We start from the raw sequence: 143485 nt of genomic DNA, 5'->3' as shown, positions 1-143485 counted from the left end.
GATCGCTGCCCTGGTCCCTCTGCACCACCCGCTTCTTCTCGCGAGAAGAGACGGCCGGCCCGGTCCTTCCGGTAACTGGAGTCTTTCTAGCCCGCCGCCGCCTTAGGCTTGGCTTCGCGCATGTGCAGTAGGGAGTGGCGCGAGTTCGCGGCTTCCGGCTGAAGAAGATGGTGCGTTTTGGGGGGTTGTCTTTGTGATTCCTGGACGTGGAGTCCACGCGGTCCCTCAGAGTTCCACGCCTAAAGTTGTGCCTGGGGTTCAGCCAGGGGAGGATGTAGCCGAAAGTCCTGCCACTTGTAGTGGAAGGGAAGAAAGACACAAGGAGGATGAACAAAGTTTATTCAGAGGTAGCCAGGGAGGGCAGCTCTCCTACGGGAGTTTTGGCGCGGGGCTGGATGGCGGGAAGGATACTAGTCTGCTCTGTAGAATACGACTTCCAGGAGCTGCCATATCAGATTGCAGAGCTGAGCCTAGCAAGACAAAGGAAATACAATTCCACTGTACCAAAACTGAATGCACGTGTTCCCTATCTCTCTTGACCCTTCACCTGCTAGTACCAGACCACCTCATTAGTAAAGCCTTAAAATCTCGTCACCAAAAGGAGATCCCAGACCTGTAGCAGTCCAAGGTCAGGGTTAGAGTCTGTCACAGTAATGATAAAACTTGGTATCTTGTGTCTCTTCATCTAGACATAGTAACATCCTCGAGCCAGACAAACCGTGAAATCTTTGAGACTTAATAACAAACCCTTACATTATGAAACAAGACATTATCATTTATTGGAACCATTAGTTTCTCTGAAATAACCAGCCAGTTCTCTGTTGATTTCTCTGTAGTACGAAAGAAGGCAATTATTTTAGGACGCCCTTTTCAAATACTATTATTAAGGTGGAGGGATGGGGGGAAGAGTTGGGAAGAAATTAAGGAAGAGGAAAGGACTGTGGGGTTGATACTTTACAACAGACACTTTTGATTTCCTTTGATTAATTCCAGGCTGTCTTGCTTTGCTTTTGAATAGATGCAAGGAGAAGCAAGCCCCAGTGCTTCTCTTATTGACAGAACCATCAAGATGAGAAAAGAAACAGAAACTAGGAAGGTGGTTTTAGCCTGGGGACTCCTAAATGTATCCATGGCTGGAATGATATATACTGAAATGTAAGTTCATCAGCCCAAAAGTGACATTTTAAACCATCATTGGCTGGTTCTATGGCTTTTCATATTTCTTTTGGTTTTCGGTGCTTGGTTGGTTGGTTTGTCATGGAGTTAAGGGGTGGTTTTCTTTTGTTTTTGTTTTTTGAAATAACTGAAAAGCATTTCTAATCTTTTCAGGACTGGAAAGTTAATTAGTACATATTATAATGTGACATACTGGCCCCTCTGGTATATTGGTAAGTAATTAATTTTCACTGGAATTTAGATTTACTACAAATGAAAACTTGCTTATAATTTAGTTCAGCTTAGGATTCGCTCTTTCATTCAGAGACAAATAATGAATTACCTGCTCTGTTTCCCAAGATGTTGAAAACAACAGAGAAGGAACTAGGAAAACATTTTGTTGTTGTTGTTTTGCTTTGTTGTTTTTTTTTTTTTCAAGACAGGGTTTCTCTGTGTAACAGTTCTGGCTGTCCTTGAACTTGCTTTGTAGATCAGGCTGGCCTCGAACTCACTAAGATTCACCCGCTTCTGCCTCCCAAGTGCTGGAATCAAAGGTGTGCACTACCACCTCCCAGCTAGGAAAACACTTTTTTCTATGGGAAGAACATTCTAGTAGGAGACTGAGTCAGGAGGATTATTTCAAGTTTGAGGACAGCCTGGCAGTAAATATCTAATCCCACCCGGTGCTTGGGAGATGGAAGAAGAATCAGAAGTCGGAGGCCAACCTGGCATGGCACATGAGACCTTGTCTTTAAACTACGCTAATAAACAATACAGAGATAAGTAGCTAGGAGTCCTACAGCTTGTGGGTGATGAGGTTTACCTTAGCCATTCCTGAAATACACTCTCGCTTCTTCACCTTAGAGACCAGACCAGATTAATCATTAGGATAGAAAGAGTCCTAGGGATGTCAAAATAAATCTGTAGCCTATGCAAGTTGAAATCAGTGTGGACAGCCAGCGGTGGCTTTAATCCCAGCCCTTGGGAGGCAAAGGCAGGTGGACCTCTCAGTCCAAGGCCAGCCTGGTCTACAGATCTAGTTACTGGAAAGTCAGGCTGTATAAAGAAACCCTGTCTCGGAAAAACAAACAAGAAAGAAAGAAATCGATCATGGAGGAATAGAGATGACTCCGAGGTCAAGAGCCATACTGCTTTTGCAGAGGACCCAGTTTTTTTTCTGGCTCCCAGATGGTGACTCACAACGCCAGTACCAGGGTTCCAACACCCTCTTTGGGCCTCTGCCTATACCAGGCGAGGACATGGTGCACATCCAGGCAAAATACAGACGTAGAATAACTTTGAGAGTGGGTATGGCAGATGGGAAAGGACAGGATTCAGGATTATCACGCAACACACTGGGACTCCCAAAACTCACTTGACTATTAAAACGAATGTGGAAATATCTGTTATACGGGTTTATAAGAATTAGTGATTAGTTTAAAACTCAGTAGCGAATATGATCTGAGCCTACTAGACTTTGGTTAGGTGGTATCTGTTGTGAGGAATAAGAAACTAGTTTTTAATTTTTGATGTTAAGTTGCTGAAAATGGAACCAAGACCTTTTTGCTTTTTAAAATAATAGATTGGAGCGAGAAGTGGTGATGCAAACCTTGAATGTAAGCATTTGGGAAACAGGCAGGTGGGTCTTTAAGTTCCAGGACAGCCTGAGCCACACAGAGGAAACCTTGTCTTGAAAAACCTAAATAAGTAAATAAACAAATAATAATTTGGAGCTTGAACTACACAGAGAAACCCTGTCTTGAAAAGCCAAATAATAATTAATAATAATTTGGAGCTGGAGAGGTTCTTATCAGGTAAAGCTACTCCCAGCAGGCATTATGACCTAAGTTTGATTTCCCAGAACCAATATAGTTATAGGAGAGAACCAACTTGCCCAAGTTGTTCTCTGACCTCCACATGCCACTCCCCGCACACAAACAAATAAAAAGACTATTTTTAATAATAATAATAATAGTTGTTGTTTTCTTCCAGAACTTGCCCTGGCATCTCTCTTCAGTCTTAACGCCTTATTTGATTTTTGGAGATACTTTAAATATACTGTAGCACCAACAAGCCTGGTGGTCAGCCCGGGACAGCAAGCACTGCTAGGGCTGAAGACGGCCGGTGAGTGCAGAGCGGGGAGAAGGCAGTGGCCCCGTTTCCGAGTTTTCCCTTGCCATAGACTCCGAGCTAGTAGGCCATCTATTAACATTAAGTCAATCTATAGGATTGACTTCTTGTGATTATCATTGTTGTTTGTATGAATTGAGTGGACTGTCATACAAGTTCATGGAAATATGTTTTACTGTTTTAAACATCGTGGTGGTAGTAAACAACTGATTAGTTGTGTTTGTGTAATAATGTTTAATGTAATTTAATAGCCATATCCTTTTGTCACTCTCTTTTGGTATTTCTACATAGCTCTGACTGTCCAGGTTGGCCTGGGAGGCAGAGGCAGGCGAATCATGTGCCACCACACCCAGCCCTTAAATCCATTTTCATAATTCTCCCTATACCCAAGAGACTGAGGCAGAAAGAGCTTAAGGTCAAGGCTAGCCTTAATTATATAGCAATATCTAATTTTTTAACTTTCTGTTTTAATTTAAACCTATATTGTATGTGTAATTTATGTTCTTTTCCTTCTAGTTGTGCAGACTACGCCTCCCCGGGATCTGACAACCACCCAAGTCCCTCCCTCTCCACCTTCCCCTTCAATCCAGGGTCAGAGTGTGTTAAGTTACAGCCCGTCTCGTTCACCCAGCCCCAGTCCCAAGTTTGCCACCAGCTGTATGACTGGGTACAGCCCTCAGCTGCAAGGCCTGTCCTCAGGCGGCAGTGGCTCGTATAGCCCTGCTGTGACCTACTCTCCGGTCAGTGGTTACAACAAGGTAATGATCTTTGCTCGGCCAGCGATACTATTTTAGAATTGGGAGTTGCGCTAAAATCACCCAGTGAGTTCAGGTTTTGCCTTTGGTTAGTGAGGCACTGAGGAACAGTGGTTAAGAACATACCGCGTTTCCTGTCACTCCGGCAAGAGTTCTTTAACAGCATCTCAACACTAGCATTTCTGGAGATGATAAAGCATGACAGTCCCCAGCCAGTTTCAACAGTCTTGAAATAATATGAAACTCTGGTTTCTTCTATGCATGTTTTCTCTATTTAAGCTTTTTGTGTGTGACGACTTCACTTTTTTGTAGAATTTTAATACTTTGTATCCTGCCTGGTCCTCTTAGCTAGAACCAGAGGTCTTCATCCAGTTTGGTTCTGAAATATGGATGCTTGCTGTGTTGTGGGTAGAAATATTTAAATTCCTTAGTAATGTCAGCGCTGCTCTAATTTTTTAGGGTATAACTAGCAAAATTTCTAGGTTGAATTTCAATTCTGCAGGGCGTAAGGCTGCAAGAAAAGTGTCAGAAGAGAGCCAGTCTGTCAGAAGTTCTGACCGCCGTGGTGGGCTAACATCTCTAGCTACTGGTTAAGAGAAGATTGCTTCAAAGAAAGCAGCAGTCTGTCTCTGTCTGGTTGCATAACGTTGCTTGAAATTCCGTGCTACTAGTCATCCAATATTAGGTGATAGAATTTTTAAAATTTTGTGCACGTTGAATATGTGAGAAATGTGTAGTTACAATCCTTAACCCACAGGCTAGCGTGGCTCTTTTGTTTTTTTTCAAGACAGGATTTCACTGTGTCTCTAGCTGTCCTGGAACTCACTATTATTTTTAATTTATGTGCACATTTGTGTGAGGGAATCAGATCCCCTAGACCTGGAGTTACAGACAGTTGTGAGCTGCCGTGTGGGTGCTGGGAATTGAACTCGGGTCCTCTGGAAGAGCAGCCAGTGCTCTTAACTGCTGAGCCATCTCTCCAGCTCCAGGTGTTTTTTTTGTTTTGCTTTGTTTGTTTGGGTTTTTATGGTGGTGGTGGTGGTGGTTTGTGGGGGGGTGGGGATGTTGAGACAGGGTTTCTGTGTAGCTTTGGAGCCTGGCCTGGAACTAGCTCTTGTAGCCCAGGCTAGCCTCTAACTGACAGAGATCTGCCTGCCTCTGCCTCCCGAGTGCTGGGATTAAAGGTGTGCGCCACCACCGCCCAGCTGGTTTTTTTGTTCTTTAAGAAAATAATAGTTTTTTCTTTTTAAAAAATATGGACTATATTTTGATTAAATTTTTTTTCCCTCCTGGGTCTGGTGTTTTGGGGATTTTTGTTGTTGTTTTGAGTCAGGGTTTCTCTGCATAACCCTGGCTGACCTGGAACTAGCTTCATAGACCAGGCTGGCCAGGGGGACACTCAGTGAGTAAAGTGCTTGTTTTACAAATCTGATGAAAAGAGAAAGAAATTCTGATAAATGAAGTAAGCATTTTAAAGTAGTAATATTGATGAACGTATACCAAAATAGATCCCCCATCCTCTTCTGACAGGAATATGATTTACAGTAACACTTTGATTTAATAGATGTAGGTAAGAGTTTTAAGGGTTCTGTGCTTTGGCCAAATAATTTCAATTTGAGGAGTCTGTCCTAAAGAAAGCTCTAAAGGACTGGCAAGCGGGCTCAGCAGGTACCAAGCCTGAGGACTTGAGTTTGGTAGGAGGAGAGAAATAGCTCCAAAGGCCAGCACACCCACCTGCCCTGTGGCCACATGAGCATCATTGCAGCAGACACACACAAACACCCCTCCCCACTTAAATTTAATGAAAATTAATTTTTAAAGTTATCAAAAATTCCAGCAAGGATTTATGTACAGTGATATTCATAACATTAGTTACAGCAGCCAAAAACTCGAAATCTAACCCCATAGAATAGGAATGAAACATAATTAAAAAAATTTATAATTAATATGCAGGTATTTTTTTTAATTTATTTATTATGTATTAGTGTTCTGGGCATCAGATCTCATAGATGGTTGTGAGCCATCATGTGGTTGCTGGGAATTGAACTCAGGACCTCTGGAACAGTAGTCAGTTCTTTTTCCTTTTCTTTCTTTTAAGGTATAGACAGTCTCCTGTAGCTCAGGCTAGCATCAGACTCACAGGATAGCTGAGGACGGTGAACCTTGAAGTCCTTATCCTCATGCCTCCATTCCCAACTACTGGAATTATATGCAACCACAGTTTTTTTCTAAATACATTTTAAAACTGAAAAATTACTCGAGATAATTTTTATTTTATTAGTGTGGCTCATACTCGGGTTGTCAGGCCTGTGTCTTTGGATGGCAAGCACCTTTACCTGCTAAGCCATCTTCCTGGCCTCTGTTGATTTTTTTTTTTTTTAACTGTTGTTGTTTAGATAGAGCCTCATGCAGCCAGGCCTGAAATTGCCCATGTAGCAGGGGCTGGTCTTTTTTATTTATTTATTTATTATGTATACAATATTCTGTCTGCGTGTATGCCTGCAGGCCAGAAGAGGGCACCAGACCTCATTACAGATGGTTGTGAACCACGATGTGGCTGCCGGGAATTGAACTCAGGACCTTTGGAAGAGCAGGCAATGCTCTTAACCACTGAGCCATCTCTCCAGCCCAGCAGGGGCTGGTCTTAAACTCAGTCCTCTTGCCTCCATCTTCTGTGTGCCAGGATTTCAGAGATAGCTTGCATATATTACTTTTTTTGTTTGTTTTCTTTTGTTTTTTTCGAGACAGGGTTTCTCTGTGGTTTTGGAGCCTGTCCTGGAACTAGCTCTTGTAGACCAGGCTGGTCTCGAACTCACAGAGATCCGCCTGCCTCTGCCTCCCGAGTGCTGGGATTAAAGGCGTGCGCCACCACCGCCCGGCCATATATTACTTTTAAAAATCAAAAATAAATGTTTGCATTTCAATTGAAAGTAAATCCCATCCTGTCTTTTTGTGCAGCTGGCGAGCTTTAGTCTGTCTCCTTCTTCCCCGTACCCTACCACTGTCGGCCCTGTGGAGAGCAGTGGCTTGAGATCTCGCTACCGCTCCTCACCCACGGTCTACAACTCACCTACTGACAAAGAGGACTACATGACGGACCTGCGGACTTTGGACACCTTCCTGAGAAGTGAGGAGGAGAAGCAGCATAGAGTTAAGCTGGGTACACTTTGTTTCCTTCTGATGTACATATTTGTGCTGTCGCTTCACATGGTCCTTAAACTGATAGATTAACATGGCTGCCCTGAGCAGTTTTGAATCTCTCTCTGCAGTAAATGTAAAACCTTTCACACAGCTGGAATGTCCCTAAACTGTGGTTGTGCGTGTTCTCAAGCAGCGTAAAGCAAAGTATATTCAAATGATAGCTCTCCACGAGTCTTTTTGGAAGACTGGTGTGCAGGGCAGGGGAGGGGGGCATCATTGCCCCTAAAAGTGCTGCTGGGCTTTGTTTTGTTTTTTTAGTACCATTTTAAAATTTGTCTCTAAATAATTCCTTAAAGCCTCTAGTTTACCTAGGGAAACAGCGTTAGCAAGTCTTAATCTATTTGAGGTGGATTTGATTATTACAAAGTCAATTATTTGAAACCAAATTAGGTTATTGAACTGAGTAATGATTTTCCCCCCAGGAACTTCCACAGAAAAACACATTAGGTGCAAAAGCGTGGCCATGGTGAAGAAGCCAAGTTATTGGAGCATGGCTCTTTGTGTCGCCTGAAATCTCTCTGGGGGTTTTTAATTTAATTCTGCCTGCAAGTGCCACAAATGTCAAAGAAACAAATCAATATTATCTTGTTACTTCCGTCTTGTTTGAAATTTGAAAGTATTTGAAGTGTACTGGAAATTACAGAGTAGCACAAAGAACAATTGATACATATCTTTTATGATTTTCAGATACTTTTCATTCCTTTTATATCTTTTTCTCTCACGTTGAGAAGTATTGTTATCGATGTTTGTAAGTGTTATTGCTGTTGCTTTTCCTTGTCAGCCAGACAAGCCCTAGTTAGCTTTATTTCCTCCTAAGTTAACTGTGCTGTGGCCAGAGATTCTGATCCATATCTATTAATGTTTGGGCTTTCTCTTCTTTCTCTGTGGAGGGAAGGCTTTAATCTTAGACTTGCTTGGAGGCTCTCTGGTCACTTTTGTATAAATGGTTCTGACACATTGAAAAGAACATGTACTCTAAATTCTGGTCTCTAGTTCTTTGCCTGGTATGTCTTTGTCTATTTCTATACTTTTAACCTCTCTGCTATGTTTTTAGGCTTTAGGTAATTTAAATATTCTGCATAAATTTATAAAAAAAATTGCAAACCTACTTGCTCTCAGGCTGTGTAAATATCCTGTTATAAATTTGAATGCTACTTTTAACACTGTTTAAAATTCTTTTCAAAATTATTGCTGTGTTCTCATGGGGATTTTTATGTCTGTGTTTTTGATGCAGTCATGTAGGCTGGTGTGGAATTTATTACGTCATCTAGGCAGTCTTCAAACATAACAGTGCTCTGACTTGGTCTCCTGAGTGCCAAGCCTGTTTGTATGGGACTTTCTGATGGTATTAACTCATCTTTATTTTCCCCATACACTTGTATGGGGAACACGTGTGTGTATATATGATCAACGCAGGTGTCCCTTTCGTGGGTGCTGTTCACTTTGTGGTTTTTGACATGGGTTCTATTATTGGCCTGAAACTTGGCAGCTAAGTTAAGCTGGCTTGCCAGCTGCCCCAGGAATCCACTTACCTTGGCTTCCCTGGTACTGCCATCAATGGCCCATAATGCTTAACTTGTTTTTTAAAGATTTGTTTTTGCCTGGGTGTGATGGCACATTCCTTTAATTTCACCTCTCTAGTGATAGAGGCATGTGGATCCCTGTGAGTTACATAGTCCAGGACAGTTAGGGCTAAAAAGACTTCTGTATTCTTGACATTTTTCTTCGACATTGTACCCACCTGTACCCCATCTTTCCCATTTTTGCTTGTCTTCCTTTCCCCTCACTTTCTAGATCCACAAAATAATACAGATTCATCCCACAGTCTCCCTGGCTGGCCGAGGGGCCACTGTGCTCTCCGTGGACTGGATTCGTAGAGAATAGTATTTAGAAGTTAATATCTGAGTGTTGGGCATGCTGTTGTACTTAGGTATCATATTTCAAGTTTTTAGAACACACTGCTAACAAATATTCACAACTCAGTTCTCCAGGAGTAAGAAGCTAGGCACACATAATACATTCATTTTGTCTCTCCCTCACACATGCCCAAAGGTTTTTGCTGAGTCATTTAAAATAAAAGTTGTAGACTTTGTGATACTTCTTCCCTCAGTATTTTACATGTGTCTCCTGAGAACAGGGCATTTCCCCTTATAACTTCAAAATGAACTTCTTACCTTTGATACACCACTGTAGCTCAGACACATTAATATGGTTGACCCAGAGCCAGTGATAACTGACCTTTTTCAAAAAAAAAAACTTTTTTCTTTTACTGATGCAGGCTGCTCCAATTAGTTGCACTTCTTTTGCTGTCTTTAACCTAGAAGGTGTGTGCATGTGTATCTTTGAAAAGACACCCAGCTAGTGTGAAAATTGGGTTTTGTCCAGTTGTTTTCACTTTAAGTGTTTCCTGGTAGGAACACACAGCTCAGCGGCGTGTCTGTGTGTGTTAGATTAGATGTGTGATACACTGGCCTGTGGAGATCGAGAATTGATTCACTTGGTCATGATGATTGCAAGCAGGTTCCTTAGTAGTTTCCCTTCGATTACTGGCTTCCAGCCACCCTTCCTGCAGGATCCGCCAGACGGCTTGCCCAAGTGAATTAATGCAAAGATGGTTGCAAGTAGAGACTTCCTTGTGGGTTCCTTCCACATGTCGTGATCTGGCATTCTTCTATAAGAACAACCTTGTTGAGGGCTGGAGAGTGGTTCAGTGGTTAGGAGCACTGACGACTCTTCCAGAGGGTCCAGATTCAGATTCCCAGCACCCATGTGGCAGCTCTCAACTGTTTGTAGCTCCAGTTCCAGGGGATCTGACACCTTCACACCAATGTACATAAAATAAATTAAAAAATAAAACAAAACAACCTTGTTTTTCACTCAGCCCAGTTGTTTTTAGTCACTTTGGACTCAGAATTTAGCTTTTCTCAAATATGCTTGATTTTTTTTTTAATTGATTTTTATTGACCTCTACATTTTTCTCTGCTCCCCTCCCTGCCTCTTTCTTCCACTTCAACCCTCTCCCAAGGTCTCCATGCTCCCAATTTACTCAGGAGATCTTGGTTTTTTTCTACTTCCTAGTAGATTAGATCTATGTATGTCTCTCTTAGGGTCTTCATTGTTGTCTAGGTTCTCTGGGATTGTGATTTCTAGACTGGTTTTCTTTGCTTTATGTTTAAAACCAGTTATGCATGAATATGCCTGGTTTTTAAGAGTATCTTGTTTTATTCTTTTCTTTTAATTTTTTTTTCTACATCAGTGATTGGTTTGATTTTTTTTTTTTTTTTTTTGAGATGGCTCCTCTGTGTAGACCTGGCTGACCTGGAACTCACTCTATAGACCAGGCTGGCCTCAAAACTCAAGAGATCCGCCTGCCTCTGCCTCCCAAGTGCTGGGATTAAAGGTGTGTGCCAGTAGTGCCTGGCTACCTCAGTGATGTTAATTAAACCCACTTTTTCAAAGTTAATCCAACAGTTCAATTATCTGAAATTCTTGGAGACTAAATACCTACACTTCTGCAGCTGATTTTTTTTTTTTTTTTGGTTTTTCGAGACAGGGTTTCTCTGTGGCTTTGGAGCCTGTCCTGGAACTAGCTCTGTAGTACAGGCTGGTCTCAAACTCACAGAGATCCACCTGCCTCTGCCTCCCGAGTGCTGGGATTAAAGGCGTGCGCCACCACTGACCGGCTTCTGCAGCTGATTTTTATGCTTGGGGTCTCATTTGCTAGAAATTTGTGTGGTTTTGTTGTTTATCTTTCAGATTTAGGAGAGTTTTGCGCATTCTGGGCGGGCTGGGTGGAAACCCTGTCTCTGACTCGGAAAGAATGAGCTCTTCAGAAGCACACTCGCTAGTGAGGCCTCATCTGTCCAGCTGTGCTGCTGCTGGTGGGAATGGCCTCCTGGATGTCCGCTTCTTACGTTGTCAGATAGCTTTCATCAACACAGGAGTCACTACAGGGAGCCGTGTACAACAGTTCGTAGAGCCTGTGGTCCAGAAAGGCTTCTTAACAGAGGCTGCTGTTAGCTCCATTCAGAGGAACTTCCAAACATTTGCTTTCCCTGGTCAGTGAGCGTCTCAGAGCATAACACAAGCTGAGTTTCACAGCAGAAAGAGACACTTGCAACCATGCATCATTCCGAGGGCTCAAAATGGTCTTTTTAATGTCCAGCCCATGATCTTCAAAGAGAAGACAGTGTTGGGGGCCAGGGGAGATGCTTCTTGAGTACTGTGGGGGGTGCTTCTCTTTTTGTTCCTTGAGTATTGTCAGAGGTGGCCTAGTTCCTAGATACCTAGTGTCTCTGGGTTACTACTGTATAAAATGACTATAAGAACTAAGACACTTTGAATTTTTAATTGCAGGGAGCCCCGATTCCACCTCTCCTTCCACCAGCCCTACCTTCTGGAATTACAGTCGTTCTGTGGGGGATTATGCACAGACCTTAAAGAAGTTTCAGTATCAGCTTGCCTGTAGGTCCCAGGCCCCGTGTGCTAACAAAGATGAAGCTGATCTCAGTTCTAAGCAAGCTGCCGAAGAGGTAAAGGGAAAATAAAAAGATTTAATATACAAAGACCTTCAGATTACTAGAAAACTATTTTATTTCTAGAAAACTTTTCTCCTGTGATCCTCACTTTTACTGCTTAGGAATAGAAACTTGAAATTTATCTGTGGAATAGCTTTTGTCATTGAAATTTTTAGTTTATGATACATAGTTTACTAAAATGCCCTGACTATAATACTTTCTGCAATCATTAGGAAAATAAAAAGAAATTCTCGGGACTGGAGAGATGACTCAGCAGTTAAGAGCTGACTGCTGCTCTTCCAAAGGACCTGGGTCCAATTCCCAGCACCTACATGGCAGCTCACAACTGTTTGTAACTCTAGTTCCAGAAGATGATATTCTCACATAGACATATATGCAGGCAAATACCAGTGCACATAAAATAAAAATAAATAATTTAAAAAAAATTCTCAGGGGCCAGACTGTTGGTTTTAAAATACATACATTTGCCAGTCTGTTCTTCAGTCTAATATCAAATACGGGATTTTTATTCTTTTTTTATACTTGAAAGCAAAACACACACAGACACTTAACACTAACCCAACCAAAATAAGGAACTTTTAAAGATATATTTGTGCATGAACAACCATGAGTTAGTAATAAGAAAATTACTGAATGCTAATTAAATGGATATTAGTGTTTCTGAAGGGTCTCTTTTAAACAGGTCTGGGCGAGAGTGACCATGAATAGACAGCTTCTGGATCACATGGACTCGTGGACAGCCAAGTTTAGAAATGTAAGTTGTGGGCTAGAGAGACGGCTTAGCAGTTAAGAGCACTGGCTGCTCTTTCAAAGGACCTAGGTTCAATTCCCAGCTCCCCATGGTGACTCACAACCACCTATAACTCCAGTTCCAGGAGATCTGATGCCCTCTTTTGACCTTCATGGGCACCAGTCATACATACATACATGCTGGTAGACGTACATCCATGCATACACACACACATAAAACTAGAAGGAAATGTAAGTTGCGTCTTGTGCCAGTTGTAGGACAGTATCAAACTATGAGCTGAGGTTCTTCGTGAGATTGCTGGAATTAAATACTAAAAGTAATGGTGCATGTATAGTGGTAGAGCAATTACCTTACAGCGCCTGTTTTCTCAAGATTGGGTAGTCCTTTCTGTGTTAGTCAGTGTAGCTAGAGAAAAGAAACTATGATTTTTAACTTCTTCCCTTTCCCAAAATTTCAATTCTATTTCCCCAAAAGGTTTTCTGTCAGTGTATTATATACCTAGAATTGTGAGGGAGACAGGAACGTGTGTAACACCCGATTTTGTGTTACACCCTCGGTACAGTTCGCGCACCATTGTACCATAAGTGAGTCAGGCAAGGGCCTGGAGATTGAAAGAACACACAGAGAGACCAGGGTCATTCGAAAGGAGACCAGCCGAATGCCCTTTATTCAGACTTGGGGAAATCCTTACGTACCTAACTGTTGCACAAGGATCTCTGCCCAGGCAGGTGGGAAATTACCATATTAACAATGGAGTAAATGCCCTGCAGCTAATCAGCAGGCGGGGCAGGGAGAGCACAGAAACACACAGGAAGCTTAGTTAGCTGATCATAAACTGTCCCCGCGAGTGCACCCCAGGAATAAGGGAGACCAGGGCCCTACAAACGTGGCCCTCAGAAACACTGTTATACATGCAATTTCCTTATCTCCCTAGACAAGAATCCTCGACTCCTCCACTCACAGAGACAGTGGCTTCTCAGAGTGTCTGTCAGTCCCAGGTTCTGTGCAGACCCCCTTCGATGCTTTAGAAGAATTTGTTTTGTTGTTAAGTATCAGGAGGAAGAGGCGACTGTAAGTGTGGTGGAACACCTGTAACACTGAAGAGCCTGAGGCGAGAGTGCCTGTTCAGGACTGTCACAGGCCATTGTTTCAAGAATAAAATAAAATAAATGCAGTATTTTGAGTCCAATACCATCATCGTTCAGAATTTTCGGGAATGCGGACTATATCTCTTTTAACTTGGTGGTTTTGCTGTAGCCAGAGAGTAGGTAGCAAGTTGTTTGCATGTAATAATGTTAAGAAGAATGACTGGCAGGATGTCCTTGGAACTGTTACCTTGTTACACTTCCAGTTAGAAGCAAGACTGAGCCAGGCGGTGGTGGTCCACACTTTTAATCCCAGCACTCGGGAGGCAAAGGCAGGTGGATCTCTGTGAGTTCGAGGCCAGCCTGGTCTACTAGAGCTAGTTCCAGGACAGGTTCCAAAAGCTACAGAGAAACCCTGTCTCGAAAAACAAACAAACAAAAGACTGGAATGGAGTATTTAAAGTCAAAAGGTTTGTCAGGTATTTTATCTCTTCCCAGGCTTCCAGGAGCTGGAGAGATGGTTAGCAGTTGTGAGCATGTCTGCTCTTTTACAGCACCTGAGTCTGCTTCCCAGAACCATGTCAGGCAGCTCGCAGTCGCCTCTGGCTTGTGCAAGCACCTCTACTCACGGACATGCACACACAGTTAAAAATAGATAATACAGAAAAGAAAGGAAGGGGCTTTCAATTTTCAAAGGCTTTCTAGTTCAGACTTCTCATAAGGAATTGTGAATTAGTATTTCGTCTGAAACATTTTCATCTTTCATAGTTAACAAAAGCTTAGGAATAGAGGTGGTGGTCAGGATCACTGCAAACACGGAACAGTAACGCACAAACACCCCAGACAGATTCCCGTCATGCAGCCTTTCGCACCCCCAAATTGGTTTGATACTAGCCATGGGGGGAAGTATTTGAAGTTCCCAATCTTTAAAGGTAACGCTGTGATATTTACAAACTTATTTTAAATGTAATAAATGTGTATCTGCAGCTAAGGTATGGGCAAGCCTCGAGTGAGCTAATCAATTACCCCAGCTTGAAAGCGGTCTCTCTGACTAGAGACCAGTATAAGTGATGGGTAACGTGTGCATATTACCTCGAGAAGTGTAGGCTGGTCTCTGTTTCCTTTAGCCAAGAATAACAGTTAGAAGGGTTTTGTTTTGGAGACAGGTCTTATAATATAGCTCTGGCTGATGTGGTACTTGATATGTAGGCCAGCTGGTCTCCAACTTCCTCAAAAATTCTCCTGCCTCACATCCCAAGTACACAGATTACAGGAGGCATAAGCCACTACGTCCATCTTAAAAAGAGAAATTTAGAAAAAAAATTTATATCTAGCTGAAAGTTTAACATTTTCTGAAATAAAAATTGTATGTGACTTAAGAATGTAAGTTGATTTGTGTGCAGCTCACCTGCTCCCTCGGCATCATGGTGCGGCTAACCCTGCTTTCTGACTCTCTTAGTCAAGTGGAAGACAAAAAAGTTGCCTGAAAAAGGAAGAAATAATGATTTGAGAAATACTTTAGAATGATAACTATAGAAGCTATTCTTCATTCCTTCCTAGTGGATCAATGAGACGATATTAGTGCCTCTGGTGCAGGAGATTGAGTCTGTCAGCACTCAGATGAGACGAATGGGCTGTCCAGAGCTGCAGATCGGAGGTATGTGCAGCAGAGCCTGCCTATTTACTTCAGTACACTGGTTAAGTGGAAAATAGCTTCTTGTAATGGGCTGTTGGACAGCTTTCGTTGTCTTCGGGTGAAGAAGAAAATGTTTGTGATTGTTTCTTAAATGTAGCAGATTTGTTTGAGGTATACTTAAACATACATTTGCCTATACAGTTTGCCTGTTAAGTGGACAGTCCATAGGTTTGGCTTGAACCATCCTCCCCCCGCTAATTTTACACTATTTCATCTCTTCCACACCCTCAGCTGTCTCTCCGTGCACTTCCTCAGCCCTGTGTGAGCACCAGCCTGTGCTGTCTGGGCTAGTTCATGTCAGTATGTGGTCCTTTGTGACTGGCTTCTTTCACTTCACTTGACATAATGTTTTTAAGTTTCTTTATTTCTTTGTATGTCCAACTAATAATCAGAGTGCACCTTCTACATTTTATTTACTCATTCATTGGTTGATTGGCATTTGGATTATTTCCTATTAATAATGCTGCTGTGAATAAGATTTTCAATATACGTTTCCTTCAAAAAGCAGCTGTATCTTCTATGCCCTTAGAAGATCCCTTTTTTTTTTTTTTTTTTTTTTTTTGAGACAGGGTTTCTCTGTGGCTTTGGAGCCTGTCCTTGAACTAGCTCTTGTAGACCAAGCTGGTCTCAAACTCACAAAGATCCGCCTGCCTCTGCCTCCCAAGTGCCCAGCGGAAGATCCTTCTAACACCAGGTGATGCTTAGGTGCTTAAGCTGCCTTTTTTCCCTCTTAATTTTTTTGTATAATTTATCTTTCATAATCTAAGAGAAGTCACTATCATAAATATACTTATCCTGATATAGTGGGTGATTTTTTTTTTCCGAGACAGGGTTTCTCCGTAGTTTTAGAGCCTGTCCTGGAACTAGCTCTTGTAGACCAGGCTGGCCTCGAACTCACAGAGATCCACCTGCCTTTGCCTTCCAAATGCTGGGATTAAAGGCGTGCACCACCACCGCCCGGCTAGTGGGTAACTTTTAATACAGGTTAATTTGAAAGCTGTGGTATAACTTTTATATGTATAACATTTCCTATATTTTAGTTTTGCCAACATGAATTTGTATGCCTTTTTAAAAAGTGGTGTGTAATTATGTGTGTAAGAGAGAGAGAAAGAAAATCTAGCCTCCTTGCATGAAACTATGTAAACTAGTTAGTGCAAGTTAAGATAAGTTCTTTCTGGGCTGAAGAGAGACCTGGGTTCCGTTCCCACATTTCCCAGCCTGTGAATCCAGCCCAGGAGTGGTTTCCATGGCTTTCTGGGCTGGAGAGAGACCTCGGTTCCGTTCCCACATTTCCTAGCCTGTGAACCCAGCCCAGGAGTGGTTTCCATGGCTCCCACACTCTTGTGCTCATTACACACACAGATGCTGGGAAGATGGTCCAGTGGTCAGAGCACTGCTCAGTTCCTTTCACCTATAGGGCATCTTACAACCAAATGCAACCCAGTTCCTGAGGGCCTGACATCCCTCTTCTGGCCTTAGAAGGCACCAGGTATATATGTAATACACAGATACACATGCAGGCAAGACATTCATACTTATAAAATAAAATATATAAAATAAAAACACACCTAAATAATAAAATAAATCTTTTTTAAAAAGATAAACTATTGCTCTCCTTTGTTCTTTCAACAAATATTGAGTGTCTACAATGTGCCAGGAACGATCGTAGGTATTGATAACAGTAAGCACTGCAGAAAAATGACTGAAGCCCGTGCCTCGGTCGAGCTTTCTTCCTAATAGATGAGACAGACGGGCAGGGCAGAAGACAGAGCTAGGACAGAGAGACAGCGTCGGAGTAGTCATCTCTGTGCTGGGCGGGAGCTGTGAGCTCGTGTGAAGGAAGACATCGCCCACTTGTGTAGAACCTCGAAGGCGGTGAGGAACCAGCTATTTGAAAACAGGCAGAGAAAACTTTGAAGTTCATTGAGAGTCTCTGTGATAAGTAATCTGTGTTCTTTGTGTTTTAACAGAGGCGAGTGTTACCAGCTTGAAGCAAGCTGCCCTGGTCAAAGCTCCTCTCATTCCAACTCTGAATGCAATTGTGCAGTATTTAGACCTAACACCAAATCAGGAGTACTTGTTTGAGAGAATCAAAGGTAACTTGATTTGAAGAGGAAAAATGAAAGCTCTTTTGTAACATTAGGGTTTTTGTAATGAAAGATAACAAGGAAAAACACTATTTTGAAATTATGTAATTATGGTCCTATATTTTATAAGTATATTTAAGTATGGGCTAATGGAGGCTTATACTTGAAGAACTTTTCAATCATCTATTTAATACACTAAGACTGTCAAAAGACTATCCCTAAAGATTTTAATCATTTTATTCTGTGTAAGAAACTTAAATATGAGTTGAACAGGCTGGGCTCCTTTTCTGCTCCTAATCCTACCGAGAACTGGGAGTGTGCCGCTGTGATGGTCTTTGTAATATCAGCGTGCTAATCTGAATCTTGTCATTTAGTCATTTATATTTAATTTCTGGTTTCTGTTATGTGCTTAGGACTGGGGGGAGATGGGATCTGAGGAGATTGACCTGGAATCGGGAAGGTCAACCTCCCAAGCTCGCCTTCATTGTGCCTCTCTACTTAGAGAACAACTCATAAAGTCAGGGTTAGTTTCATTTGTACAGACTGTAAAATGTTTCTTTGTTAGAGCAAGTTTGTTTGTTTGGTTTTTTGTTGGTTTTGGTTTGTTTTTGTTTTTTCGAGACAGGGTTTCTCTGTGGCTTTGGAGCCTGTCCTGGAACTAGCTCTTGTAGACCAGGCTGGTCTCGAACTCACAGAGATTCGCCTGTCTCTGCCTCCCGAGTGCTGGGTTTAAAGGCGTGCGCCACCACTGCCTGGCGTTAAAGCAAGTTTTAAAAATAGTACTTCAGTATTCAAAATTTTCATGCATTTTAACTGGAAAGTGTTAGAGTCCTCTGCTTTAAACCATGCTTGGATTCAGATTTAGGAATAAGCATTTTTTCATGACTTTCTAGAGCTTTAACACAGAAGGAGAATTTCAAGCATACATGGAACTCTAGATGAAAGTTGGTGACAGAGCACTTACCTGGATTGCCTACTCAGTGCCCAGCACCTCAAAAAAAAAAAAGTGGAAGCGGGGAAGGCTGGAGAGGTGGCTTAGCAGTTAAAAGCACTGGTTGCTCTTCCAGAGGTCCTGAGTTCAATTCCCAGCACCCACATGGTGGCTCACAACCATGTTATGAGATTTGGCGCCCTCTTACGGTGTGCAGGTGTACATGCAGACAGAACACTATATATACATAAAATGAATAAGTCTTTAAAAAAATCACACAACCACAACCTGCCAAAACATAAATATCACCCAGTTCAGAACATCTGTCTGCTCAGGCCTCCCTTCCCTGTGTTACCCTGGCTGCTTCCCCCCTTCTGTCTCGTGCCAGCATCTGTTTGTAGAACTTCTCATTGGATAGCCTTTCAGTTGTCAGTTCATCTGTAATGTGTGTGGGTTTTTTCTTTTTTTTAATGATTTCTTTATTTTCATGTGCAGTGGTGTTTTGCCTGCATGAATATCTGTATGAGGGTGTCAAATACCCTGGAACTGGAATTATAGACAGTTGTGAGCTGCCATGTGGGTGCTGGGAATTGAACCCAGGTCCTGGAAGGGCTGCTGGTGCCATTAACCACTGAACCATCTCTCCGTAATGTATCTCTAAAACATAAAGTGTTACACAGTGCTACCACGGGGTTAGCACTTATTAGCTGACATACCTCACATTTGTGTTATTTCCTTTATTTTATGAAATATCCAGTGTGTGTTTAAATATCCTACCAGCTCATATTTTAAATATTGTTTGTTTGAAGCAGGATTCAAATACTATCGTGTATTATGATAAATTAATCTGTTTCTTTTAAGCTGTAGTTTTCTTGTCCATCCTTTTTTAAATCTTTGCAAGGTATTTGTTGTAAGAGCTAGATTGTTGTCTTATACAGTTGGGGTTTGTGAATGTATCCATGAATTTTCTACAAATTCACATTCAAATATTTTGGTAGTCTTGGCCTATTGATAGTATTTGTACATATAAATTGAAAATATGTGTATGAGGTATCATCGATATAAAAGATGAAATGCAGTGAATGTCCGAGACAGGATTTCTCTGTTACCCTGGCTCTCGTGGAGCTTACTCTGTAGGTCAGGCTAGCTTCAAATTCAGAGATCCACCTGCCTCTGCCTCCTGACATGCGCCACCACGTGCAGGCTGCAGTGAAAGTCATGGCTGTACACACCCACAAAGCAGTTCTCACGCATGTCAGCAGCCATGCACGACATTCTGACTGCAGCGATGAAGACTCGAGTGTCACCTGGTTCCTTGTGGTGGGGTTTAACTTTGAGCTCTTGGGTTTCTTTTGGGGGATACTCTGGTAAGGTTTTATATAACAGTGTACTTTTGGGGGATACTCTGGTAAGGTTTTATAACTGTACTTTTCCTACTGTAATCCTCTAGCTTCTTTTCTCTTTTTTTTTTTGTTTTGTTTTGTTTTTAATATGTCTAAAGCATTTTAATCTTGGCTTTTGTTGCACAGAACTTTCCCAGGGAGGCTGTATGAGTTCATTCCGATGGAACAGAGGTGGAGACTTCAAAGGACGCAAGTGGGATACAGACCTGCCCACCGACTCTGCCGTACGTCTTTCATTATTTTTTAGCCTGATAAATTTGTTATTATATTAACATGGCTTTATTTTTCCCTTACAAATATTAGTTAGAAAGGATTTAAAGCTAAGTACCATCAGCATCGTGCCCACTTTCTGTTCGGCCAACTGGTGCTAATATTTCAAGTTCCTAAGCGTGGCTGCAGGAACACTTCTGCTCCCCTTTTTGCTTTGTGATATTTAAGCATTTTTCATGATTAGATGCCATTGTTCAGTTGTTCTGTATTAGACTTAAAAGATGATAAAGTGGTGGTGGAAAAGAATTTGTTTGTTAAATAATGTAGCAAAGAATATTATGACATCTTTTTTCTTTCTTTTTTTTTTGTGGGGGGGGTGTTCAAGATAGGGTTTCTCTATATAACATTCCTGACTGTCCTGGAACTCTCTTTGTAGACCAGGCTGGCCTCAAACTCACTGAGATCCACCTGCCTCTCTCTGCCTCCCAAGTACTGGGATTAAAGGTATGCACCACCACCACCTGGCTGACCTATTCTTTCTTTTTTTTTTTCTTAGATTTATGTATTTATTATCTATGCAGTGTTCTACTTGCATGTGTCCTTGTAGGCCAGAAGAGGGCATCAGATCTTATTACAGATGGTTGTGAGCCACCATGTGATTGCTGGGAATTGAACTCAGGACCTCTGAAAGAACAGTCAGTGCTCTTAACCACTGAGCCATCTCTCCAGCCCCAACACATTCTTTCTTATGTGGAATTATTACTTTAGAAAAGATTGCTACCATCACACTAAGTAAATCAAAGAGCTTTAAAGTTTGTGTTTTTCAGAATTGGGGGGGGGTTGTATTAATTATTTACATGAAAATTAATTTTAGATGTTAATATTCAATTGAGAATTAAATATATGCAGATTTTCTTGGTTTTGCTGGCAACTGCATGGTTGCAAATTCTCTACTTAACAGAAAATAAGGAGCCAGGTCAAGTGTAGATCTATAATCCCTACTACTTAAAAACCTGAAGCAGAAGGATTGCAAGTTCAATTCAAGGCCTGCCTGAACTGCTACAGAGTGAGATCAAGGCCAGCCGGAATAACTTAATAAATAAAATAAAAAAGGGCTAGGTGTCCAGATCTGTGACAGAACGTTTGCCTGGTATGTTTGCGACTCTAGGTAGAGTCTTGAAATACACATTCACACACATGCACACAGGATGAGGGAGCAGTGAGAAGAGGGAAGAGGGATGTTCTGCCTTTTGATTGCTCTAAAAAAACAAAATGAAGATGAAGTAAGTTTGGTGTTTAAATTGTCCCACCCCATATGCAAATATATTTTTCAGTTTTGTGTGAAATTTTTTAGGGTGCTGCTGAAGATCTCAGCCAGGGCAGGTGCTCTATCCACTGGACTTCATACCAGCCCTGGAGTAGACTGTTTGAACTATAAACTTCGCCTTATCAACACACTAAATTGTTTTGTGATTTAAGTTAATTTCCTTTTTTATATATAAAATTATTTTTAACCAGGTGGTGGTAACACATGCCTTTTAATCCCAGCACTTGGGAGGCAAAGGCAAGCAGATCTCTGTGAAATTTGAGCACAGCCTGGTCTACAGATAGAGTTCCAGGACAGCCAGGGCTACACAGAGAAACCCTGTCTTAAACAAAATGAAACAAAAAAATAATAATTTTTATAAGTATAGACCGTTTCAAAGCTATGTTTCTGTACTAGATTGCCATTCTAACCTTGAACGACTGTTTTCTCTCTTCAGATCATCATGCATGTGTTTTGTACCTACCTCGATTCCAGATTACCTCCACACCCTAAGTACCCTGATGGGAAAACATTTACTTCTCAGCACTTCGTCCAGACACCAAATAAACCAGGTACTAACTCCAAAAAGAGCATGTTGAGATTTTCACCTGAAATACCTTTATGGTTTATGTTGTAGAGTTTTTGTTTTGTTTTTTGGGGGGAGGGATGTTTTTTGTTTTGGGTTTTGTTTGTTTTGTTTTTCAGACACGGTTTCTCTGTGTACCCTTGGCTGTCCTGGAACTAGCTCTTGTAGACCAGGCTGGCCTCAAACTCATAGAGATCCAGCTGCCTCTGCCTCTTGAGTGCTGGGATTAAAGTCATGCACCACCACCGCCCGGCTATGGCTTAGTTTTTTAACCTGTCGTATTTTCTTTACAGATGTTACGAATGAAAATGTGTTTTGTGTTTATCAGAGTGCTGTCAACCCTCCACATTATGAGCTAATCTATCAGCGACATGTCTACAATCTTCCAAAGGTATTTCTTGTTTTCAGTTCTAGGGTTGACCTCAGGACCTCATGTATACTGGGCAGTACTCTACCGTTGAACTGCATTCCCAACCCTAACGAGCTTGCTGCTAGGGGATGTAAAGATGGCATTTTGATAACATTTAAAAATTGAATCTGGGTTTGGTTTTTGTTTTTGAGGCCTAAAGTTTTTGGTGATCCTGCACCCGCTTCGCAAGAGCTGTGATTACCTGTATGAAGCCGCACATGGTCTTGTGTTCCGTGTGCCTTGAACACAATAGTTTTAATTTGGGAGTGTAAAGAAAACCACCATGGAGAAGCAGCTGCTATTATTAGCATCTTGTCAGGTTACCTTCTGGACGCTTCAGTTGGGGCTTTCTGTTGTGTTTTGTTTGAGAGAGTGTCTAGTTGTCCTAGAACTCAATTTTGTAGACCCAACAGGCCTCAAACTCAGAGAGTAAAGATGTGTACCTTCTTTCTAGCTCTTTCTGGCTCATTTTGTTTTGGTGGGGGTTTGTTTTGTTTTGTTTTTTCTCTTAGGTTTTCAAGACAGTGCTTCTCTGTATAGCAGCTGTATCTGTCCTGGAGACTGGGCTGGCCTCAGACCTTTGAATTTTTTTTTCTTAGCCAGCATCTTTACTGAGAAATTTTACATTGGCTACAATTTCTTTTTGTTGATTTCTAGTTGCGGGGGTTGGAGGGGACAATCTCAAGATGTAGCTCAGACTGGCTTCCAGTGTTCAGGCCTGCGTGCCTCAGTTTCCTGATTACTAGGACTTGAGGCAGGCTCCTCCATATAGAACTGTTGACTATAATTATACAATGAGTTAGTTCTCCAGTAGTTCCTAGCAGACATAGTAATTTCACTTCTTTCTGGTTTGATTTTACTTTTTTAAATTCATAAGTATTTTGAGCCACAGAGGTTCCTGTTGCTCCCCATGCCCACCCCTTATTTTTATATGATAGAAAAATACTATCTTATAAAATTCATATATCCTCAGATTCTTAAGCAAACACCTAAAGTCAAGTAAAATCTGACATCAACAGAGGGCTTTTGTAGCCCAGCAGTTATATGTAACACTTGGTTTCAGAACTGGCAAAGATTGCCCAACTGTGCATTGCCAGTAAAATCACTTCACAGCTCTTGATGTCCTGACACCCCTGTGACTGTTCCCTTGGGGGCAGAGCATGTCTTATGTGTGACCATCAACGTCAGAAATGCTTTCTTCCTTCCACACTTCACCATGGCTTTGGTTCTGCATGTGTGGCCCCTCCCACCCCACCAGGTCTGTCAACTTTCTGTTCATATTTCAAGTCTGCTTTACATTGTTGCTTTTAGGGAGCCATTTCCTGCCTCTCCGGTCTAGGTTGGAGGCTCCTCTGTGTCCCTCTAGTGTCCGGCTCCCCTCACACTTGGTGCTCAGTCGTCTGTCCGCCTTTCCTGCCCATGCTCAGCTCTGTCCTGGATGTTTTCCATCTCTTCACAGTAGGCGTTGTGTGCTGGATGAATAAACTCTGAATTATGTAAAATTCTAAACTGCTGGGTGTGAATGGTAAGAGCTGTGTTTGCCTACATGACCTGATCTTTGGAGTTTAAATCCTACTGTGTTTGTCTTGATTCTAGGGCAGAAATAACATGTTTCATACATTGTTGATGTTCCTTTACATCATAAAGACCAAAGAGTCGGGAATGCTTGGGTAGGTATTTATGATTTTAAGGTTAAGTATTTAATTTAGTTAAGAGTTTTTCTTTCTGTGTTAAGATTCTGCGGGAGGCAGCACATATACCAAAAGATTGTGGGCAGAACTCTAGATCAGAGTCTCGTCCATTCAGGCTTCAGAACTTCCACTTGCCTGTCGGTAAAGTCAACTAAGGCCATCCCGTCAACTTTTCAGTGTGTCCTCTGGGGAGCATCTCTAAAATACGATAAAAATCAGACTCTTGCCACTTGACAGTATAAAAGCAGAAACTTGGAGTTTGCTTTCCAAACCAGTCCATTTTAGACACAACGCATTCCACAAAGTCTATATACTTCCAAAGGGGCTAGTCTGTACCCATTCCAAAATATTGCTAATTGGGATGAAAATAGTCTGTTGAAGTTGTTTATGAAATCAGTAATGAAGCTCACGTTATTTACAAATTCAGAATTACCATGTTGTCATGTCTATGATTCAGTGATTCAGTATTTCAAATACTGTTTGAAATAAGCGGGCCACTCCCAGGACTGAGGAAATCTGGTAATGTATAATTTGAGAGTCTGCAAACTTAGCTTCTGGGGTCCAGCTGTCATAACAAGGACCTAGAAATAATGAAATGTGAAGGGAAGTACTTGGTTCAGAGGACATCTGTGGCTGGTTCCACTCTGGTGGGCATGTCTCTGGGAAGAGGTTGTGTTTAGATGTGCTGTTGATAATTTAGAGATGAAGCATGTTCCAGAGTGCTGCCAGCACTGTAGCCGTGGGTACGTGTGCCACTAATACTGAGGGCATGACTTGTGAATTGAGACACCCTAAAAGGCAAAACGAGTATCAGGTTTCACTGAAAGAGGCAGTTATCTGCTGACATGAGCTGTATACTGTTCACACACTGGGTGTCTACTGGAAGTGTGAAGCGGTGTGTGCACGTGGCATCACGCTCTTCCTCTTGTGGATTGCACTGCACTTAGTGAAGGCAAAGCTCTGTCCCAGATGTGTTTGTTACACGTAAAAGATTCAACAGATGTCAGCAGAAGCTCATAGACAGAAACAGTTATCTGCCTTGACTTTTCTGACGTTTGTTTGTTGTGGGGAGGAGAGTACAGACGCCAAGGTACATGTATGGAGGTCAGAGATAAATTGCAGGAGTCGGTTCACTACTACCATGTGAGTCAGGGATTAAATGCAGGTCATCAGGCTTGGCGGCAGCTACCTTCCCCCGAGCCATCTCACCAGCCCTTTATTCACTCCTTCATTTTTTAATATAAGAAAGATTAAAAAGGAAAATCATTGCGGAAAGCATCTAAACTAAGAAGGTTTTTCATTATTTTTCAATTGCAAAAATAATGCTTGTTCAATATAGAAATACTTGAATGACATAACAGTATACACCAGAAAATGAAAATACCTTCCTATTCAGCCTCCCCACTGATCTGCACAAAGTGCCGAGAGTGCCAGGTTTTCGCTATCCAGACAACTCTGAGGAATGAGTTTGTATCTTTCACCTTGTTTAAAAATGAATTATACCCAAACTTAAGCTGTTTGAGCTGACTTTCAATTTTATGATGTGTCTTAGGCATTTGTCAGTATCAGTGGGTACATATTTTTTTCCTAAAATTTCTCATAAGGTTTCATTGTAAATATATGTATGTGTGTGCATATATAGAATGGGATATGTAATTTGCAGCAAGTGTATTGTTAATATACAAAATTGTTGTTGGAACTGGAGATGGCTCAGTTATTAAGAGCCCTAGATTCCTTTGCAGAGGTCCCTGGTTAAATTTCCAGAGCCTCCATGGTAGCTCACAGCTGTCTAACTCCAGTTCCAGGGGATATAACACCTTGTTCTGGCTTCCACAGACAGTAGGCATGCACACAATACACATGCAGGCACAACATTTAAATGTAACCGGAAGTTTCTCTCCCGCCCCCCTAATAACTACTCAGGGTCTTAATATTAATTATAAAAGTTTGGCTGATGGCTCAGGCTTATTACTAGCTAGCTCTTACATTTAAATTAACCCATTTCTATTACTCTAAGTATTGCTATGTGGCTGGGCATTACTGGTCTGTTGGCATGTTGCTCCTTAGGCAACTGGCTGGCGTCCCTCTCAACTTTGCCTTCTTTCTCCCTGTATTCAGTTTGGCTTTCCCACCTGGGTATATTCTGCCCTGCCATAGGCCAAAGCAGTTCTATTCATCAGCCAATAAAAGCAACAAATTTTTTATTTAAGATTTATTTATTATTATTTACACAGTGTCTGTCTGCATGTATGCCTGCAGGCCAGAAGAGAGCACCAGATCTCATTACAGATAGTTGTGAGCCACAATGTGGTTGCTGGAATTGAACTCAGGACCTCTGGGAGAACAGCCAGTGTTCTTAGCCTCTGAGCCATCTCTCCAGCCCAAAAGCAACACATTTTGTAGTGTACAGAAAGATATCCCATGTCACTCAGACCCAGGAAAAAGTTAAAATTTAAATAGAAAAAAATCATTGATTCTACTAGTGTTTCTGAAAGGCTGGGGGGTTGTTTGTTTGTTTGAGACAGGATTTCTCTGTGTAGCTCTGGTTGTCCTAGAACTAGTGCTGTAGACCAGGGTGGCCTCGAACTCAGAGATCTACCTCCCAAGTGCTGGGATTAAATGTGTGCGCCACTACCGCTGACTGAAAAATTAATTTTCAGCACCCTATAAACCTATTTTTTCTAAACATAACTTAAACAGTTCCTAGAGTCGTCACCAGTACTTGATCTCACCTGCTGAGCTGTGTGGCCGGCTCCGCTGCTGAGTCACTTCATCTGGTCTCCGTTAGACAGTGTTCTTACTAGAACCAGACCTTAGATACTTGCACAAGCAATTCAACTAAAGCTTTTTTTTCCTTCTTTCTTTCTTTCTCTATTTATTTATTTGTTTGTTTGTTTGTTTGTAGGAGAGTTAATCTTGGGCTCTCTGGTGTGAACATTTTATGGATTTTTGGAGAGTAGTCCATCATTTTATCCCAAACATTTGGACTTTGGTTTTATTTGTCCTGGAAGAAGTTGGAGCCGAACATGTATGATAAGCGCCTCTTCTGAAGGAAGCAGGACGTGTGCTCTGCAGACTTATTAGATGTGATCAGAACACGCTCTCTGTTAGGAAGCGTCTTATGATACAACAGCACCTGTGTTTTCTACCCCACGACATATTAATTCCATTGGATGACTCTAAACCTCCAGCCCTGTGACCTAGTGCGTCCTCTGCATTGTAACTCCAGTGAGAATCTACCCTTCATCCTTCACCATCACAAACTGTATTTCATTGTTGTATAGTAGTGTAAGTACTCAAAATGAACCTCGCTAGCTTTCTTTGTTGTGTCTCTGTATTTCCCCAATGTTCTACAAGTCAGCCTAAAGCTGAAATGAAATTAATTTCTAAGTGATGTAGTACTTAATCCTGCTGAGCCTTCTCCCCAGCCCCCTGTTGGATTTTTTTTTAATATTAAAAGAGATTTGATAATATTGGCGTCTTGAAAGGTCACACTTGCATTAAATTTAGCTGATAAAATTAAACTTTAGTTAAATGTCTGAGAACATCAAGAAAACTGTTACTGCTTTGATTAGCACCTCTTTCCTGCCCACTGTGGGAAGAGGGCATGTGTGCGTCTGTGTCTGTCTGTCTGTCTGTGTGCTGGGGCCTGAACCTGGGCCCCTGTTCAGCATCATTAGATATCCTACCGTCCCTTCTCTAAGATCTCAATGGTAGCCTTCCCATTTCTGGTTTTTAGGTGGAGGACAGAGTATTAGTGCTCCCTCTTGTCTTGGGTGCATATGAACTAATTAGTAGTCACACGTGTCTTTAACAGACAGGTGATGTGTGCGTCCCATTTTGTATGGTTTGAATTTTTTTTTTAAAAGTTAAGAAGGTTGACCCTAAGCTTAAAAGGTGATTTTCAAAAGAAAGGTGCTGTCAATAGCTCTCAATAGGTGCTAATGCCCCATTTAAGAACATATTACTTGGGGAAAAAAGTTTAAATAAACTTAAAAAAAAATTCAGTTTCCATCTCATGTCAAGAACTATCTAGTATGGGACAGAAAGAAGAATTTAGAAGAAATTTTTCATACTTAAAAAAAAGAACATATCACTTAACTCACTAAATATAAGGACATGTTCCAATTTAAATCTGTGATTTTGAGAGATACTGTGGAATTAGTTGCTGTACTATAGAGGATTAACAGAGCATAAAATACCACCAACCTTGTATTATATGGTAACTATCAAAAAATATCATATAGTAAATGCATGTAAGAATACTTGACTATGTAAAAAGAAAAGTTGTCTACATACTTAGTGTGGGTTGCTGTAAAGTTCTTATAGCAACTTCTTTACAAGTCTTTGATTGAACTGTACTTAATATTACCTTTTATCTAAACAGATTTGGTAAAGACATGGTGGGATGGGCCAGGAACCCCAACTGCCATGAGAACGAGGTGGGAGGATCATTAGTTCAAGGCCATCTAGGCTACATAGTAATAACCTTGCATAAAGGTAAAACAATAAAATAATTATCTGCACTGATGAAATAGTTTGAATTTATTATAAAGAAAATATGCTGCAAATATAGCATCATTTTTTTGTTCTGTTTGGGTTTTTGTTTTTATTTCTAAGAATTGAACCCAGGGTACATCTAACATTGTACCACTGAGCTATATCCCCAGCCTCCAATATAGCAATTTCTTGTATTAAAATGAGTCAATATCTACTAATACCGCAAATCAAATGTTAGCCCTAGGATATGGTCACGTGTTCCTTTTTATTGCTTAACTCAAATCTATGAATCTAGATGATGTTCATGGTGACATTTATCTTTTCTTTATCAATACCAGCCTTTACTTAAACCAAATTTGTTTTAGAGCACGCTAAAGGCATTCATAATTTAGTTTCCACTGAGACAAAAGTGCTACGTTACTTGGTTTTCTCAAACTAATATATTCTTCAAGCTGATATTTGAATGGCAAAGAAAGGTCGGCAGAGTGGCCTTTCTCACTCCGGCTTCGCACTAACAGACCTCCTGTGTGACTTCTCCAGAAGGCAGGCAGCCATTGGTCCTTTCCTCCGCTGGAGAGTCTCCTCGGTGAGCACGTTCTTTCTGCAGATTCACGTATCATTGCTCAGCCTGATTCCCAAATTCATTAATATGTACTGCATCTCTCCTGAGCTGCGTCAGACATCTACGGATGGTACCCTGTGGCCTCTGCATCTGACTCCAGTCACATCTACAAACCAGTGAGGTCTTTGAACACCCCTCTCTCTGCCCATTGTACCACCAGTTGCCCGAGCTTACAACGCTGACTCCTGGAGCTCCCTGGGTCCCCAGTCCAATCAGGCAGCAGACCTTACCCGTCCTTTGTTCACAGTGTGTCTCGCAGCTGTCCCTTCCGTTTCTGCCACACTCCCTTCATTTACACCCTTATTAACTCACCCGGGGCTGCGGCGGCGGCCTAATTAATCTCATAGCTTTCTAATTGTTGCCATGATTCCAGATTTTCCTGTTCATCCTGCACATTCGCTTCAAATTTATCCTCCTGAAGCACCTGTTTGATCATTTCATTCCCTTGATAAATTTCTTAGCCTGACATTTAAAGCCCTCCACAATCTGGCCCCAGCTGGGCCTTCTGTCCCCATATCTTCAGTTCTAGCCAGTGTAGGCTGTTTCCTGCTTCCTCCTGTGTCATTCTTTTGGCTGTCTCTGCTCATCCTTCTCTACGCTCTTTGGGAATGTTCCTGTTACAAGCCCCTTCCGCCCCCCTCCCCCGTGAGACTCTGATTAAACCTGCTATTTGGATCCGGTCCTAACCATGCCAGCTAACCAACATTTTCCTCCAGAAAATGAGACCCGTGTCCTTCGGCAATCAGCTCTCCTACCAGCAGATTTGGAAATGGCTGGATGGCTTTCTTCACACAAGGACTGTGGGTGACAAGTTGGAGCTGGGGACACTGCTGTTCAGGGATACCTTTTATGGCTAGAGGTACCCTCAGGGAAAGGTGGGCCAATCAGACACAGGCTTTCCTAGTCCAGCAGTATTCCCAGACCCGTATCTGCTACACAGCACTGCTGAGAAAGTCAGTCAGTTAGTGATGCCCCAGGACCAATTCCATGTGCTCTGCAGGCTTCCTCGGCAGCCCGGGTGTGGCCACAGGAGCACTCTGTCCCGGAGAAGACAAAGCAGTGAGGACCTAGCAGAGACTGGCTGGTCTGTGTCAGAATCTTTGAACATTAGCAGGCTCTCTGGAAGGAAGGCTTCTGGGAGGCCTGTCTTGTCTGCCCACCTAGGGTGGGAAGGCACAACCATGGGTGACTGAGTAAGCTTCCCACCGAGTCTGTAGAATGACCAGATACATTATCAGGCATGCGCTGGGTCTCAGTAGATATCAGTAATTCTATTTTTTTTCTACCCTGAGTGAATGAGGGTTTGTGATGGATCACATAGAGTCAGGAAGAAGAGGCCCATGCAAGGTGGGGGTGACCTACCAAGGTTAGGATTGACCCCACAGATACTTCCTGCCACCCACATGGTATCCCATGCCCCGCCCACATGGTGTCCCATGCCTTTAATTCCAGTGCTATGCAGGCAGGCTGCAACCAGCTCGTTCTCCACAGACAAACCCTGTCTCCATAAGTAAGTAAGTTGAGCCCTGCTCCTAAAACCAAAGTGAATGTTCCAGAATCTCCTTAGGAGAGCCACTTGCCAGAACGAACGAATACTGTTACAGCAAAGCAATAATTTGTTTTTTGTTTTTCGTGACAGGGTTTCTCTGCCTAGCCCTGGCTGTCCTGGAACTCATTCAGCATCCCAGGCTGGCCACAAATTCAGAGATCTGCCTGCCTCTGCCTCTTAAGTGCTGGGATTAAAGATGTGCGCCACCACCGACTGCCTTTTTTTAAAAGCAGAGTGTCACTGTGTAGTCAGTGTTTACTATAAGCTCATGAAATCCTCCTGCCTCGGCCTCTGTAGTGTTGGGATTGCAGACAGGTGTACGTCACCGTGCCTGGTTCCACACTGATTTCTGACTGTAAGGTAGACTAAGTGAAGGTGCCGACGGTGCTTCTAGTAAGGAGAAGGGCTGCAGAGTCTTTCAAAGTGCCAAAATCAGCTCTCGTGGTATTGGAAACAACTCTTGTTTTGGACTCACTGGGGTGAACACCTTCAGTAGTGGCCTTGGTGGTTCACACCCCACCTCAGCTGAACTCCCAGCCTTTCCGCCCTCCGTACTCCTTACACACCCAGCCCTGGCTGCCCAGGCTGAGCGGCCGAGCTTTCTGGCGTGCCAGGGAAACGGCCCCTTTCCTTCCGCTCCTAAACTAGAAGGAAAAAACAACAGCCCCAAATCAGACTGCTTTCATAAGCTGTTTCCCACAGGGGAAAGTTAGAAGGTGCAGTCTGGCCCGGTGAGGGCAGCAGCCAGGCACAACGTTCTCAAATAAATGGCTCAAAAACAGCTCTGATGGTTTTGGCTGAGTCTCCAGCTACAAAGAAAGGCCCCTTGTGTGTCTTACGGGAAGGGTATCACCCGACCACCCCATGACTGGACATGTCCTGCTCGCTAGGGGGAGACCTGACGCCATGGGCCCCAAAGCTGGGGCTTTGAGAAGGGTTTGCATGGCTTCCCTCATGAGCTGACGGTCCTTCCCAGTCAGCTCAGCACAATGAACTGCCTTCAGGTCAGCCTTCTCTGCAAGCTTCTTACTGGTTTTCAGATGCTGTCTTAGGGATTCCTGGAGTGAGGGACCTTAAAGCAGTGCTCAGTTCTCTCTGTGCTGAGTGGCTTGGATCAAACTAGGAGGAAAAGCCGTGTCCTAACACGGTCCTTTGATGGACGCTGACAGACGTTTCCGTGGGGCCAGCCGCTCATTCGCTTGAAGCCCTTGCTGTATCTGAGGACATTGCTGCTTTGAGCTCATCACATCGGTTTCCCTCCCAACACACCCACTGCCAGGGCTTTTTAAAGTCAGTGAGGGGAGGGTGGGATGGCTCAGTGGGTAAAGGAGCTTGCCACCAAGCCTGACCAACTGAGTTCAACCCCAGGCCCAACATGGTGGAAGAAGAGACCTGACTCCTGCAAGTCACCCCCTGCCCACGTGTGTGCCCACAAATAAATGTCATTTCCAAAACTTGTCAGCGTAGGGTCCGCAGGTGTCTTTCATGACCCTCCTGGCAGGCGTTCCTTGAACAAATGGAGGAAAATCAGTCTCCTGTAGACTATGTGTCCTTGGAAAGTAGAGCAAATGCATGTGAGGTGCTCGGTAAGCATCTACTGAGTTAATAACTCGGCTAGATAAACAGCTGACTGAACTTCGTGAGCTGTGAACACACCTCTGTGCTGAAGGCCACAGAGGACACCACAGTGGCCAGGGTGGTTGAGGAGAGAAGCTGAATCCAGATCTGTAGGATAGGCTGGAGGGCTCCACCCCCTTCACTCACTGGATGATATGAGAAGGGATCCAGTAGCGAAAGGTCCGCAGATGGCTGTGAAGAACAAGCCATCTGGAGCTGTGGTCCATGGGCTCAGCATCTCGCGTGCCATCTCAGTCAGTGCTGGGTGGGGGGAAGATGCAGTGAGGATGAGGATGCTCTCATCCGGTCCAGGATACCGTGATCGTGTGCCCTGAATGAAACTAGAGTATCTGTCCCAGGAGGACCATGAAACAGACATCTGCACGCCCCCCTCACTGACACTTCTTAAATGACTTTTATCTGTGTTGTATGTGTGTGCACGCAGACACCAGATACTGGCTTTCTGAGATGCTTTCTTTGATTGGAGAAACCAAGTCTAGAGACACTGGTTCTTTGATCAAATACACAAACACACCCACACCTAGTGCCAACTAGAGACTCTGCTAAGACCTGGGAGCAACAAATGATCGGTTCCCCTTCAAAGAGTACAGATGTCAAGTCTGATCTGGGGAGAAGGATGGGCTCACGGGGAATCTGTCATGTTCCTCTACAGCTGGTGACTGTAGCTAAGACAGAAGTGGACCTGCGTGTGTTCCAGTCAAACCCAGCGTCGGGGGTGCAGACTAAGTGGGGGCAGGTTCTGTCTGCACCACAGTATCTGGGCTCAGAAGACGAGCATAGGCTGTGCACTCGGGGTCCCGCAGTTGGTGCCCGTTACCGGGACTGTCACAGGAAGGGCATTAGCAGAGTACCCACACCCAGCCTCTGCGTGCCACCTGGTCTTCCCCATAGTGTGGTAGCTGAAATCCTTGAGAAAAGGAGAAGGCAAGAGAGACAGGAACTTCAAGGCCCTGGAAGTTCCAGCATTTCTTCTGCTGTTTCTGCCAAGGCAGGAACAAAGAGCTTCAAGGGAAAGGGCATAGCCCTCTACCCCCCTACGACCTCAGGAGAGGAATGCCCCTCATTACAAGTAGATAACCTAGATGGTAGAGTTTACTCACGAAAAACATAGACACATGGACATCTGCGTGGCCGTCTTTGGAAAATACAATCTGCTGTCATATGCAATGCCAAACATGATTCATTGATAGCAGGGAAGTTTATTCTAAGAATATAATCAACACAAAAGTAGTTGGATCTAAAAGTGTTCATTGTGTGGGTTTATTGTGTTATTAACTTTTATTTTTGTATCACTGGGAATCCAGCTCAGGCTTGCATATGCTCGACAAGAACCATTCACCAACCACAGTGCCAGTGCCCTGCCGCACCCTTTTAAAATCGGAGAGTCTTGCTAAATTGCTACAACCTGACCCTGAACTCATAATCCTCCTGCCTCACCCTCCCAAGTAGCTGGGATTATAGTCCAGTGCCTCCAGTCCCAGCCACGACATGCATTTATTCACTATTCATCCACCCAATATTAAGGTAATTTATACAAGGTGCTAAGGATGAAAAAAAGACTGAAGATTTTTTTTTAAAAAGATAAATTTCTTTATAGTATTCTTCCTGCATGGACACCTCCTTGACAGAAGAGGGCACCAGATCTCTCCATATATGGTTGTGAGTCACCATGAGGTTGCTGGGAATTGAACTCAGGCCCTCTGGAAGAGCAGCCAGTGCTCTTAAACTCCAAGCCATCTCTCCAGCCCCAAAGATACTTTCTTAACCTCAAATAGTGTAACCATTAACAAAAACCCATCCTCGTGTACAGTGCCGAGTCAGTAAGTTGCAGTGAGTCCGCTCAGATTGCCCCTAGAGATGCTGTGGTCGTTCTCGTGAGTATAGAATGACCTCTTGTTAGTACTCCTGCAGCTTTGAAAAGACTGTAGGATGAGGAGGAGGGGCCGGACAGAAGTAGCTAATTCTCTAAAACCATGCATTTTGTGGTGGTTTGAATGGAATTGGCCCCCATGAGCTCCTAGGGAATGGTACTATGAGGAGGTGTGGTCTTGTTGGAGGGAGTGTGTCCCTGAGGGGCAGGCTTTGAGGTCTCTTGCTCAAACTTTGCTCAGTGTGACCTTCAAACCATTTCCTGTTGCCTGCAAGATGTAGGACTCTCAGCTCTTTCTCCAGCACCATGTCCGCCTGCATGCCACCATGTCCCGCCGTGATGATAATAGACAGAACCTAGGAACTGTAAGCAAGTCACCCCAATTAAATGTTTTCCTTTGTAAGAGTTGCCATGGTCGTGGTGTCTCTTCACAGCGATAGAAACCCTAAGTAAGATACATTTAGTTAATAGAGAATATGCAAGTTTAAACTCACTTGTTCAAGTAAGAATATAGAGGACTGTTGGTGTTCTTTATTTTAAGTGCTTGTCAAATGTATATTGCTTTTTTTTTCTTGGTTTCTCAGTAGCTATGGAGCCAATCCTGGAACTCACTCTGTAGACCAGGCTGGCCTCAAACTCACAGAGATTCTCCTGCCTCTGCCTCCTGAGTGCTGGGATTAAAGACTTGTACCACCACTGCCTGGCATATATTACTTTTTAAAAGAACTTATTTTATTTTTTTTTAAATGGGTTTTTTGTTTGGTTGGTTGGTTGGTTTTGTTTTTCGAGACAGAGTTTTTCTGTGTAGCACTTACTGTCCTGGAACTCACTCTGTAGATCAGGCTGAACTAGAACTCAGAGATCCGTCTGCGCTGCCTCCCGCGTGCTGGAATTAAAGACGTGTGCTACCAAGGGCCAGCCTTGGAATTTCTTACAGAGGCAGGCGGTGGTGGTGCACACCCTTAATCTCAGCACTCAAGAGGCAGAGCCAGACGGCCCTCTGTGAGTTCGAGGGCAGCCTGGTCTACTAAGTGAGTTCCAGGACAGGCTCCAAAGCTACAGAAAAACCCTGTCTTGAAAAAAACAAGAAAAAAAATTTTTATAGGATATATTTGGAAATTCTTTATTATATAGTTGTTTACATATTTATAAGTCTATCTTTTAAAGACGTGTACTGAATGTTGTATTTGTTTCATAAGAATCTTCTTTTAATTTATCTTAAAGTTGAACAGAATCCTTTAAGTCCATCATTTTTAAAATTTCTTTTCATTTTTTAAATTTGTCCTTCATTTTTAGTAGTTCTGTTTTTGTGAAAATACAAATTTAAAGACAGTATTTGCTCTTCAAATTTATTCACAAATTCACTAGTGACAGAGTTGCTGAAATGATAGTCTTTGTTGAAATAAGCTTTTCTGTAATGTTTTATGGAATATAAAAAGACAAAAAATTAGAAGCAAAAATAAAATTTATGTTTAATTAGTAGTTTGCTGTAAAATGTTTCCACCAACTAATCAAATAAACTGCTATTTGATGATGAGATATTTGATGAAAAAAAAAGGAGACAAAAAGTTAAATGATGCACACGTTCACATTTCTGTGGGTGGCTAAGTACACATGAGATTGCAGGTACCCACAAGGCCAGAAGGGGGCGTTCAGGTTCCCTGGAGCTGGAGTGGCAGCCAGCTGTACTCTTTCCTGTCTGTAGTAAGATCTGTCCACATGTCGCCTCTCCATAACTGCTAGGGTTTGGATAGAAAGGGCAGCACCCCGTGTGGGTAACCACAGATGATGACACTGTTATGGAAGGAGATGGGACCAGCATAGGCTGGGAGGTTTACAACTCTACCGCGCTTCCTGTCTCGTTTCTGTTGAAATGGGAGCAAACAGCGGCCTCACATTCCTACCGCCAATCCTTCCGCCAATCCTTCCGCCCAGGACAGATCATATCATCAAACTGTAAGAGTAAACCTCTCCTCTCCTGTAGGGTCTTGAGTCACAGCAACAAGGTGTGCCTAACACAATACCGTCCCTTGCCACCCTGCAATAGAGCCCTATCTTGCAGTATCCTCACCTGCTCTGCCATTTATTGTCCATACACGAGGGGACTCACCTGCTTCCTCGTGTTTCTCCCGCACAGATATGATGCACCGACCTTCCCTTTCTGTTGGAGGAATCAGGAGTTAAACAGCAGCTATCTACTGCTAATCCCTTCTATAAATTTCTACTGTGGGACGTTCAGTAAGGTGAACAATATATATATATTTTTTTCTGACTTTGTAGTCCAAGGGTTTAAAACTTTCCTGCTATAGTAGAAATCAAAACTACAACCCAAGGGGCTGGAGAGAGAGCCCTCAGTGACTACAAAGGGTCTAGATTTGGTTCCCAGCACCCACATGATGGCTCACAACATTCTGTAGCTCCAGGAGACTCAGTGCTCTCTTCTGGCTTCCCTGGGCACTGCACACAATTTATATACAGATAGACGAGAATAAACTACAACCCCAAAGAAAATGAGCACAGCAGGTGGTGGTGGCACACGTCTTAATTCCAGCACTCAGGAGGCAGTGCCAGGTGGATCTCTTGAGTTTGTGATCAAGGCCAGCCTGGTCTCCAGAGAGCTAGTTCTACAGGGCTACACAGGAAAACCCTGTCTCAAAAAAAAAAACAAAACAAAACAAGAGAGGAACACATTAGCTGTTTCTTAAAGTATGGATGGTAGCAGTTACTTCCACACACATCCTGTTGACCAGCACTTCATCACAAGGACACACCTAGCTGCAAGGGAGTCTGGGAAGTGTTTCAGTTTTGCATGGTTGTGCCATGGATATAATATGGCATAGCAGCCTGTCACTAAGGGATGTGTCTGAATGTGCGCATAGAGCTTTGAAGGTGCCTGATTTCCAGGGCCGATGAACTACTGTGGATGTAGGATTGGTCAGCCCAGCTGAAAGATGCCGTTCTCACCAAGCACTTTGCTAAGAAGCTCACTCTCTTCTTTCCTCTGGACAGGAAGTGAGGAAACGTCCGATGATTCTGTCATCCAGAGGGCAACTGCACGTGCGTCCATAGTGCTTCCTGCTGACCAATAGTCTTAAGTATTCTGAGCCACAGCAGTTATGTAATCCACAGGTCTTGAGCAAAATTTTAAGTGGAGCCACAGAGGAGCATTAAACCAATCCAAGCTCCTCCCAAGGGCAGGGTCGCATGAGCCCGCCCAAGCTGCAGGCCTGTGAAGCCAAATACTGTGTCCTAAGACAGGCTCTGTTCATATTTATGAAGGAAAACACACAAGTAGTGTTGGCTTTTCTCGGTGAGAATTCACCCTTCTTGTCATGGCTCTGAAAACTTAGAAGTAGAAGGAGGTCAAGCTGATCAACTGTCTCATTCTGCAGAAGGCCAGAAGGTGTGGAGCGCCCTTGCTGGGTGCTGCCATCCAAGGCCTATCTGCCAGGAACCAGCCAAGGGGGCTTCCTCTTTCCCTTCCCTCCCACCTGGCTGGCTTCATGGTACCCCATCACGGACGTCATCTGATATTCCCAGGGTCTCCATTGCCAGCTTGGGTTAGATTGTTCTAGCTTCTCGTCAAAGACAAGGAGCTACCCGTCCTTGTTTCCCTTGAGAGGAGTCGTGGGAAGGACTGAGAAGGTAGGTGCTGACCACTACACCCTGCTATTCACTCCAAAGATGTTTCCAGGCTGGGCATTCTGTCCTGTGTGCTGAGGTGGTTGGAAAGGCTACTTGAAGGCTTCCTGGTTTAGCACAGCCTGCTTGCTGGGTACAAGATTCACCCTGAAGGGACTGGATGGGACAGGGCACACTATACCCTGGAAAGACAAGAACAGCAGAAGACAGGGTGGGCATGGAGGTTGCACAGAGTAGATGCCGCCAGAAGGGCCGATGAGTGTGCCAGGAGAACTGAGGGCACGCGGTAAGGTAAGGTGTCAGCTGGGCATGCTTTCCTGCAGAGGCCGGCAGGCTGTGAGAGAAGCCAGGCAGAGGACAGGGGACTGATTAGCAAGCGGGAGAATGAGTCATGCATCCAGTCCCTTGGGCAGCTGCATGCGCAGTAGGCCCTCCTGGGTACGACTCCATGCCAAGCTGCACAGCTGGCAGAGGGAAAGGGGCCAGAGCTCCTGCGGGGCCTCTGGAGGATGGGCTAGGAGCCCGGCTTCTAACGGCCACCTGCTCCTGGCTTGGGTCCAGAACTGCCTACTCTCTCTGCCTCTGGGCACAGCTTGCTCCCCACGGCTTCTGGTCAGGCCCCAACTTAGGGAGCTCTCCCTCTCCCTAGGGCACCCCCACCCTCCTTCCCTGCTGCCTCCCACTTTTCACCGCCACATTGACACTTCTTGTTTGCTTGTTTTTATATGGGCCCTGGGTATCAAACTCAGGTCCTTGTAAGCCCCTCAACTGACTGAGCCACCTCCCTAGCCCCTGACTGCCCTTTGGATGCAGGCGGCTACTCCGCTCTCCCAATCTAGATGGAACCTTTGCAGCTACGCAAGCAGCTCCAAGGGGCCCAAGAATTCACTGTGCCCTGCGGAGACCATCAAGTTCCCTCCCCTCCTACCAGAGCAGCTGGGCAGAGGAGTGGAGAAGTCGGAGACTCAGGAAATGGGGGAAGGGCCCCTCTGTCCTGCCCAGGTCCCCAGCCCTGCTGCCTGACCAGCGTTATAGGAATATGGCCGCCTACATGTCCTCCTGGCCTGTGATTCAGGCAGCGGATTTATGGAACACTTAAGCTGCCCAGAGCCCTGGCTGCTTCATCTCGGGCTCATCACTTTGCTTCCCTGTAGCCGTTTTCCCCATCTGAAAATGAGATCAATAAATCTCAGCGGTGAGGTAGGAGGGCTGGTACCGAGACTGTTGGTGACCGCTCAGCCAGGGGGCTCTGCTCTTCGGCACAGCCATGCCCAAGAGAGGCGATGACGCAGCTCGCCTCTAATGGCCGGAACATGGCTGCCCCAAGTCGCAGATTCTAAGTCCCTGTCAGATTCCTGCCCAGGCGGAGATTAAATGGGCCCTGTTTGGGTATGTGGGTGTAGTGAATTTGCATGTGTGGTATGGGGCCGCATATGGTACATGTAATCTGTTTCCATGTTTGGGGGGGGGTGTTGAGTGGACTGTGTGTGGCTGGGGAAGTAATATGGGGCCTTTGTAAGGGGTGGTATATGATGCGTGTGTGGTTTACGAGGATGGAATGAGGTGTGTGTGGTTTGTGGGGGTAGTATGAAATAGCTGTGGTTTGTGGGCCGGGGTGGGGTATATGGCATATGTGTAGTGTGTAAGGGGCGTGGTGTGTCACCTGTGGTTTGTGGAGGTGGGCGGGTTTATGGGTTGTGGTACATGTGCCGTGGGGGTGTTTAGCGCGGTATCTGGGGTGGTCTGGGGTGGAGGGCGCTGCCGCTGCGGCTGGCGCCTTCGATGGGTTGAGAGCTCTGGTTACAATCCCCAAGGGCACATGGCGGCTCCACTTACAGCCAAGTCAGCTAGAGACCTTATGGACGCAACGCGTTGGTCGGTGGAGCACCTCTGGGGTGAGAGTCTTCCCGGCAGCACTGTATCACAAGATGCACGCCAGGCCTACGCTACTTGGCCAGAGCCAGCTGAGTTCACACAGATCCCCCAGCACCTGCCTGGGAGAGGTTTCTGTTTGCTGGAATACACTTGCAGGGGTGGGGCCCACCTCCGCACCAGCGAACATACATACTCACACGCTAACACTAGAATCTTTTTTCTTCAGAATAGTTCCCACTGTTCTGCATCCTTCAAAGTCTGTGGGTTTGTACATAAATCCTTCACCATGTTTTTTTTTCTTTTTTAAAAAGAGATTTATTATTTATTATTATATAGTGTTCCGTCTGCATGTATGCCTGCAGGCCAGAAGAGGGCGCCAGATCTCATTACAGATGGTTGCCAGCCACCATGTGGTTGCTGGGAATTTAACTCAGGACCTCCGGAAGAGCAGCCAGTGCTCTTAACCACTGAGCCACCTCCCCAACTCTCACCATGTCTCTTTTCCAACCACCTTAAGAATATCCGCAAGAGCAAACACGTTGCTGTTTCCTTTTTACTCTCTAGTGTTCCCTGCGGTTCTTTACTTGTTTGTTCCGGTGCCAGTGGGTCAAAACCAGGATCTGATGCAGGCTAAGTATGCACTGTACCTCTGAGCCATATTCCCAGTCCCTAATGTGGGGTTCTGTATGTGCAGCCTATGCTAAACCACTTGCTGAAGGAAAATGGTGACATTACACAGGGCCTAGAGAAACTCCTAGGGCTTGTATCTGATGATACAGTTAGGGTGGGGTCTCTTTCCGTGGCCACACCCCCGAAAGGGGTGACAGGCCTGGCAGCGACTGCCTTTGCTCAATAATCGTGAAGTTGCACCAGGTACTTCCTGGCAGACCAAGGCAGAAGAGAGTGTAGCTGCTGGTGGCTGCGATGGGCCGAACACCCCTCCCGACATCTTCATGGCGTGCAGGGCACTAGTGAGCATCTTACTTAGGCCCCAGAGCAGCTCTCCCAACTCCCTCTTCTTCCAGCCCGACAGAAGCGAAGGCAGCGTTCTGTAAGAAAAGCCCCACCCTAAGCCGGGTGGTGGTGGCACACGCCTTTAATCCCAGCACTCGGGAGGCAGAGGCAGGTGGATCTCTGTGAGTTCGAGACCAGCCTGGTCTACAAGAGCTAGTTCCAGAACAGGCTCCAAAGCCACAGAGAAACCCTGTCTCGAAAAAACCAAAAAAAAAAAAAGAAAGAAAAGAAAAGCCCCACCCAGTGCTGCAGGTCAGCTATAGTCCCCATGTAGCAGGAGTTTGGAAAGGACAAGTCTTCAAAGCTAAACAGGCCCTAGGTGACTTGTGGGGGGCTTTCCGGTTTTAATACGAAGTAGACTGACAGCCCCTACATCCAGAAGGGATCCCCCAAGATGGATTGCCCAGGACCAAGGTCTTCATAGCCTTTCAACCTTACCCTCAAGCTATAGTCTTAAAGAGACTATCACCAATCTTCTGTGCAGGGACTGAGAACATGTTCTGTGCTCCATGGGAGAATCAAGTACCTGGGGGTTGGACAAGCCATCTCAGCCACAAGGCTCGGGGCACCAGGCAGACAGCCTCACCCATCCGAGTCCTCTTCCAGTCCTGACCTCACTAGACTGAAATCTGGCTTGGTGTTGGAGTATTTGTTCAGCATGTGCCCGGCCCTGGGGTCTATCCCCAGCACGATGAACTAAAGAATGAATGCAATCCAGGAGAGCCGTCCTGGGACTGGGGCTGGGGCTCGGTGTTACAGTATCCACCTAGCATGCAAAAGGCCATACATTCAATACCAGTTCCACAGAAAGGAAGAGGACATGCTGTTTGGCTCCAGCTGGCCTCTTGAGATGGACACACTTCCATCGGTAACTTCACGCTAAGAGGAGGTCACCAGCTGTCCCCTACACAGCCTTGCAAGAGTGGGCTGGAGAGATGGCTCAGTGGTTAAGAGCACTGGCTGCTCTTCCAAAGGTCCTGAGTTCCATTCCCAGCAACCACATGGTGGCTCACAACCATCTGCAATGAGATCTGGCACCCTCTCTGGAATACGGTCATACATGGAGGCAGAATGTTGTATACATAATAAATAAATAAAAATTAAAAAAAATAAAAAGAAGAAAAAAGAGTGGGCAGGAAATGGGTAATGGGTGGCACCACCCAGGCCTGCCAAGGGAAGACTGAACCACAACCCCACTTTGGGATTAAAGGTCACAAAAAACTACCTCCCAGGTGGTGGCGCACGCCTTTAATCCCAGCACTCGGGAGGCAGAGGTAGGCGGACTTTGGTGAGTTCAAAGCCAGTATAATCTACAGAACTAGTTCCAGGACAGCAAGAGCTACCCATAGAAACCCTGTCTCAACACCCGCCCCCCAAATTACTTCGCATGGGCATAAAAATTAAGCTCTAAAGCAAATGATATCTAAACTGTCACTGGAGCCAGGCAGGGTGCAGTGCATGATGATGCCGCAGTGGGAGCCAGGCAGGGTGCAGTGCATGATGAGTGGGAGCCAGGCAGGGTGCAGTGCATGCTGCTGCAGTGGGAGCCAGGCAGGGTGCAGTGTGTGCTGCTGCAGTGGGAGCCAGGCAGGGTGCAGTGCATGATGATGCTGCAGTGGGAGCCAGGCAGGGTGCAGTGCATGATGATGCTGCAGTGGGAGCCAGGCAGGGTGCAGTGCGTGCTGCCGCAGTGGGAGCCAGCCAGGGTGCAGTGCGTGCTGCCGCAGTGGGAGCCAGCCAGGGTGCAGTGCGTGCTGCCGCAGTGGGAGCCAGCCAGGGTGCAGTGCATGCTGCTGCAGTGGGAGCCAGGCAGGGTGCAGTGCATGATGATGCCGCGGTGGGAGCCAGGCAGGGTGCAGTGCATGATGCTGCTGCAGTGGGAGCCAGGCAGGGTGCAGTGCATGATGATGCTGCAGTGGGAGCCAGGCAGGGTGCAGTGCATGATGATGCTGCAGTGGGAGCCAGGCAGGGTGCAGTGCATGCTGCCGCAGTGGGAGCCAGGCAGGGTGCAGTGCATGATGATGCTGCAGTGGGAGCCAGGTAGGGTGCAGTGCATGATGATGCTGCAGTGGGAGCCAGGTAGGGTGCAGTGCATGATGATGCTGCAGTGGGAGCCAGGCAGGGTGCAGTGCGTGCTGCCGCAGTGGGAGCCAGCCAGGGTGCAGTGCATGCTGCTGCAGTGGGAGCCAGGTAGGGTGCAGTGCATGATGATGCCGCAGTGGGAGCCAGGCAGGGTGCAGTGCATGATGATGCTGCAGTGGGAGCCAGGCAGGGTGCAGTGCATGATGATGCTGCAGTGGGAGCCAGGCAGGGTGCAGTGCATGATGATGCTGCAGTGGGAGCCAGGCAGGGTGCAGTGCATGCTGCCGCAGTGGGAGCCAGGCAGGGTGCAGTGCATGATGATGCTGCAGTGGGAGCCAGGTAGGGTGCAGTGCATGATGATGCTGCAGTGGGAGCCAGGCAGGGTGCAGTGCGTGCTGCCGCAGTGGGAGCCAGCCAGGGTGCAGTGCATGCTGCTGCAGTGGGAGCCAGGTAGGGTGCAGTGCATGATGATGCCGCAGTGGGAGCCAGGCAGGGTGCAGTGCATGATGATGCTGCAGTGGGAGCCAGGCAGGGTGCAGTGCATGATGATGCTGCAGTGGGAGCCAGGCAGGGTGCAGTGCATGATGATGCCGCGGTGGGAGCCAGGCAGGGTGCAGTGCATGATGCTGCTGCAGTGGGAGCCAGGCAGGGTGCAGTGCATGATGATGCTGCAGTGGGAGCCAGGCAGGGTGCAGTGCATGATGATGCTGCAGTGGGAGCCAGGCAGGGTGCAGTGTGTGCTGCTGCAGTGGGAGCCAGGCAGGGTGCAGTGCATGATGATGCTGCAGTGGGAGCCAGGTAGGGTGCAGTGCATGATGATGCTGCAGTGGGAGCCAGGCAGGGTGCAGTGTGTGCTGCTGCAGTGGGAGCCAGGCAGGGTGCAGTGCATGATGATGCTGCAGTGGGAGCCAGGTAGGGTGCAGTGCATGATGATGCTGCAGTGGGAGCCAGGCAGGGTGCAGTGCGTGCTGCCGCAGTGGGAGCCAGCCAGGGTGCAGTGCATGCTGCTGCAGTGGGAGCCAGGTAGGGTGCAGTGCATGATGATGCCGCAGTGGGAGCCAGGCAGGGTGCAGTGCATGATGATGCTGCAGTGGGAGCCAGGCAGGGTGCAGTGCATGATGATGCTGCAGTGGGAGCCAGGCAGGGTGCAGTGCATGATGATGCCGCAGTGGGAGCCAGGCAGGGTGCAGTGCACGCTGCCGCAGTGGGAGCCAGGCAGGGTGCAGTGCATGCTGCCGCAGTGAGAGGCTGAGGGGGAAGATCAGCTGGTCGCAGCTCCGCTCCCTTGGGCAATAGGCAAGATTCTGTCTCAAAAAACGAGGAGGAGGAGGAGGGCAAAGAGGAGGAACAATAACAACTAGCTTCCTGCTTCCAGTCGCATCCTAGTCCAGCCCCCCTCTTCTCCTTTTCTAGGTCCAAAAGCAGGAAGCACATTGCTAGACGAGAAGTTTGTCTTTTTTTCCTCTTTTTAAAAATATTTATTTATTTTTATTTTATGTGCATTGGTGTCATGCCTGCAGGTATGTCCATGTGAGGGAGCTGGATCGGCTACAATGGAGTTACAGACAGTTGTGAGCTCCATGTGGGTACTGGGAATTGAACCCAGGTCCTCCAGAGGAAGACTCTGAACCTGGGAAGGAAGATGGAGAGGAGGCAACCTGCCCAGCAGGTACCACCCAGTGGGGCACCAAGAAAGCTTTTTTTAAAAGAATAACTTATTTAACTTTATTTTATGTGGATTGGTGTGAAGGTATCAGACAGTTGTTGGCTCTCGTATGGATCCTGGGAATTGAACCTGGGTCCTCTGGGTCCTCTGGAAGAACAGTCAGTGCTCTTAACCGCTAAGCCATCTCTCCAGCACACCTCCCCCCCCCCCCCCCCAGAGAGCTTTGGTGGCATGAATAGACCTTCATCTTTTTCTAGGGGTCATGGAAAGAGAGCCCAAGTGCCTAGACCTGGGAGAGCAACTCTGCTGGGGGGCAGGCAACCCCCCACATGGTGGGATGGACTAGCCCCTGCCCTACTTGGTGTATGTTCTCAGGAAAGAGTAGAAAAGAAATGGCGGCAGGGAGGACTCAGCAGAGTGGCTGGGCTCTGCTGTCAGAAATACTGTGAGGTAATGCCCTGTCCCCTTCCCCAGGAGGCTGGGGAGGAAGATGCCTGAACTCAGCCTCCCCACCGAAGGCTTCTTTCTCTGTCACTTTGAGCTCCTTGACTGACTGCCCTGGCCTGGCTGCCCCCTCAGGTTCCTCCGGCTGGGGAAGGGTCCCCTGCTGTTGGCTGGGTGCGCTCTCAGTGCCCTTTCTGTAGAAGCTGGCCTACGGTTTCTCTGGGAGCAGTGCAGGCTACTCTGTCTGGGGAGGCCTATCTGAGGCGTGAAGAGATACTGAGAGGACAGCATCCTCCCTGAAGGAGGCGCCTGGGCTCAGGCCTGCTCACATTCAGTGGTGTAGGTTAGGACTCAAACTTTTGTGTGTCGGGGGGGGGGGGGGGGGGTGGCAGGGAAGATGATGATGGCGCTCTTCGGCTGATGATAATACTAAGAACACGCATAGCATTCCCGTGACCCATGCGGATGAGTCAGAGCTGCTCAGGCGCGGGCACCATGAGGGCTGTGTTTACGACCAGCCCGGCTGGTGCGGACTCCATTCCACTTGGAACACTCACAGGTAATTTCGCGAGCGGGCTGCAATTCACACCTGGATCTTCCATCACGGCGACCTGTCAACACTCCGATGTGGCTTGGTTGGCCATATTTTCCAGGTGTCACAAGGCAATTCAACACACGGCCGATCAACCGTGGCTCTGCGGATGAGGACAAACATCCAGCAGTCACATCCCAAGGCTGTCCTCGAGACTTGAAATTCTACCTGCTTTTGGTTTGTTTATTTTTTTTTTTATTTTATTTTATTTTATTTTTTTTTTTGGTTTTTCGAGACAGGGTTTCTCTGTGGCTTTGGAGCCTGTCCTGGAACTAGCTCTGTAGACCAGGCTGGTCTCGAACTCACAGAGATCCGCCTGCCTCTGCCTCCCGAGTGCTGGGATTAAAGGCGTGCGCCACCATCGCCCGGCTTGGTTTGTTTATTATTATTGGAAACGGGGTCTCTCTGTGTAGCCCAGGTTGGCCTTGCATTCACTGTGAAGTCCAAGCTGCCTTGAAACCCCAACCCCTTGTCCTTCTGCTCCCACCTCCCCAGTGCTAGGATGACAGGCACATGCCACCAAGCCACGCTTCATTTTCTTATCTCATCAGACACTCTTCTGAGGGAATTTTAGCAAGAATTTTTCTGCAGATCTATTGCTGCAAACATACTTATATCTGACACGGCCATTTGTATTCCTTCCGGGGTCCTTTTTGCATTGCTGACTTCAAGCTAGCTAATTAATTATTTTAGACACCACTATTAAATCGACACAGTGATTAATCTGATAATCCTTTTTATGAAATTACCTCTGAAATGCCAACTTTTCATCTTTTGAAACTCACTGTGTAAATTGCTCTGAAGATTACATTGTATAGCTTTTGGCTCTGTAAATCTTAACAGCTGTGTTTTGCCAAAAGCCATAAACGCTGTCCTGGATTTATCAGGTCAATCAGGGAAGAGGCAGGCAGGAAATTGAAGGTGACTCACACTGCCAGTGTGGGGGGGCGTTGACAAGAAACTGTTGAAACTTGCCACTGCAGCCACCTGCAGCAGCCAAGCCTGTTAGTAGCCTTGAGAAGCAGAGGGGCGGCCGGGCGGTGGTGGCACACGCCTTTAATCCCAGCACTCGGGAGGCAGAGGCAGGCAGATCTCTGTGAGTTCGAGGCCAGCCTGTTCTACAAGAGCTAGTGCCAGGACAGCTGGGCTACACAGAGAAACCCTGTCTTGGTGGTGGGGGGGGGGGAGGTCAGTTGCAACTGCCAAGGCTCCCTATCTGAGAGAAGTGCAGCTCTTACAGAGCCTTCTTCTTGCGCCCCTCCCCCAACCCCATTGTCTCCTCCCAGTGCACAGGGCTGGGTCTTACTTGGCACATTACCTGAGCTCAAGGCTGAGAGGATAGAGCCATTGCTACTGACCCTGCAAGCCCCTAGGACCCGCCCCCAAAGGCAGGGAGTACACTTGGGCCGTTGTTTCCCCCCTCCTACCCAGTGGGCAGGACCCCAGGGTGACTCCACTCACTCCTGTCCTGCTTTAGACCTTGCTGTCCAGGATTCCCACCGCCTGGCTGCGGTGACCAAGCCTCTAACAGCGCAGCATTTCCTCTTCCTGTTAAAGCTTCTTTTCTATTTAGCAATGACACATTGAACCTGCCGGCGGGTCTTACTGGGTGTGTGTTACATTGCTCTGTAGCTTGTAGAAGGCCTTCTGATTGCAGCCTGCAGACCAGGCAGAGGATGCCACCTTCTGCACCTAGGCCCCCAACCCTCCAGCCATCTCAAAGGGTTTACTGAAGGTCTACCATGTTTCAGGCTCTCTGGAATACAGAAAGCACGAGAACAAGGCAGAGTCCATTCCTGTCTCGTGACAATGGAGCTAGCGGTTAGGCAGTAAACAATAGGAACATGAAGGGAGATGGAGAGAAGGCAGGGCCAGTGGAGGGAAGGCTGTGTATTTGTCGAGGGGTCAGGGTGAAGGCCTGGGGTCTCCCTTGCAGCCCCCTAGCTTTGGCTCTGCCTCATTGAGATGACATTTGAACAGAGAACTAGAGATGGAGGACAGAACCACAGGATACAGGAGGGAGAACATTGCAGATAGTGTGAGCCCTTGTGCATGCCTGATCATCCAAAGAGCAAGGCAAGGGCACTGTGGCTAGACTAAAGGGACCACAGCGGCGAAACCCGCAAACCAGGGACAGAGCTGAGGCGTGGTCTTTTTGAGTGCCATTAAAGGAAAACATGGTCGTTTGTGGCCTTGTTCTGGTCTGAGAGCTATCATCCAGGAAGATCACATGCTCCCGCTGGCTCATGGAAAGTGAAAAGACCTGGGGAAACAGAGACACGTCACACAGATCCCACAGGTATCTCTACTTCAGCCACAACCCACAGCTTCTGTTTCTGCTCTTCCCCTAGCCCAGCTACTCAGAGGACAGCTTCAGACAAGCTGCTCACCTCCCCAGCCCTAGAAGGAGCGCCTGAGGAAGCCAGCAGGAGAGGTTTCCGACCCTCTCAGCTTGCTCCTCAGAGAAGCCTCAAGGTGTGGTAATTATTGAACAACGAGGACTTCAGTCATCTGGAGAGTGACAGAACAGTCCTTGTCCTGCAGGAGGGGGTGACCCACACGCGGCACCCCATGCTGGAGTCCTCTGTTGTTCTCATCTGATGCCGTGCTGAGGAGCTGGACCAGTCTGGAGAAGGACGCTGGAGCCTTCCTCTCAGTGGAGAATGAACTGGGCCGCGGTCTCTTTCAGACAGAACCTGTCTTTGGGTCTCACATTGTGGCTGCCTCTTCGCTGAGGTGCCACGAAGGTTTCTGGAACTGGCCAGCAAGGTGTGAGGGTCTAGGCAGGCCCTGGCAGCTCTGGCCCCTCTTCCATACTTTCTGAGTTGATAGAGGCATTTCTGATGTGAATCCAGTCCCTGGGGTGCAACTGTGTCTCAGGTCCCTACCCTATCTGCCACTTCACTGAGGGTCATGCTCCTCACCTCCCCTGCTCCGGGCCCACATCACCTGCCATTATGAACACAGCTAGGGGCCTTCCTCCCTGTTGCTTTTCCGGTGGGGCCTCTTTTCTCCCTAAAGTCATACAAGCACTTCCGAGAGAGCCATATCGACCGCCCCTCTAGGTTACCATGGAAACAGAGCTTTTTATTTCCTCCCTCCTGTTTACCTTGGTCAGGGGACTGCGGCAGAAAGCAGCCTGTCGCAGAAGGAGAAGGGAGGGCTAAGCGGGGAGTGGGAGCGGGAGGGAGAATCAGCTCGCCTTAAACCAGATCGTTCCGGTTCGGAGTGGCTCTCCCCCGCAGCCCGGGCCCCTCTGCAGTACTGCACTGCAATTCCTCGTGGGGGCTGTGGAGGGAGGGGGGCTCCTCCCGTGCAAAGCCTAGCGGGAAAGGTCCTAGACCCGTGCTACCCCTGTTTGAGTTCCCGCGGATCTTCCTGTCTCCCAGGCCAAGGGCTTGGCATTCAGGGCATCCTCTGAGGGTGGTGCCCAGGGTGGTTGCCATGTCCCTCAGGTTGTCATTACGCAAGTGTCCACCCCAGGATAAAGAGATGGGAGCTGAAGTCCAGGCCTTGCTCTGTGTACTCTGAGTGCCCTGGCTGAAGTGGCCTCACCCTGTGTACCAAGAAGGGTCCCTGGTGTGACCTCGAACTTAAAATTTCCCAACTAACTGCCTTAGAGCAAGACCCCCGATTATGTATCAGACCTTCCCGAGCGCTGCCGGAGGGGCTCTCCCTCACTTTCTACCGGCAGTTTCTACCGCAGTTCTGCCGGCTTCTGTCGCAGGCTTTCTCCCCGTCCAGGAGGCACCAGAAGGTGGATGCTGTCCCTGGAAAACTAGCTCCCGGTGCTCCTCTGAGGGCATCATTACACTGCCAACTTACGCTGTCCTCAGTACCTGGTTACTCTCTAACTCGTTTCCTGGGTAGGACCCCTGCCTCTGAGTGCAACCTGCCAGAATGCAAGGCCGCGTCCCCTGTGGCAACCCAGCTGGGTTGCCTGCTCACTAGATGCAGTCAACGTGGACACGGGTCGCTGCAAGCCTCGGTGGCCACACGGCCTGGCTCTGAGCTGCCCGCCTCGCTGCCCGCAAGAGGGCGGCAGAGAAAACACCCTGGGCGGCTTCTCGGTGAAACACGAGGCCATCTTACCTTCCAAAAACCCTGACCTGACTCGGCAGCAGTGTGCACACTGGGAGCTTTGCCGGCACAAATAACTGGCGGTGACCCCTGGGGGACCTAGGGTCCTCCTCTAGCACTGCTTCTTGGCCCAGCCCCAGGCTTCACCGTGCCGCAGTGCGGCTCCGCGGAGCCACGCCCATCTGGGGAAGGGTCCCTTCCGTGCTTTAAGCTCTTCTATCCTCCTGTGAAATAAGGCTAAGCCCTTCAAGCTTATATTCCAATGTTTTTGTTTGGTTTCTGGTTTGGTTTGGTTTCGAGAAGCCCCAGCTGTCCTGGAACTCACTATGTAGACTAGGCTAGCCTCAAACTCAGAGGTCCACCTGCCTGGGCCTCTCAAATGCTGGGATGAAAAGCATGTGCGCAGGCTCCACGGCAATTAGCTATGCAGAAAGTGTACGGAGAAATGCTGGGGTGACAGCAGATACGGCTTTGCCACCAAAGAGGGAAAGTTGCCGATGCAGTCTTGGACCCGTGGTGTGCTGGCCCAATGCTCATCACTCCTAAGGGTTCCAGGCAGCGCAGGGTGGGCAAAGAGCAGCGGCTGACACCTTTAATCCTGAATCTGAGTTTGCTTGTTGGACGATGGAGTTCTTGAAGTCAGTAAGGGCCTTCCTCAGCCACCGGACTGTAAATAAATTTGCTCTCTTACAAAGGGGTCAAAGAACTTTTGGAAATTTGCAGTAAAGGCCAGAGCCTTCTCAGTTCCAGACTCCTGGCAGCTTGAGTTAGAAGGTTCAAGAAAGATAACAGATCTGCCCGTCCCTTCTGAGGAGACACGCCCCGATGCCTGCTTTATGTCACACGTACAGCTGCTGTAGAGATCCTGGCTTGGTGTGGGTTACCAGAATAGTAAGTGGCCCAAGTGTGCAGGTCTCTGTCCCTTCGCTAGCCAAGGAGCCATACTGAGCAGGCCTTCCTGCCTGGCGGCTTCCTGAACCTGAGGCTACGGTGTCACGACCTGAGGGGAGCAGGATGGGAACCTGCAGGATCTCCTCGGCATTGTAAGGCCTCCACCTCCTTTTGCCTGGCTAAGGAGAAAATAATGTTCTTGCTTGAGACTATGAAGGGACAAGATAGCAGGGAGTAAGCTTTGGGCCAGATAATAAAACCACACACTTAACACAACAGAGTGGGCTGTCTGTGGTTTTGTTGTTTTAAATATACCTCCTTCTCTTTATTTCTTCCCCTCCAGGACTGGCTCTTAAATTAAAAGGTTCCCAAACACCAGGCTGTATCTGAGCTAGTGAGGAACCTAACAGCCACACCCTGAGTCCCTCAAATTACAGACTTAGCCAGAAAAGATCCATTCGCAGTATCCAGGAGAACAAGGTGCTTGTTTGCTTTAAGGCAAAGGGGATGCTGAGGATCCATCCCTGGGCTCACAGGTCCCCATGTCCCTGCTGTATCCCCAGTCCCCACTCTAGTCTAGCGCTACAGTGCTAAGCAGTTTAGGCCGTGATGCTTAGTTACTGTTATTTGTTTTAGATACTATCCCTTTCATCGCTAATTAAACTGTCACCTAAATGACGGTCTCAGTTTGAGACCTCCGTGCTCCAGAGAGCAGCGGTGACCAGCAGCTATGCAATAGTGTCATCTTGGAGCTCTTTACAGTCACGCCAGCCTCACAAGGGCAGCGGGGGGCACTATTAACCCCACGTTAGGGGGAATATGACACTAAAGCATTTCACTATTACTTCAGTGGTTCTTGAGAGGGAACTGGTAAGCCTGTGTGATCAGACTGTCATCCCAACACCAGGATGAGGGGGCAAAGACAAGCAAAGCATGCTCATTCATTCTGGCCTTGGCTCTGCATGTCTCGGCGGGACAGCTGGATCAGAACTGAAGTTTGGGGATTTAGACCTCATTCAATGACTGCGCGAAGGGGCTAACCCTGGGAGGTGCGTCTCTCCTTCTACCCGTGTGTACATTGTAGTTCGAACCCCCTGTGCTGCCACGCTCTTCCCGGCTGAGTCAGCCGTCAGCTCTGCATGGCTATAAACCAGGGCTTACAGGTTAGCTTTGTGGCTGGTTCCGTACTTCCTGCTCCTCTTACAGCCTACTCTGTCCAAACCTGGATCACACAGTGGTCACGGCACAAAGGGGGCACTCACCTACAAACTCCAAGCTCAGCGGACCAACAACTGGAGCGTCGGATCGAGAGGTAGCGGCCACCCAAGGCCAGTTATAGAGTTGTACAGCCTTTGGCCAGCACCCTACTCACAAGTGTCTGACCCATAAGGGACCTTGGAAACCCACTTCCTCTGACTGACCCAAGAAAAAGTGTTACATGCAGGAGGCAGGAGCAGAGCGAGCCCTACCTATCCCAACCCCTCCTCTCTTTCTAACACTGCTAATCTGTGGTTGGGGCGTGTGTGGCTCTTTATATTAAATCCCCGCAGAAGACCTTGTGGGTGAGAGCACAGACACGGACTTGTATCTGAAGGCAGCATGCATGCAGCGCCGTAGACTAACCACAGGTGATGCGGAGACACTAAGAGCTCCGCTAGAGTTTCTAACAAACTAGGATTTTTTTTTTGCTTTTTTAAATTTATTTATTAAGGATTTCTGCCTCCTCCCCGCAACCGCCTCCCATTTCCCTCCCCCTCCCCCGATCAAGTCACCCTCCCTCATCTGCTCGAAGAGCAATCAGGGTTCCCTGACCTGTGGGAAGCCAAGGACCGCCCACCTCTATCCAGGTCTCCTAAGGTGAGCATCCAAACTGCCTAGGCTCCCCCAAAGCCAGTAGGATCAAAAACCCACTGCGAAAGACAAACACATAGGCATCCTCATGAATATTAACCTTCATCAGGCGATGAAAGGAGACAGAGACAGAGGAGCACGGGACAGAAATCTCAAGGTCCAAATCAGGAGCAGAAGGAGACGGAGCACAAACTAGGATTTTATAAATGTGACCAGAAAAGCTACATCATACAAACCCACTGAGATACTGCAACCCCTCCCTTAGGCCAAAAATGGGGCTAGAAGCCTTGCTTAGGAGCCCAGTCAAACGCAAGCAAGAGACTCCTTTGGAGACTGAAGGGTGGCTCAAGGTGGCTCGGCAGTCCTGAGGAGTTCAATTCATAACCACCTGGAACTTCAGCTCTGGGGGACTGGTCTCTTTTTTTGCTTTTTGTTTGTTTCGAGACAGGGTCTCTATGTCATCCTAGCTATTCTGGAATTCACTATGTAGACCAGGTTGTCCTCAAACTCATGGAGATCAGCCTGCCTCTGTCTCCAGAGTGCTGGGATTAAAGGCGTGTGCCACCATGCCTCTTTTTCTTTCTCTAAGCAAGAGTCTATTTCAAAGTCCTGGCAGGTCAAACGTATGGAAGTTAAAGGGACTTACTTCAGATTCTTGGTAGGTCTGAGGAGGGATGCGTGTTAGGAGGAAAACAAGCCGAAGGAGGAAAGATCGATGGCACAGGACATTTTAAGGACTGTCTGTGTGGTGGAGGAAGGAGCACAAACCCCTTCTCCTCTTTGGAGAGTTACATTGTAACAGCCAAAAAAAATCTGTCCTTAGAAAAAGTCAATGGAGCCAGGCGGTGGTGGCGCACGCCTTTAATCCCAGCACTCGGGAGGCAGTGACAGATGGATATCTGTGAGTTCAAGGCCAGATTGGTCTACAAGAGCTAGTTCCAGGACAGGCCCCCCAAAGCTACAGAGAAGCCCTGTCTCGAAAAACCAAAAAAAGTCAATGTAAATAGAATTGAGTATGTCCAATCCTAGAAGACAGGCCTTAAAGTGACCCAATGTGGATGGAATGTCCTTGTCTACTGTGGAGAAAGGTCAGAAGGTGAAGCAGGGTAAGAATTGTAGTTCCATGTCCACAGAACCCCAGGCCAGGACTCCAACTCCAGCCTTTTCTTTGGATTGTGAAGTCCTATGACTGTTCATAGAGCTCACATACCCCCAGACTTCCCTGTATCTCCTCCAACCCTTCAGGGAAGCCTCGACACTACAAACCTGCTGGGCAGTATATGCTCAGCTGTGGGGTCTAGGAAAGGGCACGGGGAGGGGCTTGCCCCACAGGTGCTCCCTTGTGCAGAGCGAGCTCTACTGAGAGGGTTCCCGTGGGTGCAGGAGATCTGGAAAGGGAGCAGACAGAACCCATCACAGGTGGGGTGGCGGTGGAGGCGCACAGATGTGACAGAGCAAAGCTGACTCTGGTGGGGACCGCTGTGTATGTCAACAGGGGAGTTCACACGTGCACAAATTACTACAGACAATCCATGGCGACTTGGACCACATATGTTTAGAGATTTATTGATCAGATTGTTTTAGAAAACCGACAGCAAACACTGACAAGGTACATAAGTACAGACTGGACATTTCAGGGGAGATTTACTTGCTTGTAGGAAACCAGGGGAGGTGGAAAAGCTGTCCTGATCACATGGCATGCACACCAGACTGCAAAAGGACATCCACACTATTAACAGGACTGTGGCAAGTAGCTTTAAAATAAGGCAAGCACTGTGTATGGCCTCGCAGCCTGCATGAAGAGCCAAGCCTGGCCCAGCCTCAGAGCAGCTGCAACGGAAGGCCGTCCTCTCTCCAGGGAGATGCCTGCACTCTCCCTGAGCCCTCTGCACGGTCAGCGTGCTTTCCGCTGCCTCTGTCTACTCCTGACGCGTAACTAGCAGGACAGTGACGACTACTACGTAGTGAAATTGGCCTTTTCTCTGAAAACTGTCTGACTCAGCCTGTGCAGACCAAGTGGGGCCTTTAAAAAACTTCTCAAAAGTTTAAACAAATTAACAACGTGGGAAACACACCAAGAAGACGGCACTACCTTTGAAGCACAGCTCAGACTTCTGTTTATGACACGGGGGGAGATTTTTCTTCTAAATCTCACCAAGTTTGAAGGGTGACTACACATGGAGGTTCCAAAACCCCACCGAGCCTGCTTTGGGCCTTGCCAGTGCTTCCAGAGTTCTAAGGGACCTGGGAACCAATGGAATTTACACCTACGGCAACCACTTCTTGAAATGCAGGGCTATGACAATAAACCCTCATTCCCCCTGAAGCCAATACCAGAACACAAGAAAGAACAGAAGGGAAAATGGATTTCTGTGCTACATCAGAGTGTCGGTGGGAGGGCCACCGTAAGCATCCCTAAGACCACAGAAAACCAGGCTGGTTCTAAGAAGAGACAAAACCCAACACAGTCCAAGAGGACAGTGCGCCCTTCCTGCACACCAGGCTATCAGACTGGAGAAGGTGACTCCAAAGGAAGAAACGGAAAAGCAAACTTTGTCAAGTTAAAGAGATGTGTTCAAATGATGGGGTTTCCTGTTCCTGTGAGATGCAGCCTTATCTTCCCACAGGATGGAAGAGTTCTCTGGTGAGGAGGCAGTAGAGAACTCAGCAGCAGACCTTGCTCAAGGGCACCATCTCACCTCGGGTGACCACTGCAACAACACCTCTAAAGCTAATGGGACCACTGGTGTGGTGGCTGGCTGCTAGCCCCTCTCTGAACTTCTTTTCCTTTCCTAACTACTAGTCCCTTGAAAAGGAGATGTCTGTGGGAGAGGAACAGGAAGGGGAAAGATATGTAAGTAAATCAACTGTTTAGCTGGGCAGTGGTGGCACACGCCTTTAATCCCAGCACCCAGGAGGCAGAGTTCAAGATCAGCCTGGTCTACAGAGCGAGTTCCAGGACAGGTTCCAAAGGTACAGAGAAACCCTGTCTCGAAAAAAAAAATTGTTAACAGGAAAGTTGAAACACTGATTATCCATGGGTTTCACTGTCTGTGCTTTCTTCCTGCTACTGTGGGTAACCAAAGGTCACCGTCATACTTTTTAATCTAGAAATGTTAATATTTCCATTATATATATATAGTTTTTAAATCTAGCTCTGTGCTAGACATGAATGCTATTTAGCAAGCTTTTATATCAAGTCATTAGGCCCTGAAAGAGGACTCCTACCAGTGGAAAGGGTTTGTCTGCCCTGAAAAGCAGGGAAAGTTTAATCTATTCCATACTGGTTTGCAGTTTTTCTGTGAAGTGGAAAATACCTTATAATGATGGAAGCATCATTTAATAAGGTATTACATTCTCAGATAAATTAGTGTATATGTAGGAGAACTGTACTAGTGTTAGGTTTTAATTCTTCACTTGGGCAACCCTCTCAAGTGAACTTCCTTATTCCTGGGCAAGACGTGCAAATAGGAGGGAGTACAAACAGGAATGGAAAAACCTCAACTCTTATAAACCAAGGAACAGGAATTTGTTTATGAACTAGAGTAAGAAAGCATGGACTTGGAAAAAAATCCAGCTTTACCAAGAAGTTGGCTTATGATCACACTGAAAATCCTTGGTATAATTTTACTCTGAAGGAATAAACTGACGTGCCCAGGACAGGTACAGAAAGTAGTGTAGCTACTTTAGAGTCATTGCATCTACACAATCCGTGCAGACCGTGTTTCTACATATTGCACTTCTGTTTCCGGGTCTGCAGGAAGATGGCGGGGCATACCTCAAAAGAGGCAGAGGAGCAGCAGGCATCGTTACCTTTCCCACCCAGGTGATGCCGTTGGGAATCCAAGTAAGTGCTGGTTATAGAGAAACTAAAATGCTGGTGACCGTCAGAGGACACCCAGTCCTTACCTACAGTTTGGCATCCAGAACATGTGCGCATGAGCAGCTTACAGCACCCCCGGCTGTGCCGCACTTTCCCTAGTGTTCTATTCCCAGACACTCTAGACCAGACGTGTACCTAGAAGATACACGCGGTCGTTCGTGTCAGGCCTCTAACATCTACCTCTAAGAAGACTGCCTACAAACGGCTTAAAAAGGATGCCAGCAGGTGTGGCTTGAATGGGACCCTCTTTATAACTTTCTGGTCTAACTGAACCAGAGGCCTTCTTGTATTCCAAGGACCATGGGAGTCAAAGCACAGAGGCTGAACACTCAGTCTTTGGTCCCTATATAAACCAATGACAAAAACCCTTCTATCACCCTAGCTTGGGATGTAGTTCTGCCATGGTCCAGAGACCTGGCCTGGAGTCACACAGTTTCGAACTCACAAAGTAGCTCAGGCTGACTTCCTCTGGAGAGGGCTCCTCTGGTGGTTAAGAAGCCAAAGCCACACCAACAGGGAATGGCGAGATTGGGGGATGGGAACCCTAGAAGAGCAGCTCCATTTCCTTACTCACAGAGAAGTGCTTCTACAGATGGTGGGCAAAGGCTCCAATAACAACCCACACGGATGGAGCGTAAGGCCTGCTGCAAGGAGAAGTCAAAAGACCTACCTAGAACTGCACACTGGGCAGAACTTTTTAATTCTAACTCAAAGGTGACTTTAAATCCACACAAACTACAGAGATCTCTTCTGGGTGAAAAGAAAAAGAATAATGTTAAAGCTAGGTGAAAAAGAGGCACTTAAAGGAAAAATGTGTTCAAAATCTCCTGCAGGTATCTCCTCCTCAAGGGGCCTGCAGGAGGGTCTGGTTCGCCCTCCTGCAGGCCTCCAGCATTGCCTGCACCTGTGGTACCCACAGGCGTACACACAAGTGACTCCCTCAACTCTTCTAGCAGTCTGAGGATGAAATGAGTAAAACTTAAGTCTCCTTTCTTCTCAGATTTAAGAAAACAAAACAGACCAGAACTAAAACCTCTTAGACACATACAAAGCAAATGACCCTGTCTCACTCCTTCCTCCTGGATGGTTTTCAATGGCACTTGCTTCTCGAGGAAAGGTAAACTGTGCCTCTTCCTTAAGACCTTTTATCCAGTTACTAGGCAATTACGGCATCCTGTATACTGAAGCAGACAGCAAAAGAGGCACCAAGCTCAGGAGGGAATCCAGAACCAACTGCCTGAGAAAATGCAGGAATAAGGTCCAGAGACTACAAAGAAACGAGCTCTGAAAAGGAAATAGCTGCTATGATAGTCAAAGCCCATCGCACCAAGCAGAAGCTAAGCTAAAAGTCTCAAGGGTGCGGGTGCTATGCTCTACTCTACTGTCCTTTGACATCTACACCACACACTTAGAATCTACAATTCCCCATGAAGGGGCTAAAGACATATTTAAAGCCATTAATAAGCGCAGGGGAAGTTCAAAACTGCCTGGAAAGAACTTGACGCCATACATTTAATTTGAAAGACAACCACAGAACACGACAGTGACAGACGGCACTAAATCTCAGCAGGCCGCTGCTAACCACTGGGGTATCACAAGGTTGAGGGGCTCACTAATCAAATACTGCTGAACTGTCTCCTTTCGTCAAGGTTAGATATCTTTGTGCCAAGTCATCAACCACTGCTGCCTGAGTCCAGCCACTCAGACACATCTCAGAAACACTAATTCAACATCCAAATTTAAGAACAACCTGCAAGATGTTCCAGGTCAGTCTTCTCGTTCTATCTCCCAGACCACTCTTGGTTGCTGGCTTTTTAAACTTGGTGTTTGTTGATGATTAATGCTTTAATCTGTGGTATTAGCTGACATGGTCAATATGTTTAGAATTTCTTTAAAATAAAATAAAATTGAAAAAAACAGCAACAAAAAACAATTTCTCTCTCTTGATTCCTAACCTCATTAAGGTACTTTTGCTATTCCCTCGGCTCCATCAAGAAAGAGGGATGCATGTATGGGGTGCATACTGGGGCAGGAGGAAGGGGAGCAAAGAAGAAAGCACAGGAGAGTGAGATGTCCATTAACTTAAACCCATTCACAGAAAGGCATCTGATGTATTTTCTGAATAAGGCCTTGATCAGGGTAACCAAACCTCTTTGTAGCACACTCTACACTGCCCATAAATAAAGGAGTCTCTTTAAATTAACATTTCCAGTATCAATGAACAGGCCGGAAATCCTCATTTCAAGCGCTCGATGAGTTCCTGTGTTAGTCCAAGGTGCAGAAGCTGTGTTCGGGAGAGGTTTGCTAGGTTGGGGAAGGCCGCGAGCAGCTTCTCCCACGCCAGTTCCAGCAGGCTGGGTACCACCAGCCAGATCTTAAACAGTGACCCAGTCCGTTTGTTTTCATGGATGTTCACGACTCCTCCGTGAATGTACATGCAACCAGCCTATGAACAAACAGCAGTTAGAAGAGAAAGAGCTACCAAGGTGGAGATTTCAGCAAAGTGAGGGAGCAGCATACACTGAATTAAGGTAAGATGAAACAACACAATCCCTCGGGCTAGACATGCAATCAGGCCCTGGGTTCAACAGTCAGCATCACAGACACAGAATCTTTCACTGATCTGACCCCAAGCAGAAGTGCTTCTGTAGTGAGTGGGTTGTTAAAGAAAATAGTTGGAATCAAACTCTTTAAGCTCAAATGATCTGCTTCCTGGATGGTGGAATTACCACATCCAGTTCTATGGTTTTGTTTTGTTTTTTAATTCGTTTATATTGTGTTTTGGTTTTCTTTTCTTTTCTTTTTTGAGACAGGGTTTCTCTGTGCAGCCCTAATTGTCCTGAAACTCGTTTTGTAGATCAGGCTAGCCTCAAACTCACATAGATTCGCCTGCCTCTGCCTACTGAGTGCTGGGATTAAAAGCATGCGCCATCACCCCCTGGCTTTGTGTGTGTGTGTTAATTTAAACTACAAACAACTTTTTATTAACAATTAAATTTAGATTATTTGAGTATCCAGACTATCAAATTCTGGTAATACAAAGATGAAAATAAAGGTTCTTACAGTATCTTCAATAATATGGTACTAAATAATCACATTATTCTGCCTTCTTAGAAAACACCTAAGAATTGACAGTCAGGACCTCAAATACCACATACTAAATTTCCTTTACATTTCAGTGCTCTTTTAAACTTGCTTGTGAGAGTATTTTTCTCTCCTCGTCTTTTCTCCTTGCTAGTACTCCCTAGCATCTCCCATGTACGATAACTGAAAACAAACTCACGGGTGTGACAGCTGCACAGTGGAAGTAAACAGGCTCTGGCATGGTAGCAGGGAGCTTCACCCACTGAAAAGTCTGCAGATTCAGCTTCCAGATGTCTCCCAGGATCACTTCCCCGTTATAGCCCCCACAAATGAAAACATCTGTCGAGAAAGGAGAAAGGCAAGAGCACACAAAGGAAATGAACTACAGCTACAGCATGTCTTCCGGGAGAACATATGCTTAGCTGACAGGTGGGCCATTCCTCAACAGAACTGGGACTAAGGATGCCAGCCTCTAAGGAGGTTCACGTCAGGGTTCTCAAATTTAAATATTTCTAGGTTCCAGGCACAGAAAGTGAATGAACAGAGGCTGGAAATAAACTGAGTTCTGGAGAAAGTTCACACTCTGAAGGAGAGTGGCTATGCAGCCCCAGGAGGATGCCCTGGGAGGGGCAGGCTAGCTACTGCATCCCCACTTCCTAGAGAAGCTAAAACTCCCACTAGGCAAGAAACACTAATCAAAAATAAAACACAGCTACAACCCAGGTTTTCAAACTCTTCTTTTTAATAACATCTTGGAAAATGTATGCTTTTTTAAAATTCCTAGCGACAAATATCCTCCCCATAGAAATCTCACGTAGGAGGAATGCTCACTGTAATATGCAATCTGGGCCACACATTTGATCTGCATAGCTCTGGGTGGGTCAGTTTTAACTATTGATCTACTTGTAGCGAGGGCCATGTCACCTTTTAAAAGCCCAGAAGTTCCAACTCCATGATGCATGGCTCCCAGGAAGCAAATGAATAAATGGCTAATTCAAGTCTGGGCCAAGTTTAGGCCAATACTTAATTAAACTATAAAATATGTCAGAAACTTTTTTGGCTAGGAGTCAAGAGAAACGTTAAAGCACAGCTTCATTCTCAGAGGCAAAGCAGAACAGTGTCACTACCTATAAATCTTACCCAAAAAGCAGAAGCCTAATTTTTAACAAGTCCCTGCATATACATAAAATGGCAGGTAAGTACTACTTAAATCTGAACTGGGATGCAAAAGGATACAGGCTATCAGTCTCTGCATATACCCCTTCCCAGAGTGGGGGAGAGTAAAAGTGCTCAAGGAGGTACAGCAACTATAAAAACTATAAAACGTCCTGTACATTAAAAGCCAGGAATATTTGCCAAAGAAGAGTTGTTACCATGCTTAAAGTAGCTGCTACTTTCTGAAATCATACAAGGACTTTGCTATAGGAGGACCAAGGAATGAACTCTGAGTTCACATCAGATAGAGAACAGGATAAACTTTATGCTATAATAGTCTGGAGAAGTTATTACAATCTTAGCCCAATGTGCACTGAGGTCTTACTCTGCAAGCACTCACAGCGCTAGAACCATAAATCACACTGAAAGAGCCAGTGGTACAACAAAAGCTTATTTACCATCTACTTCAGAGTTCTTTTAACAGAGAGAGCCCAGACACAGAACTAGTTTACATTTTGAAAACTGCCAAGAGACACAACTCTCTAGAGTTCCCTATAAGTTTAAATTACAAGAAATCAGCAGGGCGGTGGTGGCGCACGCCTTTAATCCCAGCATTCAAGAGGCAGAAGCAGGTGGATCTCTGTGAGTTCAAGACCAGCTTGGTCTACAGAGATAGTTCCAGGACAGGCTCCAAAGCCACAGAGAAACCCTATCTCGAAAATCTTGAAAAACCAAAAAAAAAAAAAAGAAAGAAAGAAAGAAATCAGTGTGGTCCAAAATTATGCACCCCTTTAGAGGAGCTAACCAGGAAATCAATCATTCTCAGCAGGTAAGATTACAGAAATGAATCAAAATTTTATTTAGACTCCATACCATTTTTTATTTGAACACAACTGTGACATCTTCGGGCTGCAGGAAAACCTGTCGAACACATAAATATAGGAATTCCATTATTCAAGAGAACAACAGCTAGCCCTCCAACCCTTCCTGATGAGAAGTCAGAGAAAGTCAGAAAGGAGAAGGGACGTGACAATGACGGTTCCGATGATCTATTCTTTTTATCATTCTTGTATGAGTATGTGTATATATCACATGTGTGCCTCAAAGATCCACAGAGAAACTCACAATGCGAGCTGGAGTTAAAGGAGGTTGTGAATTCCTGATGTTGGAAACAGAACTCAGGTCTTCTGGAAGAGCAGTGTGCGCTCTTAACCACGGAGCATCTCTCCAGCCCCTAAGCCCCATTTCTTATTTCTCGTGTGTTTTTTTTTTTCCCACTTGTGCCACATAACTGAGTTCTCCATGTTAAAAACTCTCTGCTCAGTTGCTAAGGGAGAAGAACAACTGAGAGCTGAAGAATAATAACTTCTAACACCATTTGTATAACTATTTTATGTGCTATATCACTTAAGAAAATTATCTTCACCTCCCCCCAAAACAAGTATAAAATCCATTAGCTAAAAACATGAATCAATACTTTTAATTACCTATTTTTTCATGAGGTTTTGTTGCGATCTCCTCCCATGCATTTGTTTCAAGGTTGTATGCGTGGATCTTGGAAGAAAAAAATATATATGTACAAGTAAATAGCTGTAATCTTAATTACCATGACATCAGATTTTTAAAATAAACATTTTTTGAGCAGTTTTAGAAAGAGTGGAAAGAAGCTGGAATGAGGAGAGAAGCATGCCGCCTCTCAGTGCTGGGTGCTGTCTACGTCCTTTTGTATCTCTACAGTGAGCGTGAAGCATTCTTGTGGCCAGAAAGCAAAGCAACACTGGTAAGAGAATAAGACAAAATCAACAAACCCCTTAAAAATCCAAGGCAGGCCAGGAGCTCTGTCACCTGACTAGATCACCTCTGGGATTTCTAACTGTGACATTTTCGAAATGCCATGGGGATGGATGACTAAAAGCCCTGAGGAGGAGCTGGGCTCTCTGGAGTCAGTGGTGTCAGCCCTAAGTGTGCACTGACAAGGGGGGTGTGACATTCTGAGAAGCCAGGTGAGCTACACATTCTCCAGTGCTCGTCCTCCCCCACATGCTCACAAAGACTTTCAGCAGTGATGAAGGTGACTATCAGCTGCAATGCCTATCAGGAGCACTGAGTTCAACCTTCTATCACAGAACAACTGTTGATGAGCTGCTTGAAAATCCAAATAACTAACAGAATCATCCTGATTAGTAAGATACAAGCTTCAGTCCATTGTCTCCCACTATTTTTTACTTCTTTAAGAAGAAAAAAAAAGTACCTTGTTTAAGGAATAGGCTGTCCAGGAAGTCCCTCCTCCCAAGATGTAAATCCTCTGCCCATCATGAGCAATTTCATGTCTGTACCTGAAAATACCGAAAAAAATAACTGGGTGAAAATGACCTCCATAAGGTTTAGCTGTGAGGTTTCTCTTAACTAAATATTACCATCATTTATGATGATAAATTATTAGCAATTAGCTAGTATTAACTAGTAGTGAACTAGGTAAATGAATAAAATGCATTAGTATACAATCAATAAGAAATAAAGACAGTCAACCCATCCCAAAGTCCTATTCACACCACTAACTGGAAAGGAAATGAGCTCCATGTTAAACAAGCTGCAGACAGGTTTAGAACTTTCAGTACTCACACACACATGCAAGGGTGTCCCCATCTCAGAGAGCAACCACAGCTACCTCCAAATTTACTTTTATCTTTTCTTTCTTCATTTTGCTGATTTGTATTCTTTTTTGCTAGTTTGTTTTTGTTTTTTTTACTTAATTTTTAAATTCATTTTATGTACCAACCATGGTTCCCACTCCCTCCCTTCTTCATCCTCCTCCGCCCACAATCCCCCAACCCAGCCCCATCTACTCCTCAGAAAGGGTAAGACCTCCCATGGGGAGTTAACAAAGCCTGGCACACTCAGATGGGACAGGACCAAGCTTCACCCCACCCCCAATTTGTATTTTCTAGATTATCTATAATCTTTCTGTGATAACTCTGTAAATGGAGAAACTATCACCCAATAAATGACCTACCTGTATTTAATTAGAACCCCACACTATGAATTCTTAAGTTAAGATACTTATTATTTTGCAGGAAAATGTGTGTTACACCCTCTAGAACTTCCATCTAGGCAATTGAGCTACAAGTGAAACTTCTTCCCCTCCAAGAAAAATGCTGTGATGGCCATTCTTGTTATTCGGCTTGACTACATCTGGACTTAACTAAAACCAAGTGGCTCAGTAAACTGTTTTTTCCCTTTCGTTTTATTTTCCGAGATGGGGCTTCTCTATGTAGCCCTGGCAGTCCTGGAACTGACTTTATCAACCAGGCTGGTCTCAAACTCCCAAAGATACACCTGCCTCTGCTTAGGTGCTGGGATTAAAAGGTGTGTGCCACCACTGCCCAGCAGGGGATTTTCTTCTTTTTTTTTTAAAAGAGGTTTTATTTATTAAGCATACAATGTTCTGCTGGCATGTTCACACCAGAACCAGAAGAGGGCGCCAGATCTCATTACAGATGGTTGTGAGCCACCATATGGGTGCTGGGAATTGAACTCAGGACCTCTGGAAGAGGCTGAGCCATCTCTCCAGCAGCGATTTTTTTTTCTTAAAAAAGCATTTGAAGTGGGAAGACACAACTTTAATCCAGATCTTTTGAGGTGGGAAGATAGATCTACCTTTAATCTAAGCCTCACATTCTGCTGGCAGCCTATATAAATGACATGGAAGAAGGAAGCTTGCTCTCTTTTTGCCTGCTTGCTCTTACTGGAAAGCCCATTCTTTCACTGGTATGAGAGTCTACTTCTTCAGGATTCTGGTGTATACTGAAGACCAGCTAAGACATCCAGCCTCGTGGCCTGAACAACTACTGGATTCGTGGACTTGGCATTGGCAGAAAGCTATTGTTGGATTAGCTGGACCATAGCTTGTAAGCCACTCTAATAATCCTTTATTATTCTATTATTTCTGTTCCTCCAAAGAACTCTGAATAATACAGGCTCTCTTAGAATTGGAATTCTTATAAAAAAAAAAAAAGGTTTATTTATTTTTGTATTTCATACATATGGGTGTTTTGTCCGCATGTACTCTGCACACCAGAAGAGAGAAACAAATCCTGTTGTAGAATATTAGTTAAAGATGTGTTATATTTGTTTAATGATGCAAAGATATGTTGCATTCGTTTTTTTTTTTTTTCAAGACAGGGTTTCTCTGTAGCTTTGGAGCCTGTCCTGGAACTCACTCTATAGATCAGGCTGGCCTCTCCTTCCCAAGTGCTGGGATCAAAGGCAGGCGCCACTACTGCCCGGCCATTAAGTTTAATTCTAAGAGGTAACTATTCCTATGGAAAGAACCATGAAAGATCTGGGGCCTTTGGTAGAAAACAACAGGAGAGCAATATGCTGCTGCTGGGATGTTTCAGAGACAATGGAATGAACGACCATGCCACCCAGCCTCCATCCGTCATCTTCTCATCCCATCTGTCCTTCCTTCTCATCAACAGTCACTGACCCTCACTGACTTTTTTTTTTTTTTTTTTTAGTTTTTCGAGACAGGGTTTCTCTGTAGCTTTGGAGCCTGTCCTGGAACTAGCTCTTGTAGACCAGGCTGGCCTCGAACTCACAGAGATCCGTCTGCCTCTGCCTCCCGAGTGCTGGGATTAAAAGCGTGTACCACCACCGCCTGGCCCCTCACTGACTTTTATTGGTAACTGCTACCATTGGTTCCTTTCAACATGTTATTAGCTTCTTACTACTGAAAGATTAAGAAGTACAAGAGAAGAAGATTTTAAAAATTCCACAACTAGAGGAAAACATTGTATTCTCACAATAGCCCCTTCTTTACCACTGATCTGGATCCATGTGCCAGTTAGCTACCTTATCAAGGGAGTTTTTTCTTCATGTTGTCAAGGTGCTGAAAGAGCTCAAATCTGAGCGGGAAAGACCAGAGTGCTCAGCCCCAGCACCTCACCTTTCCTCTGGCAGATCACAGGACAGGTTGTTTGGTTTGAGTTGTGTCCACACCATGGTATTGAGATCTAACTTGTGCAGGTCTGTGCTGTAGATGTAGCCAGTTGTTCCCCCAAAGACATAAAGGGAACCATTGATGAGGGCCATGGCCTGTAGAAAGAGGGCAAATAAGAATGACTCCTTAACACTATAACAGAACACATACTTAGCAATGCCCCCACACCATGTTTATCAAATTCTCTCTCTCTCATTTTTTGTTCTGGTTTTGTTTTTTTTGTTTGTACTGCTTTGTTTTTGTTTTTGTTTTTTCTGTATAGTGCTGTTGTCCTGGAGTGGCCACGAACCACAGAGATCCGCCTGCCTCCGCCTCCCGAGTACTGGGATTAAAGGCATATACCACTATTGCCCAGTTTCTCTTCTTTTTAACCCTTTCTGTTCTCCCAAGAACTGGAGTCAGTTCCCTGCACCCTTGTTGGGCAGCTCCCAACCACCTGTAACATCAGCTCTCCAGGCACCTGTGCACCACACCACATAAATAAAACTAAAATATCAGAGCTGGAGCAATGGCTCAGCAGTTAAGAGCACTTGAATTCTGTTCCTAGTACCTACATGGTCGTTCAAACCATCCCGTAATTCCAGTTCCAAGAGATCCAACACCCTCTTCTGACCTTCATGGGCACTAAGCATAGACATAGCACACACACATGCAGGCAAAACATGCATGCACACAAACTAAATCTAAAAATAAAATAAAGTATCAGACTTTGTCTCAGGTATGAAGGTACTTGCTTATAATCCTAGTACTCAGGAGCCTGAGGCAAGATCAGAAAAAAGTCTGAGGCTGAGCTACAAAATGAGACCTTAAAAACAAAACAAAAAAATTCAAAACCAAAAGACCCCACCAAAAATCTCAAAAATTAAAAGTTAAAGAGCTGGCAAGATGACCCAGTGGGTAAAAGTGCTAGCCATGCAAGCCTGACTCTGATTCATACCCAGAACCCAGTTCTCTGACCTGTACCCTGGAGCTGTGGCACGTCTGTATATGCACACTCTCACACATACACACACTAATAATAATAATAATTAATAAAAAATTTAAAGATTAAAAAAATCATCCCCTACAGCAGGTAATCTGACATTTATTTGCCTGTAACCCCAACTATGCATGAGGCCAAGGAAAGGCCATACTGCATGTGAAACCTTGTCTATGAATGGATGACTACACCTTTTCCTAGAACTTTTGCCTTTACAAAGTAAAGCTTTGCTGGTTCTACCTAGAAAGGTATCTGTTAGGTGATTATCTTAGAGTCAAGAATGTAGGGACGGCGGACAGGAGCATTTCCACTAAAAGCCATCTGTCTTCCTAAGCAGTCTGAAGAAAAACACTCCCAAGAAACAACAACAATTGGAAACTGCCACAGAAGTCTGGCACCTAGAGCTGGCATTTCCATCAAACTCCTCAGTCACTGCCACAGTTACTTCTTGGAGCTTGAGTGGCCCGCAGTTTGATAGAGTGGGCTGGAAAGAGTTCCTTCAGAGTTTGAGCTCAGAAGTGTTTAATCACGCCTGTGTGCAAGACAGTTGAGCCTGATATCAAATGGTAGTTATTCCAAGTTCAGCCAATGGTCTCAAAAGTCTGTTTGGGTGGATAACCCACTATCTTTCTGGATATAACTTTACAAATCAAAGATTAAGCCAGGCGGTGGTGGCACACACCTTTTGTCCCAGCACTCGGAAGGCAGAGGGAGGTGGATCTCTGAGTTGAGGCCAGCTTGGTCTACAGATGAGTTCCAGGCCAGCCACAGCTACACAGAGAAATCGGTCTCAAAAAATGAAACCAAGCAAACAATACAAACCAACAGCAAAGGTTAAACTGACTATGAAGTCTCTAGATGTTTTAGTTCAGCTCTGTGTTGAGTCTCTTGATGAGCTACATACGCTTCTTAGGAAATAAAGTTCTTGGTAGAATCAAAGCAGACTCAGACCATGCTAAAGCTCAGTCTTGCACTAGGGGTTGGTGTAGTTAAAGGCGTTTCTACATAGATTTATCTCCTAACCTTAAGATTGAGTTAGAAGCAAATAAGGGCACAGGGAAGATGGCTTGGTGGGTAAAATTCCCACACCATGTAAAACAACAAACAAAACTCATAAAAGCAGCGCTGGGGAGGCAAGGTCAGGCTGATCCCTGGAGCTCACTGGCCAGGCAGTCCAGCCTCATCAGCAAGTTCCAGATCCCAGAGACTGTCTCAAAAAAGAAAGGAGAGATAAAAGGTGAACACAGTTCCTAAGGAACAATACCTGAGGCTGTCCCCTAGCAAATGCATAAAAAATTCTCTCTCTCTCATCCTTCTCTCACCTCTCTCTCAGCAAAGAATGGTGAAATCGAGAGAGGAGAATGGTAAGATTTATGAATTGACTTTCAATCTCCATTAAAACAAAGTAGCACTGTATTCTGACACTGCTGCTAGACTAGAACAATATGAAAATAAGCACATTCACCGTTAATTAGCCACAGACTAGTACCTGTCCATATATACGACTGGGTCTCTTCCCCCGACAGCTGAGTAAAGCCCATCTCTTGTACTTCACGTTACAGACATGGACGTCATTGCCGTTGCTCTCACCAAATGGGATGCCTGTACCTCCAAACACTAACAGGTTGTTTCCGTGCAGCACAACTGGGGAGGAAGATACACACATTCCACTTATGCAACTGCTTCCTACAGTGCCTGCCCACGAACCCAGACCATCTGAAAAGCTCAAACATGTCTACTTTAATGATCTTAAGGATTCTTCAGAACATGGCTTAGTTCATACTGTACTGAAGGATTATCTCACATGCTCACTGGTAGATGTATGATACATAGCCAAAGTGCACTAGAGCATTTCATGAAATACAACAGTGTATAGCAATGTCAAGCCTATGAACTACAACAGTATATAGCAATGTCAAGCCTATGAACTACAGAATACCACTGCTGTTCAAGACAAATACATAGCCAGCCAGAGGAAAACAATCTATCATCTTTGCCCTGGAAAAGAACCTGTAAGACTCAGATGAAGGAATCAAAGGGTCATGTTCTGTCAGAGGAATAATCTTTATATTTTAAACTATGGTTTCTGTCAGTTTAATCCTCCACCAGATAAAAAGAAACACCAATATCCTGCAGACAAGTTTGGTATTCTATCTTTATCTATTTTGTTTGCCATAATTTACACAATCTTCCCTTTTTTCTTTCTTCCTTCCTTCAGTAGTTCCCCAACTTCACACACCATAGCAGTCAACAGTCTGCACCGCAGTGGGTAACAGTCTGCACCATAGCGGTCAACAGTCTACACCGCAGTGGGTAACAGTCTGCACCATAGCGGTCAACAGTCTACACCGCAGTGGGTAACAGTCTGCACCATAGCGGTCAACAGTCTACACCGCAGTGGGTAACAGTCTGCACCGCAGTGGGTAACAGTCTGCACCATAGCGGTCAACAGTCTACACTGCAGTGGGTAACAGTCTGCACCATAGCGGTCAACAGTCTACACTGCAGTGGGTAACAGTCTGCACCATAGCGGTCAACAGTCTACACCTCAGTGGGTAACAGTCTGCACCATAGCGGTCAACAGTCTACACCGTGTGGGTAACAGTCTGCACCATAGCGGTCAACAGTCTACACCGCAGTGGGTAACAGTCTGCACCATAGTGGTCAACAGTTTACACCGCAGTGGGTAACAGTCTGCACCGCAGTGGGTAACAGTCTGCACCGCAGTGGGTAACAGTCTGCACCATAGCGGTCAACAGTCTACACCGCAGTGGGTAACAGTCTGCACCATAGTGGTCAACAGTCTACACCGCAGTGGGTAACAGTCTGCACCATAGCAGTCAACAGTCTACACAGCAGTGGGTAACAGTCTCCACCATAGTGGTCAACAGTCTACACCGCAGTGGGTAACAGTCTGCACCATAGTGGTCAACAGTCTACACCGCAGTGGGTAACAGTCTGCACCATAGCAGTCAACAGTCTACACAGCAGTGGGTAACAGTCTCCACCATAGTGGTCAACAGTCTACACCGCAGTGGGTAACAGTCTGCACCATAGCGGTCAACAGTCTACACTGCAGTGGGTAACAGTCTGCACCATAGTGGTCAACAGTCTACACTGCAGTGGGTAACAGTCTGCACCGCAGTGGGTAACAGTCTGCACCATAGCGGTCAACAGTCTACACCGCAGTGGGTAACAGTCTGCACCATAGTGGTCAACAGTCTACACTGCAGTGGGTAACAGTCTCCACCATAGTGGTCAACAGTCTACACCGCAGTGGGTAACAGTCTGCACCATAGCGGTCAACAGTCTACACCGTGTGGGTAACAGTCTGCACCATAGCGGTCAACAGTCTACACCGCAGTGGGTAACAGTCTGCACCATAGCGGTCAACAGTCTACACCGCAGTGGGTAACAGTCTGCACCATAGTGGTCAACAGTCTACACTGCAGTGCTTAACAGTCTGCACCATAGCGGTCAACAGTCTACACCGCAGTGGGTAACAGTCTGCACCATAGCGGTCAACAGTCTACACCGCAGTGGGTAACAATCTGCACCATAGCGGTCAACAGTCTACACCGCAGTGGGTAACAGTCTGTACTACAGTGCTTAACAGTCTGCACCTAGCGGTTAACAGTCTGCACTGTAGTGTTTAACAGTCTGCACCTAGCGGTTAACAGTCTGCACTGTAGTGCTGTTAAGAATTCAACTTAATTTTAGTGTGACTTCAGGAAAACTAGTTAACCTCCTTAATTTTCACAACAACCCTATTAGGTCGGAACTGTAAATGTTATTTTCTTCTCTCTTTCCTCTGTCTCCCTCTCTGTGCTGTTTGAATCCATAACTTGGTACACTCTACCACTAAGCAACCTCCACTTTTAGAGATGACAAACACAAACAGAAATAGCAAATATTTGTGTTTTAATTCCTCTGTTTATTTGTCTTCAGGAAATAAGGTCTTGCTACTTAACCCAGGCTAGCCTTGAACTCACTGTAATCCTTCTGTCTCAGCCTCTCAAGTGTTAGGATTATAGGCATGAACTACCATGCCTGGTAAGAACAGTTTAAATAACTTGCTGATGGTTTCCTAAAAAGAGCTGGGATTCAATCCTGGTCACTCTGGCTTCAGAGCATGCACTCTTAGCCATTATTCTCGGGGCCTTTATGAAACCTTGGGTTCTTCATTAGTACAGTGGAAATCACTGTAGAAACTTAACATAGTGATGCTGTAAGGAAGCGAAGTCCTTCACTTAACAGCTATTAACTATCATAGTTACAACTCCATTGTTTCATTTTGACTACATTTTTCCTAACATATATAATACTTTATACTGAACCCTCTGAGACATTGCTAATCTTACTTTATAGGCAAATAAAGTTAAAACTCATCTGGCAATCCAGTACTTACAGTTAGATTCAAACCCAGGAACTCAGGGGTTCAAAGCCACCACACTATATTATCATCACAGTGAAATGCCTATTCGTGACAACACTTACTCATGCTTCAATAGTGTAAATTACTAACAGGGAACAAGTGGTTCACAGAGTTAAAATATCACAACTGCTGGCACTTACGTGACATAGATGCCAGCTCCCGGGGCATGTAGCCATCTGTGCCCATCTGGTGCCACACGCCTGTTGCAAAATGATACCTCCAAAGCTCCCTGAAGAGAGGATAGTCTTCATTATCCGGCCCTCCCGACTCATCATAGTCTGGGTTATACCCTCCAAACACATAGAGATTGGTATTATCTGCCACACAACGATGTCCACTGCGTGCTGGGGGAGGTCTGTGGCCTATGGAAGAAGAGCATGGTGTTCCAAAAACGGCCCACAGATGAAGAGCACAAACAAAATTAGTAACAACCATTTGAATTAAAAGGGAGTCAGGAGGGATTCTTAACACAAAATGTCATTTACTTAGGTTATTTTATACACTCATACAGACTACTTAGGATTTAAGGAGCTAGTCTCTGCTTTTATTTCATGATTTCTAACTTTCAAAGACCAAGAGAGGTGACACAGCATGGTAGACTCAAGGAAATGGCTGACAGTGTGGAGTTCAAGGAAAGGAAGAGGAGAGGCCTACTACTTCAGAGGACAGACTTTCTTACTATTTAGGGGAGAGCACAGGCAATCTGGATTAAACTGTGACTACTGGAGAAAGCAACCACAAACATGAATGAGTCATGCCTAAATAAACACAAACATGTAAGCATACATTTAAAAAGAAAACTGGTCCTTATGTGATCAGAGCAAAATTAATTCTCTGAATACCATTCCAAAACTTTTCAAAGGAAACCTTGCATTTATCCCAAAAATCTTATATTCTGTTTAAAGTTATTACTAAAAAAAGCTATTTATGAAAAAACATTTAATTCAAAATGGTCAAAAATTTCAAAATGGAACTAAGCCCTGACCTCTGAGACTCCAAGGCTTGGTAAAGATCCTGGATAGGACCTCAGGACCACAAAAAAAGTAAAGCTTGGCAAACAGGAAAGAGGCAAGTTCTAGATTTAAAAATTTCTGTTCTTTATGATACCAGAAATGAAAGCTGCCTTGTTCACGACTGGCAATCATTCCACCACTGAGCTACAGCCACAGAATCTTTCTATATTTTCAGTTGCATTAACTAGCCAGGCCTTGCGGCATAAGCCTGTTTTAATTGTGATCTAAGCTACTCAGGGGGCTGAATCAGGAAAACCATAATTTCAATGTCTGCCTGGGCTCAGCACATAAGTTAAGGAGCAGCCCAGGCAATTTAGAGATAACCTGGTCTGCTCAAAATTAAAAAAAAAAAAAGAAGATAGATAGATAGAGAGGGAGGGAGGGAGGGAGGGAGGGAGGGAGGGAGGAAAGGAAGGAAGGAGGAAAGGAAGGAAGGAGGAAAGGAAGGAAGGAGGAAGGAAGGAAGGAAGGAAGGAAGGAAGGAAGGAAGGAAGGAAGGAAGGAAAGGAATGAAGGAAGGAGGAAGGAAGAAAGGAAGGAAGGAAGGAAGGAAGGAAGGAAGGAAGGAAGGAAGGAAAGAAGGAAGGAAAGAAGGAAGGAAAGAAGGAAGGAAGAAAAGATAAGATTGGTGGTGCAGCTCAAGTGGGTAGAGTACTTGCCTAGCATAGTCAAGGCCCTTAACTTAATCCCCAGCATATAATAAATAAATGATTAAATTATATACACATATACTGGTTCATTTAAAATTATTTTGATATCATTTTAAAGGATGGAAAAAAAGCCCACTACTTTATATTTCTATTATCCTCATGACTTCTTATACCAGTCTACAGAAATCCTTGAATAGTTATAGAACCAAACAAGATAAAATATGATATGGACTAAGACGAAACTATATTTGCTATAACCCTAAAAACATCTCTATTTTCATGTGCTGCTGATACTAGTTCATCAGGACACTGCTAGACCCCAATAAATATGCTTTACTAATAAGTATCTATTACCAACCTAATAAGGCCTTTCATGTTTTTTTAAGCAAAAATCCCACCTTCTAGGGTATACTTTAGAACAAGACTTGAAACAATATGTACAGAACTAGAGCAACCAAAAAACAAAGCAACACTGAATCTCTTAGTTACTCTGGCCCATGTCAGTCTGTGTGCAAGGCACTGTCAACCGGTTTCTTAAGGGCCTGGGTCAAACATCTCAGAGCCCTCCACTTACTCTCTAAGCTGAGTTAGCCTCGTGGTCAGCAGGCCTAGAGTCCTTCCTTTGACCTTGGCCTAGCCCACCTACCCTTTAAGTGTCCAGCGGAAGAAACGCTTCCAAGTCTACTCCATGCAGCCTTTTTTAGGGCTCTTCGGGTTCAGCAGCCTCCTGCTCAAATGTTAGGGCAGACTGAACAGTTATCAGATGGAAGCAGTGTAACTTCATAAATATGAGTGTAATACCAGGCACCTAGAATCAGCTAGCAAATTTACAAATGAGCTGTTATCTAACGTGAGTGAAGAACTGAGTTTCCTTCTGGCACACTGGAAACACAGGAGAGTGTGCAAGAGTGAGCAAGGGCTCTCATGACCTCTAGGCTGAATGTAGGTTCTTTCAACCAGTACCTTGTGCAAGCCACTGACCTTCACTGAATCCTCACATCGAGCTGGGGATAGTATCACTGTACCCCACAGATTTGCTGTTTTTAAATGTTCACTGGTTTATGCGTGTATCTTTCCAGGTGGCGGTGAGCTATCTGAGGGAAGAGAAATGTATGTGCACTCACTTTTCTATAACCAAGCCTAAGTAAGGCTCACAGAAAACACTGACCAATGTAGAGAACGAACTAGTTAACTCTTTCGGCTCATCTCATGTTTGTTTTTCTAATGCAAACAGAGTAAAAGTGCCTCAGAGGCAAACAGCGCACACTTATCCTGCATCACCCACAACACCTGACACTGCTGGGAAAACAACCCCCATCCTAAAGCCTCCCTGAGTTTAACTTTAGGCCAGAGTAAACAGTGGCAAGGACAAACAAAACCATGTGCAGCTCTGTGGACTCTGACATGGCATAGAGCTCAACAGAAGAGCAGGCGCTTAGCATGTGCATGGCCCTGGCTTCAATTCCCAACAGCGAAGGAAGAAAGGGGAAGAGGGGGAGGGTGTGATCTAGGTGACAGGTGTTGGGCTGTGGAATGATCTTTGCAAGTTATAAATACAGCTAGGAATTAGCAAGATAAACTTCAACAGTTGCTACACTCAATAGACGGGAACTAAGAATCTCTAGAATGCTATTATTTTTTCATTTCCAGAAGCCATTAGATAACTTTTAGGTTTTTACGTTTTAGGCAAATGTGAAAAGAATACAGTAACATTCTAGGACTCTCTCTCAGGGGACATGAAGCACAGAATGTGTTCCAAGTTTACCAAAAATATCATTGTGACAAACATAACTCATTTGGAGTAAACACTGAGGCAAAATGAAAAGATGATTTGACATAAAATGTATCCATTCATCCACTCTAAGTCCAAATATTACTGGACAACAGCTGTGAACTGTTCTCGTGACAGGTGCTGGGCCAGAGACACTGTCTCTGGGGCTTACAGTCCAGCTCTGCCCTGCACAGTACAGTAGTTCCTGGCCACCCCTGAAATGTGGCTGGGCCAAACTGGGATCCCTAAAAAGAATGTAAAATTACTAGTTCTATTAACATAGATGGTAATGTTAAGATGATATGGATTAAATAAAAATATTAACATCATGCCTTGTTTTTCATGTGGCTGCTATAAAACTTAAGTTCATAGCTCATATTTCTATCAGACAGTGCTGGGTTAATCTAACAGCTAACTTCTATGGATCTCATGATCTATTCAAATGAAATGACCGCGTCAAGAGCATCTGATCAGTGCTTGATAAATGCTAGACATTCTGTCAAAGAGCCTTTGCAGCTGTACTGAGTAACTCACTCCTTCCCACAGATTTAACTCACATACCAGAACCCGTTTTGTTTTTAATAAATCACAGGAATTTGTCAGGGCAATGCCACAGGAACCAAGCATTAATTTTTATCAGATAGCATAAGCACAGGCTCCTCGACTTGGACAAAATGAGATTGGGTTTTAGTCTAAAGTCTCTGAATCCTCAATCAAGTTTTCAGCTAATCACCCCCAGGTTTGGGTTACCTGGTTCCAGAATTCTCCCTAGAAATCATGGGAGCAGGATTTCACAGTGAGCTCAGCAGTAAAGGTGCTCGCCCCCAAGCCTGAAGACTCCTCGGATAGACATGGAGGAGAGAACTCACTCCTGAAAGCTGAACTCTCATCTCACACACGCATGCATGCATGTACACACTCACAAAATGTAAGAACTTTTAATACATACAAAGGCAAATGTAGAAGTAAAAAAATGGAAAATGAACCTACATGCCAAGGTGATCTATCAACCAGAAGAGACACATGCCTGTGAGACCATGGACCTGGATTTCCTGGATCAACCAATTACTCTAACTTAGAGTCAACAGGAGCCATGGTGACTAGGGAAGTGTTTGAATTTGTAGCAGAAACCAAGTAGCTATCTGAGATTATACAACTGATGATTAGGTCATTCCCAATGCTCTGATTATAACAAAAAATATTGGAATAAAGTTTCTTCTACGTGTTCATATGAAAATATATGAATATTTCTAGAAATAGAACTTTTGGGTCATAGGAACACATGTTTCAAATGTTTATACAGAAAACTATTGTAGAGCCATGTTGTTCCTCCAATAGCTAAACTGGACCAATTTATACTCCTAAATATGTGTATGAAAGTGTATATTTTGTTCTTTCTTTGAGACAAAGGTCTTAGGTAGCCCAGGATTACCTCAAGTTCTCTACAAACCAAGGATGATTTGAGCTCCTGATCTTCCTACCTCTGCTTCCAGACTGCTGGCACTACAGGTATGGGTCACCATGCCCGATTTTTGCAGTCTAGGGGATGAAACTCAGGACTTGGGAGGCGAGATAGGCAGATCTTTGTGAATTCAAGGCCAGCCTGGTTTACAGCGTAGTTCCAAGACAGAGTTGTTACAGAGAAACCCTGTCTCAAAAAATTAAATAAAAAGAAGTTGTTCCCTATCAGAAAAGGGTATATTTTAAAAATAAAATTTGTACTGAAATGTTACATACAGAAAGTACAGATATAAGGCCACAGTGTGAGCAATTCTGTATTTTTAAAGCAGGGGAATCTGTAGGTGTAAGTACTGCCAACTCCCAGAAGCTTTCTTCCCCTCTTAACCACAACAGCCTTCAACTCGCTTCATCACTTCTAGAAGTAATTTTTTTTTTAGATTGTGTGATGTATATGCATGTATAGGCATCATGAGCACACCTGTGCCCGTGGAGGCCAGGAGGAACTGCCACGCCGGTGCTGGGAATCAAACCTGGGTCCTCAGCAAGAGCAACAAATGCTTTTAATCTCTAAGCCATCTGTCCAACCCCAATAATTTTTCTCTCAATCATAAAACTAGCAGTCTCTTTATAGCCTTATTATATGTTATCTTGCCTAGGTAGCATCCCCAAATACTATTTGAAGTGTCTAACAAAACGATGTAGTACATATTTTTTTGGGTTCTTATGTACCATTGTTCTAAGCCGTCCCTCATGTTATATTGTGAAGATGGTGCACAGTCTGCTCATTTCCATTGTTAAACAGCATTTCTGTGTGCGTATACAGCACAACTTACTTATTCTGTTTAGTTCTATGAATGGACACTTAGATGATTTCAACCTATGGCTCATAATATTGATATAAACATTTCCATACATGTTTTCAGGTGTACAGGGAGTCATATTGCTGTTGGCTATAAATCCAGAAATGGAATTTCTGAGTCTTACAGGAAATCTTTATTAGATAAGGCTAAACAATGTCAATGGTTAGAACCGTTTCCACCGCCACCAGCAGCATACGAGACGCTCTCAGCCCCACCCGCCTACCAATACTCGGCCGTCACTGCCGTCGTTTGAATAATTCCTGTCAGTCTACAAACCCATCTCATGCTGTACTCACATTTCTCTCATTGCTTATCAAGTTGAGTGTTTTTCTTTCTTTCTTTCTTTTTGAAGATAGGGTTTCTCTGTGTAGCTGTCCTGGATGTCCTGGAACTAGCTCTGTAGAACAAGCATGTCTCGAACTCACAGAGATCTCTGCATCTGCCTCCCAAGTGCTAAAATTAAAGGCATGTGCCTCCATGCCCAACCAAGTTGAGTACTCTTTATGTTAACTGGCCATTTGGAATTTTCTTTTCAGTAAATGCCTATTTCAGACTTTTACACATTCTTCTAGTGAGATGTCTTTTGTTTGGTTGGTTTTTTTGAGACAGAATTTCTCTGTGTACCCCTGGCTGTCCTGGAACTCACTCTGTAGACCAGAATGGCCTCCGACTGAGAGATCTGCCTGCCTCTGCCTCCCAGATGCTAGAATTAAAGACACGTGCCACCATCACCCAGCTGAGATGTCTTTTTTAAAAATTAACTTATATAAAGATGCTCAGTTTTCACCTATATATTTCAATATTATTAAAACTTCATATTTTAGTAAGATTTGTTTTTGCTTGGGTATATATGTGTGGTGAGTATGCATTTGTGCATGTGTACATGTGTGTATGAGCACAGGCACGTGTGCATGGAGGCCCAGGGCTGATCTGGGAGTCATCTTGTTGACTGAGGAAAGGTCTCTCAATTTAACTTTGATATAGCTTAGACTAACTAGTCAGCTTGCTGCTGGGCCCCCATGTCTCAGCCTTCCCAGGACTGGAATTATAGGCAGGCTGCTATGCCCCTGGCACTTCCATGGATTGTGACAGATCCAAACTGGTCCTCAGGCATGTACAGCAAGCACTTGATTCATTAAGCCATCTTCTTAGTCCCCTCAATAAGACTTATAGTTTGTTTTGTTTTGGTTTTTTTCTTTTCTTTTTTTCTTTTGGTTTTTGGAGACAGGATTCTCTGTGTAGTTTTGGCTGTCCTGGAACTCACTCTGTAGACCAGGCTGTCCTTGAACTCACATAGATCTGCCTGCCTTTGCCTTCCAAATGCTGGGATTACCATGTGCTGCCACCACCCAGCCTGACTTGTACATTTTAAAACAAAACAAAAAAAAATTGTGAGATCTTTAATGCTACTTCCAACTTGCTTAATGTTATAGAATGTAATACATATGTATACTCACATATTTACACAAATCCTCTATATTATTAGAAATCTTTGCAATTATACTTAGCTTCATGGACAAGTTTCACTGGCGTTTCCACAACACTACTACGTATATTCAAATCTTCCTCGTTTGGGATTTTTCACATTACCAGAATTATCTATCTCTAAAACTAATTTTCCCAACATGAGTATATGGCATAAATTTTCGGATCTCTTATTTATTTTGACCTCCCCCCAAACAGAATCTATCTGCAAAATAATTTCCCCTGAGAACATTAAATGCAATCATCTTTGGCAGTCATGATGCAGGTTAGAAACTCAGGGTCAGTCTTGAGTCTTGCTGAGCAAACAATTCGCTATCACTCTGTGAGGGTACCGCTCATGATGAGAGTTTCCTAACGTTCCACAGGGTTTCCTCAAGACCAGGTATAATTGTACACATTTTTAATCTAGCAATCTTTGTGAGTTGATGCCATCAAGTCTCAGTCAAGCCAGGGCCACTTAGTAAGAACCCTGTCTTAAATATAAAAAATAAACACTATTTAAAAAAAAAAGATAAACCAGGCATAGTGGCTCATGCCTTTAATTACAGCACCCAGAAGGCAGAGACAGATGATCTATGAATTCAGAGCTAGCCTGGTCTGTAAAGTGAGTTCCAGGCAGCAAGGGATTAGATAGAAGGTAGGTAGATAGGTAGGTAGGTAGGTAGGTAGGTAGGTAGGTAGGTAGGTAGATAGGTAGATAGATAGATGATAGACAGATAGATAAATTGTGTCTTGAAAAAAAACACGAAATGTTGAAATGGCCATGAGCCAGTGATGGGGGTGCACATCTTTAATCCTAGTACTCAAGAGGCAGAGGCAGGCAGATCTCTGTGAGTTCAAGGCCAAGCTGGTCTAGACAGTAAATTACAAGTGAGCTAGTACTACATAGTGAGACCTTGCCCCCCCCCCAAATTAAAATAAATGAAATTAGTCTCTGATATCTACCATATATCAAGAACGCTTGGTTTTGGACTACATTATATTCAGTGTTGGTTTTCATTCGATATAATTCCATTTTTTAAGGCAGCCTCATGTAGCCCAGGCTATTCTGGAACTTACTACATAGCTGATGTTGACCTGAACTCCAGATCCTCCTGCCTTTACCTTCCACATTCTAAGATACCAGTGTGTGATACCATACCTAGTTTTCTTTTTCCCCGAGACAGGGTTCCTCTATGTAACAGTCCTAGCTGGCCTGAACTCACAGATATCCGCCTGCCTCTGCCTCCACGCCTCGTTTTTAATTAGTTTTCTTTTTCCCCGAGACAGGGTTCCTCTATGTAACAGTCCTAGCTGGCCTGAACTCACAGATATCCGCCTGCCTCTGCCTCCATGCCTCGTTTTTAATTAGTTTTCTTTTTCCCCGAGACAGGGTTCCTCTAGGTAACAGTCCTAGCTGGCCTGAACTCACAGATATCCGCCTGCCTCTGCCTCCATGCCTCGTTTTTAATTAGTTTTGCAGTTTTGAGAACTGAATTCATGCAGGCAAGTGCTCTACCATTAGACTCCACCCCCCACCATCTGCTTGTTTTTAATTACCCTGAAATTCCTCAAAATTCCTAAAAAACTAGCAGCTAACATTAACTAAACATTCCTAGACATAATTAAAAACTTTGCAAACATTCTCTCTGTAAAAAGGTACTATTATCACCATTCTAGCTTTACAAATTAAGGAAACTGAGGCAAATAAAGAAATAAATAAGCAATGATTTGCCCAGGGTCACACAGTTGGCAAATGGCAGAGCCTGGATTCAGAAACAGATATCTGACTCCAAACTTCCTTTTTCTTTTATTTTCAATACAATTATGACGTAACATCATCTATCAATTTTTTTCATCTTCAATGGTATTGGAGAACTGAAGACGGTAAGTGGATGCTTTCAGTTTACTACAAAACCAAGTCTGATCCTGAAAATTATCCTTCAACAGTGCTCCTATTTGGCCCTTTCCAGCTCCTTACTGCCAGTATGCAAAAAATCTTTGAGAGTACCATGCCTGAGTCTGCATAAACACCATATTCAAGCTACCTGCTGCCTGCGGTTCTACCCTTCCCTTGCAAAATCCCACTCAGATTTAAGCAACTTTTCTTAAAAAAAAAAAAATCAAATGACACTATTCTGTCGTCCTCTTCTCCATTTGCTGGTAAGAACCTCTTTGGTGTGCCCCATGCCATACCACCTTATTAGGACACTTCTCACAAATAATTTCATCGCAATTACTCTGCAATTGTCTGTCTACCTGGTTCTCTAAGATCTGCATTATCAGTCTAGGAAGTACAGTAACTGCTACACAGGAAACAATCCAGAAATACCAAATGAAAGGATGAATGATGAACAGAGAGTTAAACCTAAGAAAGCTGATGGAACACTCAGAGATCATGGAAAAGGACAGAGCACTGAATTCCCACCTTTAATGGGTGGAAATCAGAAACTAGGGGACAAAATGGACAAAGAGTAAGAAGAAAACATCTAGGATCATCTAGTATTATGACCCAAAGGAAGAGAAAATGCACGTGGCCAATGGCATCAAACACTCAAACTGGTCAAAGGGGAGAAGACAGACAAGGCCACTGCTTCAAGGAGGCTTGTGGTGATCTTTATACCCCCAATGCTAAGCCTGCCCCTCTTTTCAGAATTAACTATCACCAACTTTCTCAGCCATTTTGAACTTAGGACTCACAAACATCCAGTGGTATAAAACTTACCTGTGCAGTGTTTTTCCCTAGGATTTTTTTTTAATGGAGGCTATGTAAAAAACAAAAAACCTACCATGCAGAAATAACCAAGGGCTTTTCTGGTCATCTTATATTTTTATAAAATTTTAGACAATTTTTAAAGATGTTTTAAGTGTGCTTGAGTGTCTGCCTGCAAGCGCGTGCAGCACACGAGGACCTGACACTGGCAGAGCCAAAGGGGAGCATGAGATCCTCTGCATTGGTGCATATGCTCGGGAGCCACCACGAGGGTGCTGGCAACTGACCGGATCTTCTGCGGGAGCACAAGTGCTCTGACCTCTGAGCCACCTCCCCAGCCTCACACAACTGTTTTTTCATTAAACTCTATATCCTAATTATTTTTCTTTTGGGATGGTGAACGGTGGTTGACTATCACTGAACTTCTTATCTTGATCTATTTAGTACTGGTTTTAGTTTTTTTCATGCTCTAGGGTTTGGCTGCTAAAAATATGGTATACACTAGATAGAGAAATGTCTATAGCGGCTGTAGAATTTTCCCTTACGTAATTTTTTGTTGCCGTTTATTATTTGAGAAAGGGTCTCCCTGTGTAATCCTGGCTGGTCTGGAATTTGCTATGTAGACCAAGCTGGCTTGGAACTCACTAATCTGTCTCCCTTAAAGGTGTACTGCAACTACACCCAGCTTAGGTTTTTAACTGAATCTCTTCGATTAAAATGAGATTAAATGAATTGCAAGTAATTTAATAAGGTTTAAATTACAACATCAAGCATGCTTGTCTGATAATTTGCTATAGCTAAAAAAAAAAAAAACAACAGTAAACTAGAGTTTTCAATCCTCTTCTGAGCAATTTCTCAGTACCGTCTAGAGCTGATGGGAAAGTGGGAAGTAGAAACAATGAGATCTTTCTAACAGAAGAGCTGCCCAGTCAAAGCACCACAGCTTTAAAGTTGATACATTTTGTCAGTTACATACAAAAAGTCTGCATAAAAGGTCAACATTTAAACTTTCTTTTCCCACACCCTTGCCAACATGGGTAGTTTTATCTTAATCTTCCATCTAATAAGTAAAAATATTATTTTAATTATTATGTTTATTTCACAGTAGTGAACTAAATGAGGTTTATATTTACTGGCAAATATTTTTTAATATTTTATGTATTATTTATTTATAAATTGTATGTGTTGTGTGTGTATGCATATACATTGTGCCACAGCACGGGTGTGGAAGTAAGAGCACAACTAATGGGAGTAATTTCTTCCTTTCTACTGTGTGGGGCTTGGCAGCAAGCACTTTTACCTCCTGAGCCATTTTGGGCTCCTCAACTAGCATTTCTTTATGTATTGACTATTTATATGCACATTTACTTATTTTTCTAGTAAATACAGATTACTTGTTTCTAGGATCTCTTTATATTCATATTAAAGACCTGTTACAAATGCTTTCCACAGCTTTTTATTTACAATATTTAATACAAAGGGTTTTTTTTCATTTAGACTATCACATCATCTTTTATTTCTTCCTTAGAATCACATCCTACACTTGAAGACTATATGGACCAGTGGTATTCGTAAAGTAATCTGCTCTAACAACGAGGGCACATTAAGAGAGTCTAACTTTCCCCAAACTTGTCATTACAAATCCAACAGTGGTCAGTATAAAATATAAGTTTAAAACTGAGGCCTATACTCCTTTATTTCAATGTTGACTGCTAGACAACTTAAAGAAAACAGTTTTGAATTTAGAAAATCCATTCAAAATTCCCTTTAACCCACAGGAAGCACAGACCTCTTGCTAGTTATCACCCACCTCTCAAGAACCTGTTAGGGATCCTTATGATGGGACAGGACTGAATGAAGCGTCTCCTAACTGGGTCCCATCGTATTTTCTTCTTACCTGTCACCACAATTATCAGCAGTAAGTCAGACACATACAACACATGGCAAATAATACATAGTTACTGTATTATAAAGACAGAAAAACAGGAAACAAAACAATACTTGAATACAGAAGGAAAGTGACTTAAGTATCATTTAACTCTGGAGTTAAAATGCAACAATACATAAGCAGCGATGAAAGTCGTCCACTCTTATTCCCCACACAATACAATCATGCACACCTCCTTAGAGCTGCTTCAATAGCATGAACCCTCAAATAATCACCAATGCCATCTTGTGGCAAAAATTTACCAGGAGTTTTAGAAACGATTAGAAAGAAGTCTTTTAAAGCCAATGAAGCCAAAAGGAGCTCTACCCAAAAGCATCAGGCACAACACAGGCTCCTCTGCTCAAGACTTGGTACCTTTCTTTACTAGTTAGGAAGCAATGGATACTGGCTTTTATTAAGAAAGCCGCTGTTCTCATTAAAATTAAAATTAGATGATAATTTGCTATCTGGGACCTCCATGCGACACAGGCAGGAGGAGTACATGTGCCTTCCTAGGAAGGAAATTAGCTCCACACTAGCCCCAATTAAAACTTGTTTTCTTGCAAAAATAGAAGAAAAACATAATGCACTTATAAAACTGTTCACGGGGCAATTTTCTCTCTTCACAAAGTTTTGAGACTCCCCATTAAAATAGCTCCTGTCAAAAACAAATTTACCATTGTTTGTATAACACACAAAGTTTATGTGCGCTTCCACATACATTATGTCACACAGTTCCCTCAACATCCAGAACTGGCTCAGCACTCGCGTCATCAGGCACCTGCTATGCCTGAATCCCTGTGTTAGCACCTAGAGCTGCAAAAGAAGGATATGACTCATTCTACCTGGAAGAACTCATGTCAGGTAAGCAAAGAATTTGTAGAAACAACAGTCACATCACAGTGAAGTAAGTGGAACAAGGGCTAGAAAATCCCTCACAGATCTGATCACCGTCACAGTGTTAGGAAGGAAGCGGAAGGAAAAGTGACTGATGGAAGGTGAGGAGCCGACCTGAACATCCTGTCTTTCCACTACATCACACCTACCCTGGCTCCAATCCCCTAGAAAGAAAAATGAGTGTTGTTTTAAGTGATTGGAAATATATTCAGGTGCTCATCAGCAGGTCTAGCTTGATAATTCAAACACTGACATGGAGAAACACAAATTCTCTTTAATGCATGACCTTCACAATACTGTGGAGAAAGAGACATAGGGAAATTATATTCTTGCAAAGGGGTTTTACTTTTAATACTCTAAAATCTTTTAGGTCTGTGTTAACCAAATGTTGGTCTCTAGTTCACTTCTAGGTTAAGGTGAAAATTCCAGCCCAATATAAAATGATAAACATATGAACAAAAAGCTAATATGTTCTCTTCAGAGCTCTATCCTTTTTTATTGCTAAATAATCTTTATTTCTTAAGAGGATGATGATAGAAATTTTTATTTGGTCTTATTTCTAAAATGTCTCTGCCTAAAAAAATGGAAAATTTGCAGGCCTACATTTACTCTAATATATATATATACACACACACACACACACACATATTTTTAAATATACAGACCATGACATCAAAACCCTGGAGAACCACCGCTTTGAATCAACAATGATATACATTGATGATCATGTGTCCAACACAGGAAGCCATATTGCCAAAGGGTAACAACATATTAAGCAACTTCCCTTACTCTCATGTATGTTCCAATTAGAAAGACAAGACAGACACACAAAACAATTGAATAGCAATACAAGACAGAATATAACAGTGGTTAGCTTAAATTTGACATTTCATGTATCAAAAGCGTTAAAGTGTACATACCCTTTGACCCAGCTATTCCACTTGTAGGACTATTCCTAAAGAAACAATCATAGATGCACGGAAAGATGTATGGACAAAGATATTAACTATGGCAATATTAATAACAGTAAAAAAATTAGAAACCTTTCAATGTCCAACAATAGCGATATGGTTAAGTATGTTAGCTAAACATACTTAAATATGCTCATATGGTACATACCACTTAAAAGCTTATATAAGACTATTAACATTAACATTCACATTATATTGTAAACAATCCAGTTACAAAGCGTAGTATAGTATATAATTTTAGTAAATAAAGAATATGTTCATGAAAAATATAAAAAATATATACAACAAGATTTAATCATGATTATCTTTGGATGGAATTTATGAGTGATTTTGGTTTTTCCCCTTTGTACTCTTTATTTTCCAAGCTTTCTCACTGAGTACACATTACTTTTAGACTGGAAAAAAATATATTACTTTAATTTTTAAAAATATAACTTAAAAAATATTGGAAAGAAACACACCAAACTGTTAACAGTGTAGCTATGACAGAGGTTGGGGTAATTACTCCTTCTACATTAGCCAAAAATTATATGGCATATAATTTATATGAAATAATATAGTCATATGAAAATTTTTTTAGATTTTTTAAATAGGTCTCACTGTACAGCCTTGGCTGGTCTGAAACTCACTCACAGAGATCCGCTGCCTCTTTCTTACTTGTGTTAAAGGTGTGCTCCACCACACCTGCTGCCATGTGAAATATAAAACTACTTTAGAATAATACTGAAATGACACTAAAAGTGAGTGACTCAGAGCTGTAACCAAAGACATTTGGAGGGCTGGGAGTGTAGCTCAGCACAGAGTACACTTGACCAGCATGCACAAGACCCTGGGCTTGACCCTAGGCCCCACCCCATTTTGTTTTATTAGAACCTCTGTTAAACATCTTTGGCATGTTTCTCTCACAGCAACCAACATATTGTTTCTGTTCCAGGAGAAGCTAATGCTAACTCCATGGAAGTCATTCAGTCGAAGTGGGTGCTGGCTTCAGGGCTCATGTGCTCTTAGTTACCCAAAGAGCAGACAGGGTGGGGGTGCACCGTAGCATAACAGTAACAACATAACAGTAACGCGCACATGCACTTTTGTTATTTTAAGAAAATAGGCACTTTTAAATTTCATATAAATTCCTGACCTACACCTCCATTCATTAAAGTTTACACAAACATTAAGCTGTTGATGGTGAAAATTAAACTCCTCATCTCCATTAGTGTTTATTTTAAAAGGAATCTTCACAAAGAAAGATAATGATGTCCTCAATGATTAAATCAATATTTTTATCTGCTAGCTTAAATGTGTTTTATAATATTTACTTCACCATAGACACTGACTAAAAATAAAGGCTTAGAAAGACACAGCTAACTCACTGTCTACCCAAATCATAAATAATGTCATCTTTTTATAAATTTACAATAGAAGTTGGATGTGGTGGCGCATGCCTTTAATCCTAGCACTTGGGAGACAGAGGCAGGAGTGAGTTCAAGGCCAGCCTGGTCCATAGAGTGAGTTCCAGGATAGCCAGGACCACATGGAGAAATCCTGTCTTGAAAAACAAAACAAAACAAACAAAAACACTACAATAGAAAGAAAATTTTAAAAATGCCCTAAGAGATTGAAACTATGAGGAATCAATGAGAGATGAAAAGAAGAAAGAAAAAATTTAGGGAACAGACCAAGACCAGTCCCAGAGACCCAAGAAAAGGAGTGGCTGAGTGGTGGCTTTATTGGTTTAAACAAGTGAACTAAGGCCAGCAGAAAGAGCAGACGGTCTGTAAACTGACCACATAGCTGGCTGGTGATGCACAGAAGTTAAATTACAGATCAACGCCTCCCAGCTATGTCTCCCAGACAGAAATGGAGGCAATGAGTAAGAATGTGCTCCCCAGGTAGGAACAACTGAGCAGTTGGATGGGGACAGCAACTGTGTGGTCCCGGCATCCTAGCAGATGAGGAGGCAGCTGCACTAGAGAACGGTAGACAGCAGGTGGACTCGGCCTCATCATTCAGCCTCTCTCATCCCCACCACAATCACTGCACCGACAGTCACAGGAAGGCTGGCAAAGACTCTCAAAGCAGGATGAACCAGCACAAAACCAAGGCCCAAACATGAGAAAAGTCAGAGGATTAAAGTTAAGATACCAAAGAGAAGTTATCTCTACCGAAATTTGAAGTACTGGGTTTTTGTTGTTGTTGTTGCTTAAAGAAATGAACCAATGAATCTTAGGCTTCATATGGAAATGGAAGGAGCTCAGAACACCACAACAATCTGGAAAAGAAACTGGAAGACGGACACATTCTATTCCCAAACTTACTACAACAGTACAGCATTCAAAGCAGCAGGTACTGGTATAAGGAAGAACACTTATAAATAAAGGGTTTCCAGTGAGAACTCAGAGTAGGGAGGTATGGTGGGACATGCCTGTTATCCCAGCACTCAAGGGCAGAACCAGAAGGCTGACCAAGGCTTTGAGGCTAGCCTGGTCTACATGAAAGTTGCAGAGCAGCCAGGACTACATAGTCAGACACTGTCTCAACAAACTAAAAATAATAGGTAAATAAAAGTGAGAATTTAAAGATAAACCCAAACATCTATGATCCATTAATTTTTGAGAAGTCACATGTTAATTGATTAAGCCTTAAGGGTAACAAGAATTATCTTTTAAACACATGTTCCCAGGACAAACATATATACTTTTGTCAAGAATTATTTGGGGGGGCGGGTATAGTTTTATATTTTGAGATGGGATTATCACTCTGTAACCAGGTAGACTTTAAGTTGTTTAGGATTCTCCTTTCTCTGCTTCCTGAGGGCTGGGATCATAGGCATGCACCCCAGTTCTACCTTTAAACCTAGAATTCTATACTTGTCTCTTATTCATGTATGAAGGGGGCATTTTTAGAAGTATAAGGATGCACACAAAAAATTGCTCCCTTAGAAGTCTGGTAATAGAAATACTCAAAATTATACATATAAACAGAAAATAATAATGGGCATAAGAAAAAAAGTAATAAGCAACAAAGCCTTAAGTGTCGATGAGCACGGGCTGGCCGGGAAATAATACACAACCCAAGCCTTACTAACATTTAGAACTACAATCAGCTTGAGCTAGAGTAAGACTGTCTCAAAAATACACACATAAAAAGTCAGGCATGGTGAAGCATGCCTTAAATTCCAGTCCTCAACAGGCAGATCTCTGAGTTTGAGGCTAGCCTGGTCCACTTAGTGAGTACTAGGCCAGCCAAGGTTACATAGTCACCCCTCATCTCAAATAACAAAAGAAACAAAGAAAGAAAACACACATACACACACACACACACACACACACACACACACACACACACGACCAGGTATACCTTTTACCAAGTCCTTGATTTTGGTTTCTCTCCAAACTGATGGGGGGTAGGGGTGGGGAGGATTGTTCAATGTTTAAGCACCCTTCATGTTACCTTCAGTTACCAACACCCACATGATAGAACTTCAACTGAGAAAACGCTTTTATAAGATCCAGCTGTAGACAAGCCTATAAGGCATTTTTGTAGTTATTGATGTGACAGTGGTCCATTTGTGTCTGTGTGTGTGTGAGACAGACAGAGAGAGGGAGGGAGGAAGGGAGGGAGGGAGGGAGGGAGAGAGGGAGAGGAGAGAGAGAGAGAGAGAGAGAGAGAGAGAGAGAGAGAGAGAGAGAGAGAGAGAGAGAGATGCCTCTAATCCCAGCACTCAGGAGGCAGAGGCAAGCAGATCTCAGTGAGTTTGAGGCTAGCCTAGTCTACAGAGTGAATTTCAGGACTGCTGAGGCTACACAGAGAAACCCTATCTCAAAACAAACAAAAAAGCAAGAAAGCAGACTGAGCAAGCTCTGTATCAGCTCCTTCTCCAGGTTCCTTCTCTTCTTGAGCTCCTGCCATGACTGCATTTGATGATGGACTGTGCTATGGAAATGTGAAATAACCCTTTCCTCCCCAAGTGGCTTTTGGTCATAGTGTTTCATCACATCAACAGAAAATCTAACAAAGACAGCAGATAAACTAACTATACACATAAAAATAAATAAATCTTTAAAAAAAATTTTTTTATAAACTATGTATCTCTGGGCAGTGGTGGCCCATGCGTTTAAGCTCCAGCACTTGGAAGGCAGAAGCAGGGGAATCTCTGAGTTTAAGTCCAGCCTGGTCTACAGAGTAAGTTCCAGGACAGCCAGGAATAAGTGTAAACTCTGTCTCAAAAAACAAAACAAAATAAAAACTGTATATCATACATCAGAACAGAGACAATTTAAAAAGTAGTAGCATTGAATACTGGTGAGCATACATAGAAACTAGGTCATGTAAACACTCCCAGGTGTAGTCACGCACGCCTTTAATCCCAGCACTTTGGGCAGAGGCAGGCTGATCTCTGTGAGTTAGAGGCCAGCCTGGTCTGCAGAGCTGTGGTGAACAGGCTGTGGTGGTATGAACAATGGCCCCCATAGCATGCCTGGTTCCCAGTTGAAGAACTGTTAGGGAGGATTAGGAGGTGTGGGGGGAGATGTGTCACTGGCTTTGAGGTTTCAAAAGCCCACACCAGGCCCATCCAGCTCCAGCATCTTTCTCTCACCCCCTGCTGCCTGTGGAGCAGGATGTAAAGCTCTCAGCTCCAGGGCCATTCCTTCCTGCATGCTGCCATGCTCCCCAGCATGATAATAATGGACTAACCTCTGAAAGTGTAAGAGAGCCCTCAGTTAAATGCTTTCTTTTACAAGAACTGCCTAGGTCTTGATCATGGTCTTTTCACAGTAACAGAACAGTGACTAAAGACACTGGCATTCTCCCTTATTGCCTCCTGCCTACCATGAGTAAACAGCCAACCCCAAATGCTTCCACAACAATATCCACGTTAGTATGGCCCCAGAAACCCTGGAACTAAGAACTGCAAACAGAAACCTCTCAAGTCCTAAGTTATCTCAATCAAGATAACCTTTCTCCTTTAAGTTGTTTCTCTTGGGTGCTCATCACAGCAATGAAAAATTAACACACACCAAGAAAGCTGCTTCCAGAAAAAGTAGGGCTGTTGCCATGATTGAACCTGACCGTTTGGTTCCAAAGCCTTTGTATCTGGTTTGCTGTAAGCTGGCTAAATGGGTGTTTCGGTGGGGGGCAGAAGATGAGGGGTCAAGAGTGGGTAGCGTAGAGACTGTGCTCCAGGAACTTCAAACCAGTAGAAATGAAGACTCTTGAAATTGGACTAGGGGCCATTTGTGTATCGCTATGGCAAAGAATTTATCTATATTTTGTCCATGGCTTAAGGGTAGTAGACTAAATCTAGTAGAAGAATTTTCAGGACAGCCCAGCCTTCAGGCTATGATAGCATGGGCATTGCTGACTGCTTTTAACTGGGTTTGCAGTGAGCACTGGGGATAAAAGTTGAGCAAAATAGAAAAAAAAAATTCGACAAATAGAAAAATTTGCAGTTTCACCAGAAAAAAGAAGCATGTGTAAGTTGAAACCAATGAAGCTGTGGCTGCTGAAGATACTAGCCCCTCTAAAAGGCTGTTCATCTTGCAACAGGGCAACAGGGAAAATGCCTTAAGGGCATCTCAGCATTGGCTGGGGCCACACTAGGGATCCACCTGTGACTGGCTCGATAGCATACTTAGAGAAAAGAGCTCTAGAACTCTCTGCCCCACACCAGGGTGCCTAGGCAAGTGTTTCTCTGGGGTCAGCAGCCCAGTACAGTGAAGAGGCCACAGGAGCAATTACATAAGTGGGACTGACTGACTACTCCTCAAAGTACTGGCAGACCTTGGAGTCATCACAGGACACTGTATATATTTTTTTTAATTTTTAGAAGGACAGCCAAAGATTGATGTTTGGGTGACAGCAAGATTCCTGGCATGTAGTTAGTTCCACAACTTCTGTTTCTCCAAATGCCTCGACAAGACATTCACTCACCACTTTCCTCTTGTTTTTGTTTTTTTAAGATTTTATTATTTCAAATTATGTGTAGGTGTGTGTACCTGTATGTGGATATGTGCATGTCAGTATAGGTGTGCCTGCAGAGGCCAGAGACATTGCAACCCTTGGGGCTGGCATTATAGGTAGATGTGAGTTGTCACCTGATATAGGTGCTGGGTCCTCTGGATGTGCTAGTAACTACTGAGTCATCTCTTCAGCCCCTCACATAAGACTTTGAACTTGGGTTTGTTAGCAATGCTGAAAACAGTAGAACTATGGGGACTCTTGGAGATGTGCTAAATGCATTTTGCATTATGAAATAGACATGAACCTGGAGGTAGGGGGCTAGTGGTTGAAATGACAAGTTTAAAATGTATCTGATGACAAGCTGACATGGGGGGTGGTGCTTGGATTTGTGATGCTTAATCTTTTTTTTGTTTGTTTGGTTTTTGGTTTTTCAAGACAGAGTTTCTCTGTGGCTTTGGAGCCTGTCCTGGAACTAGCTCTTGTAGACCAGGCTGGTCTCAAACTCACAGAGATCCCCTGCCTCTGCCTCCTGAGTGCAAAATACTCATATATACAAAATAATAAATCTAAAAAAGCAATGGAGAGAGAGAGAGCACTAGCCAGTAAGGCACACCTCTGAGGGTTTCTGTGAACACACTCCCAGAGATAACTAAGCAGGTAGGAAGACCTGCCCTGAATGGGGGTGGCAAAAGGAGTGATAAATGTCTAAAATTTGATACCAATGTATCATTCTAGCCATGGCAAAAGTAGAGAAACAAAAGACAAATTAATAATCACCAGTATTTTGTCAAGGGAAGTATCTATATCTAGAGGATACCATTGGGGAGCACTGCTCTTATCTGGGCTGTAATAATCACATAAATCTACACATATAACAACACTATCCAGAACTCAACACACACGATGAAACTGATGAAATCTGAGGACAATGGACTGGGGAAGACAATAGTAACACAATATCCTCGTTCTAGGAAAATGGGTGGAGGATATGTGGATCTTTACATATTATTTGTTTATTTGGTTTGGTTTTGAGACAAGGCCTCACTGTGCAGCCCTGGGTCAGACTGGCTATGAACCCACAGAAACCCAGCTGTCTGTTTCCCAAGTGCTGGCAGTCACCACCCCACTGCTGCATGTTTCCTTCCTTCCTTCCTTCCTTCCTTCCGTCCTTCCTTCCTTCCTGTCTTCCTTCCTTCCTGTCTTCCTTCCTTCCTGTCTTCCTTCCTTCCTTCCTTCCTGTCTTCCTGTCTTCCTTCCTTCCTTTCTTCCTTCCTTCCTTTCGTCCTTCCTTCCTTCCTACCTTCCTTCCTTCCTTCCTTCCTGTCTTCCTTCCTTCCTGTCTTCCTTTCTTCCTTCCTTCCTCCCTTTCTTTCTTTCTTTCTTTCTTTCTTTCTTTCTTTCTTTCTTTCTTTCTTTCGTTTGTTTGAGACAGGGCTTCTCTAACAGCCTTGACTGTCTTGGAACTCACTCTGTTCCTCAGGCTGGCCTCAAACTCACAGAGGTCTGCCTGCCTCTTGAGTACTGGCATTAAAGGTGTGTGCCACCAATGCCCAGCTGCATTTTATTTCTTAAAATTTCATGTGAACAAGCATTATCTCTAAGTAAAAATTATAAAAAAACAAACTAAAAAATTATAATGTAGGGAATACTTTTTAAATGATACATCTAAAATGTAAATAGAACCGGGCTAAAGAATCCTGATGCTTTCTGGGTGTCCAAGATGTTGAAGAAGAGTGTGAAATTCCATGTTTCCCTGGATTTCCCCAAAGAGCTGTGATCAACTGTAAAGACAACAGAGGAATCAAAAAAATCTGTACATCATCTCTGTGAAGGGACTCAAGGGACACTCTGTAATTTGACAAGAGTCATATAGAAATGATGGCTGCTGCTTCACTGAAGATAATGCAGAGGTCATAGTGGACAAAGGGACGGTGAAAGGTTCCACCCTCACAGCTCAGCCACAAAAGTGCGCAGACTTGTGGCCCAGGGCTTCGACCAATGCAGGCAGCACTGCGTGGGTCTCCAGTATATTTGTAAAATACAATAGCCATTAAAGAGTCTTTGATGGGCCAGGCGGTGGTAACACATACCTTTAATCCCAGCACTTGGGAGGCAGAGGCGGATCTCTGTGAGTTCACGACCAGCCTGGTCTACGTAGTAAGCTCCAACCCAGTTAAGGCTACACAATGAGACAACATGCACATTGTGTGTGTGTATGTGTGTATGAGAGAGAGAGAGAGAGAGAGAGAGAGAGAGAGAGAGAGAGAGAGGGAGGAGGAGGAGGAGGAGGAGGAGGAGGAGGAGGAGGAGGAGGAGGAAGAAGAAGAAGAAGAAGAAGAAGAAGAAGAAGAAGAAGAAGAAGAAGAAGAAGAAGAAGAAGAAGAAGAAGAGATCTGACCCATGTCTTAGCTCTTCTTTCATGAAGTACTCCTTAGGGAGGAGCTTCAGTCCCATTTCAAAAACTTTTTGAAAGAAAGTGTAAATAAACAGCAAACTAAAATATAACTTATAATGTCATGTTGTACTATGTTGTAGTTTGCCTGGCCACAGCATTGTACATACATACATACATGGAAACAACTGCACACATTACTAGCACTACTAAAAGAACTCATTAAGCTTCTCCACAACTCTATGAGATTGATACTACCATGATTCCCAATTTACAGATGAGGACATTAAGAATAGTGAGACTAAGCAATTTGTACAGAGCACTTAAACTCCAGATAAAAAGTCTAGAATTTAAAATCATGTTTTTGTTTGTTTCTTTGTTTGTTGAGACAGGTCTCTGCATGAAGCTATAGTTTACCTGGAATCTGCTATTATACAGCCCAGGCTGGCCTTAAACTCTTTCTGCCTCAGCCTCACAAGATTATAAATTCTGGGATTACAGGCAGTATTCATCACCAAACCCAGCTAAACCAATGCATCTGAATCTAAATCTTTCTTAACTACTATACAATCATGCTCTGGATCATAATTCAATTTAGCACTTAAGCAAGTATGTCTAACAAAGGCATTTAATTAATATGTGTTGAATGAAGACTAGGAAGGACACTACTGTTCCAAGACTCAGATAATATCTTCATTATACTGCCACATTGCCAAATCTCATTAAAAAACAAAACCAGAGTAGGTCATTGTGACTAACAGAATATGGTAATGTTAAGCCAAGCAGTAGTGGCACACGCTTTAAACCCAGCACTCAGGAGGCAGAGGCAGGCGGGATCTCTGAGTTTGAGGCCAGACTGGTCTAAAAGAGCTAGTTCCAGGACAGGCTCCAAAGCAACACAGAGAAACCCTGTCTTAAAAAAAAACAAACAAAAATATGAAGTAACCACAGCATACTGAAGAACAGCTTCTAATCTTGAGCTGGTCTTTGTCATTTTGGTTTTGTTATTCAAGTATCCCTTTTCTGAAAAAAGCAGGCTCATTAGATGAGGGGTTTTTGTCTTTGGGGGAGAGAAAGGGCACAAACAGATGGTACACTGAAATCACTCATCTACGTAAATGACTGATTCTTGCTAGACTAGCTTTGAAAGATTAGCTAAAATTTACATATTTACATATATTAATCAAAAAGTATTATAATTCATAAATCTGCTAAATTGAAATATTACATCTGAATCTAATGAACATAAAATTCCTGGGAACACTTTGGTTTAAAATAATACCATCATATTCTTAATGTTTATGAATGTCTGCCAAGACATCAACATAAAAACTCTACCCAGAGCTAGAGACATGGCTCAGTGATTAAGACCACTTGCTGCTCTTCCAGAAGACCTGGGTCCTATTTTAACTCCAGTTCAAGGGGATCTGAGGCCCTCTTCTGGCTTCATCGGGCACCAAGTAGACATGTAAGCAAAACACACATAAAACACACAAATTAAAAAAAAAAACTCCACCCTTTGGGCCCAGTTTAATATTTTGATAGGAAGAATTAGCTTTAAATACTTCATATAATATGCACACTGGATAGTCTCTCAAGCCCCCAAATCATACAATTCTTAGAAGAATCACAAATATTTCAAGATCCTTATAACCACCCATTGCAGCAGTTACCAAGACACTAGACTAGAAAAAACAAAACAATAAAGCAGATTGCCAGCCTTCCCGCAGTAAGGCTGGAAATTAAACTCGGGCTGGAAGGACAGTTCAGTGGTGAGAGCACTGGCTGTTCTTGCAGAGGATCTGGGTTCAATTCTCAGCACCCACATGATGGCTCACAACCACCTCTAACTCCAGCTCTGCGGGGGGGGTCTATTGCCCAATTTTGGCCTTTGTGGGCACTGCATGCACATGGTGCACAGACATGCAGGCAGATAAACATTCATATACACAAAATAAAAATAAGTAATTCTTAGCTGGGCAGTGGTAGCGTATGCCTTTAATCTCAGACTTGGGAGGCAGAAGCAGGTGAATCTCTGTGAGTTTGAGGTCAGCCTGGTCTATAGAATGAGTTCTAGGACAGCCAGGACCTCACAGAGAAACACTCTCGAAATAACAACAACAAAGATTTCTAAGGTCTTTTCAACTTCAACATTTATGATTCAATGATGTTTCAAAGGAGAGAAAAAATTTCATCCTAAAACCTTTGTTATGATTTCTGTGTTTGAAGATTTAAAAACAAAACCTCTGCCTTCATTTATAGTCTTAATGTGTCTACAATGTGTCTATAAAATGAAATATCAAAATAAATATATACAGTTACAAACTCCATTTTGCTTGCTTCTTTTTTGTTGGAGGTGGTGGTTTTGTTTGGTTGATTTTGTTACTCTGGTTCTAGGATCTTGTATACACTAAGCAAGTGCTCTACTTTATAGTTATACCTCCAGCTCCTGATTTCTTAATGCAGTGTCACCTCCATTCTTTTCATCTCCAGTAAAATCTGTTTAAAAAAAGATGGGTGGGGCTGAAGAGATGGCTCAGTAGTTAAGAACAATTGATGCTCTTGCAGAGGACCCAGGTTCAGTTCCCAGAACCCATATGGCTCACAACCATCCATAACTCAAACTCTCAGGTATCTGACTGTCTCTTCTGACTTCAATGGGCTCCAGGAACAGCAACAGAAAAGTCACTAACACAACCGAGGAGAATCAGAAGTTCAAGGTCATTCTCAGCTACACAGTGAACTATATGAGATTCTGTCAAAAAATATATATATATATAAACCATGAATATGGCCAAAGTAGGCATAATACCTAGCATGACTTCTGTATGAAGAACTACACCCAGAAATACCGATTTTTAAGAATAGCACAGTATGCACAACCCTAATCCAAGTTACATAGGACTCTGAGGCAGGAGGATCATGAGTTAGAGATCTGCCTAGACTACCAAATTGGAGGCCATCTCAGGAAAGCAAGCCTATTCTTTTCCCAGAAAGTAGAATATTAAAAGACATTTCATAACATTTCACATGCAGCCAAGTGTTTTTCCTATAAGAGCAAATAAGTTTCACTTAAAAATCATAATTTAGGTCCCTATTTTTTCCCCCTGACAGGGTCTCACTATGTGTCTCTCTGGCTGACATGGACTTCTCTACATAACCAAGCTGACCTTGAACTCACACAGATCCACTTGCCTGTGCCTCCTAAGTGCTGGAATTAAAGGCACGTGCCACCACGGCTGTCTCAAATCCCTAAATTTCTAAATATAGCTTTAAGAAGTTATTTTCCTGAGTAGTTTAAATATGTATATGTATTTACTGCTGGGCACTTTAATCTTTAATCCCAGCACTCGGGAGGCAGAGGCAGGCGGATCTCTGTGAGTTCGAGGTCAGCCTGGTCTACAAGAGCTAGTTCCAGGACAGGCTCCAAAGCCACAAAGAAACTGTCTCAAAAAACAAACAAAAAAAGTATATGTATTTAAAACTAAATATATTTTGTTTCTTTTGAAATTACCAAATTCAGAGTGCACACTAGAAACTCCATAGCCCTGCATGAGGTTTGTGTGCCTATTTTTAAAGGAATTTGTTTCATGTGACACCAACATATGTATAGTTAGTATTTAATCAATTATACATCTGATCCAAACTAACGGAGTTGACAGTTGATAATGAAACCATATGGCAAGAAGCTAACGTGGATAAAAAGGGAAGCAACTCAAAGAAAAGGCATCACTCAACTCCAAATTATTTGATCATCTCATTTCCTTACTACTCATCATACTTTTCATTTCACTACCTAGGTTTCCATTCAATGATCACATCTTAGACAGCAAAAGTCCAGGCTGGATTCTACATGTGGCAGGAAGTCAATAAAAACACAGCTGTAGTTTAGCAAGATTAATCCTACTTCAATACATAAGGTAGATTAGAAAAAAAGACAGAGCAAGGCGGTGGTGGCACATGCCTTAATCCCAGCACTTGGGAGTCAGAGACAGGTGGATCTTTGTGAGTTTGAGGCCAGCCTGGTCTACAGAGCAAGTTTCAGGACAGGCTCCAGAGCTACACAGATAAACCCTGTCTCGAAAAACAATAATAATAATTTATCCAATGCAAAATAACCTTGAGTTGCCGGGCGGTGGTGGTGCACGCCTTTAATCCCAGCACTCGGGAGGCAGAGGCAGGCGGATCTCTGTGAGTTCGAGGCCAGCCTGGTCTACAAGAGCTAGTTCCAGGACAGGAACCAAAAAGCTACAGAGAAACCCTGTCTCGAAAATCCAAAAAAAAAAAAAAAAAAACCTTGAGTTTCATCCTTCTGCAAAAATAACTATGAATACTGACAATCAATCCACACTTCATAAAAGCCAGGTATGGTGGAATGTGCTTACAATGTCATCACTTGTGAAACTGAGGCAAAAAATCAAAACCATCCTGCTACATAGGGAGATTTTAGCCTCGGTTACATGAGACTGGGTCTCTATAGAAGATGACAGAGAAAATAGCTTTTTTTAATTACATGCATTTTATCTCTCTCTCTCTCTCTGTACATTTGTATGTGTCATGATGAACATGTGCAGGTCAGAGATCAACCTGAGGCTCCTATTTCCTCAGTGGGCTTAAAAATTGGCAAAGCACAGAGCTTCTCCTTTTCTTCCTCAGAACAGAGATAAGGATGTGTGTAGGGGCGTGGTTCAGTCTGTGGGTGTTGGGATCTAAACTCTGCTCTTCATGATTACATAGTGAGTATTCTTAACTACTAAGCCATCTTAGCTGATTGCTTTGTGCTAAAAGACAAACTGATTCCCAAATGTCTGTGGGACTGGAAGGGACCCAGAATAGCCAAAATGAACCTTTGAAAGAAGACTAAAATAGGAAGACTCATAATTCTTTATTTCAAAGCACCAGGAAATGAAGTGGTATGGTGCTGGCATATGAACAGACAGGCAGAGCAAATGGAACAAAATGGAGAGATCAACTGATTTTTGACAAGGGTGACAAGACCATTCAAAAGTGAAAGAAAAGTGCTGGAAACAAATGGCACTGGGATGGCCGGACAGGAGCTCGGAAGACCTGACACCAAGCACTGAGACAAAGGCAAAACCACAGAACACCAGAGGAAAGCATAAGGATCCTTGCAGAGTACACCAAAAACAAATAACAACAAAAGAAAAGGGGCAACTAATTAGACATTATCAAAATTAAAAAAAAAAACACTGTGCTTCAAGCAATACAACTAAGAAAACATAAAATGGGAGGAAATGCACATATAATGTTAAATCACACAAATAACAAATGAATTATACCTAGAATATATAAGGAACTCTTATAAACAACAATAAAAAGACAACTCGATTAAAAACAAGATGAAGCATGTGATATACAGCTCCCTACAGGGAAACAGACACAATGGTCACCAAGCACATAAAAAGGGGCTAGGCATTGTTAGGCATCAAGGAAAACAGATCAAAAACCACATGAAGGTATGCAGGTGCAACGCCTACAACCCAGCTACTTAGTGAGGCTGCTGAAGCCCAGGAGTCTGAGACGAGCCAGAACAACATGAAGACCTAGTCTAAAAAACAGGAACATGAGCTTCTCCTTCAACATATTAAAACAGTGAGATGACAAGTGTTTGGGAAGATGTACACAGCGTTGGTGGGAATGTAAAATTCCAGTTGCTTTTGAAAACTGTCTGGCAATTCCTCAAATGGCTAAACATATTTCACAGAGTTACTATATGATTCAACAGTTGTACTCCAGGCATTTACCTAAGGGAAAGGCATATCCAGACATCTGCACACAGATATACATAGCAGCATTATGCTTAACAGTCAAAAGCTACAAACAACCTAAGTACCTATCAGCAGATGGCTTGGTAAATTAATATGGGAAAAAACGAAAATAAAACATAGGGGGTGAGATGGCTCAGCTGGTAAAGTTGCTTATTTGCTGCCTAACATGACAACCTGAGTCTGATCCTGGAACCCAGTAGTGGAAAGAGAACTGACTCCCAAAAGAGTTGTCCTTTGACCTCTACATGTGCACGTCGGCATTTGCGTGCCCACACCCACACAAATAAATAAATAAGTGAAGTCAGAGTCAGAGAGATGACTCGGTGGGTAAGAACACTTGCTTCATAAATCATAAAAGACCAAGCCAGGGGTGTGGTGGTGCACATCTTTAATCCTAGCACTCGGGGAGGCAGAGACAGGCGGTTCTCTGTGAGTTCCAGGCCAGAGAAACTCGGTCTTGGGAAGGGGGTGGTAGTACATGCCTTTAGGTCAATTTGATCTATGCAGAGAGTTTCAAGATAACCAGGTCTACACAATAATACCCTTAAAGGTGCATACCTTTAAAACATGCAGGGGGCGGAAGCAGATGCATCTCTGTGAGTTCAAAACCAGCCTGGTCTACATAGCAAGTTGCAGGGCAGCCAGAGCTACACATCAAGACAGACCTTGTCTCAACAACAACAATAACAACAACAAAAAAGTAAAAACAAACAGAAACCAAACCAAAACAAGGACTGGAGGGACTGAGGAAATAGTTCAGCTGGCAAATGTTTGCAAGGCAAGCATGAGGACCTGAATTTAATCTAGAACTCTCACACTCACATACACATACTGGAGTATTATTTAGCCCTAAAAAACAAAAATGCATCATTACCAAGAAAATCAACAGAACTGAGATCACATAGGTAAAATAGACTACACTCAGATAAGCAAAAACTATGTACATGTGTGTTTTATCTTCATGTATGCATATGTTCCACATGAATACAGTTAAGTACATCTTTTAAAAATAAGGACTATGGACTGGGGAGATGACTGCTCCTCCAGAGGCCCTGAGTTCAATCCCAGCAACCACAAGGTGGCTCACAACCATCTATAATGGGATGTGATGCCCTCTTCTGGCTTGCAAGCTTACATAGATAGAACACTCGTGTTTGTTTGTGTTTGTTTTGGCCTTTCGAGACAGGGTTTCTATTTAGCTTTGGAGCCTGTCCTGGAACTAGTTCCTTGTAGATCAGGCTGGCCTGGAACTCACAGAGACCCCGTGCCTCTGCCTCCCGAATGCTGGAACTAAAGGCGTGCGCCACCACCGCCCAGCTCAGAACACTCATAAGTTAAGAAAATAAATACAAAAATAAATATTTTTTTTAAAAAGGAAAAAGAGGTTAAGCAATGGGCTCAAATAAGACATGTTTTCTCCTGTATGTATATCTAACTTTTTTTTAAAAAGACATAAAAGGTACTAGCAATATGGCTTGGTAACTCAAGGCACTTGAAGCCTGATGACCTAAGTTCCATCCCTGGAATACACATGGTGGAAGGAAAGCACCGAGTCTGAAAGCCATCTTCTCCCCTTGGCTGTGTGCCATGGCATACTCGTGATCATACATGTATAAAACTGGGCAAACGTGAAGAGTGGTGGAGTGCGGCAGAAAATGTGAACACGAGAAATGAATGTAACGTCCCTCTAATCCTAGCACTTGGGAGGCAGAGGCAGGCAAACCTGAATTCAAGGCTAGTCTGGTCTACAGAGTGAGTTCCAAGACAACAACAACAACAACAAAAAAAAAGAATCAAAAGATAGCAGCCATTTCTTTTTTATTTATTTTAAATATTTAATTTTTAAAATGTATTTACTTTATGTGTGTGTGTGTCTGTGTGTCTGTGTGTTTTGTCTGTATATATGTCTTCATACCAGAAAAGGGCATCAGAGCCCATGGGACTATAGTTACCGACAGTTGCAAGCTGACGTGTGGGTGGTGGGAATTGAACCCAGGACCCTGTCTCTTCATCCGCATATTTTTTTAAGGATTTGCTTGATGTGTGTGTGTGTTGTGTATATAGGCACATACGTGCAGGAGCTCGTGTGCATAAGTCTATACACACACCTGCCAGATCCCCTGGAGCTGGAGTTGCGGGCAGCTGTGCACCACTGTGTGATGTTGGGAACTGAACACCAGTCCTCTACAAAAGTAGTGCCCCTGGGGCTGGAGAGATGGCTCGGAGATTAAGAGCACTGCCTCCTCTTCCAAAGGTCCTGAGTTCAATTTCCAGCAACCACATGGTGGCTCACAACCATCTGTAATGAGATCTGGTGCCCTCTTCTGGCCTGCAGATGCACATGCAGACAGAACACTTATACATAATAAATGAATAAAGAAAATATTCCTATTAAACTGGCAATAAGTGGTTTAGGGCTAAAGGCAGATGGCTCAGTAGTTAAGGGCATCATCCATTGTTCTTCCTGAGGACCCAGGTTCAATTTTTCAGCACCCACATGGTAACCCCCAAACATCTGTAATACCAATTCCAGGGTATCTAATGCCGTCTTCTGACCTCTGAGGGCACCCGGAACACACACGGTACACAAGACATACATGCAAGCAAAACATTCATAAAATAAGAATAATAAAATATTATTTGAAAAATAAGAATAATAAAGGTTGAGCCAGGCATAATGGTACATGCCTGTAATCCTAGCATTTGAAAGGCAGAAGCAGGATGGTTTCTACACACTCCAGGCCAACCTGGGCTACATAGTAAAACCCTTTTTCAAAAAACAGGAGGCTTGCAGGGCATGGTAGCACAAGGTTTTAATCCCAGCACTCAGGAAGCAGAAGCAGGAAGGTCTCTGAGTTTGAGGTTATACTGGTCTACATAGGGAGTTCCAGGTCAGCCAGTGCTGAGTGAGAGAGACCCAGTCTCAAAAACAAACAAAAACCCCAATCTCTGGCCTAGGGAAACTGCCCACAAACCGTGGGTCCCATCCCTAGCATTAGAAAAATGAGGGGTGCGTCCTAATAAAGCACTTCATTACGGAGGCATCAAGAAGTCACCAGCACTCCAACACTCTCAGCAGGTCACCACCTGACGCTTCCTCTGTTAGGGCGATTTGACAGTTTATCAAGGTTTAAACAATGCTCCTAGGAATTAACCTGCAAGATAAATATCCTCATACAACAGGGAGTCTCACTGTGTCGCTGTAGTAGGAGACTGCACTATCTAGCATATCTAAGCATACAACACACCCAGACCAGGCAAATGGGACACACCCCCAGAAAACCGCATCATTGTTTGTTCCTAGGGAGAGAAGCCAAAAGGCAAAGTCAAAGATAGAAAACTTGCCTTCTGATATATGTTGTTTTGTTTGGCTTTCTTGCTTGAGACAGGTTTTATGTTGCTTAAGATGGTCTCCAACTCGAAGGCAGCTCTGTAGCAGAGGAGACCAGGACTTCCTGCCTCTTCTTCCTGAGGCTGGGATCACAGCTACCATGTGTGGCTATCATATGCCATTTCTACTATTTGAATTTTACATATTTCTGTTTGTTTGTCTGTTTGAGACAGGGTTTCTCTGTGTAGGTTTGCCTGTCCTGGAACTTGCTATCTCAGAGAGCTGACCTCGAATCACAGAGATCAGCCTGCCTCTGCCTCCCAAATCACAGAATTAAAAGTGTGCGCCACTACCCAGCCACATTTCTTATTTAAGACCTTTAAATTAAGATTTCTGGACTATTTTTGACCCAGCTCTAGCAACTGTTAAGTGTTTCTTTCTCTCTCAGTCCCCACGTTAGCAATGCTGTTTGACTGCTTTCTCTACTAACAGAGACACTTCATTAAATTCATGCTAAAACATAACACTGACTTGTGTTCTGTTTCACAGTCCCCTTGCTGTATCTCTAAATGCTTCATCTACAAAATAGCAGCATCGTTTCCTATTTTTCCCTAGGTATATAAATACTAATCCCAGCACTTGGAAGGCAGACAGGATCTCTGTGAGCTCAAGACTAGCCTGGTCTACAGAGCTAGTTCCAGGACAGGCTCCAAAGCTACAGATAAACCCTGTCTTGAAAAATCAAAGATTAAAACCTATGAATGTCTTAGCCTGTGGGGTAAACACATCATCACTGCTATATCTTAGAAAATAGTAGAAAGGGGTTAGCAAGACGGCACAGAAGGTAAATGAGCTTGCTGCCAAGTCTAACAACCTGAGTTCTAGTCCTAAAATTGTCCTCTGACTTCCAAATGCATATTGTGGCATGCATATGAGTGCACACACACAATAAGAATTCTGCTCTTAAATACTCTAAGAATAAAAAAGATAGCAGAAAGACAATATTCAAAATTACAAAACACTATGCTGACACTAGTTCTGATACTCTAAGAACTCACCATTACCTGTTTGTTTGGAGCCACGGGGCTCTGAAGAGTTAAACCACTGCACATTAATATCTTACACATAATGTCAGTGCATTAATTTATTTTATAATTTAAAAAATATTCTAATTTTATGTGCACAGGTGTTTTACCTGCATGTATGTCTGTGTAACACTTGTATGCCTGGTGTCTGTCAGATTCCCTAGAACTGTAGTTAAAGATGGTTGGTTTTAAGTCACTATGTGGATGCTGGGAATTGAGCCCTGAATCTCTGAAAGAGCAACCAATACTCTTAACCTCAAAGCTCTCTCTACAGCTCTTAGTTAAAAAATGTTAAGACTGGGGGCTGGAGAGATGGCTCAGAGGTTAGAACACTGGCTGTTCTTCCAGAGGTCCTAAGTTCAATTCCCAGCAACCACATTTGCAATGAGATCTGGTGCCCTCTTCTGGCATGGAAGTGTACAGGCAGGAGGAACATTGCATACATAATAAATAAATAAATCTTAAAAATAAAGAAGTTGAATTTCATTTAAAAAATGTATATATGTATATGTGTGCGTGAGTGTGTATGTGTGTATACAAACAGGAATACGGTATGCTATGTACTGTATACCTAAGGAGGGTCCAGAAAGAAGGTAAGAGAAGGCCTCTATGGGAAAAAATACAACTGAGATTCAATGAAACAGAAACTGAGAGACTGAGGCACAAGAGGCTACTGCGGGAGAGAAGAACACACACAGTGGCTTCCGGTGCTGAGAGAAAAAGAGCAGAGGGCAGAGAACAAAATGGAGGGTTAGGACACGTTCAGGATGTTTACCCTACTCGAAACAATGAAATAGAAGACTGGGTACAGTGGCACTTGCCCGCATCCCGCTACTCTAGAAGCTGAAGCAGGAGGATGGACAGTTCAAGGCCAGCCTGGACAAAGGACTAGAAAAAGGCTATAAGCAGAGGTGATGAAAGACCAGCACCATAAGAATGGAAGGTACTAGCAGAAGGAGGAAGACTACTCAGGAAGCTGCTGCAGTAAACCTGACATCAAGAATTAGTTACCACAGAAGCAAAAGAAACAAGACTAGGTAGCTGATTACAACTGAAGTTGGTGGGGAGCTTAAAGAGATCACCCTGATTTCAAGTTCCCATAAGATGGGTAAAAATGCTAGCACATAGGAAGTAGAGGTTGGAGGATCTCTGTGAGTCCAAAGCCACCCTGGTCTACACAGGAAGTTCCAGAATAGCTGGAATATATAGTGAGACCTTGTCTTCAAATTGTTTTCAAACGATGCTATCCCTGAAAGACGGTGGAAGTGTTCTACAAAGAGCACCAAGTCATGCGGCTTTGTTTCAGAGGGACTGGGAACAAGGCAGAGACGCTAAAAGGAAGAAAAGGCTCTTCCAGTGTGTGGAAGCTAGTAGAGGTCAAAAGAGATGGGAAATGAATACATCAAATGGGGAAAAGTAGCTAGCCCTGCAGGGTCAGCCATAAAACAGACCTATACATTCCTATTCCTCCCTACCACTTAAAACCTTTTGGATTATTTCAAAATAGAGTTAAGAGATTTAATATGTAATACCTGGGAGAACAAAAGATTAGTATGAAAGAATTTCAAAATATATCATCGAGAGATCAGAAATTTTCCAGTGTTGACACGGAGGAAAAGATGGAGAATGCCTGTGGAGGAAGGAGGAACTGAGTGCCGGCCTGGAAGAAAGGAAGGAGAACGAAGACTGATGACTCCACTTCTCCAATTTTCACAGTTTAAGCACGTTTTAGCTTCACCTCTGGACAAATGGCTGCTCTTGTCCTCGTGTGCTAAGGGAATGCAGAAATAGCGCCATACTTCAGGCCCTTATTTGAAACCATGGCTTCCACCGCCCTCATGTGGTAGCAGTAAGGAACTACACCAACAGGTTACAGAACCCTGAGAATGCCCACATGAAGTTCATGGTATAATAATTAATCCATGACCAAAGACTTAAAGATTTCAATGGCAGAGGGCAAACTGGGAATAGTGCTTGCCAAGGGATTTATCTTCTAGGCTAGCAACACACGAAAATCTATGGTTCTGCTGTTAACTGCAGATAACAAAAAAGATGTCTCAGGTTTTTTTCTTTTTTTTTTCATTTTAAAAAGCACATATTTAGTAATTCCAGGATACCCAGTCTGATACTGTCATTTCAAATCCAATTCATTGCATATTTGGCTATTGACGAATGTCTCAATTTTATTTTAGCGGCACATTCAAACAGATTCATGAACATTTTTGGCACACGTTAAAACCACATCACAAATGTTAGTAATTATCTCATTGAGCAAGCAAAATTCCCTTTGTTATCTTCAAATTAATCAACTGATTTTTCACTACCTAAAAGAACACAGTAGTAAACACAATTCAAAAACCATCAGATTCTCAGAACTGATCTAAACAAATATGTCACTGATACAATCAACATCACACCAGTCACACATAACACAAAAAAACATGGCGAAGGTCTAATACATCATTCCTGACAGTTCTCTTCATGGTAAGAAAACACGATTGCCCAATAGAATGATTGGCATTCTGTGCAGGACTGCATTCTCTACCTTCCTTTTAACAAACTGAAAATTCATTTATAAATGTATTCGTTTAAAACTGATTGCACACATATCACTTTGATTTTGGGCTTTTTCTTTTTCTTTTTAAGGCATGGGAACTCAAAGACCAAAACATGAAATTATAGCAATAGGTATATTTTTCCAATTTCCAGTTCTGACACCGGGGTCACAACACCATTTCTTTATATTCTTGATCTTCATTTCCCCCTTCGGAAATCTAGACACCATTATCCATTCTGTCTCTGAACATCCCCAAATATTAATGATTCAACCATTTCCCTCAGTCTTTTTGGTTCTTTCCCATACACTCCCCAGTCAACATTTACATTCACACACATACACACGTGCACATACACACACACACACACACACAGACACACACACACACACGGGCACGCGCGCGCGCACACACACACACTTTCACACGCTCATTCCTTCTCAAAATACCCGACTCTTACACAGTTAGGCGGCTTTTTTTTTATTTTATTTTAAACAAAATCACTCCAGCATTCCTCTTGTCTCCTCTCCTTAATTTGGCACTCTTTTCCAAATAATTTTCCACAGCTAAACACCAATGTCTTTCTTTCACAACATCAAACTGCGGAAGGGGAAAAGATTAGGAACCGGGCAAGCAAAACATTTGGGAATGTCAACGAGACAGTGGCCTCTCCTTCGAGTGGAAAACACAACTCTCATCACCGAGCTGTCCACACAGCAGAGACTTTTCTTCGAGCGTGCTCCGGTCCACCTCCTGACCTCAACGCCACCTTCCCGGCGCTCTGCCTCCCCGTCCTCGGCTGTGTGTTCGAGGAGCAGAGCCCGGCGGCCGCCACCTTCGCGCCGGCAGCCGCCCCAACTCACCTGGCAGGTGCGGCCGTCCGGAGAGCTGCACGAATCGGTTGAGCTGGCCGGTGCCCCGACCCCCGCCTGCCGCGCCGGCCCCGCTAGCCCCGCCGGCCCCGCCGGCCGCGCCTCCTCCCCGCCGGCGGTTCCGGTCCCAGCCCTGGGCAGCCGACATGGCCCGTTAACGATTGCCGCAGCCCGGTCCCGGCAACGCGAGCCGAGCCTCCTTCCCGGGCTCCTCAAGAGACCGGGGAGACAGGGGCCGGGGGAGCGCCGGACTCGCCAGCAACCAATGGCTGGCTAGCTTAGTGACGGAGAACCAATGAGCACTCTCTTTCTTGGCAGGTGAAGGGAGGCGGGGAGAGACGTGGTAACCATAGCTATAGCTAAAAGAGGGCGGGGGAGGGGAGGCAAAAGCAGCCGATAATAGAGCGCATCGACCTCCCGGAGCTCGCCCGCTTCTCCGGGGTCCTCAGACCAGCCAGTAGAAAACCGAGCGGGAAGGCTACGCCTGTACAGACTCCCCGACAGGGCGGCTACCCGGGGCATGGTCGCTACTCCAGAACTCTGTCCCATAAGCACTGTATTCAGAAGTATTATATGTACACAATGCGTGTCTTTGGTGTCAGTACATCTGTCTGCAGTCCTGCAGACAGAGATCCCATCTGCGGATCGTTGGCACACACAAAGGGCTCACCGAGGTGCGGGTGGGAGGCGGAGTCAGAGATGAAGTCTAAAAACGAGATATTTCTGGGTTTCATCATTGGTTTTGTCTCTTAGTGGCATTGGCAGGACCCTTCCCCTGTTTAAGCCACGGCCCGAGCAAATAGCTTTAAACCTTGTTAGCAAATACCGATGGCCATTCAATCTTAAGAGTAATCATAGAAACACAAATGAAAACTCAAGTAAGAAAACCTTTCAGGCGCCTCCACATACATCAGTGAAGATCTTTAAACAACACACAGCTTGTGTGTGCTGTGCCAAGAAAAAGATATTCTCATAGGTGACCGGTGGCCTTGTGAATGTTTTTGCTGTGAGGGAGGGGCTACACAAGCAAACTCTATCCTTTTACAATATACACAACGAAAGACATGTAAAATTAAATAAATGACAGCAAATGGAACGTACGATATGATTTAAAAAATCAAATGTGTAATCTCAGAAATTCCCATTGTTCCAAAAGTAAACAGAAAATGTGGCTTGAACTTGGGGGGAGGGGGCGGGGGGAGGTTGCAGTGCAAAGTGGGAAAATGCAGATACACACTGCTGTTTCCAAATAAGAAAAAAGGAAATAAAACTTTTCAAGGTTCTGAGATCTGCTCTGATGGACTGCTGCCCCTCCTTGATGTTTCACACAGAAGAACCTCACACGTTGGATTTTGTTTTTAAGGATTGGGAGTAAGGGAGGAGAAAGTGAAGGAATGAGAAGCATCCTTTGATCCCAGTGAGCAAATCTCACGGCACCACGAGCTCTGTGCTATCCATTGTATCCCCACACCCAGTTTCTGTTGGAAAAGAAGTATTTTATACATTATGCATTAAAAAGCAGTTTATATAAACGTTTGACATCTTAAGAAAAGGGAAGCCGGGCGGTGGTGGCGCACGCCTTTAATCCCAGCACTCGGGAGGCAGAAGCAGGCGGATCTCTGTGAGTTCGAGGCCTGCCTGGTCTACAAAGGGAGTTCCAGGACAGGCTCCAAAGCCACAGAGAAACCCTGTCTCGAAAAACCAAAAAAAAGAAAGAAAGAAAGAAAGAAAGAAAGAAAGAAAGAAAGAAAGAAAGAAAGAAAGAAAGAAAGAAAGAAAAGGGAAGCCAGCAGTGCTAGGGTATATAGACAGCTCAGTTGCTTAAAGTGCTTGTCTAGCATACACCAAGCCCTGGATGCGGTCCTCACCATGGTCTAAAACAGCATGGTGGCACCCTTGTAATCTCAGCACTAAGGAAACAGTAGCAGGAAGATCAGGTGTTCAAGTCCAGCCTCAGAGACATAGCAAATTCAAGGCCAACCTTAGCTGAATAAACTCTAGTCTCAAAAAAAAAAAAAAAAAAAAAACAGGACCAGGGCTAGAAGAATAAGTGCAAAGTACTGGCTGGTCTTCCAAAGGACATGGGTTCGATTCCTAGTACCCAAATAGTAGTTCACATCCTTTTGTAATTCCAAATCCAGAACCAAACACTCTCTTCAGACCTCCTCCAGGTGCAGGACATGCAAATGATGCACAGACCGACAGACGTGAGGTGAAACACCCGGACACATAGAATTTCAGTAAATAAGAAAAGAAAAAAAAAGGACAAGACCAAACAGAACTCCAAAGTGATGGTGCTTGCCTGTAATTCCAGCCCAGCACGTCACTGATCAAAGCAAGAGGCTCATAAATTCAAGTTCCTTGGCTACGTAGTGGGTTTAAAGCCAGGCTGTGATACATGAGACTCCCTCAACCATCCCCACAAAACAAAGTCTGTGGTTCTAAACTATGAAAACAGAATTAAGGAGTGTTAAGTTGTCGGCCTCTTTTTTTTTTTATTTTTTTTGAGGGGGGATTTCGAGACAGGGTATAACAGTTCTGGTCCTGGCTGTCCTGACTCACTCTGTAGACCAGACCGGTCTTGAACTCACGGAGATCTGACTGTTTCTGCCTTCTGAGCACTGGAATTAAAGACGTGCGCTACCACCACCTGGCATCTTTCCTTTCCTTTAAAAAAAAATTATTTATTTATTATGATTACAGTGTTCTGTCTGCACGTATCCCTGCCTGCCAGAAGAGGGCACCAGATCTCACTACAGATGGTTGTAAACCCTCATGTGGCTGCCAAGAACTGAACTCAGAACCTCTAGAAAAGCAGCCAGTGCTCTTAACCTCTGAGCCATCTCGCTAGCTCCGGTGTTAATTTCTGTAAAGAACTGTACCACCGCCGGGCGACGGTGGCACACGCCTTTAATCCCAGCACTCGGGAGGCAGAGGCAGGCGGATCTCTGTGAGTTCGAGACCAGCCTGGTCTACAGAGCTAGTTCCAGGACAGGTTCCAAAGCCATAGAGAAACCCTGTCTCGAAAAACCAAAAAAAAAAAAAAAGAACTGTACCACCGCACTGGAGAGACAACTCAGCAGTAAAAGAGTACTGGTTGCTCTTCCAGAGGAGTTGGATTTAATTCCCAGTACCTACATGGCAGCTTACAAACATCTGTAATTCCAGTCCCATTGAATCTAATTTCCTCTTCCGGCCTCCATGACACAATGTACACAAACATGCACACAAAAGACCCATACACATGGGTCTTTTTTTATAAAAGAAAAAATATTTGTACCAACTGAATAAACCAATGCTACTGTAAAGAAATTTTCTTTTCTTTCTTTTTTTCTTTTTTTTTTTATTTTGTTTTTCGAGCCAGGGTTTCTCAGCCTTGGTGTCCGGAACTCATTGTGTAGATCAGGCTGTCCTTGAATTCACAGAGATCCAATTAAAGGTATGCACCACCACCACCCAGCTGAAAAATTTTCTCTTTACAGGAGTATTCTATATAAACAAGGTATGGTAGAATACCACCGTTTTGCCACCTTTAATAAATAAGAGGTCGTCCCCTCGAATGCCAGGCCCCACTAGCACTACATGACAAAATGCACCTTCAGAACACAACACGATTATGCCATAGGTTTAAGGGAATAAGAACAAACAACAAACAGTAAGAGCCAGTGAGGGCAGTAACGGCTCAGTGGGTGAAGGCAGAGGGGATGTGGGAGCTGAAAGATGGGAAGAGGTGCTGTGAAACGCTGCTCGCTGCTCTTGGAACTAACAGTGGCCATGGTTGCCTGCACACGAGCAAGCTGATCAGCATTCCAGCATGGGTACGTGGAGGAGGGGAGTGGTCGGTCACAAACTCTCCGTCCAGCTGAGGAACTAGAGACAACTGACCACTGCTGGAAGACTATCATTTTTCTTCAAGGGTGTGGCTACTGTTAGTCGCCCGTGCTCCAGCGTAGGGCCCCACACCCACACACTTGCAGGGTACACTAACTGGACGAAGTGGGTTTTTTTTTGTTTTTTTGGTTTTTCGAGACAGGGTTTCTCTGTGGCTTTGGAGCCTGGCCTGGAACTAGCTCTGTAGACCAGGCTGGCTCGAACTCACAGAGATTCGCCTGCCTCTGCCTCCTGAGTGCTGGGATTAAAGGCGTGCGCCACCATCGCCCGGCCTAAGTGTTTATTTTTAAAAAATGTTTGGTTCAGCAGTTAAGAGTAGTTATTGCACCTACATCAGGTAATTCACAACGGCCTGTCGTTCAGATCCTCCTGCACATCTGTGGCACACGTACCTTTCTACAGACACACATATATACACATAAATAAAGATAAATAAACCTTTAAAAAGTTGCTGGACGCCGGGCGGTGGTGGCGCACGCCTTTAATCCCAGCACTTGGGAGGCAGAGGCAGGCGGATCTCCGTGAGTTCGAGACCAGCCTGGTCTACAAGAGCTAGTTCCAGGCCAGCCTCGTTTATGAAGTGAGTTCCAGGACAGCCAGGACTGTTACACAGAGAAACCCTGTCTTGAAAAGCAGAAACAAACAAAAAAAATTAATAAAAAAAAACTAGGCGGAAATATTTATGTTTATAGCTAAGCCCCTACGATACAGCTAAAATGACTCAGTGGTTAAGAGTACTGGCTGCTCTTTCCGAAGACTCAGGTTTAATTCTCAGGGCACACATGCTAATTCATAACCCTTTGTCACCCCAGTTCCAGATCTGAAGGCCTCTTCTGGTCTCCCCAGGCGCACAGACAAACATGCAGGCAAAACACCTACACACATAAGCATAAATAAATAAAATTAAAGCCCTGTGATATTAATATTTTAGTATGTGACTTAGAATAATAGAAGACGCGAGTGGAGCAAGGATGTGGCAGGGTGGGATGGAGGGCACCGGAGAAAGATGATAATTCAGATTAGGATGGCTAAGAATCGATGCCACTGTAGCTTGACGACGCATCCTCAGAGTTCATTGTATTCTCACTCTAGTTTTTAAAGAGTAGATTTGATTTTTTTTCTTCCCCTTGCCTAGAAAGGCTTTTAAAAATAGTTCCTGAAGGAACACTTCTAGATTACACTCGTGCAGACTCTGAACTTTGGCTGATAATGATGTGTCAACACTGGTTCATCGATTCTAACAAATGAGCCACACGCCCGCGCAGTGTGTTGATGGATGGGGAGACTGCACAGCAGGGACAGGGTGGCTGTGAACTCTCTGTGCTTTCTCTTTAATTTGCTGTGAACTGAAAATCACTCAGGGGGAAAAAAAAAAGCCATTTGATTAAAAGTAAGATTTGTGGAAAACCCTGCCCAGGGAATAGAAAATGCTAGAAAAATCTTCCCTGGAGACAGTCAAATAGATGTGAAGGATAGGATGAACTACAGAACCCTTTGTTTATTAAAGAGAGAGGCAATCCGGCAGTGGTGGCACACACCTTCAATCCCAGAGGTAGGCAGATCTCTGTGGGTTCAAGGCCAGCCTGGTCTATAAGAGCTAATTCCAGGGCAGCAAGAGCTGTTACACAAAGAAACCCTGTCTTGAAAAACCAAAGAGAGAAAGGAGAGAGAGAGAGAGAGAGAGAGAGAGAGAGAGAGAGAGAGAGAGAGAGAGAGAGAGAGACTTGTGTAGTTCAGGCTAACCTTGAGCAAAGAATGTAGCAAAGAATAGAAAATCTTGAACTTATCTTCCACTTCCCAAGGACATTATGCCCAGTTTATATGGTGTCTGTTAGACAAGCACAATCCACCTGAACTACATCCCCCTCCCTCAGAGCCTTTAAACCTCTGTTCAGGCACAGACAGGCATTTGATCACTGTTAGAGCACAAAAGGGTATGTTCAGCAAAACTAGATTTCCAAAAGCCCAGTAATTTTTTTTTTGTGTGTGGTTTTTCGAGACAGGGTTTCTCTGTGGTTTTGGAGCCTGTCCTGGAACTAGCTCTTGTAGACCAGGCTGGTCTCGAACTCACAGAGATCCGCCTGCCTCTGCCTCCCGAGTGCTAGGATTAAAGGCGTGCGCCACCACCGCCCGCCCGGCTAAAGCCCAGTAATTTGAGTTGTGTCCAAGATATAGATCTAGAATTTGTTTATTTGTTTATTTATTTTTAATTTTGACTTTGAAAAAATTTTCGCTGGGCCCTGGAGGCAAATGCCTTCAATCTCAGCACTCAGGAGGCAGAGGCACCATGTGCATGCAGTGCCCGTGGAGGTAAGAAGGCCTCAGATTTCCTTAGAACTGGAGTTTCAGGTGCTATAAACCTCCATGTGGGTGCTGGGAACCAAACCCAGGTCTTCTGCAACAGTAGCAAGCATTGATCTTAACCATGAGTCATAGTCGGGTCGTGGTGGTGCATGCCTTTAATTCCAGCACTCAGGAGGTTCTTTGTGAATTCCAGGCCAGCCCGGTCTTCAGAGTGAGTTGCAGGACAGTCAAGGATATACAGAAAAACCACGTCTCAAAATGCATAGGTTTGGGAGGCAGAGGCGTGCGGTTCTCTGTGAGTTCAAGGCCAGCCTGGTCTACAGAGCTAGTTCCAGGACAGGCTCCAAAGCTACAGAGAAACCCTGTCTCAAAAAAAAAAAAGCATCGGTAAATAAAACAAAACAAAGAAACAAAAAATGAAAGTAAATATCCAAGGTTAGCCTCTGGCCTTCACACACATGCTTATACATGTGCATGTGCACACACACACAAAACTTCTAGATATGAGCCATGTGGGTTCAAGAGATTGAACTTAAGTTGTCAAGCTTTACTGTTCTTACCCATTGAGACATCTCCCTAGGCCCATGCATTGTTCTGGCGTGTGTGTGTGTGTGTGTGTGTGTGTGTGTGTGTGTGTGTGTGTTGAGGACAAATCAGTGGAGCAAGAGACCTTGCCTCAAACAAATAAGGTGGAGAGTAACTGAGAAAGAAGCTGACATCAAACTCTGACTTACATACATTGTTATATGTACATGAGTGCATGCATATATATATACAACAACATGGTCACACATACATCACACACATAAAAGAAAAAATAATAGGAATAGCTATGTGTAGGAACCAGGCATAATAAGCTAAAAAGAAACAGACCACCCAAAGAAAGTTCTTTCCTTTTATAATCTTTATTATCTATTTATTATGTACACAGTGTTCTGTCTGCATGTATGCTTGGATGCCAGAAAAGGGTACCAAATTTCATGGTTGTGATGCCACCATGTGGTTGCTGGAAATTGAATTTAGGACCACAAGAACATCCAGTGCTCTTAATCTCTGAGCCATCTCTCCAGCCCCAAAGGAAGTTCTTTACTTCCAACCATTACCGCCTGTCAGTGTAGGACTCAGCCATCAATAAGTTTAATGGAGACCTGGTTGCAGGAAGAACCACAAACTGAGATTACCTGAGCACTACCCAAGAACAGACCAATCAAAGGAAATGCCTAACATTCCAACCACTGTAGATAGAATCACCTGCCAGCACACACTCACCAGGACACCCCTAGACAAATGTCAGCCAATCAGGGGTCCTGAACTTTAGAAATCCCTCACCCCAACTTTACTACTATAAAAACCCAAGTGTAACTGAGCTCGGGGCTCTCCGATTATTCCAATACTTTGAGCACATGTAGAAACTGAGTTTGCAAACTTGTATAAAATAAAGTCTCTTTGCTTTTACATACAGGACTCAGTCTCCTTGTTGTTTTTTTGGGCTACTTCATGGACCTGGGCATAACAGTATGTAGCAAAAGAAAAGATTCAGTTTGGCAGTGGTAGTACACATATTTAATCCCAGCAGTTGAGAGACTAAGGCAGGTAGATCTCCATGAGTTCAAGGCCAACCTGTTATGGTTTAGGTAAAATGCTATAGGTCCCCTAGTGACTGCAGCGGGCAGTGAGTACCGAGACCATGCAGCAGATCCCCGAAGTGACAGCAGGCAGCGGGCAGTGGGTCCCGAGACCACACGAGACCACACACAGTGGGCGCAGGTTCGAGAGCAGCCAATTCCAGGAGAGCAGCCAGTCCCAGACATGGATGGCGCAGTTACCTGAGTGGCTGCAGTGGGCCATGAGTCCCAGGCAGGGAGCTGTGTGGTGGGTGAGAGACCTCGATAAGGCAGCCAATCCCACAAGGAGAGACAGACAGATGGGAAAACCACAAGACCACATTGCAGGTCTCTGAAGGCGCTGGTCATGGGCAGGGAACCATGCTAGGAGTGAGAGACAGAGTCATGGATAGGCACGCCATGCAGAGTGAGGTTGGAGATTTATTTAGTGGGTTATGGAGGTGAAAGGGGAGAACAGAGAGAGAGGCAGAGAGAAACAGAGATGGGGAAGGGGAGAAGTGGAGAGAAGGGAGAGACAGAAACTGCCTCTCTAGAGAGACTGAAAAGGAGGGGCTCAGGCTGGAAGCTGAAGATCAGCTTGCCTCAGCAGACAGGGAAGGGAGTGAGTGTGGCTTGTCTCTCTCTTTGTTTTTGTTTTTTGTTTTTTTTTTTTTTTGGTTTTTCAAGACAGGGTTTCTCTGTGCCTTTGGAGCCTGTCCTGGAACTAGCTCTTGTAGACCAGGCTGGCCTCGAACTCACAGAGATTTGCCTGCCTCTGCCTCCCGAGTGCTGGGATTAAAGGCATGTGCCACCACCGCCTGGCATGGCTTGTCTCTTAAAGAGACAGAGCAGACCATTACACAACCTGTTCTATAAAGTGAGTTCCAGGACAGTCGTGGCTACATAGTGAGACTCTGTCTGGAAAGGAAGGAAGGAGTTAAAAACAAAGATTAAGCAAAGCTTAAAGATTTGAAATTAAGTAAAAAAAAAAAAATACAGGTTTTTAAAAAATTTTTTCTCAAAGGATCTCCTTTTGGGAAGGGGAGGGCGCCAGGGAGGGTTGTGAGCCACCATGTGGTTGCTGGGACTTGAACTCAGGACCTCTGGAAGAGCAGCCAGTGCTCTTAACCTCTGAGCCATCTCTCCAGCCCTAAAGATCTCCTTTTGGGAATGGGATTTTTTTTCCTCTTTTTTTCTTTTCTTTTCTTTTTTTTTTTTGGTTTTTTGAGACAGGGTTTCTCTGTAGCTTTGGAGCCTGTCCTGAAACTCCCTTTGTAGACCAGGCTGGCCTCGAACTCAAAGAGATCCGCCTGCCTCTGCCTCCCGAGTGCTGGGATTACAGGCATGCGCCACCACCGCCCGGCCCTCTTTTTTTCTTTTGGTTTTGTTTTTTGTTTTCGAGACAGAGATTCTTTGTGTAGCCCTGGTTGTCCTGGAACTAGCTCTGTACACCAGGTTGGCCTCAAGCTCACAGAGATTCTCCTGTCTCTGAGTGCTGTGATTAAAAGTGTGTGTCAGTACTGCCCCAATAAATGACACTTTTAGGTGAGTTTTTGAGCTGCACTATTTAGGTTGGGATGGGAGAGGAATGTTCACACATTTGACACAACAGAAGCTCAAACTCAAGGCTGCAGGCATTCCAGCTCCATATAAGTAGTTTATTTATTAAATCATTCTGTTACACAGGGAAATCTTGTCTTAAAAACAAAACAAAACAAATAATGCAAATAATCTTGTTTGAGGAAAACAAGATGGATGTTTACAGAAAAATCAGCATTATCTCTGGAAGCTATCTTCAGTTTTGCTGAAATTTCTGGCTCTTGGCCAGCAGGGTTTATAACCAAATTCTGGAGTAAGAATTCCTTTGTCCTCTCCTTTTTTGGAAACAAGGCCTCATTATGGGGCTCTGGCTGGCCTGGAACTATGCAGACCAGCTGGCCTCAAACTTGCAGAGATCTGCCTGCTTCTGCCTCCCAAGTGCTAGAACCATAGGTTTCAGGATCTGGTGTTTGAGAACAGTGCTGAAGTCAGGAGCCCACAGGAAGTAAATTGAAAAAGGAGAGCCCATCCCATTGTCTCGTTCTTTTCTTTCTTTCTTTTTCTTTTTTTCTTTTCTTTTCTTTTTTTTTCTCTTTTTCTTTTTTTTTTTTTTGGTTTTTCGAGACAGGGTTTCTCTGTAGCTTTGGATGGAGTCTGTCCTGGAACTTGTCTTGTAGACCAGGCCGGCCTCGAACTCACAGAGATCCGCCTGCCTCTGCCTCCCAAGTGCTGGGATTAAAGGCGTGTGCCATCACTGCCCGGCTCCATTGTCTCGTTCTTCACTCTTCCTACACATCAGTCTTCCAGCAGAAGGTTCTGGAAAATTTTGTACAGTTTTCTTCCCAACAACCTTATGTACCTCAGTACAAAGACTGGGGTCTACTGCTCTATTAAAAAAATATATTCTTAGCCGGGCGGAGGTGGCGCATGCCTTTAATCCCAGCACTCGGGAGGCAGAGGCAGGCGGATCTCTGTGAGTTCGAGACCAGCCTGGTCTACAAGAGCTAGTTCCAGGACAGGCTCCAAAACCACAGAGAAACCCTGTCTCGAAAAACCAAAAAAAAAAAAAAATATATATATATTCTTTAAAAAAAAGATTTGTCTATATTGTGTGTATATAAGTGTGCCTGAGCGTGTGTATGTACACCATGTTCATGCAGGTGCCTGGGAAGCCAGAAGAGGGCATCAGATTCCCTGGAAATGGAATTATAGGAGGCTGTGGGCAGCCCACTATGGGTGCCAGGAAGGAAACCCAGGTCCTCTGCAAGAGCAGACAAACTGACAGTGCTCTTACCACCAAGTCACCTGTCCAGCTCCCGCCTTCCCGTAAATAAATAAATAAATACATCTTTATGAACCACCATGGAGATGCTGGCGACTGAATCCAGGTCCTCTGCAAAAACAACAAATGCTCTTAACTGCTGAGTCGTCTCTCCAGACCCACTCCCTTTTAAAATGTAGCCTAGCCTGCCCTGAACTTTGTAGGTAAACCTGGCCTAGAGTTTTGTTGTTGTTGTTTTTTTTAATTTGAGGGGTTTTTGTTTGTTTTTTATTTTTATTTTTTATTTTTTCAAGACAGGGTTTCTCTGAAGCTTGTCCTGGAACTAGCTCTTGTAGACCAGGCTGGCCTAGAACTCACAGAGTCACCTGCCTCTGCCTCCCGAGTGCTGGGATTAAAGGTGTGCACCACCACCACCCGGCTTCTAGTTCACTATTTTATCGACAGTTCCTACTATATCAAGGCAATAGTTAATAAATGTTTGCTAAACTGGGCAGTGGTGGCACACACCTTTAATCCCAGTACTTGGGAGATGGATCTCTGTAAATTAGACGCCAGCCTGGTCTACAGAGTGAGTGCCAGGATAGGCTCCAAAGCTACAGAGAAACCCTGTCTTGAAAAACCAAAATAAATAGATAGATGCATAGATTAATAGATAGATAGATAAACAGACAGACAGACAGACAGACAGGCAGGCAGGCAGACGAACGGACGGATGTTTCCTAAGCAAAAGAGAATGGTGTTAAAGCCACAGGCTTCTTCCACACATAATAGTCCCTAAGAAGGGTTTCAAGTTATTTGTTCTCGACTAAGGATTGCCGTTTCCTTACCTGGAAAGCAATGCAATTTAGGAGAGTCAGTATGATCTTTATTTGCTGGCTGCAACGGAGTCCTTCATTCCCGCTGAATCTGGAGAGACGTTGCTTTTAAAATCCATTATTGTGGTGGTACACGCCTTTAATTCCAGCACTTGTGAGGCAAAGGCAAGTAGATTTCTTGAATTGCAGGACTGCGTAAGACCCTATATTAAAAAAGAAAAATCTCAGCCGGGCGGTGGTGGCACACGCCTTTAATCCCAGTATTTGGAGGCGGAGACAGGTGAACCTCTATAAATTCGACGTCAGCCTGGTCTATAGAGCGAGTTTCAGGCCAGTCAAGGCAGCACAGAGATACCCTGTGCAGTTTTTTTTTAAATTAACCTAAATATGCTAGTTCATCAGAGAAATAGTTCAGTCTTAAACATTATAATCACTCTTTAAATCATTTTTACAAACCAGGAAAAGTGGAACCTAAGGCCAGAGGTGCGAGTCTTTTGTTTTGTTTTGTTTTGTTTGTTTTTTGGTGGTTTTTTTTTTTTTTTTTTGGTTTTTCGAGACAGGGTTTCTCAGTAGCTATGGAGCCAGTTCTGAAACTCACTCTGTAGACCAGGCTGGCCTTGCACTCACAGAGATCCGCTAGCCTCTGCCTCCCAAGTGCTGGGCTTAAGGGTGTGCGCCACCACCGCTTGGCTAGAGGGGCGGGTCTTAACCCAGAACGGAAGTTCCTGAGCCTCCAGACGTGTGGGGACACAAGTCAGGAACGGACCAAGATGGCGGCTCCCAGTGAGGGGCAGCTGTTTGCCGCGGGTATTGAAAAGACTTGGGGTGCAGTTGTTCGTTCCCCTGAAGGGACACCCCAGAAAGTTCGGCAGCTGATAGATGAGGGAATCGCCCTGGAAGATGGAAGCACAGAAGCGTGAGTTCCCCAAGCTGTGGTTTGGGCGCTTAATTTTCGAGTGGCTTTGGGAACGGGCCTGGAGCAGGGGCGGGGCGCGGCGTGCGGTAACTTCTATCGGTGACTTGGTGGCTGGGGTTGAATTCTTTATGGGTCTGAAAGCGTCCCTGATTGCTTGGCTTCAGCAGCTTCTGGATGTACCTGATGCCGCATCACTAGCGAAATTTTGTCACAAGCCATTTTTGAGGGAGAAGAGTGTTAGCTGAATAAGATGAATACCAACTAGGGTTCATGCGGTGGATTCTCATAGTCTGAGGAAGTTTAGGAACCCCTTTTCCGAAGAACACTCTTAAATGCGTAAAGCAGATGTACGCAGGATCATAAATGAAATCAATTACACGGTTACAGTAGTTATCAAGATAGTAAAGGGAAGTTGTGTGGTGACTTTTCCTCCCCCCCACCCTCGTCCTTCCTTAATTAAACAGTCAATGTTGGCACTAAGCCCAGGATTTGACCCCAGTACTGCATTAAACCGGTAGTGGTGGCACACAACTCTAAACGCTTGGGGGAGGTGGAGGCAGAGGTTCTGAAGTTTCAGGCCAACCTGAGGCCCCGTCAGAGAAAGAGGTATGGGGAGGAGGGAGAGGGAAAAGAGAGAGTTAAAGTGAGTAAATTTAAATTTTTTCTATTGGAGACAAATTCACAGATCCTGATTAGACTACAACGAGTTTGGCTTTTTTGTTTTGTTTTTTTGAAATGGTTTTTCTGTAGCTTTGGAGCCTGTCCTGGAACTCACTTTGTAGACCAGGTTGGCCTCGAACTCACAGAGATCTGCATGTCTCTCTGTCTTCTGAGTGCTGGGTATTAAAGGCGTGTGCCACCACCACTGGCTGGAATTATTTTATTTCTTTCAAGTCATAGTTATTGGTCTTTTCTTATTTTTAAAGAGGTTTTTTAGCTGCGCATAGTGGCTTACACTTGTAATACCAGCGACTGAAAGTCTGAAGCAAGAGTATTGATGTAAATTCTGGGTCAGCTTGTTAGGTAGTGAGTTCCAGGACCAGCATATATTACAAAATGAGACCCTGTTTCTTTTTTTTGTTTGTTTTTTTTTTTTGTTTTTGTTTTTCGAGACAGGGTTTCTCTGTGGTTTTTGGAGCCTGTCCTGGAACTAGCTCTTGAAGACCAGGCTGGTCTCGAACTCACAGAGATCCGCCTGCCTCTGCCTCCCGAGTGCTGGGATTAAAGGTGTGCGCTACCACCACCCGGCAGACCCTATTTCTTTTTTTTTTTTTTTTAAAGCCAGGCAATGGTGGCTTACACCTTTAATCCCAGCCTTCAGGAGACAGAGGCCAGTGATCTCTGAGTTTGAGGCCAGTCTGATCTACAGAGCGAGTTCCAGAACAGCTAGGGCTGATACACAGAGAAACCCTGTCTTGAAAAACCAAGCCCCATCCCCCAAAAAACCAAACAAACAAAAACAGAGATAGACAAGATGTCTCAGTAGATAAAGCACTTGACTTCCATATATGTGCTCAGCAACATTTACTCACGTATATATCTCACACACACACACATGCGTGTGTATACACAGTAGTAATACCAACACTTGAGAGGCTGAAACAGGAGGGTTGCTATGAATTCCAGGCCAGTCTGGGTTATAGAGTGAGACTCTGACTCCAAAAAGAAAAAGAAATTTTTCTCTGAGATGGTTTAAGTTTTATTATTTAATACCTGAATCCTTGAAGACCTTATTTTGTATTTACTAAAATTATTCAGAATATTATTGGAGAACTGTGAATGACCTAGGAGTGTGGCTAAACTATAAAGAGTTGTGACTGCCAGATGAGAGAATTTAGAGTCCATTTCATAAGTATTAGGAAGGTAAAGGATTTATGAAGCAGAGGAATAGCTTGACTGGAACAGCGACTGTTGAAATGAGTTTCAGAGACTTAAAATCTCATTTGGGTTGGCTACGTGTAGAATAGCTAGGCTTGGAAGATTTCAGCAGAGTAATACAGAGAAAAGATCACTAACTCTCCTGCTCCTTGTTTCAGAAAGGACACATCTGCCACGTTGCAGCCAGTCAATGGATCGCCTCAAGCAGAGCAGTCCCCATTGGAATCTACAAGCAAAGAAGCCTTTTTTCACAGAGTGGAGACCTTTTCTATATCCTTTTTCAGTTCATGTAAGAGGTAGCCTGCTGCAGAATTGTCACTCTAGAGTCCTATACCGCGTACTCTGATCTTCAGCTTTTACTTTATGTGTGTGAGTGTGTTGCCTGTATGTGAACCACATGTGTGCAGTGTCCACAGAATCCTGGAATGGAGTTGCAGATGGTTGTCACCCTCGATATGGGTGCTAGGAATTGAACTGGAGTCCTCTGGAAGATCTGCCAGTGCTCTTACCTGCTGAGCCATCCATCCAGCCCATTATTCTGATCTTTTAAACCAAAGAATCAGTGTTGGTAAGAACTTTTCAATGGAAATTAGACCTTAGTATGTTATCCCTAAGGATCAGCTGAGGGACAGATCAGATCTTTTGGTTTGTTTGTTTTGTTTTGAGACAGGGTCTGTAACCTGCATCTCAAGATCAGCTCATAGTTTTTCTGCCTTGGTCCCAAATGCTGGGATGGTAAACGGGAGCCACCGTGCTCAGCTAAGCTTTTGTCTTTACAGAAGAATAAACCAAAACAAGTCCTGAGAGAAGGAATAGTTACTGGTGCTTCTGTGTTGTAGGTTTTCACATGTGTTCTCACCTTTGATCTTTAACTCACTCCTGTGAAAATAAGTACCTTTACTGCCATCCCGGTTTTTGTTTGTTTTTCTGGTTGAAGGCAGTGCTGGGAATCAAACCTAGGCCCTCATGTGTACCAGGCAGACACTTTCCCACTGAGCTGTATTCCCAGTCCTATTATACTCATTTTACAGAAGAGAGCAAAAGAACAAACAGCAACAACAAAAGCCAGAAGAACACAGATTTAATCCCAGTACTCGGGAGGCAGAGGCCCTTACCCTGAGAAATGCTGTCTCGAAAAACCGAAAAAAAAAAAAGCCATGAGAGTAGTTGTGAGAGTAGGTACCTGACTAACAAGACATCCTGCTAGCAAGTAGAAGAGCCAGGACTGTGATCTCATTGAAAGTGCACTGCTGTCTTGACAGTTTCTAGCTCCCTTTTGTATATGAGTCACTGTTGCATGACAAACTGCTCCAATGCTTATTATCCCAACAACTATTCCACAAACTCTGTGGACTGTGAATCCAGACACAGAGTTGTTTTAGTTTTGTTTGGTTTTCTTTGTTTGCTTGTTTTTAAATTTTATGTATCTGCTCGTGTATGCAAGTGTGTGTGTGTGTGTGAAGGAGGGGGGATACTGTTGTTGTTGTTTTAAATTTTGCATATCTCTGTGTGTTTGGGTATGTCCACATGAGTGTGGGTGTTCACAGGGGCCAGAAAAGGGTATCAGATCCCCTGGAGCTGAAGTTACAGTCTGTTGTGAGCTGCCATGTGGTTGCTGGGAATCATCAGACTCTAGTCCTCTGTAAGAGGAACACACTCTTAACTGCTGAGTTCTCTCTTCAACCCCTAAAATAAATGCCCCCCTTTCTTTTTGTGGTTTTTCGAGACAAGGTTTCTCCATGTAGCTCTGACTGTCCTGGAACTTGTTTTGTAGATCAGGCTGGCCTCATACTTAGAGATTCTCTCTTAAGGTAAAATACAAGCAATGAGATTTTTACTATTCAGGATCAATAAATGCTTCAGGACACTTTCCCAGGTACATAATTAAAGATGCTGTCTGCTGCCAGGTGGTGGTGGGACATTAGGATAATACAGGCAAATGATGGCAGAACTGTTCCGGCCTTCCTGACCTTTATGGTCCCTTCTGCTTAGGTCCATCCTTGCTGGGGCTTTCGGCATCACTCGCAAGCCCCAGGGCTTCAGATTAAATGAAGCAGGCAGTGTCTGTACTCTGCCCCCAGGCAGTAAGAAAGACAGTTTTGTGTTGTGTATTTTAAAGATGGATTCTCAGAGGCTGAACAGATACAGAGAGATGAAGAATTGGCTCTCAGTGGTTGAGTACTTAACGCTCGGGCAGCCCAGCTGCCTGTAACTCCAACTCCAGGGATTCACCCCAATTCGTCTGACCTCCGAGGTACTAGCACTCATGTATATACAAACCCATATAGTAACCCACACAAACACATAATTAAAAAACAAAATAAATCTTTTGTTTGTTTGAAATAGGGTCTCTCTGTATTATGTAGCCCCGATTATTCTGGAACTTCTTTTATAGACCAGGCTGACCTCAAACTCAGAGATCTTCCTGCTTCTGCCTTCCAGGGGACGGATTAAGGGTGTGCACCACCATGCTCAGCTTTAAAACACACACATACACTCTATTGTTTTCTCTCTCATTTCAGACAGGGTTTCTCTGTAGCCCTGGTTGTCCTGGAACTCCTTCGTATACCAGGCTAGTCTTGAGCTCAGATCTACCTGCTTCTGCCTCCCCAGTGCTGGGAATTGTATAGGCCATTTTCTTTACTGTCTACTGTTTTGTTTATTTTTCAAGGCAGGGTTTCTCAGTGTAGCTTTGGAGCCTATCTTGGAACTCCCTCTGTAGACCAGGCTGGCCTCGAACTCACAGAGATCCGCCTGCCTCTGCCTCCCAAGTGCTAGGCTTAAAGGCATGTGCCACCATCTCCAAGTTTTTACTGTCTACTTTTAATGACTGTATGCATTAAAAGTAAATTTATTAAAAATGTGTTTTAAGTTTAATTGTGCTTGGTTTTCATATACGTGGTTTTTCTTAACGCGAGTACTCGTTGAAGTGGGCAGGGAAGCCCCCTGAGCTCTCCCCACTCATCTGCGCCAGATACGGCTGGGTCACAGTGGAATGCGATATGCTCAAGTGCTCCAGCTGCCAGGCCTTCCTCTGTGCCAGCCTACAGCCAGCCTTTGACTTCAGCCGATGTAAGTGCAACGTCCGGATCGTTCTCTCCACATTCAGACACACGCTGGTGACACAGGCAGTGGTAGGGCACTAACTTAGCGTGTACGAGGTGCTGGACCGACATCTGTCTGAGTGAAGAATGTGCTGTATCACAAATGACAAGGTGAAGCTGCCATGGCCTTCACCCTCTTAGCCTCAGTTGTTCTACTGTGGAGTGGCCTTGTTTTTGTGCTTTCTAGACAGACAACAGTTTGTTTACCTTTTAATCCCAGTTTGGCCTTTCAGAGCAAAGAGGCCCATACTTCGAAAGCCTTCCCTTCCAAGTTACACAACGTACATCCTTTGTACCAACAAAGGAACTGTTTTCGTGATAAGTTTTAAGAGGATATACTTGCCTTTTTTAAAAATAATTTTAAAGGTATCGTAAGTTTTTTAAATGTATGTGTTGTTAGGTTTTTCTCTAAAAGACTCTTGGCTCTTCAGATTTTGATCTGTATAGTGTATAATAATTGCTACCTCTTGTGGCTTTCAGACAAGGAACGATGTGCTGAACTCAGGAAATCCTTGTGCAGTGCCCATGAGAAGTTCTGCTTTTGGCCAGACAGCCCCTGTCCAGGTACACATATAAAGGAGCCCCGTTACCATTTCTCCCAGGTCGTCACTCTCTAATAGAGCCCAGTTTCTTGTGCAAACCTGCTCTTGGAAGTTGCTTTTTTTCTTCTGTTTATGCTTTTCAAGACCTTGCATTTATTTATCACTTAACCTTCCCAGATTGTCCTACCAGCCATGTGTGTGTGTGTGTGTGTGTGTGTGTGTGTGTGTGTGTGTGTGTGTGTGTGTGTGTGTGTGTAGCCTTTTGAATCTTCACAAAGGGTCCTTCAAGGTAGGTAATAAGAACTCAGTTGGACTGGAGAGATGGCTCAGTGGTTAAGAGTATTATTGCCTGCTCTTCCAAAGGTCCTGAGTTCAATTCCCAGCAACCACATGAGGTCTGGTGCCCTCTTCTGGCCTGCAGGCATACATGCAAACAGAATATTGTTTACATAATAAATAAATAAATAAATAATTTTTTAAAAAAAATATAAGAACTCAATTGTTTTAGGCAAGAGATTTAAGAATTAGATCAGAAGGCAGAGGCAGGTAGATTTCTGTAAGTTGGAGGCCAGCCTGGTCTACATAGTGAGTTCCAGAGGTCATAATATGAATTAGACTATGATTAACTGTTTTTATTTTATTTTATTTTTTTTATTTTTATTTTTTTTGGTTTTTCGAGATAGGGTTTCTCTGTGGCTTTGGAGCCTGGCCTGGAACTAGCTCTGTAGACCAGGCTGGTCTCGAACTCACAGAGATCCACCTGCCTCTGCCTCCCGAGTGCTGGGATTAAAGGCGTGCGCCACCATCTCCCGGCTATGATTAACTATTAACTATGATTTACCTGATTCCAGACTCTGCTTTTCCACTGCATTAAGCAGCCTCATGTTCTGCCGTGGCTTCCATTGGAAGGTATTGTAGGTGGAGTTTTCTGTGTCCCGGTAGTTGCTCCCAAGTAACCGCACAGAGGCTTATTACAAGCTATAAATGCTTATAAATGTTTGGCTGATAGCTTGTTTTTAGCTAGCTCTTAGAACTTTTTGTTCTGTTTTGTTTTTTGAGACAGGGTTTCTCTGTGTAGTCCTGACTGCCCTGGAACTCCAGCTCCACTCACAACTTGACCTGGTTGAAGAACTCCTAATTCCTATCTAGAGCTCTTTGATCTTGACTCATTTTCAGTCACCTCATTAACGTTTCTGCTTAATAGTATAGGCACCTGGCACTTGGTGGTGCAAAGCTGGAAGAGTCCAGTTCCTAAAAGTTTGCCCCGACCTTCCCATCCAGTTTTTGTGCCAGAAGTCTGAAAGTCCATTTTATTATCTTATATGCTTTTTTTTAATTACTTATTTGCACATATGGCTGTTTTGTTTATGTGTTTGTCTATACATTCTCTACTCAGAGGCCAGAGGAGGGTGTTGGATCTTCTGGGACTAGAGTTACAGACAATTGTTCAATGCCTTATGAATGCTAAGATTCAAACCTGGGGCCTCTGGAAGAGCAGCCATTGCTCTTAACCAGTAAGCCATCTTTCCAGCCCCTCTTTTTGGATGTTTGTTTTGTTTCAGACAGGGTCTCACTGTGTCCCCCTACGCGGGCTGAAACTTAATTACGTTGGCCAAGCTGGCCTTGAACTCAGTGATCTATCTTGATCTGCCTCTCCCTCTGCCTCCCAAGACCTGCAATCAAAGGTGTGTGCCAGGCCAGGGCTGGAGAGATGGCTCAGTGGTTAAGAGCACTTGGTGTCTGTAACTCCAGTTCCAGGAGGTCTTTCATTCTCTTCTGGCGCCAGTCATGAACGTGGAGAACATAACAGACTTGTGGGCCAAACACTCATATGCATAAAAATAAAACACATCAAACTGAAAAAATACTTTTTTGTTTTGTTTTTTCAAGGCAGGGTATCGGGGCTGGAGAGATGGCTCAGTGGTTAAGAGCATTGCCTGCTCTTCCAAAGGTCCTGAGTTCAATTCCCAGCAACCACATGGTGGCTCACAACCTCTGTAAAGAGGTCTGGCGACCTCTTCTGGCCTTCAGGCATACACACAGAATATTGTATACATAATAAATAAATAAATATTTAAAAAAAGGCAGGGTTTCTCTGTAGCTTTGGAGCCTGTCCTGGAACTAGCTCTTTTTTTGTTTTGTTTTTTAGTTTTTTGAGACACAACCGTGTGTCTGTGTCGTTTGGAGCCTGTCCTGTCTCTGTAGACCAGGCTGGCCTCCAGCTCACAGAGATCCACTTTCTCTGCCTCCCCAGTGCCTGCTGCACCCTGCTTTTTTTTTTTAAATATTTATTTATTTATTATGTATACAATATTCTTGTGTGTGAGTTTTTTGCCTGTATGCATGTTTGTGTATCATGTGTTTGCCTGGTGCCTGAAGAGGCCAAAAGAGGACATTGGCTCCTCTGGAACTGGAGTTAGAGAGAGTTATGAGCCTCCATGTGGGTGCTGGTTACCAAACCCAAGGCTCCTGCAAGGACAAGCGCTCTTGACTCTCAAGCCATCTCTCCAGCCCCCATGCCTGGCCTTTTACAATGATACTAGACATCCAAGTTCAGCCCTCATGCTGTCACAGCAGGCCCCTTACTAGCTGAGGCTTCTTCGCAGTCCACAGCGTTGTGACATTTGCTCCTTTCCCACTTTCCCACTTCTCCCGCCATCCCCTCTCACATACCCGTCTTGCCACCTCTCAAATTTATGGCTTCTTTTCTCCAGTTGTTGGTGTGTGTGTGTGTGTATTCCTAAAAATAGAAATACAACCTGCTCAGTCTCTATAATGTTACTTTTTAAAAAAGATGTATGTGCATTCATGTTTTGGCTGCATTTATGTCTGTGTGAGAGTGTCAGATTTTGGGTTGCAGACAGTTGTGAGCTGCCATGTGGGTGCTAGGAATTGGACCCAGGTCCTCTGGAAGACCAGCCAAACTGCTAAGCCTTTTCTTTAGCCCTGGAATGTTAGTTTTGTGTTTATGTGCCTGGCGTGACTTCCTTTTTGTTGAGCAGGCCTTAAGTACATTTTGGAGAGCTGTTGGTTCTCGATAGGTAAGTGTGTTATTGCTGCACCCTTAGGGTTATAGTGCCGTCCTGGCCACTGTGGTTCGTGGGCACCATAGCTGAGTAGGACTGTTGGTTGCTTTCCTCCTCTGGAGGTTCACATGCCACTTTCTGGAACCATGAAAGCTAGACCTCAGGAAGGCCTTCAGGTTAGCTCCAGCCTGGGTCTCTGGGTCCTGATTCTGAAGGGCATGGAATAGCACTTCAGCAATAAGAATTTACCTTCTACTTCAACTCATGGTGAAATATATGCAATTTGATAATTGTTATAAAATATTGTTTCTTTAATTTCTGTCTGGTGAATCCTACCTCCTACGTCAGTAATTGTTTTGGTTCTTCCCTGACTTTCTAAAGGTAACAATTTCATGCATACACAGGAATACAGAGAATACTTCATAATTAAATGCTTTTCTCCTGCCACCAACTTCATCAATTATCAATTTTTAGCCCATCTTTCTTTTTTCTGGTAGTGCTGGGAATGGAACCCAGATCCTTGCCCATAGGAGGCTTTGAGGACAGTGCCCTGCCACTGAGCTGCACGCTGAACTCTACTTCTAGACAATCTTGATTCTTTAGTGTTCCTCACAGCCTCAACATTCTCTGCATTATTTAGAAGTTCAGTCCTGAGGGCTGGACAGATGGCTCAGTAGTTAAGAGCACTGGCTGCTTTTACAGAGGTCCTGAGTTCAATTCCCCTCAATCTCAGGGTGGCTCACAACCATCTATAGTAGGATCTGGTGCTTTCTTTTGGCATAAAGTTATACACACAGATAGAGCACGCATATACATAAAAATAAATTTTAAAAATGTTCAGTCCTACTTATGGGACTTTGAATGTTTTTCTCTCACCCCACCCTTTTCTCTCCAGGCAGGTATCAATTGCAGATAGCTTTTTGGTTAGGGTGGGACTTTGTGTCCACTTTTAATGCTGGGATTTTGTCTGGTTTGAAACTGTGCAGGTCTCTGTGGGCTCACATGTAAAACAATAGTTTAATATCATCAACTATCCATTTTACATTTCTCTAACTGTTCTCTTCGAGGTCTTTATTTTCACTCCCATCTAATCTCCCAGTTTATTTTTCCCACAGATAGATTTGGGATGTTGCCATTGGGTGAGCCTGCTGTTCTTGTCAGTGAATTCCTGGATCGGTTCCAAAGCCTTTGCCATTTAGAGCTCCAGCTTCCTTCCCTGAGGCCAGAGGACTTGAAAACTATGGTGAGTTTTTCTTGGCTCCAGTGGTTAGCAGTTGCTTTATTTGACTGACAAGAGGATGGAATATTGTGAAGAGGATCCAGTTTCTGCTGGAAATGCAGTAACTGAGGGTGTGAGTAGACAGTTAAATAGGGATCTTGAAATGGCTGCCCTAGGGCTCACGAAGATCCATCTACCTTGCTCTACCTCCGGAGTGCTGGGTTTAAAGGCCTGTGCCCCAGATCCAGCCCTGCAAATTCAACTTTGTCTTGATTGACTTAAGCTACTTACTGCATACTGTTTTCTGATGCTGTAGGACAAGATTCTCTTCTGTGACTAGAACTGTAGCTGCACTCTCTCTGTGCTGCATTTATCCTGCTCTTGTCTGCTGTGAAGACACGCTATATCAGCCGGGCGGTGGTGGCGCATGCCTTTAATCCCAGCACTTGGGAGGCAGAGGAAGGCGGATCTCTGTGAGTTCGAGACCAGCCTGGTCTACAAGAGCTAGTTCCAGGACAGGCTCCAAAACCACAGAGAAACCCTGTCTCGAAAAACCAAAAAAAAAAAGACACGCTATATTGTAGGCGCTAAAAACTGGTCATTTGCTCAAGTTGACCCTCTGTTAGGGCTTCTAGCACTAAGCAGTTAACCTCTGTTTGCTTTTAGAAACATCAGCCTGAGTTGTGGTGAAGAATACCTTTAATGCCAGCACTCTGGAGGCAGAGGCAGGTGGATCTCTGTGAGTTAAAGGCCAGCCTGGTCTACAAGAGCTAGTTCCAGGACAGCTAGAGCTGTTAGAGAAATCCTGTCTCAAACAAACAAAGTCAGCCTGACTTTCACTAAGGCAGCCCACCCCACCCCACCCCATCATAGTGCTTTACTATCCACAGGCCAAAAATCAAGGCTGTCAAATTTGTTCTGTCAAAAGTAAATTCAGTGGTCGGTCAAGACATAAATGATTTTATTATTTGGATTTGAAGGCACAAGTTTTAGATAAAATCTACAGTTGGTAAGTTAAGAACCGTTTAGTACTTAGAAGAAAAGCTGCAGTTTAGGAAGCTAAACTCTGTGACAGCGCAGTCCTGCCCTAGAGTGTGTCTCCTGTGAAGATCTGTCTCCAAGTCATGGTGTTCCCCGGACCATGTGTGTTGTTGTGAGTGGTTTTTTTTCCTCTGGAGTTGCTTTTTAACCCTGGTTCTTTTGCAGTGCTTGACAGAAGACAAGATCAGTGTGCTGCTGCACCTGCTGGAGGATGAGCTTGATTACCAAACTGACGACAAGAAAACTCCAAGCAAATTGGGCTCAGACATGCAAGTCCATGTCACTGCCTGTGTTCTTTCTCTGTGTGGCTGGGCGTGTAGGTTAGTGAGTATTACCTGGGAACACAAGCTATGACAATTTAGAAACCACATGTTTCCTATGAGAGAACAAAAAGAGAAATCGGGGGGCTAGAGAGATGGCTCAGCAGGTAAGAGCACTTGAGTTCTCTTCCAGAGGTTCTGAGTTCAATTCCGAGCAACCACATGGTGCCTCACAACCATCTGTAGTGAGATCTGGTGCCCTCTTCTGGTGTGTGTGAAGACAGAACACTCATATACATAAAAATACCATGAATAAGCAAATCTTTAAAAGGAGAGAGAGAGCCGGGCAGCGGTGGTGGCGCACGCCTTTAATCCCAGCACTCGGGAGGCAGAGGCAGACGGATCTCTGTGAGTTCAAGACCAGCCTGGTCTACAAGAGCTAGTGCCAGGACAGGCACCAATGCTACAGAGAAACCCTGTCTCGAAAAACTAAAAAAAAAAAAAAAAAAGGGAGAAAGAGCAATTAAAGTGGAGGAGGAATAGAGAAGTGGGTAAGAATCAGCAACTAAAACAGAATAAATGCTAAGGCATTCTTGGGGTTCACACCTGAGTCTTTCTTTGTGCGACCTCCTCATAGCTGGGAACTTATGCTCCCATAAACAGTACAGCTCTTTGTAAAAGGAACATAGTGTCCTATTTTTAGAAGGGAAAACAATCAAGTTTAGTTCACAAAAATTACCAGAGGAGACGCCATCTGGATCCCCTACCCCACACTGGCATTTCCACTCCAGCTTAGTTTGGGGTTGACTCCTTCGAAAAGAAGAGTGCCAGAGCCAGTCTGCTTTACTTCGACATTTGCTTTCTACAGTTATTTTGTGTGTGCGTGGAGTGGCCATCTCCGTGCATGTGCCGTGGCTCGAGTGGGAGGTCAGAGGAGAACTGGACGAGTCAGTTCTCTTTCTGCCACAGGGGTTCTGGGGACTGAACTCGTGTTACCAGGCTTGGTGGCAAGCAGCACAAAGGCAGCCTGTTCTACAGAACTAGTTCTAGGACAGCCAAGGCTACACAGAGAACAGAGAAACCCTGTCTTAAAAAACACAAGAAGAACAAAAAAACGTATTTTTATTTTTGAATATGTATCTGTGTTTGTGTGAAGTACATGCCATATGTGTGCACGTGCTCTCAAAGACCAGAAGAGGGCCTCGTGTTCCAGGTGGTTTTGAGCCGCCCACTTGGTCACGTGACTTGCTTTCTTTATTTAAACATGGTTTCTGTGGATTTCTAATTCAATGTTCTTGCGAGGAAGGCTACTGGATTCCAAACTTGGTTCTTTGGAAGAGCATCAAGTGACCTTGCCCCACCACTACCACCATTTACTTTAAGGAAGCTTTCTTACTGAGTTTGGGAGTGGTGGGTGCGTGCCTGTGATCACAGCACTTGGGAGGATTTATCATGAGTTTGAGGCCAGCCTGGGCTACAGAATAAGACCCTATTTAAAAAAAAGATAAGTAAATAACTATGCTTTTTTTTTTTTTTGGTAGATTAAGGAAAGTGTTTTAAAGAGGATAGGAGTTTATAAAACATACTTCACAATATTTTTGCCAACTAGAACATACCAAGACCCTAAGACCCTTTGAGAAGGTAATGAAGGAGTTAGTGAATGTCAGGTCCTCATATCAGGGTTCTTTTTTTTTTTTAAAGATTTATTTATTTATTACATATACAGTGTTCTGCTTGCATGTATGTATACTTGCAGGCCAGAAGAGGCCACCAGGATAACATTACAGATGGTTGTGAGGCACCATGTGGTTGCTGGGAATTGAACTCAGGACCTTTGGAAGAGCAGTCAGTGCTCTTAACCTCCGAGCCATCTCTCCAGCCCCTCATATCAGGGTTCTTAAGAGTTCATGGTTCTCAGTCCACTAGCCCACTGTAGAGCCTGTTTGCTGAGATAAAACAGAAATCAAATACATGGTCTCATGGAAGTAATACCTTTCGAAACACCCCTTTCTCTCCCATTCCTTCCTAGTTCTTTGGAACCCACACAGCTCTCCCTTATATCATGCTCCCAGTGTATGAGGAAGGTCGGTCTCTGGGGCTTCCAGCAGATTGAATCGTCCCTGACGGATCTGGAGGCTTCCTGTGGCTTGACTAGCTCCCCCATTCCAGGTGCGGAGGGTCGGCCTGAGCACTTCCCTCTGGTGCCTGAGTCTCCTAGGCGGATGATGACCCGAAGCCAAGACTCTACCGTTTCTCCCAGCTCCGAGCAGGTATTAGCTTCTTCAGGGTGCCGCTGTCACAGCGGGCAGGAACTTGGTGGTAGGCTTCACTTTAACCCTATTGGTGGTAGGCTTCACTTTAACCCTATTAGTAAGCCTGTGTATCGCACTTCACAGATGGAGAAGCTAAATTTGTTATAGAATCTAACTAAGTATAGAAATACAATAGTCTCGGAAGAATTTAATTATGTAGGCAGTTGAAATTTACATAGCAAATTCTAAAATACTGTGTTTCACATGCTTCTAGGAGTACGCAGGCTAAAGCTATCACATCATTCATATACTTCCATTGCCTTTCTTTTTCTACAGTCTGAAAAGAGTCCAGGTCCCATTGTCTCCCGAACCCGGAGCTGGGATTCTTCCAGTCCTGTTGACCGGCCTGAGCCAGAGGCAGCCAGCCCCACCACTAGGAGCCGGCCAGTGACCCGAAGCATGGGAACTGGAGATTCTGCTGGCATGGAAGTTCCCTCCAGCCCTCTCCGGAAAGCCAAGCGGGCTCGCCTCTGCTCTTCTGGCAGCTCGGTGAGTCCATCTCTGTAGACAGCCGTGAGAGCACATGCAGCAGTCGGTGGCTTTATGTGCATGGGGAGAAGCAGACACGAGCCCTCCCTGGATTCTGACCAAAAGTACATTTAGTGAGTTTAAAGATGTAATCCCAGCCCTTGAGAGGTGGAGACAGTGCAGAGGCCATCCTCCACTGCTTCTGAGTTCAAGAGCAGTTTGTGCTGCACGGGCTTGTCTCAGACAAAACACAGCTGGTCAGAGCCCAGAGGGTAATAGTGCTTGCTGCCTAGCCTGACATGCATCCCCCCCCACACACACAAAATGAACATTTTGGGGGAGGAGGACAGTTGGTTGATCGAAGGTTTGGAATGGATATAGAGAGTCATACACACTTAGACTAACAAGACAGCTGTACAGTAGGGCAGCAGACCTGATGAAGGAGACTTTGGGATTCTCCCTCCCTACCCGCTCTCACACGGTAACTCAGGCTGCCCTAGAACTCACTAAGGGACCTGGCCTTGGACGTAGGCTGGCCTTGGATTTAAGTCAGTCCTCTTGCCTCAGTGCTGGGGTTATAAACCTGACCCACTACACCTGGCAGGTAGGTTTTTTGTTTGTTTGTTTGTTTTGCTGTTTAGTTTGTTTTTATTTTTTGAGGCAGGGTCTCTATCTAGACCAGGCTGGCCTCAAACTTACAGAGATCCATCTGCCTCTGTCTCCCAAGTGCTGGGATTAAAGGCTTATACCACTCCCACCCCTGGCCTTTTTGCAGTTCTTTATATATTCTAGGTAAACCCTCTGAAGTCTTTATGTATTCTAGGTAAACCCTCTGAAGTCTTTATGTGTTCTAGGTAAACCCTCTGAAGTCTTTATGTATTCTAGGTAAACCCTCTGAAGTCTTTATGTGTTCTAGGTAAACCTTCTGAAGTCTTTATGTGTTCTAGGTAAACCCTCTGAAGTCTTTATGTATTCTAGGTAAACCCTCTGAAGTCTTTATGTGTTCTAGGTATACCCTGTCTGAAGTCTTTATGTGTTCTAGGTATACCCTGTCTGAAGTCTTTATGTATTCTAGGTATATCCTGTCTGAAGTCTTTATGTATTCTAGGTATACCCTGTCTGAAGTCTTTATGTGTTCTAGGTATACCCTGTCTGAAGTCTTTATGTGTTCTAGGTATACCCTGTCTGAAGTCTTTATGTATTCTAGGTATACCCTGTCTGAAGTCTTTATGTATTCTAGGTATGCCCTGTCTGAAGTCTATGTATTCTAGGTATACCCTGTCTGAAGTCTATGTATTCTAGGTATACCCTGTCTGAATTGTAGCTGGCACAGACTCTCCTGTTCTTAGACTTTCTCCACTCTGATATTTTGCTTTGTTCTACAGAAACTTTTTAATACCATGCAATTCTTTTAGTTCTTGGGGTTATTTCCAGTGATTTTCCAAACGTTCTTTTCTATGCTTAAGAAGGTTCAGTAGTAGGGGGAGGGAAATGGGAGGCGGTGGTGGGGAGGAGGCAGAAATCTTTAATAAATAAATAAATTTTAAAAAAAGAAAAATAAATAAATAAAAAAAGAAGATTCAGTAGTCTATTGTGGTCACACCTGTAATCCCAGAACTCCAGAGGCTGAAGATGGAGGCAAATTGAAAGCCATCCTGGACTACACACTGACACCGACCTCATCTCAACAGAAAGGGGCCAGGGCTAGAGATCTAAACAATGAGAGGGAATTGAAACAACAGTTTAAAGAGCATACGTGGGAGGCTGAGGCAGTACGGTGACCAGCTCGCCTATGTAGCCTGACTTTTATCTCAAAATGACAAAGGTGAGATAGTAATCAAGAAGAACCAGAAGTGTGGGCAGTTGTGTGATTCTGAACTTAAGTGGCTCCAGCTCCTCCTTGACCAGACCCTTCATCTATCCTAATAAGACTGTGCCTCTCTTTTCTCCCCCAGGACACCTCTCCCCGAAGCTTCTTTGATCCCACTTCCCAGCATAGAGATTGGTGCCCTTGGGTAAATATCACACTTGCCAAGGAAACGAATGGGACAGCGGAGGTGGATGCCAGTACTCCAGCGGAGCCAGGCTGGAAGGCAGTGTTGGCCATCCTGCTTGCCCACAAGCATTCTAACCAGCCACCTGAGATGGACCCCATGGTAAGATGCCATTGCCCAGCGTGTATGTAGTGCTGTTGTTTGTGGGATGAGCAGCAGAGGCTGGCCCCGTAGTTAGTACCTGCCTGCTTTCAGCTCTCCGAAGTCAGCTTAGGTTCCTTCTGTCTTCGGGAGCAAAGCCCAGAAGTGGTTCCGTGTTTCTCATCCACTTAGCATATGGCATTCCATGACTTTGTGGTGAAGTCTTTGTTCCTGCAGCTGCAATGACTCCTGTTAGGAAAGGGATACAGGAAAGGGATACAATACAGCAGCAGAAATAGATGGATGGCAGCTGCTCAGCCTCGAGCTGGGGCACGGCTGCTCTCTGCTGGTTGCCGTGGCTTGCGTTTGGAGTCTGGCCAGTTAACTGTTTGGAGCTCTGGATCCGGGTGCCAAACCATGATTTACTCTCCCATTTCAGCATCTTACTTTGCTCTCCACACTTGGGCACGTGCTCAGGACCAGCGTTAGCTCTCACAGCCAGGACTGCTGCTGCTGCAGACCTGAGAGCACGCAGAGCCGAAGAGTGAAAGGGAGAGTCCAGGGAACTGGTTTTGGGTTCTTTCCAGGCCCAGTTTGCCTCATAGCATGGCTTAAATGTAACCATTTCTGACTTTATGCCTTAAAAAAATACTTGCCTGTCATGGTTCCCAATTTCATGGTAGTCTCACAGGATTTCCACCAGAGGGAGCTATAAATATACCAAACTCCAACAAAGTATATCATTAGTGCCCTCAATAAGTAAGTAGAGGAAGGGTTTCCAAAATCTGTCTGTCTTTTTTTGAATTTAAAAATACTTAGGTCGGGGGCCTAGCAAGATGGCTCAGTAAGGGAACTTGCTAATAAGCCTGAAGACCTAAGTTCAGTTCTCAGAACCTGTGCAGTAAAAAGAGAGAACTCCAGGAAGTTCTCCTCCACGTGGTCTACTGTGGTATGCATGCACATGCATGTGCACACACTAAATAATGCATATACACATAATAAATATGTAATAAAAATGTTTTATGTTGGGGTCAGACATGTCAGTACACACCAGTAATGCCCACACTCAGTAGGCTTAGACAGATCACATGTTGGAAGCCAGCCTGATCTATAGAGACCTGATTCCAAAAAACTACAACAGAAATGGGGATTTGGGAATATAAAAGTATAGAAAGACAGCAGTTTGACCCACCACTCAAACTGGAGATTTAGCATAAATCTTTTTCTGTCCTCAGATTCAAGAAATAATATTTTGGCTGGTTTTTGTTTTGTTTTGTTTTGTTTTTTAAAGATATTTCTCTAGTGCCAGTCATGGTAGCATGAACTTTTAATCCCAGCACTTGGAAGGCAGAGGCAGGCGGATCTCTGTGAGTCGGAGGACAGTGTGGTTTATAGTGTGAGTTCCAGCACAGCTAGGGTGACATTGTGAGAGCTGTCTTAAACAACAACAGAAGCTTTCTGTCTGTCACCGTCACACTAAAGTACTACAAAGAAACCTCCTATGGGTTCAGTGTGTAGAGTTAACGCATAATTGGCCCTGGCTTAGGCTTTTAAATTCCACTTAGGCAGTTTGTCTTTTAGCCTTGCTGCTGTGACTGGATGGCAGAGGGCTTAGTGGGGCTGTGGAAGGAACGGAGAGCTTACACTGGTTCTCAGGTTAGTTCAGCTTTGTCAGTGAAGTCAGTAAACCCTCCGTCCTCTGAGTCCCAGGAAGAACTCCCTTCTGGAACTGTACTCCCACTCCTGAAAAAAAAGATACTTGTGTTTGTTTGTTTTAAGATTTATTTTATCTGAGCATGAACACACCTGTAGTTCTAGAACTTGGAAGGCAGAGGCAGCAGATCTGTGAGTTCAAGGCTAGTCTTTCCATACAGCCAGGGCTACACAGAGAAATCCTGTCTCAAAAAAGTTTTATGTGTATGAATGTGTACCATATGAATACCTGGGAATTATACCTGTGAGCCACCATGTAGATGCTAGGAATTGAATTCAGGTCCTTTGCAAGAGCAGCAAGTGATCCTAACCATTGTCTCAGTTCTCCAACCCCATTTTTTGTTTTGTTTTAAAGATTTATTTTTAATACATATAGGGTTCTGTGTGTGTGTTCTGCATGTGGGTATGTATGTGCACATTGCTGAAGTTGAGGTTACACATGGTTTTTGGTCACCTGGTATGTGTGCTGGGAACCAAGCTTGGGTCCGGGAAGTACAGTTAAGTGCTCTTAACTACTGAGTCATCTCTCCAGCTTCTGTTTTCTTTTGCTTTATTTTTAGAAAAAGGTAAGAAATTTTTTTGTTTATTTTGTATTTTAAGACTGGTAAAGGCACTTAACCACCAAACCTGATGACCAGAGTTTGATCCCAGCACCCACATGGCAGAAGGAGAGAACCAAATTCTGCAAGTTATTCTGTGGTTTCCACACACATCATGGCATGTGCTTACACATACAAAGAAACAAATAAATGTAACTTTAAAAAAATTTAAGGAGGAGCCAGGCATGGTGGCACACAATACTTGGGAGGCAGGAACTGACCAAGGCCAACCTGGTCTACATAGTGAATTTCAGGACAGCCAGAGCTATATGGTGAGGCCCTTTCTTGAAAAACCAATAAATAAATAAATTTAAGGAGGGTGGGTAAGGAGGCAGTGGAAATGGCATGTTTCATAAAGTGAGGGATATCTTGCTAGTACCTTTGCAGTGTCACTGGGACCCTTGCCAGTCAGAATATCTGCTCTTATTGTCACCCGCAGGCAGGTAGAACCAAGTGTTGTGACTGGGAACTTTTCAGTGAGTTGCTTTGTCTCCCTGTAACCACGTCTCAGAAAATCTCAGGACGTTTCCTAGGTATGATCGAGACGCAGTGAGAGGGCCTTGCTGGTTTAGTTCTGTTGACTAAAACGTGAAGCTGAGAAAGCCAAGGTAGAGTTTGAACTCTTTGGAGGTCATTAAGTTTTATTTCTCAAACTTTGATGATACAGTTAACCCCAGCTGGGTGCCACACAAATCATTGTTCATAGGAAATAGCTAGGTCCGTCCAATTAAACTACCTGGATGAAAGCCAGTGCAGGCTGTGTGCTGCTCTCAGGGTGGGTCAGGAGTGCCATCGTCACAGACGAGGATGCGGACAGGTGACGATGCACAGAGGGTTAGCAGTGGGCTGACAGTGGAACACAGGCTTCTGCATCATGTCTATCACATAACATAAAACGAGTTTTTATTCAATCTTACATATGCCTTGATCATAGCTAAGGAGAAATTTACCAAGACAGCCCTAATGCTATGCCTATCTTTTGTCTCTATGAGGAATGTAATTCTGATAATAAGCTTTTTTTTTTTTTTTTTTGATCTACAGAGTCTCTCTGAAAAATCAAGGAAAGTGTTCCGAATATTCCGGCAGTGGGAGTCTGTATGCTCTTCCTGAAAATGTTCCAGACAGAACTAATGAAGGTGACTTTAAAAAAAAAAAAGCCTGACTCCTCTTTTTGGTTAACTGGTGTTGCTTTTCTTCATTCTGGTTAATCGCAAGTACAAACTTGCCATCTGCATGAAGAGGAGACCCATGCCATGCGGGGATGAGGACAGGGTAAGAGACAGCAAGCCCAGTTCTGTCAGAGGACTGCGGAGTTCCGAAACCAGCCTCAAGACCGAGGACGAGAGCTCTGCTTGGGTGGCTCGGCTGCGGGCACAGTGTTCTGAGAGTCTCGCCCGGCAATGTGACGACAGTGTTTGTTAATAAAGCACTGGCTAAGATTTCTGCCGCTGGAGAATTGTTTTCTCCCTCCCTGGCTCCCCGGGGGGGAGCGTTCATAGAATTTAACTTTGGTTTACATTGGGACCTTAGAACCAGTGTAGATATTGCTGAGTTGCACCCCCCAAGGAGAAAATTATTTTCATTTTGTCTGCATGTATGTATGAGGGTGTGAGATCTTGGAGTCACAGACAGTTGTTAGCTGCCATGTGGATATTGGGAATTGAACCCGGGTCCTCTTAACCGCTGAGCCATCTCTCCAGCTCCGAAAATTATTACAATAATCATATTCCATCCAAGCTTTGCTTTAGTTGATATCGCTAAGAAATATGACTTCTTTATTATAGATTATGTCCAACAAAAACTAATCCCTGAATATCACTTACTAGTCTAGATTTAAATTTGTAATTAGGAGGGATATGGAGGTGTGACTTGGTTAAACATGTATCTGGAGTGGACAAGGTTCTGGGTATGATTCCCAGCATGCCCAGATCCCAGATTTCTCATTGTTCCAAACACGTTTTTTCACATACGATTTATCTACTCTCGGAGACTCTAGGAAAAGTAAAATACTAAGTTAAGCCAATATGGTGGCTTGCACCTGTTGTTCTCCAGTTGCTTGGAGGCTGAGGCAGAAGGATTATTGGGAGTTTAAGGCTAGCCTGTGTGTGAAATCCTGTCTTTTAAAAAAAAAGAAAGAAAGCAAAGATGCCAGGCTGTGGTGGTGCATGCCTTTAATCCCAGAACTTGGAAGGCAGAAGCAGGTGGATCTCTGTGAGTTCAAGGCCAGCCTGGTCTGCAGTAGGTAGTTTCAGGACAGGTTCCAAAACTACATAGAAGCCCTGTCTCAAAAAGGAAGAAGAAAGAAAGAAGGGGAAAAGTTAATGATCACAAATGGAATTGGATAATTTCAAGGAAAGTGTAGTTCCGTGTGGGGAAGTATAGTCCTGGATGACTTGGTCCTAGACACTTGACTCGAGAGAATGAAGAAAAAGCAAACACCTATAGACGCTACTCCAGAGGTGAAGGTAGGAGAAAGGGGTTGGGATACAGGATGGGGAGAAGGAGAAAAAGAGTAGCAGAGAACACCCAGCAGCTGGGGTGTAGCTCAGTGGTAGAGTGCTCGCCTAGTACACTTGACGCCCTAAAGATCAATCCCAGTACCTCAAACAAAACCAACAAAGACATTTGGGACCCAGGGAACATAGAGCAAATGACCTCAGTGTTGGGCACATTTCAGAAAGGGCAGGTGTTCTGGGCTAGCCTTGTGTTGAGACAGCAAGGAGACTGAAAACTGCTAGACTGGAATCTTCCGTGACTTAGGAGGCAGAGTTTGAGTCTGTGGGGAAGGAAGACGGCGGCGGGAGACTTTGAGCAGAGGGATGTCCTTCAAGCCCAGGAAATGAACACTACTGCCTCCAAACCCTCTGTAGTGGGGGACAAGGCAGGCTCAGAAGAGGTGAGGCAGCGGCCATGGCAGTGGGGCAGGATTTGATAGAAATATCCCATTGATCAATTTGGATGTGAAAAGGGGGTGGTGAGAAACTGAGGAGATGGCAGGCGGATCTCTGAGTTCGAGGCCAGCCTGGTCTACAAGAGCTAGTTCCAGGACAGGCTCCAAAACCACAGAGAAACCCTGTTCCGAAAAACCAAAAAAAAAAGAATTTGTCACAAAAGCACAAGGACCTGAATTAGGATTCCCAACACCCACATAAAAGCATGGTAGGCATTGGGGATGGAGGCGAAGATCCCAGGGGCCAGCTGGAGTTGCATTATTGATCTCCAAGTTCAGTGAGAGCACTTGTTTCAGAAAAGTAAAATGGAAAACTTCCGTACCTGTGCACCACACACGCACACAGACAAGAGTCTGTCTGCTGGGAATCAAAAGTGACCTTGAGGCTGTGATCTAACCAATCTAACAACTCAGGTGCTGAGGGATGACAATCGTTTCCTATTTTTGAGAGCCCCCTGGATCCTCGGTCGGCTGCAAGTTTGAACCCTCTACTCCCTCTTGAGTTGGAGTGACTGACCTGAAACCAATCCTACCTTGCCTTATACATTTAGCATAGTGACTTCTGCCCTATGGGAAGATTCCTGTCTAAACATGGTGTTCTGAAGTGTGGGGTAGAAGACTCAGTGCGGTGAGCTGCACACTCAGACCTGGGAAGCATGTGGGGGTCAACCCTACAGAAGTCAGTCCTCTGGTTTCTAGGAACCGACCTCAGGTTACAGCCCCTTTCCCCCCGAGCCATCTCACTGATCCTGATTTTTTGTTTGTTTGCTTGCTTTTTCTGGGTTTTTACCAGTTGTGTATATGGGTGTTTTGTCTGCCTGTATGTCTAGGTACCATATGCATGCAGTACCTGTGGAGGCCAGAAGAGGGCGCCTGAGACCCTGCAACTGAGCTGCAGTGTGAGTGCTAGGAACGACTGAGCCATCCCTCCAGGTCCTCTGTCCCTGTTTTTTTTGTTGTTGTTTTATGTGTTTGCTTGAAATTAAGCCTCATATAGCCTAGGCTTGTTTCACTATGGATGTGAGGATGACCTTGAACCTGATCCTTTCACTTCAGCATCCCAGGTGCTAGGATTACATGTACCACCACACCTGGCTGATTTAATTTTTTTATATAGTTTTTGGGTATGTGTGTGCCCACACATATATATGTAGAGGACATAGGACAACTCTGGCTGTTACCTTCAGGAACTCAGTCTGCTTCTCCTTTGAGCCTGGGTCTAGGTACTCACTAAGGCTAGACTAGCTGCAAGCCAGCTCCAGGGATCCTCTGCCCACCTCCCCAGGACTAGGATTACAGACACACACCCTGCACCCAGCAGTGGACTGGGAATCAAGTTCAAGTCCTTATGCTTATCACAGACACACTTTGCCTCTGACTCAGACCCTTCCACTTTTTTTGAGAACAGACTCTTGCTCTTGTAACCTTAACTTCAAGATCTGCCACGCTGGGCTGGGTGGTGGTGGCTCACGCCTTTAGTCTCAGCACTTGGGTGGCAGAGTCAGGTGGCTCTCTTGAGTTTGAGGTCAGTCTGGTCTACAGATCAGTCACCACATGGCAGGAGAAAAAAACTGATTTATTCACGTTGTTCTCCGAAGTATATATACAACCACAGGCGTGTACACAAGATAAAATAATTTTTAACAAAAAAAGGAAAGCAAAACAAGAAAGTCACATTTTTGGAGATCGCTCCTGCTGCCTCTCACTGTCACATGATGTCATCTCCAGAAGCCCAGGCTCACCTGCTCTGAGCCCCCAGAACCATGAGCTCTAAATCCTCCTGTTAAGTACCCAGTCTTGGGTATTTTGTTACAGCAACACAAAACAGACTAATTATTAACCGCAGAAGTAGCATTACAAGTTGGGCAGTGGTGGCACACACCTTTAATCCCAGCACTTGAGTGGCAGGGGCAGGTAGATCTCTTAAACTCAAAGCCAGCTTGGTCTATAGAGTGAGTTCCAGGACAGTCAGGGATGCACAAGGAAACCTTGTCTCAAAAAACCAAAAATACAAATAAAAATAGCATAAGATTCTCACTATGTTAACTATACTGGGTAATTTTATGATCTGCTGCCTAACCTCTGTCTGTTTTCTCCTTGGAAGCAGCCCTTGACACCCTCCTTCCAGCCTCCCAGGTGTCCCCCTCCTCCTGAAGTCCACGGGCCTAGCGATCAGGATGGTCGAGAGCCGTGGTTACCCAGTCCCTTCTGTTTGCTTAGTCTCCCCAGCCTGCAGTTGTCCTGTCGTGACTTGTCACTGCGACATCCTCTGTTTGACAGAGGTTGGATTTACTGAAGCTCAAAGATATTCTCTCTTTTTTTTTAAACTTTATTTAACTTTATTTCATGCACATTGGTATAATGATGTCAGATTCTCTTGAATTGGAGCTACAGACAGCTGTGAGCTGCCATGTGGGAGCTGGGAATTGAACCCCTGTCCTCTGGAGGAGCAGTCAGTGCTCTTAACCACTGAGCCATCTCACCAGCCCCTCAAAGATATTCTCTAAGTAGCTCTGTCCTAGCTGGATGTGGTGGAGTGAAACCTTGCTCCGCCCTCCCAGCCCTCTCTTCTTTCCATTGCGATGCAGCTGGGAATTGCAGGCCTCATGGTTCTGTGATTTTCCTCTCCCAAGCCCTAAATCAAGCTCTGCCTCTTGTGCTAGAAAGGAAGATCATGTTGCAACCGTTCATAAAATACTATTTTCCTAGCTCTTTTTAGACTTTAGCCTACTTTAAAAGTCTCACCAAGTGGGAGATTGTTTTGGGGGGCCTTCCACATTTGCTCATTGCACCCATAGACAGTTGTAAGCCCTTCCTGACTCTTGAATCTTTTCCACCCAGTTCCGTTTTAGCAACAAAAGCAGCTGCTTGTGCAGCTTGACCACCACCAAGAGCTCAGGCGCTTCCTCCTCCTCAAGTTTTCCTGCCTATTTTTAGTTCTCTGCCTATTCTGGGTTTTCTTTGGCTTTATATAGCCATCCTCTGGATCGGCTGACCCACGCCCTCAGGAGAGAAGGCCACACTTGAGCCCTTCAGGAGACCGTTCTTTCCATCTTTGACCCTTTTCTCTTTCCAGTGCCTCCCTGGGGTAAATCGATGCACACGGCTAAAGCCAACAGAGGACAGAGCATGCACAGCCTTGGGTAGGGCGGTCAGGTCGTGGAGAGCTGGAGAGTCAGAGCAGTCTACTGCCTCCTGTGGTGGGCAGCAGTAGCCAGGGACCCCAAAATAGAATGCCTAGAAGGAACTCAAGATTCATCTCCAAGAAGGTCTTCAACTGTGCTCACGAAGAAGCCAAGATCAGACAAAAGTCTCCTTTTCATACTGTGTCCACTTCCAGGCCAGTCCTGTCCAGCCCAATAAGAGCCAATAGAAAGGACGGGTGCATTG

At 44.3% G+C, this 143485-nt stretch overlaps 3 protein-coding genes across 6 annotated transcripts; 2 read left to right on the top strand and 1 right to left on the bottom strand.

Moving 5' to 3' along the window:
* Positions 1-36: 36 nt before the first annotated feature.
* Tmem209 (transmembrane protein 209) lies at positions 37-27477 on the top strand. Of its 3 annotated transcripts, none has more exons than XM_075953752.1 (15): positions 37-170; positions 1019-1155; positions 1330-1388; positions 3148-3279; positions 3802-4043; positions 6999-7200; positions 11598-11773; positions 12462-12533; positions 15176-15272; positions 17282-17407; positions 19859-19956; positions 21706-21820; positions 22128-22225; positions 23840-23913; positions 26840-27477. In XM_075953752.1, exons 1-15 carry the CDS (start codon positions 168-170, stop codon positions 26892-26894), a joined length of 1686 nt encoding a protein of 561 aa, XP_075809867.1. In that variant the 5' UTR covers positions 37-167; the 3' UTR covers positions 26895-27477. The 3 variants fall into 3 exon arrangements, with proteins under 3 accessions (XP_075809867.1, XP_075809866.1, XP_075809868.1); XM_075953751.1 differs by having other exon boundaries at positions 133-347; XM_075953753.1 differs by lacking the exon at positions 37-170 and adding an exon at positions 198-347 and having other exon boundaries at positions 6999-7167; positions 26840-27049.
* A 26323-nt stretch (positions 27478-53800) lies between these two features.
* On the bottom strand, positions 53801-106741 carry Klhdc10 (kelch domain containing 10). Of its 2 annotated transcripts, XM_075953360.1 has the most exons (10): positions 106489-106741; positions 82531-82617; positions 70929-71150; positions 67843-67997; positions 65321-65469; positions 62624-62708; positions 61860-61926; positions 61246-61293; positions 59417-59556; positions 53801-58579 (listed from the first exon to the last, which is right to left on the bottom strand). In XM_075953360.1, the coding sequence occupies exons 1-10, from the start codon at positions 106643-106645 to the stop codon at positions 58370-58372; spliced, it is 1320 nt and encodes a 439-aa protein (XP_075809475.1). In that variant the 5' UTR covers positions 106646-106741; the 3' UTR covers positions 53801-58369. The 2 variants fall into 2 exon arrangements, with proteins under 2 accessions (XP_075809475.1, XP_075809476.1); XM_075953361.1 differs by lacking the exon at positions 82531-82617.
* An 11954-nt stretch (positions 106742-118695) lies between these two features.
* Positions 118696-138584, top strand: Zc3hc1 (zinc finger C3HC-type containing 1). The gene is made up of 10 exons (XM_075953659.1): positions 118696-118848; positions 120885-120996; positions 123648-123798; positions 124311-124394; positions 128514-128641; positions 129824-129978; positions 131948-132188; positions 132507-132719; positions 134654-134854; positions 138187-138584. Exons 1-10 carry the CDS (start codon positions 118703-118705, stop codon positions 138253-138255), a joined length of 1500 nt encoding a protein of 499 aa, XP_075809774.1. The 5' UTR covers positions 118696-118702; the 3' UTR covers positions 138256-138584.
* The last annotated feature ends 4901 nt before the right edge of the window (positions 138585-143485 follow it).

Source organism: Microtus pennsylvanicus, chromosome 19 (assembly GCF_037038515.1).
Source record: "Microtus pennsylvanicus isolate mMicPen1 chromosome 19, mMicPen1.hap1, whole genome shotgun sequence".
Taxonomy (NCBI): Eukaryota; Metazoa; Chordata; class Mammalia; order Rodentia; family Cricetidae; genus Microtus; species Microtus pennsylvanicus.
Note: the sequence above shows the minus strand (reverse complement) of the source record. Positions and strands in the feature narration are given on the sequence as shown.

Bases quoted from the DNA above. Each gene is read 5' to 3' on its own strand.
- Tmem209 (XM_075953751.1), top strand. From the start codon at position 327: ATGAACAAAGTTTATTCAGAG. The intron at 12,534-15,175 runs GTAAGTTGTGGG...ATTCCTTCCTAG, and splicing joins GGACAGCCAAGTTTAGAAAT to TGGATCAATGAGACGATATT. The intron at 21,821-22,127 runs GTACTAACTCCA...TTTTCTTTACAG, and splicing joins CCAGACACCAAATAAACCAG to ATGTTACGAATGAAAATGTG.
- Klhdc10 (XM_075953360.1), bottom strand. From the start codon at position 106,645: ATGTCGGCTGCCCAGGGCTGGGACCGGAACCGCCGGCGGGGAGGAGGC. The intron at 71,151-82,530 runs GTGGGTGATAAC...CTTCTTCCATAG, and splicing joins CCCTAACAGGTTCTTGAGAG to GCCACAGACCTCCCCCAGCA. The intron at 59,557-61,245 runs GTATGGAGTCTA...CTTTCTCGACAG, and splicing joins TTGTGTTCAAATAAAAAATG to ATGTTTTCATTTGTGGGGGC.
- Zc3hc1 (XM_075953659.1), top strand. From the start codon at position 118,703: ATGGCGGCTCCCAGTGAGGGGCAGCTGTTTGCCGCGGGTATTGAAAAG. The intron at 120,997-123,647 runs ATATCCTTTTTC...TAACGCGAGTAC, and splicing joins ACAGAGTGGAGACCTTTTCT to TCGTTGAAGTGGGCAGGGAA. The intron at 132,189-132,506 runs GTATTAGCTTCT...CTTTTTCTACAG, and splicing joins TTTCTCCCAGCTCCGAGCAG to TCTGAAAAGAGTCCAGGTCC.